The following is a 129,171-nucleotide window of genomic DNA, read 5'->3' on the forward strand; positions in this document are numbered from 1 at the left end:
TTTGGGCTTTGTGTTTGAGATTGTACTGAAACATGATACTACTCCAACCTCCTGTTTTTGCACTTGCCTCTTAGATGAGAAATGGGAGGCAAAGAAGAAAATTTCTAGAAGAGTTTATTACTACATATGTAAACAGGAAATGTTTGCCACATAGGGGCACTGGTATGTTTAACATAAAGGTTCAGTGCATATGGTGGGAAAGACACAGACTTGCCACATGGAGAAAGCCAGCTCTTTCTGGCAGGACCTGGAGCTGCCAGAAGGTGGAGAGTTTATATCATTGACATTTATTTATGGAAAGCTTGTTGTCTCGTATACTGTGTGGTGAAATGTTCAGCATTTCTTATATGAAGTCCTGCTTCAAATACTATGTTAGAAAGAATACTTTATGTAAACAGATAAATTGCACAAGCAATGTGGATTTTATTAAGCTTGAGTTTCCCGCTGAAGTTGATTTCAAGTGAAACTGTAGAGTTTTTTTCAGTTGGTATTAACAAAGAAAAAGCATTACTGAACAATCTTGTTAAATGATAAACTGAAGCTTGCCATAATTGAATTGTAGAGGTAATTGCATTTAGAAATATAAGAGGAAAATACCTGGTACACTGAGGGAAACTGTATTTCTGTAGAATATCCTTGAAGATGTTGCCCCTTATTTCCATGTGACTATCCTAGTAGCCTGTGAATTCAACAAGGAGTAGTAATCTGCATTATGTTTTCTTCTTGTTGGGATTTCCTGGTTTTAGCCTCCCTGAGCATTTGCATTTCTGCTATAGCTGAGTAAAAGCTGTGACTAGACCAAATGTATTAACAGTGGATTGTCCAGTCCTGTTCTGGCTAACATAAACTGTAATTTCGCATTTATTTGGGGGGTTCATAGGACATGTAAATGTAGCACTAACTAGTTCCACCAGCTTTACAGCATTCTTGTGCCCAGATACCAGCACAAGGCTGCTCTGAAAAGCCACAGAATCAGAATTGGTTTCTTCACTTTTCTTCAGGTAAGGAATAAAATAAAGGTGTTTTAAAATAAGCAAGGAAGTACAAACTTTAGAAATCCAAGCCACAACCAATAAAAAACTCACAAAACTTGCTATGATAACCTAAGGGGCCATTTTTCAAGGTGATTCAGATGTTTCAGGGCAGGGGGGCAGACAAAAAATTGTGTTAGTCCCATTGGTTTAGGTGTATAAATCCCTTTAAAAGTCTGGCCTTCAGTCATGTGTACTGTACTTAGCTATCAGAACACTTGCAGCCATTATTTTTCAATCTACATCTTTTTCTGAAGTTCTTTAGGATATATAGTTGCTGTGAATCCTGTACTTACCACATTTCATATGCTTTCCTGCCTGCTGTCTTCCCCTTTTTATTCTACATCATTTTCAGGAACTGGGGAAAAAGGTGATTTTCAACAGTATGGAAAAAAAGTTGCATACTGGATTTGAAGATGTTAGCATTTGTCATTGTTTAAGAAGCTAATAAATCATCAGATATTCAAACTCATTCTACGGTAAGCCCTAGAGATTCTTTGAGCTCTATTTCAAGTTCCTCTCTGTCAGTGTCATCATAGTTGTTAGCTGTTTGCAGTAGCAATAGCTATCTGTCTTCACATACTTGGTATGAAAATATTCAATGGTAAAAAATTCAGATAAAAGGGGATTAAAACTCTTTAGATACAGCTGGTGTAAGTTTAACTTCAGAAGTTTTCCAACAGGAACCTACAGTTGTCAGCACTGGTTGCAACTCTTTAATCTGGTTTTTACTTTTTTAAGAATACAAGTAAAGTGACTAGAGGAAAAGGAAATTTTTTAGTTATGCCAAGTGAAATTAAAATTGAACAGACCTTTTTTTAAAGTTTATTTTAAAGGAAAGCATGACAGAAGAGCTTCTTTCTGTAGAGATCTCAGCCCAGTGGGGGAGAGAGACGCTAGGCTTTGTTTGATTCTGGTGTCATCTACTCAAGTTTCACTGTAGCATGAGAAGATAAAGCAACTGGAATAAACTTCAGAGTAAAGTGAAAGGAAGATGCAGCAGCTGGTAGCAGAATTTAAGTCCAAGGCTATTTTGGTTGCTAAAATCTCTAATAAGTATTTATCAAAAGTACCAAATGGCAATAATGTCAAGCTAAATCTCATGGAAACTTCTGAGAACTGGAACTTTCTTAATTGAAATTACTGACTTTACAATGTGATGTCAAAACAGCTAATGTCCACAGAGTTCCCAGAAGCAAAAGGTACAATAGTATTTTTCCCAGCAATAAATAGAACTTCTTCCTGTTTCATTATATCATTTAGAAATAGAAAACCAACAAATTTCAAAGCCAAATCAGAAAATGGAGCCTTAATGATAAGTTTAATCATATAATTAACAAGCCATGAATAACCTTGGATAAGGGAGACACAGTATCGGTTAAACTGGAAAGACTGCGGCAGTCACACTCATTAGGGAAAGAGCTGAAAAATAAACAGAAATACTAGAGTTCAAAGTTACTAAGTAACTGCATTTAAAGGAAGACCTCTCAAACTATGTCTTTCTCTTTGGGAGTCCTAGTTATTGAACTGACTGCAAAATTATTGCTAAGCCATAAATTAGCCTGGGAAGATTCTTTTGATATTCTCTCAATTTTGTTGCCATTGCTTTTTATTTTTGTCTGGAACACATTTCATTAACACTTAGTAAATGTTTGTGACTCTAAAAAAGACAATCTAGGCAAACTGTGGTGGGATAATTCGAGTCAAGTGGGCAAATTCCCTAAGGATGCTAAGATTACAAAACTACAGGAGAAAGCACAAGATCCACACTTTCTCTCATGTCTGTAGTTGACTAAAAAAGGAAATGGAAATGCCAATTAATGTTCTACCTTGCTCAGACAGCATCATGGGAGTAATCCTTGGGGAGAGAAGATTTTTTAAAAGGGAAAGAGAAATTTCAATAAATCTAGAACCACACTGTGTCTGACCCCTGTACAGAATGCCGATGAGCTGACCAACAGCCTTGCGAATGTTATGGGTCGGTCAGAGTTGCATTCTAAGCACTTTCCTTCTTCTTCCTCAGATGATTAAATCCCACAGGCTGGGCAGAGGTATGGTCCTGACCACAGTTCATCAGCAGCTCAAGGCGGAGGAAAGGGCAGGCATGTTACTCCTTGCAAATCAAGGTCTTTTTTCATATGCCAGTGGGCTCAGGGAAGACTTTTGATTCTTATACGATCTATTGTTTCGTAGCACATAGGTTTAGCATAAAACGTACCAGAATGTGAAATCATATTCATACTCTGCAATCGGTAAGGTTAGCTTGTATCTTCACAGACAGAAATCCTTTTTCACAACAGTTTAAATGTAGTCTTTCTGCTATAAAGATTCCACATGACGTAGAATCTCTCCTACAGACTCTATAGTCTCTCCTACAGTCTCTCCAGTTTCTCCTACAGTCTCTCCTAGAGACTGATGTATAGTCTCTCCTATCTGCCACTCATGATTATATTTAAGTCTTTTTTCCAGGTCTATAGCTTCTTTAAGAACCGTAATGTATTTCATTTAATGAACCATTTAGTCACAATATGATGAAGACTGTTTAGGTAGACCTTGTGTCATTTTAGGGCATAGAAAGTGAGCTGTATGAAGAAGGACATTAAGAGATATCATACCACTGAATGGATCCCATTCACGTGACAGTTTGATTTTGTCACATGCCATGAGATGATATATCCATAATGCCCATTGACCCTTCTGGACTTTGAGGCTGCTGATACTGTATAGAATCAAACTCAGGGCTGGTAGAAAAAATATGTAATCGATTTTCCACTAGAGAAATCTGCTGTGACTACTTTGTTAAAAAAATCATAGCAGTTTTGATCTAATGTTTTTTGTAAAAATAAAAATTAAAATTGGAAAATGTTTAAAAAATATCCAAAGGCCCATTTTCATATTTTAAATACAAGTTTTATTGATAACTTCAAAATAATTACTTGCTTTTGAATTTTCTTACAGTGTTTCAAAGGAATTTGAAGTCCAAATGAAATATTCCACATTTATTAAAGTAAAATATTTATGTTGATCCAGTTCGGTCTTTCCAGACATGTGAAATTATTTATGAGCTTGAAAACCAACTTTCTGACAAGCCATAAGTAAGCCTGTGATAGAAAATACAAATTCATAAACTATAGTAATTAGCAAGATTTATAATCCTGCATAAAACCGTGAGTAACTTCAGTTAGTCACAGAACAAACACCCTATAGTCATGTAATAAATTAGTAAATTTAGTAAATTCACAGGAAGGTAAAAGGTATTACAGAGTCAGCAAGTCTCCTTCTGGAGTGATAAAGCATTATTTTCAAAGCCACTCTCATCAAGTTATATGCACATACTTATACTAATGAAAGGCTTTAACCTGCAACTTCATTTGATAGATCTTGTATTGATTTCCTTGGGAGTCTTGAATAACTGTGACTCAAAGTAAGTGAAATGTACAGAGCAAACAGATCTTTACATTTCTGTGTACTTTACAAAGACAAGCAAGCATTAAGGTTCTTATTTGGCAGATACAAAAGATTATGACTTGAGTAAGGTTACGCGGGCAGACAGACAGTTATGAAGCTGGGGAAAGAGCCCTGTTCTGACATGCTCTTAAAGCCCTGTCTTCCATGTTTCCCATCAGAAATTATCCAACTGTAGGAGAGTTGAGGAACTGTTCAGAACAGCCTCTGTCTGCTTTTTGTACAGCATATCTATAAAAATCCCAAAGTGCAATATTTTAAATTTTTAGAATGACTGGATTATTGCTAGTTATCACCTAGGTCCTGATGAAGCAAAGAGCTTAAGCATCATTGTTAAACCCTTTGACTTCAATGAGCTTTGAGTCAGTTGCTTTTTTGTATGCATACCCTTTATTGTAAGTGTTTTCTGATGCAAAACAGAGTCTAAGCTGGTTGCATTGCTTACTTGCATACAAATTCTGTAGTTGTTTTTCCTTTATGGTTAGTTACCAAATCCAGAAGCACGGGACTTGTTCAAAGTATCCAAAGCAGCATCATATCGCACTGCTTATTAGCTAGCATCTTATGTACGTAATATATGTGACGATGTGATCCTAAGAGGAATTTGTACCCTTAAACATCACTCCTTCTTCGGACCTAAAGACATTGAAATCTGTTTGGAGCAGTTATACAAAAGAAACATCCTACTTAAAGAAATGGAAAAATGTTTGTTCTGTTAAAGTTCTTCCTGTGATTTAGAAACAAAATGTATGAGTTTGTGACTCTAATTTCTTCTGTAATAGTCTAGTATAATATTTGCTTTATTTAAGAAAATTTCAGCAGGGTAAACTAAAAGTTTAGGTTAACATATACAGTTAAAAAAAAACCCCACAAAATAAACCACTCCATTTGTACAGTTCCTACTGAAAACACAAACTTCAACCAAGAAGGACATTTAGAAAATATCTTTAAAAAGTATTCACAAGGAACTCAGTTTAAAAGTTAAGCTGAGCACTTCTGCAGGTCTACCACTATTTTATTTCACAGGCATAAATAGCTGAACACGGGATATGAGGTTCTCTCTGTTTAGGATAAGCAATCGTTTTGACTGCACTCTACTCTTAAACATTCAGTTCCTTTTTTACATCTCTTTGCCTCAGAAATGTTTAGTGTGAGGTGAGATCATCCCATACATACAGACATGCTAATGACTAGTTTCAACACTTGAAGAAAGAAAATCTCAAATGAAAACATTGCACAAATAGAAAAGGCTTTGGCAGTAGGTCTTAACTACAGCAATGTAGCTATGAATATATTTTTTGGGGAAAAAACGCTTTTCATCAATACTTGGCTAATGATTGGAATGTTTTTCACATTAGTTTCATTCCAAGTTGTTTACAAGGGAGTGAGAGCGAGAGCGAGAGTGAGAACAAGCATGTTTTATCAGTGACCTGGGAAATAAATTAGAGTACTCATGACAACTATTTCTCTTGAATTAAACATAATAAAAAAGCACCAGTTCCCAAAGATGTCACCAAATAAATGGCATTCAGAGGGGATATGTGGGAAAAGCAGTGGAGACACACAAGCAAGTAAAAGAAATAGGCATGGTCTATGACTCCCCAAAACTTAGAAGCTGTTGTCTGAGTTGAAAAATGAGCATTGTCATTAATATTAAAGTCTTAAAACAGGTTGTCATGTATGTGGGAGGACTATGGAGAAAGTAAATGATTAAGCTTTTCCTAAGCCCTGAATACAAAAATTGTTTGTTTTTAAAGAATAAGTCACTGAAAGGATATGTTTGTACAAGGATGCAAACAACTTCGCATTTTACTATGTTTTGGTTCCTCCTAAAGAAAAGTATAATGAGTATATATCACTTGTTATAAAACAGAACAAAAACAACATAGGAAGGAAGAGAAGACCTAATAATTGCTTTGACGTGTAAAATGAACTGTTTGTATACAAAACACCAGATTCATGTTGGTGGATTTCTGCTCACCACTGATGGTATGGATTATTTTACTACATTATTTATTAATATTTATGTATTTATATTAAGGGAAATGGGGCCTGATCCTAGGACTTTTGAAAACTGTTGCAAAGTTTTCCTTTTTTATTTTGCATTCACTGGATCCATCTCATGGAGAATAGAAGAGCAAATACTTGTATACATGGGATATGGTAACAATTATTGGGAGGGAAGTTTATGTGTCTTTTTTTGGTGGTGGTGGTAGTGAGGTTCAGCTGCACAGAGGACATGGGACTTTAGAAGGAGTTCTCATAAACCTGCCTAGATCAGGGAAGGGCCTTGAAGCCTGAATTGCCCTGACCAGCCTCACCAGGCATCCAGCCTCCAAACTCTGCATCCATTGGCCCAGGAGCTCCGTTTAAGCTCAGGCCCAAGTACCCTGCTCCTTACCTGACCTGGGCTCAGGTCTTTCCTGGACTTGCAGAATGGAACTACCAGGTTGATGTTGCCTTGCGGTTGTCTGATGATTGCTAGATTCTTGGTGGTCCCTGTTGTTGTCTTAGCTCACCTTGCTCACCTCGCTCAGGTATGGTCAGACTGCAGCTTTTTTTGGGTGGGCACCTGTGGCTCCCCTCTCACTGTCTGTTGTGGAGCAGCCCTACTCTTGCTGTTCCCTGACAGGAAAGTCAGTCTGTAAATCTAGGGTGCCGGAGAGTTGACTATAAATCTTTACAGCATACCTTACAGAGAAAGGGTAGTTGTGAACATAGTAGCAGTATCATCTGTTTGGTAGTTGTTGTTACATAACTTACAATGCTTTATCCATGTGCCTTTAGAAGGCTATGACAGTGAAAAGGAGACTGCAGTCAGAAGTTGTCTTCACCAGAAGAAGTGGGATGAAAGGTCAGGAGTCAGTCTTTGTGTCCACGTATGCCCACTCAGAAGAAACAAGGCAGCAAAGTCTCAAGGGAGATGATGACCTAGCTTGGAAATGGCTTGGAAAAAGGGACATATTTTTAAGGTGCCTTAATCTTCTTTGGTTAAGGGGGGTGGCTCTTAAATATTTAGCTTTCCTTTGAAATTATGGGTTCATAAGTTCTGAGAGGACTACAGAAGGAGGTAGTAGACATCTTAGATAACATAAACAAGATAGACTTCATCTTAAAGGAGGGAAACTTCAGCTTAGTCTAAGAAAAAGATACAGAAACTGAGGTGCTAAACAGAGAAGGAACTGCAAAACAGCATTTTTAAAGGAGCATATTGTTTTCTTCAAATCTTGCCTATCATTAAAGTTCAGTGAGATGTCTGACACAGGAGCTAGCATCTCATTTTCACAGGCATGCTGGAAATGAGAAACAGCAATACTGGGACCTCTAATTCAAACTGCCTCAGTGTATCTGAAATATAGAAAAGCAGACCTTTATACAAATGGTAGGGACTTGTTATCCAGCTGGAGAGAAAAAGGGCCTTGAATACAGGCTCTCCTCTAGACCATTTCCAACTTGTTTTAGGGGCTTGCATGCTCTTTTGGATGCAAGTGTTCACAATAATTTTCTGTAAGTGTAGTCTCCTCACTGTTGTTTGTACAAAACTAGGCAACTCTTGTGGAACTGCCGATGGAATAGCCAATGCAGGAGCTTAAACCACCCATACTTTAGCCAGCTTTATTGCTGTTTTTCCTTCAAGGCAATTATCACTTAAGGATGTTACAGTTTTGTTTTTAAGTCACTGAAATAACTCAAGATATGGATAGAAGCCTCAGTGGGACTTTCAAAAGCTGACATTTATCTTTAAATGAATTAGATGTGCAGAGTTTTTTGCACATTCTGCATACGCATCTTTAGATACCCTAATACCTTTAAATACCAGCACTTTGATAAATATCAATACAGGCTTTCAGGGACATCCTTCCAGTAAGTAATAAGCCTCCTTTGTAGAACAAAACTAATTTCTTTCTGCTGTTCTTTTATTGCATCTTCTTTATGCTTGCTAATTTAAATAACAAATGGGTCATTTCAAGCTATAGAGTGGGGAAAACAAAGACATTGTTGTGAGTGCTACAACTTCTGGCAGATTATGTGGAAAATAAAAAGTGTGTGTTTCAGAGGTCGTTTAACATCTAAGTACATAAGCATTGCTATCAAATACAAATGATTGAAATGTGTACACTATCATTTCTTCAACTTAAAACAATGTGGCAATATATGGAGAATATACAGAATGATACTTAAGTTTTATTTTTTAACTCTTGCAAGAAGAAAAACTCAGACTGACATTTTTGCCCAATATTTTTTATAACTGTAGGATGCAATGCTAACTAAATAAACAGCTCCCATGAAGTGAGAACTTTATTCCCACTTGTCGTCTTTGTGGGTGTGCAATAATCTTGCTGTTCACAGGACATGTTATCTCTCTGGAGACTTGTCCCCACATGAAGTTCAAAAAGTTATGGTTTTGCTATATTTTGTGTTTTAAACCTGCAAGTACTAACGGAATATTAACAGCACTTGGAATGAATGATCATTTCCCAGTTTACCCCTAATACACTTGAAAGTATTTTCACTTCAGTCACGAGTGTCACGCAGTTCAGTTGCACGCAGCAGTCAGTAAAGACACTCCTCTCTTGGCTACATGTCTTACAAGGCAATAGGTCCCTCTTCCTTCATTTCCTTCTTTGCCCAAAACATGGGAATTTCCATGCAGATTCCATTCTCAAGAGACCACCCAACCCCAAGTGCTGACAACAGTTACTACATACTAGCTGTGCATTTCCCAATAAGGAATGAAGCCAAATTGTTTGACCTTTCATTTAGCTTTCACAGTAGTTTTGTTTCACTGACAATGCATAGTCCTGCCTAGCTACGTTCTGCAAGACTGGCTGTAAAACACATTTTAAGGGCGAACGTTTACAAGTGGCATAGCTTATTCACACATTAACCTCTCAAACAGTCAGAATCCAGGAATCAAGTATCGTAGCTATGAGTTTAAAAATAAACAATTGGGATTATTAGCCTGCTCCCCCCACCCCCCTCCCCTCCGCCCCCTGCTTTCACAGAAAGCGTCGTGGTGCCATGGTGTGAAGCCAGCGGCTGCCACACACTGAATTCCCCAGGGGCAGAAACACAGCCCTCCCATTAGCCATGGACTGTTCAAGACTACGCTGAGAGCAATGGGCGGTGGGACATTCAAGCATTGGGATATACACTCAGCAAAAGCCACCTGGTTAGCCAACACTAGGGGTCTGCCAATCCAGCTGGCCTTACCCAATCAAAACTTTTACGTACTGTAGAAGGGGATAAACTCTCTGCAGTGCACATTAAAAATATGCTGGGGAAGACAGTCTGGGTTATTCATGCCTCAAGCAAAGACAAACCCATCCATGGGATTGCTTTTGCTCAAGGACCTGGGTGCACTTGGTGGGTGACACGGGAGAATGGAGAAGTCTGACATGTACCTCAAGGGGATTTGATTTTGGGTGAGAATAGCCAATGAATTAAATTGTATGATGTTAATTGCTATATAATACTGCATATCATCACTTCTATGGTTACTATATGCCATATCAACGGTATTACAGTAAGAATCACCCAGATTAATGAAGAATGAACTTTGATGAAACCAAGCAAAGTGCAGCAATGATAGAACCAGATAAGCGCAGAGATAATGGAACTGGCTTCAGCACACAACAATCCAACACCACACACCATCTCTCCTGCCCTGAAAGACTGTTACGACAGATGGAGCCCAAAGTCATGGACTAAATGAACTCAATGGACGTTTTAGAGGGATGGCCCATAGACTAAGGGAATGATATCTGTGTGTGTATATAACAAAAGACAGGAAAAATGGTGGTGATTAATTGGAATGTATTGGAAAGCGTGGGACCTAGTATAAAATAAGGGGTAGATATCATCCTCGTTTTGGCTGGGATAGAGTTAATTTTCTTCCTAGTAGCTGGTATAGTGCTGTGTTTTGGATTTAGTATGAGAATAATGTTGATAACACACTGAGGTTTTAGTTGTTGTTCAGTAGTATTTACACTAGTCAAGTTTTCAGCTTCTCATGCCCTACCAGCGAGAAGCTGGGAGGGAGCATAGCCAGGACAGCTAATCCAAACTGCTCAAAGGGGTATTCCATACCATATGATGTCATGCTCAGTATATAAACTGTGGGGCGTTGGTTGGGGGGGGACCGCTGCTCGGGAACTGGCTGGGCATCCATTGGTGGGTGATGAGTAATTGCATTGTGCATCACTTGATTTGTATATTCTTCTATTTTTTTTTTTCCCCCCTTCCTTTTCTGTCCTATTCAACCGTCTTTATCTCAACCCATGAATTTTACTTTTTTTTTTTCCCCGATTCTCTCCCCCATCCCACTGGAACGGGGGAGTGAGTGAACGGTTGTGTGGTGTTTAGCTGCCTGCCGGGTTAAAAAACAATGACGTAGCTCTGAGTGCTCTGTACTGAAAAGCAGCAGGACAAGAAAAGACTCACATTATCCAAGCAAAGCAGATGATCCACGAGTAGGGAGGCGGGACCACATACACTGGAGCTCCTCACTTTGGAAAAGGCTGGAAAGAACCCAGACAATGGTCCATAAAAATCACTAGAGACAGGGAAAAGGCAAGTAGGCAATGACTGTTGATTACCTCTTCAAATACTAGAATTAGGAAACATCTAACAAAACTACGGTCTGGCAGGTTCAGCTAAAACAAAAGGGAGGTAGGTTAGGTAACTTCTTGCCACAGGAAGTGGGGAAAGATGAAAATTTTCACGTATTCAAAAAGTGACCATACAAACTTAATGGAAGAAAAATTCAGCAAGGGCTATTAAATATACTGGAGGAGTGGCAGTTACGGGAGGTTGTGACTTTTCTGGGAAAGTATTATTACTAAGTGATGTTAGTGTCCTCTGTTCTTATTTCAGGCATCCGATGTTGGGCAGCCATTTCCTGCACACTCTTCATTACTCCAGTTGTTTTTGTGCTTCTCTGCAGATTTTGAAAAGACAACACTGACATCGCTTGTTGCTGTCATTTTTGTTTTAATTTCTGCAAGTATCACTGCATCTGTCATGGTGATTGCAGCGCTCTGTCACTGAAGGTAGACTAAATATCAAACTCCTTTCCAGATAGGAGGGATTCTCAGCAGTGCAGGTTTGATTCACTCTAGCCTTTTGGCAATAGCCATCTTTGTCCCTCAGAATAATTGCGAAGTCCCCATTCTCTCCTCCATTTTGCTGCACTGCAGTGATACTCGAAATTTGTCTGCTTTATGCTTATCTAGCAAAATCAGTGAGGCAAGCCTCGCAGACAAGACCTGACAGTTACATAACAGCTTCCCTTCACAATAAATCAGGTTGAATTTGCTTAGCATGTTTATTCTTACGCATTTTAGGGATTATTTAAAAGATTCCATCAAGTAGCCATTTCTTTGTACATACTACATTGTGAGTTTTCTCCCATTTGCTGGTAGAGTGCAGCCAGAACTTGGCTCCTTGCTTCTTGCTGGCAGCTTCCCCTCCTCATGGGCTGGAGGACAACAGCTTGAGAGGCTACCATGGAATTCAGTACAATTAAACTTGGTATTTATTGTGACCCTAGTAATTTATTCTGCCAAGAAGGTTAAGTGAGCAGCTTTATGATGAGCTAGGAGGAGGGCTGTGTGACAGAGGAACTCTAAGTAGAAAATTCTGCCTATTTGGCACTGACTTCAGCTGAGTGCTTACATGGAGCCCTGGATCCAATGGAAAGAGGAAGGCCCCAAGAGCTGGATTAAATGGGGCGGTAGCTGCCAAAGAAGCAAGTCAGGTAGCTTACACAGTGGAGCCTTGAGCACTTCCCATACACACGCATCAAAAACTAGCGAGTGTAAAGCCACAGATCCTTCTGAGCTTCCCTGCAAAAGGGTAAGGGGAGGTTTTCTGAAACTGTGTGCGAGGTGACTGGGGAGGGTCTAGGTATTTCAAGCACAACACATGCATGCCAGCATCTGTGCTAAGCTGTGGTATACGCAGTATTATAGCCTAACTATATATTGACCAGAAAAATTTCTTGCCTGAAGATGAGCACTTTGATGTTTTGGAACAGAGGTGAATCCTACATTTAACATTATGTAACCTCTGTGCAACTCCCCAGTCACTATTTTCCCATTTTTCAAATTTTCTTTGCCATCTGTGAACACAGTAATCAAGCTGATCACATCATATTTGTGCTTTTTTCATCTCCTGAGGATATGAGGAAAAAATGCACCAGCTAACTGACTTAAAAGAGGGAGCCATTCACTTTACCTGCCAGGGGGAAGTCAGAAAAGCCTCCTCAAACTTTTTTGGTTTTGAAAGGAATTAATTATTTTTTCCACATTCCTCTAAGTAGAGAGTAGTAGCACTCCTGTTATACATTTAATGAAAGGGGCACAAAGAAATCTCCAAAAGTCAGACTGAGAACAAGCTCCAGAGTTTTGACTCTGACTTGACAACCCTGCTCAGACTAACAGGAAACAATGAAAAACCTTCTCACAAACAGATTTTTCTGTTCCTTTGATAAATATAGATATAAATAGAAATATAAATAAATATAGTAAAACTTCACCACCATTTATAGGTGCAGTTTTATGATTCCAAAAGTAGCTGCAAGCAGAGCCTCTAGAGCAGGCATATTCCCTACAGGACTGAAGCAAAATTCCTATGGTGTGATCACAAATTATCTTGTGCCTGAGAGTAACCTCCTTTACTGCGGAACTCTTTTTTTCAGCCTTGCTCCGTTGTTGAAACAGCCAGTCATGGGAAACAGCGATTAAAACCCTCCTCCTAACACGTTGTGGGAAGAGTCCTTTCAGTTGCTACCATGGCTATGAGATATAAGCCAAGGTCATTGTTTGTTATGATTGTAGCTGTGCTGAGCCTGTTTTTTTTTTAAATTGACAGCTGTTGCATATCAGTGAAATTAAATCATGTTTGAGGCAGATATAAAGTGTAGGATTTTTCTAATTCAGGTGAGTCATGCTGATATTTTTATCTTCTCTGTGGTCCAATTTCTGACCCTCATTATCGCCATACTTGAAATACAGAGTAACACCTCTACTTGTCCTGCACCATTAAAAAGGGTATCAGAATGTGTAACTTCATATGGATAATTTGAAATAAACTGCTAGTTACAGAAATGAGTTAAGTCTCCAAACTTTGCCATGTTTTAGAGATGCATTTTCTAAAACTAATGACATTGCTGGCAATCTGTACTTGTGCTTCATTTAAGTCGTATTATCCTCTGAATTAATCAGATTTATGAGATTTATTCTGGGTAGATTTGGCATCAGTCATTCACAAGCATTTTCCAAAATAAGATCAACAAAGAGATGTGTAAAAAATAAGGACCCATCTCTTTTTAACTGTAAGGTTGATTTGGCTATTTTTGTTGATATTTCTAATTTAAAGAAGTTACTTTTAAGTATCTAGACTGTCAGAAAATCTGTTGTGTATTTTAATTGAGGCCTCTATACTACGGACCACTTCCATATATCTGTTAAACCATAGTGTAGGATGCAAGGAGCTGGTCCAAATGCCACCTTCTTGTTTTTCAGCCCCATTCGAGCAACAACAGAGGTAAAGCCAATTCCTAGGGTAAATTAAAGCAGATCCAGCATTGCTTTATTGCATATGAACCGGGATTATTTCCTCAAGTAGCTCTCAAGTGACTTAATGCTTATATTGGTTAATATTGCTGCAGCAGTCTAGCAAGGGTTTTGATACAGAGCAGAAGCCAAGGCAGTAAACGTGATATGGTGTGATACTGGATAAGACACTAACTTCCTTGGGGTAGTTTTTCTTAAACGTAACACAGAGAACTAAAATATAAGAAGCACAATCAGGTAATATTTCGCATTTTATTCACTTTCTATTTCTAAAAGCTGCTTTTCATGTGTAACTTTCCAAAATACATGATGATAGTTCTGACAGGTATTTATCACGAAAAAGAAATATTGCCAACTTGTGTATTCCTCTGCAGAGAATTTTCCATACTTCTGCATTCTCCTTTAAAAATGGTGTAAAACAACATACTTGGCATCTCTAGATCAAATATGATTAGTCTCTAAACATCCACTTCCTTAAAAAAAAATTATATATATATACACATATAATCAAAACTGTGCTTATCTTCCATTTCATGTGGACAGTCATAATACATGTTCTTAAATGCATCCATGACCTTAGTTAAACCTTACAGTGCAGGCTCTTATTTTCCATCATTTCCTTTCTGACAGTGTTGACAGTAAGCCAAGTGAGCAGAGACAATCCCTATCTTGATACATACTGAAAGGTTCATTAACTGCATCACTTTTCCAGGACTGAATTATTCTATTTCAGAAAAGCATATGGAATAGAATACTTCAGAAAGAATCTCTAAATATTAATTAACTCTTTACTCTCAAGCCTTCGCGTATTGCAGTATTTCTGAATGCAAACGGACTGAAGATTTGTTAGTAGGCAGAACACTGGATGACAAATTCTTGGGTAAAATTATTTACAGGAAGATAGGAAATGAGTCAGGAATCTCAGGAAAAAATAACTATCTTACAGGCATCTGAAAAAATGTCCAAAACGTCTTTTTTTTTTCAGATGGAGAAAGGAAGGGGAAATGTATCAATAGAAGTTACAAATCATAAATTCCTAACTTCCTTCTTAGCTGCATACCAGCTTTGTCTTAAACTTTTAGTGCTAGGCACCAATGGGTAAAACAGGCAAAGGAGAGAAATTGTTTGGCTTTATTCTGTATATTAAAGGGTCCTTGATGCAGACACTGAATAGAACTTGAATAAGTAATTTGCTCTGCTTCTGAAATTCCTTGGAAATATCAACAGCACTGCACAGAAAAGGTTTCTGTAAGCTGTTTCAGGAGCTTTTCATATGCTATGCAGAATGCATTTTCATATGCTAAGCAGAATAACAGAATAGTTAGTATGCGGTGACTACAGTTTTACATGCTAGGAGGAATCCAAAAGATTCATGAAAAGAATATTTACTTATTTCTAGGTTTTATCTTGGTAAATAAAATGCAGAAAATAAGGAGAGTTAAAAGTATAGGAGCAAGTTTGAAAACTAGAAAAAAGACAACTTTATACTCTTCCATTTGCTCTAAGGAAGGTATCAGGGGATACAAAGTAACATTGTTTAAACTTAGATATTTCAAAGAAATGTCTTCCTAGTTGAGGGAAAGAAGATTTCAATAGCATCATCTGGTACATTCTTTAGGGATAACTTGCCATTCATATATGGCAGTACATGAGATGGATGTCTTCCTGCGTTCTCAACGCTCTCCGTCTCCTTGGTATCCAAGAGACTCTTGCTAAGATCAAGTGGGAAAAGTTGCTTTCTAGTCAGAAATTTCAGGTGGATGAAGGAAGGGGAATACTGAGGATACCTTTGATGATGCATTTTTGTTTTGCTAAACAAATGAGAGGAACTCTCACTTATAAGACGTAAGTTTGCAGACGACGCCAAGTGAGTGTTGATCTGCTGGAGGGTAGGAAGGCTCTGCAGAGGGACCTGGACAGGCTGGATCAATGGGCTGAGGCCAACTGCATGGGGTTCAACAAGGCCAAGCGCCGGGTCCTGCACTTTGGCCACAACAACCCCATGCAACGCTACAGGCTTGGGGAAGAGTGGCTGGAAAGCTGCCCAGAGGAAAAGGACCTGGGGGTGCTGGTTGACAGCCGGCTGAACATGAGCCGGCAGTGTGCCCAGGTGGCCAAGAAGGCCAACGGCATCCTGGCCTGTATCAGAACTAGTGTGGCCAGCAGGAGTAGGGAGGTGATTGTCCCCCTATACTCGGCTTTGGTGAGGCCACACCTCGAATACTGTGTTCAGTTTTGGGCCCCTGTTGCGAATGAGTGGTTTAGAGGCCACTTAAAGAATCACTGTCAAAGGTATTAGCAGAAAGCTATTTTAATAGAGATTTAGAAAAGCGCGATTTAACAGAGTTCGATGGCAAGATTCACTCTATCACTTACTACATGGATGAAGTATACAAAGGAAAATCATGTTATAATTGGGCTAAAATGATTTGTACAGAGACCAAGGACGAAAAGGGTAAGGGAGACCCTCCCGTTGAGTCACGAGGTTCAGAGAAGACCCGGCTGGATCCAATCTTCATCTCAGACTTGGACAACGGTTTATGTCTAATACCAAAAGGGTAAGGAGATCCTCCCACTGAGTCATGAGGTTCAGAGGAGACTCCCTTGCTTTCCAAACTCCTTCTCAGAGAGGAGTCTAGGTGTGGCTGAATCTACCTTAGTCTCAGACTTGGACAATGGTTTATGTCTAGGGATTATATGTGTTTAGCAGCAGTCTAAGGTTCATTCACAGTTTCCAGGTGGATCACAATGTTTTGGCAGCACTTAATTATTAACTAATTTAACATTTACAAAGTAAGTTAGTAGTGTCTACTACAATCACGACTTAATTACAAATTGTGCTTACTATTAGTTCACACACAAAGAGACAGAAATATATATAAATGTACAGAAGGTACCCGTTAAAAATTTCCCTTGAGTTTTGTGAAAGAATATTCATGTAAAATGTCTTGGCATTTCTCTCAACGGGCAAGGGTTGAGCTTCAAGGAGTGAAGTGGGTTCAGCCCAGGTCCCATTGTCAGCTTTTGGCGATGGTCTTCCAAATATTGCAGACCCGAGAGGTCGCGAGCTCTGAGAGGCGTCCCACTCAGAGGGAGATACTGCGGTCCAGGAGAGCTCAAAGGGTCTCACTTAGGACCACCATTTATAGGTTTGCAAGATGATTGGCTTTAGTCATCTGTAAATTTCCAGCCTGGCCACAGTCCGAGGTGTTAGTTACTAAAATTCTGAAGGTTTCAGTGTTGTTACAATTGAGTTACGACTCAGATAAGATGACGCCTGGGCCAGGCAGTGGGAGTAAGTTCCCAGCCCCAGCTGTGCAGAGTTTCTGATACAGTCAAGGAGCGCTCAACTGCCAGACTCTGTACACCAAGGCTGAGGTTTCATGGGAATTTCTGAGATTGACAAGCAGCCCAGGAGAAGCAGGGGGGGATGCGCCACCACAGCCCCTCACTACAAGAAAGACCTTGAGGTGCTGGAGCACGTCCAAAGAAGAGCAAAGAAGCTGGCGAAGGGTCTAGAAACAAGACTTATGAGGAGCGGCTGAGGGAACTGGGGTTGCTTAGCCTGGAGAAGAGGAGGCTGAGGGCTTATCGCTCTCTACAACTACCTGAAAGGAGGTTGTAGTGAGGTGGGTGTTGGTCTCTTTTCCCAAGTAGCAAGTGATAGGATGAGAGGAAACAGCCTCAAGTTGCACCAGGGGAGGTTTAGATTGGACATTAGGAAAAATTTCTTCATCAAAAGGGTTGTCAAGCATTGGAACAGGCTGCCCAGGGAAGTGGTTGAGTCACCATCCCCGGAAGTATTTAAAAGATGTGTAGATGTGCCGCTTAGGGACATGGTTTAGTGGTGGACTTGGCAGTGTTAGGTTTACGGTTAGACTCGATGATCTTAAGGGTCTTTTCCAATTGAAATGATTCTATGATTCTATGATTCTATGAACATGAACACAGAGAGAAAGGGCTTGTTTTTCCAGATAGCATAATTAAGTTAAAAAAACCCCCACATTTGTTCATACAGGCAAGTTTTACTGGCATAGTGACAGTAGAGTCGTTACTGCCCTATAGAAAATTTGGTCAGTTCCTCCATGTAGAGGAGCTTCCATGTTGTAGAGAGCAGCTGCTTTTTAAGGCCTTTTGCCAGATTTGGAAGATAGAAGGGGTGTGGATCTTTTTCAATTAAACTATTGCAATTCGCTTTAAAAATCAGCCCTTTAACAGTAATCAGATCCAGTCTGACATCTTTATTTCCATTTTAGCAGGTCAGCTTGTAGCTCCACAGCCCACAAATCCATTCAATTAAATCAATTGGGGAACATCTTTCTCTTAGCCCCAAGACAGCACCTACATTCACAGCTCTAAACCATTATTCTCAACAAAGCAAGCTCTTTGAAAACATGATTCTGTGATCACTCCATTATCAAAAGAAATGGAGGAAGACAGCCTGACTGTAAATTAATTCACACAGATTAAGAATGGATTATTTGGAAAAAGAAGCCCATGTCAATCAAATCTCACTTACAGAGGTCTTTTTTCCCCAGAGTAACTATAACTTATTTTTATTGTAATTCTCAGGTACACGTATGTCAACAGTAAAAAAGCCAGCCCAAATGGCAGTCCAGGCTTTAAAGAACAATACATGCCTATATACTAAGAAAAAGCTACACAGATGAGTAATGAAGTTTGGGATTTTTTTTAACACAGGCCTGCTTAAGTTAAATTACTAAGATTATATTTGCTCCCCAGAAGCAGCATCAATAATTGAGTTACATGCATATTTAAATCCAGAGCTGCTCTTGCCTAAAAATATCGCCAACTTTGGCTGTGACAGAATAACTATCTTCCATTGTGTGATGGTCCCAGACTGTGATTTGGCAAAACAAGCAGAAAATTACCTAATTGATTCTCTGTACTCTGCTTAGTTTATTTCAGTCTTTCCAAAACTGCAGAAAAGTATTTTAGATATGTAACTGATACTTTAGACAGTCTGTGTTCCTTTAGAAATATTATTCATTGAAAATAAGTACTTAGAGAATTTTCATATCAGAACAGCTCAATCCCTTCTTTTATAGTTCCCAGAATGGGTGATGATCACAAAATGAATAGGCAGCCAGTATGGCTATACTATCATCTGGTGTGAGACCTTGTGCATTATTTACTGCCCATCATTGAAATTATATTGTACATACAGAAAAATTAATTTCCACCTAGAATTTCCTCTAGTAGTCTCATGATTTTAGGACTTCTTTTAACATGATTTAATCACATTCCAAGGTCCTGTGTCTATTTGATCTTGCAAGTTTTTTATATAACTATTTCATCTTTGGGTACTTACTACTGTTAATGACCTGCCTCTTGGTTTTTTATAAATGTTGCTTAATAACATCCTGTGAAGTTAGTTGGTAGTTTTCCTAATTGGGGAGGGGGAGGAGGGTAGGAAAACATTAAACTTAAAATTAATTCAGAATTGACAGATTTATAATACTTAACAGGTAATTTTTTTCAGAATATTTAGCATGTAATAGATCATTGAAAAGTCAAACTCTTGACTTCAACTGCAACAGTCATTGCTCAAGTCTACTGCAGATCAGACCCTATGTGTTTTAAGTTTAGCTCCCAGAATGCAAGAAATGCATAGCATCTGGGAAAATGTGAGTTGGCCAGCATTGCATACCATCTTATTATCCAAGGTGACATTCAAGTACCATGAATATGAAACTGGGTTTTTTTTTCCCAGAATTTTTCTTGCTTGATTTGTTACCCACCTTCGATTACATGCAGCAAGTTATACGGCAAGACTCTAGATTTCTTTTAGCTTGAAAGACAAACACAAGTATATGATACTAGCAATGTAATGTATGCATTATGTATTCTGGTACAGATTTATTATTTGTTGAACAAACATTTCAGATGTTGGACTTCTTAGCTTTGGATAAAATTTATAAATCAGTTCTGATAGTAGGCTAGTTATTCATTGCTGGAATGCATTTGAAAACTTTGACAATCCAATGACTGCCTATGGTTTACTAGTAATGCATATTATTTTGATAATTGAGTTTGAACACCCTTACTTAAGCTTGCACCTCTAATTCTGTGATTCCTAAATACTGAAAATGATTTAATGTGTATTTGTATGTACATCTGGACATAAATGCAATTGTACAGAGCCAAAGTCCTGGACTCTGAAATATCTGTTTAAGCCAAGTATTCTCCTTGTAAAATTAATGTCATGGATTATGCTGTTCTTTCCGCCATGTAGCTGAAACAACAGTAGGTCTCATTAATTAATTAATGAGAAGAAAAAGAAAGAAAAGAATCAGCTTAGCAACAAATACATTCAAGAGTTTAGTCACAATAAGGTGCTCTTACCGCCACGTGAACTTTCAGGATACAGGATTGAGCAAAACAGGTACAGCTTTCATTTTAAAGGTCACTTACTGTTGAAATTTCTCTTCCACAGAGACGAGAATTCATTTTACTCTTTGAATTCTCACCAGGCTAAAACTTGTCTGCCAAATCCAGTTCAAATCTCTGATTTTCAGGTCTTGTTGGTCCAATATGTATGCCTTTTTAGCTGTTGGTTGGTGAAAACCTACAACATTCTAGAATAATTTCTCTAAAGCTCCTTTGAAATTGGGTAATTTCCATGTATAATCATATCTCAGTCTTAATTGCTATAGGTGCCAGGCTTCTCTTTCCACCTTTGAATCAGAAGTGAGTTCTGTTTTACCAGTTTAATTTAAATGCCAGAAAGCTGTTTAAGACAGCTGGTCATCCCAACAACTGTATACAGCTTAACGATGGTGGTGAGGAGGGAGGGGGGAAAGAGAGCTATATTGTCGTTTCAACAATATAAATAAGCACTAGTACAGTTTCTTGATTCATCTTTCCTTATAGTGGTGGCTTTTTTAATATTATAGCAGTATTCGAGGACTTCAAGCAGGACTGAGTTCTTATTCTGTTACACATTGTGCAAACATAGTAGGAAACTGTCCACTGAAAAACCTCTGGTCTAACTTGAGACAACAGTAGAATCATGAAAAGAAAATAAAAAGTCATAGCAAAAATGTGATATCTAACTTTTAGATAGCCAGCTGTTGATTATCTTAATGTGTTTATATACTTCTGATTAGGTTAATTTTTATTTATTGCACCTTTCTATCGATATATAATAATCATGTCTGTGCAGACTTTGCCAATATGATAACAAACACAGAAGCCCAGCTTGCATCATCTATATTGCAGAGCTGTTATAAACCTTCTCTTGTCAGCAATGACTGTCAAAGAAACTAAGCTGTTCTATAGATAACTAATTAAAAGATGCTTATCCATGCTTGTTACAAAAAAGCTTATCTTAATAAAAGTAGTACTATATGTGTTCTGCAACATGCATTAGCAGTTAACTCTCACATTACTGCAGCAGGTTGACTGGAGCATGACAGTTTCATTCCTCACACAAGGTAAACCAGGCAAATCTGTGCAGCTGGTAAAAATTATAAAAAATAGAAGAAGTGAAAATCCCTTAGGTTCTTTTTGGCCTTCTGGCCATTTAAGGAGAAAGTAAAGCTGGCAAGATGAATTTTCCACAAAATTAAGACAGCAGAATAAAGAGAATCCATGATTCACAAAAGATGTAACTTCATGATTTATTACTTTCATTTTCTCTCAGGAATACAAGGTATTGTGCTTCTGGAATTAAGATACTCTCGACTCAAAAAAGAAAATGCGATATTCTTCTTGACCCCCTGCACAGGAAGTTATTAGAATGGTATTTGTTTTCAGCGACTAAGTGCTGAGTTAACCATGCCCCAGACTAGCAGAGCAAATCATCTGTTCTGGTTGAAAGTGTCTGGCTTTAGCCTGTAAATAACCAAGCACATTTTCAACACACAAGAATCTTGAATTGCATTAATTAATTCATGAGACATCACAGTTGAAGAAAATGTGTCCTGTTGATTAAGTTCTTGGATGGGAATCAATGGCTTCATTGCTTGGACGTATTAACTTTCTAAATATCATCACTGTGTGTTTCATTACAGAGAACACAACAGATTGCACATGGCTGAGTGAGATATACCCAGGAAGCCAGTCACTTAGAATTAATATACAGTCCTCCATGAATCAAGCTGTCCTGCTGGTGTTCTGCAGAAAGGGAGAGGGCATACTCGAAGGCCCTGATTCACAGCTGACATTCAGTGTGACCTCTCTTTCATGTCGCATGAAATGAATATGACAGGCTGGGTGTTTGTTTGGTTTTAGAATATGTGCTACTGTGATAAGCTGACAGGCAAGATGATCAAACTCAGGAGAGGAAATAAGGAGGTGTGGTTTTGGTAGTCTTAGGGAAATCAGATGGTTTGAGAAAAAAATTTTCACTGGCAAACGGAAGATTTTTGAAACTTAACCAGAAATGAGTTGCCAGATATATTTTCCTTCTCTCTTTTCTTCCTTCTGTCTCATCTCATTATTCTTTTTCTCCCGCTGAAGACAGTGTAATGTAGTATTTAGGGCTTATTTTTTCCCTGTTTCCATTTGAATCTTTTTCAAAGTGAGGAAAGTTTGGTGAAAGAAAAACAGATTACTTGTATTTTTTCCTCCAATTTTCATATTTTTATAGCTTGGGAGTTACCTATTCTGCCACAGTCAGTTGCAAAAGAGAAAGAAAAAAGGAGAAAACTTAATTTGCATTAAAATAATCATAGTGTTCTGGAATGAAAATCAGAAAATGTTTTCACAAAAAAACCCTTCTCTTTTTTTTTTAACCACTCCAGTTACAAGAGGTGTGGAGCTTCTAGAATATAATGTAAGTATGAACTCTGCAAAATCTTGAGACACTGGACTCAAACTAAATGTTGCCCTCATTTACAAAGAGGAGGGCTCTTTGGTGATGTCCCTAAACATGGTGATAACACTGATAGGGGCACCTGTCATGTGGGCTGTTATTGTGGAATTGCAGTGTGTCTGGGATGCTCCAAAGCTACAGTGTATTAGCATATCACACTATCTTTTTTTTGTTTTAATGAGTTCCTTGGTTTTGCTTTTCTTTTCCTACCTCTTCTGTATCAAAACCTTAATTGCCTCATGTTTTTATCCCTGTTTTCAGTGCTTTTCTTCTAAACTTTTGTTCTGTAAGGAGAAAAAAAAAATCTTTCTGAAATAAAAATGAAATTGGTCGATAGTTACCATTCAGGAATTATGCCTGACTCGCTGTACAAATCACCTACGTAGCAGCTACCGCTGTCCTATTTGGTATAAACTCAGCAACAGGAATGCTATGTAGTTTATTCTGGCAACGGCTTCAGATAACCATGCAGGGGCCTGCAGGCCCCTGTACTGGTCTCCAGAATGTCCTCTCTTGGTGCACCGGTGGGTTAAAGTACAGGCTCCCTTGGAGCTGAGCAACAGCCTGCCTCCGTCAGATCTTCCTTCACCCCGTGGTGGGTACAGTAAGCAGCGGACCCCAAGCACTAGCACCACATTAAAAATGTAAGCATTGCAGGCAAATTCTTTCCTCTGCAAGTCTAGTGTACCTTTTTTTACTGGATTTGTGTCAAGAGAAAAAATTAGAAGAGCAAAGATAACATTATATGTTTCCTAAAGTATTTAAAATTCTTCTCCAAAGACTGCCATTTCTATAGCATCCTACACAGCTTTCCATTTCCAGAGTTAGAAACAGTTCTTTTACTTGACGTTATTTGGTAGCTTGAACAGACACACGGTTAAAAATATTTTTTCTCTAACTAACAGGGAGCTGGATTCCTGATGTTCAGAATATGCACGGTGTTGAAAAGATAAATAGCCCTGTTCTATTAACATCTTAATGAACTTACTGAAAAGCCCATCTGATGTCTTAAATTCACATTTCACATGTGCTGAACAGTTTTATGTTTCTTTCACATTCCTTTGAAGTCCTTACATGCAAAAGATCACCACAGAATTTTTTTTTTTAATCTCAAATATTAAGAGCAGTTGCATGTCTGACTCAAGCAAGGCATGTTACTGACTGCTGATATATGGCATACCAGAGAGAAAACAAAGTACCAGGCCTTTATCATAAAGGCCACCTGTTTCAGAAACTGTCAGTCGCCAGCCTTTTGAACTTCTCATTTCGTTACAGACGTGACACTGAGAAGGAGGAAAAGGAGCTGGGGAAGGAGAGAAAGATTTCAAGGCAAAAGCTCCAAAAACAAACTGCAGTTTCCTTCCAGCCCAGGGAGTACACCAGAAATGTCCCTGCCTGAAACAAAGCAGAGGGAGGAAGGGTGAGGCTGAATTTTGTGTTTTAAAGTCTATCTCAATTCCACATGAGCATTTGTTATAGATCAGGCCTGAAACAGTTATTTCTGCATCAGCACGGATGAGACCAACTCGTTTCAACATTTGCTTCATAAAACAGTTTCGCAGTTTCATAGGTACACCCTTAGATGGCTATCATTTCCATGGTCCATTTAATCTGTGAGACTTATGACACTTATGAAGGAACCCAATTCTCAATCTAAGCCCCTTTGACAGGGGCCTTTAATACCTTAAAATACTGAGTGGGAATTGAGTATTTAACTCAAATTTTTGAAAATTCTGTCCTTACATGGTGATTTCAGGAACTGAATTCCAAACTCCAGAACTCCATCAGACTCACTGTTTGATAAAGTGAGATGAAGGCATTTAATTTTTCATGGTTATTGTTCAGATGGGGTAATTATCTGTAAGATGATGTTAAAAAAATAGCTCCTCCATGATGTCAGTGTTTGTATCATGGTGTAGAAGGCTAATAACATTTCATGGAAATTTTATTTCATAACACCAAGTTATGGATCCTGGAAATATTAATACTGTGGATTGACATTTTTGTTCACAGAACTTCCCATGGGTCAAGCTTGAGAGCCATGAGCAATATTATTACTTACTCTTGATTTTTTCTGGAGCAGCTTAAGTGGTGTACGTAGGTTGGAATACCTCTCAGATGTTTTTTTGCCCTCTCATTCTGGTTATACGGATGGACAGGCATTTACTGAAAAGTTTTTTTTAAAAAAGGTCCTTATGAGCGAAGAGCAATCTATGCACCTTCAGAAAGCTCAATGAAATGGGGTGCAAGGATTCTGGGACCAAAAATAGGATTGATTTAATTGCTTGCATTGCTGTTGTCAATGTGCAAAGAAGCTTCAGTCTTACTGAAGACTGCCACATCAGTAAGCTGTTTAAAAAAATAAGAAATAGTACCTTAAGGACACTTGTGCTGCTTAAGGGAAAGTAAGTGTTGTAAGGCACACTGGAGACCTTAAAAAGCAGCTTTGGCTTGTTATGATTGTAGTTCATATTTACGTCACTTCGGTTGTCACAGACTCAGAAAAGCCAGACAAACTGAGTCATCCTGGATAATATCCAAAACCTCCCACATACAACCTGGAAAAAACTGTCCTTTATAAAAATATATCTATATCTGTATCTTAAATATCCTACCCATTTTCTGGAGTTACTGTTTGATATCCTGTTGTCTTCATGTTGCAAGAGCCTAATTATACAGGGCAAATAATATACCATTTTCTACTGTTTTTCTAGTGAGAGCTTAAAATCCTTAAAACAGGTAGGAGGCAATTTCCTCATAACATATATATTACTGAGAAAATTAAGAAATTCAAAATTCATAGTAAATCACTGCTATTCTGGTACATGGTGCCATTATTCACATGTTTTTGTAGACTGGAATTCAACTTCTGATATAAGCCCTAAGTGCATATGAATGAAATATTCTCAAAGTACTTAACACATCCCAGAACTGCCACCGAGCTACAACTGGACCTGCTTGGCAATTTCCCATCAGTAACTCCCTGTGAAAAGTGGGGACAGTTACACAGAATCCAGCCGAACTCTCAGAACCCTACAGACATTCAGTATAAATGACTTAAAGCTGTAGCAGATGTTGAATCATACTTAAAAAGCATCATCTACTTTCTTGGATCAAAGCTGGAGAACCCTATGCTCTGCTACATCTTTACTGTTCTTGGGAAAGTTGCTTTAGTTGACTTTTGTAGAATCAGGAATAGATGCTTTATTTGTATGTTTCCCCTGTGGATACCACGGATGATAAACCCTTCACTTGAAATCATCTGATAGTTAGCTGATCTGTATAGTACCTAAGCAGGCAAGCTTTGTAACTATACCACTGATTGCTCCCTCATTGGGTACTACCGACTGCCAGTCTAGCTTGTCACTAAAGGAATTTGAGTTGTTTAAATGTCATGACGTTAGGGTTTGTTTTGTTGATAATCAGAGGGCATTGTGTGTCCAAATGAAATATTAGGACCTCGGTAAAATTGTCACATCTAACCTTATCACCACTGTACCAATTTTCACATGTGGTTTCTGGTTCTGAACTCTGAACAAAATGTGTTTTTATGGTATCTAACAGACAGTGGAGCCTCACAGCAGCTTGTGAACTGCTTGATTCTTTTAAAAATTATGCTGGCAAATATTTGAGTGTGGAAAGTGCCCTTTTCAGAAACTTGTTTGCCCGCCTACTAGATTCTCATAATCTCTCTTTTAATTGCTGTATATTTATTGGATTCTGACAGAAAGTTGCAAAACATGCCTCTGATGATTACATACATTCAAACACATTTAGATAGCACTTGCCTTAAGCAACCAGTGCTGTGAAAGCAATCCTTATGTAAAAGAGGCGAAAAAACCCTGTAAACTAAAAAAGAGACAATGTTCTGTCACCTTCAGAAACATACAGTCAGTCAAACACTAATGCCAAGCATGCTAAAACAGTGGAAAAACCCCAAGTGTTATACGTCAGCATTCCAGTATGTGTCACAAATGGTTCTTGCAGCTTTGGACGCGTGCGACAAGAAGACACAAGACATCAATCTTCTCCCTAACTATAACAATGAAATCATATGCCATTTGGGACATGTAATTTATTTTCTCTGTTTTGTATGCAGGATAGATGTTTCCTCATGCATTAAAATGCTCTGGAATATATGTGGAGCAGTGCTGTGTCAGTGAAAAACATTATTGGAATAGTATCATAATCACACTGGTCTAAAGATAAGTGAGAGAAGTAAGGTATGTAAGGGTAGGTTTCCCTCTTATATTTTATTTAGCCAGTGGGAAAAAGCTTTGCACAGAATGTTCTATCATTTAAACAGTTGACTTGATTGGCTTAACAGGTCATCATTTCCTTCCTTCTACAAGAAGATCATCAGGATTCACGTATCACCTTGCTGTAGTAATTGGTATTGGTTCCCTCTTACTCTAACAGTAGAAGGCATGAAAGAGGTGCCAGTTATGCCAAGAGGAAAAGATAGAGGGGAAGGAGTATAACACAAATCACAACTTTAGGGAAAAGTGGGCGGAAGTCACTCATGATTAAAACAAAGTATTCCTTGACAAAAGAAAGTTCGGTGACATATTTCCATCATAAGTATTAATTATGACACTGCTGTGTCTCAAACAGAGCACTTCCAGTGCACAGCAGATTCTGCTTGCAAAATCCATTAAATAACAGTATGAGAAAGTCTGTGTCTGGCTACCCAGTAATTTGAACATGTGTGCCTTCTCTCCACGTGCTGGCACTGACTCTCGCTCGAATTTAGCAATGCAGACGATTAAAGCTGTCAGCTACATATAAGGGTTAAGAACTCCAAAAGGATTTATGATCTCTGTGCAGTCTCCAGGGAGAATAAGCAGACTGTTCCCTGCCAAAACACTCCTAAGCTGCCCTGCAGTGAGGAGCGTTACAGGAAAAGTACCCGAGTCAGACAGGGGGAGGGGGAATAGCAAAGGAATAGGGAAATGCAGCTGTCAGCATCTTACCTGCTGTGTCTATTCTCCAATCTCACTTCAGCATACTTTCTCTTTTCTTTTCAGAAACGTATGGTAAAATTGAATTAAATTTAATGTAAAGTTGACTCAATTCAAGTTAGAAAGTATCAGTATACCTTCTGCTGCATAAACAAACTTCCTTAGAATAATGAACTTAAAGGACTTAGAAATAATGAACTACGGAGAATAGTAAACTACTAATGAAGATTGCTGCTCTCTCAATTTGCGTGTTCATTGCCAGGAATCTAGCCTGAGCTAATATTCATAGTTTACAAGTCCACTGATGGCTGAGACAATTTTTGTTGCTCTAGTGCTGTCCTGGAGAATAGCGCTTATCAGACTGTAATTAAAGATTACAGTCTTTCAGTGTCTGAAAATCTGGGACTACAATTTGGATTCAGGTCCTATCATTTAGGTATTAACTAAAGGAAAAGCTTCTGGAATTATCACAGTGCAGTCTCTTGTCAAAACATAATCATATCCTCTGCACCCCCCCTCCACCCCAGTAACTTTTGCACAAATTTACCAGTCAGCAGAGGTCTTTCAATCAGTAATTTCTCAAAGGCTTTGCGAATGGGTTGTTGAGAGGACAGAAACCCCAACTGAGGAAAAAAACCTGTGATTTGACTACAGATCTGCAGTTGAGACAAAATGCTTATGTGCCCCAGCTCTGTGAAGCCTCCAGCTGGAAGAATACGTATCTTTTTAAACATCAAAATCAAGCATCAACCATAGTTCACTCATCCCATTGCTTGCTGAGCAGTTCGCTTTTTAACAGCTGCATTCAGATTGTGGCAAAGGTGAGGATGATGATGAAGGTTTACAAGAGCTTAAGCTAACCCATATGCTTATTCGTCCAATCCACGTCATTTGGGTTAGCTTTTTAAAAACTATCCAGTCGGCATCAAATCTGCTGCATAAGAGTTCGTTCCGTAGGGGTCAACCCAACCTTGAACGTGAAGGGGGTGTTGTTTTTCATTGCACAGCTCTTCCCCATGAGTGATGAAGAAGCAGTGTTTTGTCAGTCCCAGAAAGAGAGGAAAACAAGCCAAAGGGAGGGTTTCACTATCTGGTGCAGGGAAGGGCCGTGACGACTTCACCTGAATAGCCTTTTCAAGCATAATGTTGCGTGTCCTCACTTGCGTAGCAATTTATATCTTGTTTGCATAAGGTGTGTGAATGAGATGCAACTTTCCTGTGAAACGGGAGCATTTCTGAACAGTTATGTAATAAAGGTATTAGTGTGCCTGTCTGCATGCATAAAGCCAAAGGAAAAGGAGAATAGTGCCTGAAACTGGAGGAAACATGAAAAAGCTTAAAACTCCCCTATCACTCCAGATCAAATTTCTGTGCATCTTTGGTCAATACTGTTCTACATTATAAAACATTGGCAATCGGAAATGTAGTCTGGTGCAAGTTATGTACAAACAACCCGACTGTGACTTTGAATACGCTATGCAGCCCTGAGTACTGCTAAAACTGGGTAAGCAGGGAAAGAATTCGATACCTCTGTGTATTAGATTGGCTCCAAAACACACCTTAGTATACCTCTGAAGTAATTTTCTTATCATTTCATTGGGTGTTTTAAGCAAATGAGCATCCATGTGTAACAATCCATAAACAGGGAAAAAAAAACGACCACGACTTACTTAGAGATTCAGTTCTACCTGAAGTCTGTAATTTGGAACAGTTTGGGTTAAAGCGGCTGTCCAAATGACTTATTGAGCCAGGATCATTACCTTGGAAAAGAACTGTTCTGGAAGGAAATTAATGAGTTGAAGGTACAATCTAGCAAGACCCAGGATGCCAGTATTGGTTCCAAGCAAATAGGCGGTTTCTTTATGGAACACATGTATTTTTGGATAGCACTAAGACAGTGCCATAAGGAACTGTAGGAGGATAGCAGATTACAAGCCAGGATCTCAGAGAAAGTCAGAGGCAGGAAACAAGCAGAAGAAGTCATGGGGAGTCTGTCTAGATCCAAAAGCCTCTTTGGAATGCCTCCGAAGTTAAGAACTGAGAAGATACAGAAGAACAGAGACAAGCTAATATATTTTCAAATTATATGATGCTCTTGTTGTTATCCCCATCCCTTCTGTGCCAGAGGTAATAGCTTCATAAATTTTATGACTGTTTTTGTCAGGAAATGAAATGAAGCAGTATTGCAGCATCCCCTTTTGCTTTTAGTTCCAGTGCTGAGCCCCGCTGCCAGTCCTGTCACCCTTCGACACCTGACTTGGCTCCTCTTCCAGGCAATGCAGGATTTTTTAGTCTTGTCTGAATCCCTTTCCAGCATGGTTCCTCCTCCATGTGGTCCAGAAGTCCAAGGCAGATGGCTGACAGCAGTTGACTGCATTGTGTCTCTAGTCACTGACTGAATGTGCATAAGGTTCAAACTAAGAAATACAGTAAAGCAATCACAAAATTATGATGAATACAGTTCCTTCCAGCACTTCACTGTTAGACACTGAAATCAGGGTATTTATTAAAGAAAGCTGGAAAATAATCTTAATATTTCTTCTTTCCTCTTCTTTCCTCAGGATTTGTTTTTTAATTTATTGCTTTAGTTTTGTAGTCTCATAATCAGGTGACAGTAATTTCCCTGTATTCACTGCCAAATTCTTCTATGGATTTCCTGTTCTGGAGTATGTCATTTTGGGGGATTTCTTTCAACTTATTTTACCGGTTTGAAAGTTAGATGTCGTGTATAAATTCATCATCTAGGTGACTGCTCTAATGGAAGGACAGGCACTTCCCATCTATCTTAGATTTCTATCTTAAAGTAGTATGAATCATCCACTGGAGGTGCTTATCCCTCTCCATTAGTGTAAGAATAGACAAGTAATTTAAACTTGATGTTTAAATTTAGATGGCTAAAGTCAGGGGCGATAAATCCCACCCTTAGAGACTTTAACAACAGCTTAGTTTACACTTCTCTCTCTCTCTTATTTCCAAATGAGAACAGTTTAGGATTATTTCTAATTGCTGGTGCCATACACTTCTTGCAGGTGATCCCAACACAATCAGATGTGAAACTAGTTTATAAATATTTGTTGAGAATAGAAAAAGCAAACCAATTTTTTTTGTTTCCTGGAAGGTTTTAGTTGCATTCATGGACAGAAGGGAAATTTGTTACTGATTTGGGGCAATTGCTTGTAACAGAGGAAGACACTTTCATCTTTGTTGGCATTGTTGGCATTTAGCACACCTGATTGCTGTGTTACAGAAGAAGCCATGTTTTCAAGCTGCAGATACTAAATCTACAGTAGTTCAGTGTTGAAGAAGTATGTTGTTAGAGCTTTGGTCAGAACTCAGTTTTGCTGAACCTAATTTATAAACTTATTATAATATTGTATTATTAGCAATTCAAATAAATCGGTCTGTAAGTCAATAGCTTTTGTGACCTCTCAAAAAAACATTGTGGCCAAACACTGCCTCTTAAAAGTATTTATCATTAATTACATTAATGTCCAGAAGATGTTCAGAATACAATTTTTCTTCTGGTCAGTATTAGGACCATTCTGCCTATGTTGGCAAGAGTTAGAAAGGGGAATATAATGATTTTTTAATCAAAGCTCTGTTTAATTGTAGTGCTCAGTTTGAGATGCATGCCATTTAATTTTCCTATTGAGTTCTGATACTCCTACTGAAGTGCACAGAAGCCTTGATTATCAGAGGAAAATCAGTTCCTAGATATCTTTAATTGACTTTGGAGGATCAGGGGATGCTTTTGAAAGCTGTGATATGAACGATTATTTGAGGTTACCCTCAAATCTAGGAACAAAGCCTACTTATTCTCAATCTGCTGTTTCAAATACTTTTTTCTGGTTTCTAGGATTAGCTTTCTACCACAAAATTGGAGCAATTATAATTACAAAATACCAACATCTTGTGCCTTAAATGCAGGGTGTATATAAGGGAGTCCTGGATGCATAGGTGAAATTCCCAGAGACATCCACAAACCAGTGCAATAGTTGGTTTTGTTTACCTCCATAATTCACACGTTTTCTTTTTTTGGAAATCATTAACTGAAAGAATTACTTTCTTACCAATAATGAAAAAAAGCAAACATTATTTGATCATGACTTTGACTCATGACCTTGCTCAGGCAACAAAGCAAAAGGTGAGGGCTACATAACTAAAACATGTACATAGACTCAAAGAAAAGGCGGCTTCACAGAGCTATCATGTCTCTTTAGAAAGTGGCTGGCAGATAAAATGAATAAGGAAGAGCTTCAGCAGTGAGTTCTGCAGTATGGCCCTTCAGTTCATCAAAAAGCATGTGCTTGACACAGGTTTCCCCACTTTTTATAAGGCAAGAGCAGGAGAAAGGCTGATTCCTTGAGCTTAGCTGATCCAGAGAGTGCAGCAATGTTTTTCTTCCTGCAATTGGGATAATGCTACCATCACTGGATCCCTAAAAGTGCACTTAGTGAGAAGCACTATAACAGTTAGGAAATGTCTTTCTTTACGAGTTTTGATTGTTTGTATTATTTTGGAGCTATCTGCCATCTTGCTAAGAAGTGACTTCATCCGAGAAACTTGCAACAAGTGACAGCCAAGTGTCAAAGAATGCAAACAAAGACTGAGAGTGTAGAAGTTTAATATTTACTTAGTGTTTTAAAAGAGAACATCTATTCCAACACACGGAGGGTTTAGATGCCACGAAAAAGGCAGAGCACTCGTCTGAGAATCAGCGTACTATGCAGTTATTATTACCCTGTAGCTCTCCCCGTTCTGCTTTTCAGCTTTAATAAGATTTCACAAGAAATTGTGTTTTCAGGTTAATTTACACATTGCTTTATACTTGCCAGAGTTTTTTGTCTGGAATGTTATTGAGAGGAGAGAATAACTGGAGGATGTGTGTAACATCAAACACTTGCAGATTTGTGTAAAGTTAAATAGTTTCTTGATTATGATTCCCACGACTTGCAGAATTTGGAAATGGGCCCAAATCAATGCAGTTAAGTATATGCATTGTGTAAATATGGCCACATTCCAAAGAGAAGCATTCAGTGGGAGGGCATGGGACACTAGATAGGTTTTTGCTGATGTTTTGTACATCAGTACATCCTGTAAAAAGGAAAGATAATTACATGTGTGGGCAATTTTATGGCCTGTTTTCCAGAAATTAGAATACTAGCAGCTAGTAGGTTTCTAGTTAATCTCCTTGAATGCAGGTTTAGACCTTTGCTTTAGTCTTTTCTTATTCAAAATCTTGGCCACAGATACTCAGATGCTGTTTTCTAAATCCATGCTTTTATGTACCAGGCAGTTCAGAATAAGGATAGCCCAAGCCTGCACCACAAACTCCAGGCCGTCCTGTAGGCACTGGCGTTTCAGCATTTCTCTGGGAGCTGAGGTTCCTACACTCTACTTGGGAGAGCCCGTTCTCAAAGGAATGGCCTTTCAGAAGATAAAGTGAGCACAAGCTTGAAAGAAAAGCTTAGGAGGGGAGCTTATGACTAATCTGATGGAGCCAGCTGATAGGCATGTCTCCCAAGATAATCAGCCTTCAATCCTTTTCTGGTGGTAGTAATCATTCAAGAAGCTTAGTTTGGACCTGCTAAACCCCCGTACCTATCATTTGCTCACACTGGCTTCCTCCCATGTATTCGTTAAGCTCCAAGTGTTTTCTGCATGAGTCCTCTGCTGTCTCTCACCCATTAGGGACCTGTCTTCTCTCATGATACTGTTAAGTAATAGTTATAAGGCATGTTGTAAGAGTGCCAGTGATAAAGAAAGGCTGCCTGGGGCTCATGTTGTGAATAGTTCAACTGTGGCACCCATAACAGTCTATATCACATGGCCATATATGCTAGACTGAAAGCTCCTGAGTAGTCCTAATCCTCAGCTGTGCCAGGAACTAGGTTATCGTGACACCCAGCTGCAGTCAGCCACATCCAGCCCAGCCAACATCCAAGCTAAATCCATTGGAAGCTCCTGCCATCTGCCTTCAAACTCCCAGAGCTCTTTCCTTTTGGCCCCTCCATGAGTTTTCTGGGGTCCAAACTTTGGAAACATTTTGACAGATGGTTCATAACATCAGGAAGATTGGCTTAAGGAATTGTACATTTTCAGCCTAACTAAATAATCCACTACAGGGGCCTTGGGACTTTTTGAAGTTGGGTTCTGCATAACGTGTTAGCCCTGGGGAGGCACACAGTGGTTTCTAAATATGAAAAGGTAGAAAAACAAATGGTAGCAGACAGTCATCTGAGTAATTCTGAGGTTTTGTGCTTGATCAAGATGGGAACAAAACCTGGAATTTCTATCGTAACTTGCATGTCAGCCTCTCTTCATCTCTTTATTAATTCTGTTTGTTCCAGTAATGACTAAAGAGTAAACATGAACAGGGCTTCACTTATCATTGTACAAAGTTAAATATGTTGAAATATATATTGTTGCTTTTTTAGTGCTTTATATCTAAAGTACATTTGGAGGTTCTCTGAGGTACATGTTGTCCTACTTGCAGCCAGCCAGTCAGTAAGATGAACAAGCATTCTGTGCTAGCAAGACGGCTGTTCTGGTAACATTGCACCTCCTAAACATTAGGCTGAAAGCAATTTACCAGTGTACAAACCTGTATATCCTCAAATAAGAAAGATCTTGTTAATGCGGAAGTAAAATGGTATGAAGATTGGGACAAACTCTAAATGACTAGAATCGTTCTATTCAACACAGGTCAGCATAATCCAAGTAAACTTAAAAGTTTAAAAATGCTCGGCAACACCTTGTGTGATGTGATTCTCCAGATCCACCTTGTTCATATTAACACTCGATTGATCCTCCTGGGAAGAGTCCCTGCAACAGGAATCAAAAAACTGCTCACTTCTGCTCAGGCAAATTTTCAGAATATTTGCTTCTACTTCTGCTTCACCTATTAGTTTGTAGGGCTGCTGTAGCATTTGGGTGGCCCTGTCCATGTGCACATAGTGAGACTGGACTCACGGTGCTTCAAAAGCAAAGACATTTGCACAGGTACAGAAACGTTGAAACTGGCAAGCGGCTGCAGGTGCAAGGCTGTAAGACCACTTTGTTGTCAATATCACTATCAAAATATGAGTGTTGTTTCTGACTCCCCCACTATTGGACGTCTTCTGAATAGTTTAGTACCCTCAATATTACTACACATACAACTTCAAAAGATCTCAGGCTAAGGTACATTCTTTTGTCTCCCTCTGTAAATGTTTAATTACCGGCTTACAGCATAACGTCCAGTTGACACAAGCGTGCACACATCCTGCTGTCTACATTTCCATTGCCTTATAGTCACACAATATTTTATGAATGCTGGTTAGAAGACATTTAAACATTTTGTATCATCACAGGAAAATCACTGTGCAGCGTACTGGGTATTTTCACAAAGATATGCAAAAATCCACACAATTATAACAATCTTTTAGTGTCTGATAATTAAAATGCAATTTAATAATACTATGAATATACTGATATGCATAAGAAAAAATATAAAAAATTAAACTCTCAGAATTCAGTGATCCACTTTACAGAAATTGGACATGCAGAAAAGATATTCCTGCATTATAAAATATAACAATGCATGGAAACATTTATACTGCATTTACCTTAGACAATGTAACTCTAAGCTCTGCTGAAGTATATAAGTTTTTATCAAGATATGTCAAGTAAATTGTTCATACTTGGATCACAGCAATACAGCAAATCTAACCCAATATTCAAAACAGAGCAGAATGCATATAAAATCTTAACAGTTCTGCCTGACAGATATTTGTAAGTGGTTTGTTCAGATGTGTGATAGCTTGTTCCATTTTTAACATTTTTAATAGAAAACAAGTAAACTCAGGGCTCCAGAGGTGAAAAGAAATGTGAAAGTGCTTATCAGTTCATGAATGTGTGGGAGAGATGGCACTGCCTCTGGCTTTGTTACTATTAAAATCAGAAAGTTTCTGTAGAAAGCCACTTAGCCTCCTGTACAACAAAGTGCTTTAGCATATGCCAACATTTTAGCACCAACTAATTCTATTCCTGATCACCAAAACATCTAGGCAGTTTTAACAGAATTTAAATATGTATAAAAATTACAAGTTTAAATGTTTTGCTCAAAGCACTCTTCTTCTCACACAGAATTTTACGTCACCTGAATGGAAATGCCACAAATTAAACAGAAGCGGACTACTTCTTTCACTCTCGGGATCTTTTTGATAGATCACTTTTAAATTAACTTAACTTTACTCATACAGCACTTACTTTGATGTTGCTCTACTGAAATTAATCAGTTTTGCTATCAATTACTCATGAGGGCTAAATTCACATTTTAAATTAAAAAAAAATCCTATTTCAGTCCACTTCACAGTGAGTGCTACACTAAAAAAACAGGTTTTGTCTGATGCAGATTTCTAACTTTTAACAATGTAGATGATAATGTTTTAATCCACCAAAAATCCACCAAAACTTAATAAGCAGCACATTTCAAACTCCAAGGAAAATCTTGTATTCCCCAAAGTGCAAGTTATAGCCCTAACAACAGCCTTCTGGCATTAACAATCTAAAATGCAAATGACATCTGCTGGCTATCTGTTAATTATGTTTTTGAATTGTTTATGGCTACACTAGAGGATATATTCCAGGCTATGATTTCTATTAATAGATGTCTGTTCTGGAAAGCATAAAAAACCCTCCGTCCTATCCAGCCTCTTTATACCTAAGACAGCAAGTCGCCTTGTTTTAGATCATCTACTCTCAATAAAATACAACAAAGTGCTGCTTTCCTGTAACATATATGCAATATCCATGTGAATGCACAACGTGTAGTCCTCTAAGTTTTGTGAAACCATTCATGAGCACTCAAGAAATGTGGAAGACTAATTAAGTTGAGACAGCAGTTGTATTTAATGCTTCCATAGACTTCAGTGTTCTGTAATCCTTCAGGTATAGGTTAGGTTTAGTTCAAAGGGATGTTTATCGTAGCTATCTAAATGTCTTGAGATTAGACTAGACTGTAAATAACATAAAGTGAGCTTTCTTACTAGGCATCTATTAATTTCTCTTTTGATCACTCGGAAACAATTCAAGTGCAATCAGAGTCCGAGCCAAAACCTGGAACTGTGAAGCTCTAACGTTTACACAATGTTTTGATAACGACAGAAACTTCGGACAGAAGCTCAGGTCTGCTTTTGTTTCATCTCTTCAGCTTTACTGAACTGACAGAATCAAAAGAAGGGCCATAGGCATGTAAGTTTTCTCCCCAGTTTTAGGACCACTAGGAATGTAACAGCTAGTCCATATTACAGGAGCTCAAATATTCTGTCCCACCATCACTGTTAGGTCCCCATCTCTTTCTACCCCCAGGAGAAGGAAGAGAGACAATGAAATACCTGCTTGCCCATGAATGTTTCTAATAGAAAATTAAGATATATTTTGAAAAGTAAGAAGATGTAAATGAGAGCAACAGTGATTTAATCCTGAAAATGCTGTGATTCCTCAGGAGATGGAATATTGCTACGATAAACCCAGGTATTTTAAAAATTACAGTACTTATTCATAAACTATTATAATTATGGTGTAAGTAATACTATTAAATTAATTGCTCTTTTTGCGTAACCAGGAGATAGCCTCTTAAGAATTCTTATCCTGTTTTTCCAAAAATGTCCTTGAAAAGTATATACTCACTGCAGACACAAACATTTACATGTTGCAACTCGTGGTACAGATAAAAAAAATTCCATAAAAACATATTACGTACGTATTGACAAGTTGGATAAGAATGTAAAGACCGATCCAGGAACATGTATCTGCTACTTTTGGCACGGAATAAGCCCAACATTACACCTGCCCTGGCTAGGTGAAAGATTGTCTAGATATGAAAAGGCAGAACAAACACTAACAATGAAGCTTTCATGTGAGGAGTTGGAGAACTATGTGCTGTGAGGGTAGGGCAGATAGCAACGTCTGCTCACATGAGCTCTTCAAGGGCATAGCATCACAGCTAGTTAAACACCAGAAGAGACAGAGCTGGTGGGAAGTCTACCATTGCAGGTTTTATTAGCAGGTTAGACAAACATATATCATGAATGTCATTGGTACAGTTGATTTGTCTTACTCCAAAGCAACAATTACACACCTTCTCAAAATCTGTTTTCCTTCCTCCCCACCCTGCCCGTTATTCTTCTCATGATGTTCACCCACTGTATTTTTTTCTTGGTCAAATTTGCCTCTCTAGGTCATCTTCAGCCATTGGAACTCAGGGCTGTAATAACGCTACTGCTTCCTTTTAAGAGAGAAAAATAATCAAGAAGAAACCTGGACGCACTGAATCCAGAGGCAAAGGTTTTATTCTCCAGTGGTAGAATCCTGTGTAAAACAGCTCTCTTCTCAAAAAACGTGTGACAAAAACCTGCCCTCTCCTATCCTTGCCTGACTGTCTCTGCAACCCTGAGTGTTGATGCAAGCACCAACATACCCCTTGGGTTTCTGTGCCAGCTATCTAATTTTACAAACTTTAAGAACTTAGCTGACCTATCTGCTTTCCGTAGCTGGTAGAAGGAGTTAGGACCCTCAGGGGGTGATTAGACCTTGGTGAGGCCAATTGCCTTCTAGAAGTGCTCTCCCCACCAATTTCAGGGTGACGCTGGGAAGACAAGGCACCTCAGCTGAATGGATTCATTCACTTCATGTGAATTGAGGCTTCTGTGCAGTAAAATAAATTAATTTCCTCAGAGAACAGGGTTGCAAAACTAAAGGGCTCTTGGAGTTAACCTTTAACTTGAATGGCTAATCCAGTGTTTTGTATATCGAGGATAGGCAAGTTTCTAATGTTCCCATAAGAAGAGGAGGAGAAGGTGCTTTGGTACAGTCAGGATGTAGGATGTTGGCACTGGGAGGCGGTTCAGATGGGAGCTCTGGAAGGGGCTGTTCTGTTGCTCTCTTTGGGCAATTCCCGCTCCAACTAGTCCTGCAATGCAGACTACCCACAAGGAGAAATGAGGAATAAAAGCAGTAACTTTATACACAGAGAATGGTTTTCTGCCTGCTAAAAGCTATGTTTATGCTGGTGGCTTTGTAACCTGGTGGTGGGGAGCAAAAGAAAGACCTGGCTCTTACTGAGTGTGGGGAGGGAGAGAGAGGAAGCAAAGGAAGAAAAAGAACAGCCTTATCCCAGCAGGAAAAGAGTGGGGAGAGGGACAGGAAAGAGTTTTCCCTGCATCTTTTCCCAAGTCAGAACACCACTGAGGAAGCGGTGACAACTAAATCAAACTGAAGGTCATTTGCACCCTGGAATCTTTGGCAACAATTTGACTCACAAGGAAGTTACACCTGTATTTACACAAAAAACCAAAGTACAGCATTGCTTTTGTGAAATTAAGAAGATAACAAATGACTGAGACCCAATTAGCCACACGGCTTATAACATTTTGGGCAAATATATATGTGTACATATGTAATTTTCTAATACTGTACTGGCTAAAGCAGAGTAACTGTCATAATTAATTCATATTTAACTAAAGAATCCCTACTTTCCTGCATAATAAGTAAATAATCATTTTTTTCAGTTTGCATTTCCAGCAAAGTTTTAATGCAAAAGTGCTGACATTTTATCTTCCTCATTTATCCGTAGTGTCTATGAATTACTGGCATACATTTCAGTTAGTGTATTGTTATGATGAACTTCTATAGCTATTTCTGAAAAATCACTACTTTGAAGAAATGCTAGTTCATATTTAGAAAATAAATCTTAGGAAAATAAAGCTGGCATAAAGATATCAACTTACATACCCAGTAACCAGATTCAGAACAAGGCAAAAGGGTATCTATTACCAAACCAGTCTCCAAATCTGACAAGAATTTGAATAGAGGTTATAATACTTCACAGAGAGGGCAGGACTAAAACAGATTGATAATAAGTTTTGACCTTGGGTTTCATTTTTTTTTTTTAAATAAATCAGCCAAGGATTTCAGCGTTATTCAATTTTTATCAATTAGACTAAAAAAAGCAGCACAACATAAATGTAAATTAGAACTGAAACAATCTCACTACAGAATAATGGAAAAATTAGACAGCAGAATCTATGTTTTATCTCAGTACTGTCTTTTTCCCAATATCTGCAGAATGACCCAAAAATAGTTCTGAAATTTGACCCACGTCCAAGTTAGAAGGCAGGTGAAGAAATCAAGGGTGCCTTCAATTGTGTGTGTGAAATGTTTAATGTTCAATATGATATTAGCCAGATTAAAAACATGAATTTTGGTACATCTGGATAGTACAGAAAGAGGGACAGCAACAGCTGCAAAAATTTAAAATGTATTATGTACCGTAACGTTTTGTCCTGGATTTCTAAACTTTCTGCCTTTGGCCCTGACCTTTCCTTCCTGTGCATATTGGATAAACAAAAAACAAAATTTGCACTGCAGACCTCTCAGTGAATCATATTTGTATTTATAAGTCAGTTATCTTAAAGGAATCTTCATTCATCCACCAATCAAAAGAGTAATATTTTTCCAGAAATGTAAGGATTACATTACGCAAAGTATTCACGGCTAACACAACAGTTTTAATGTAAAGTTGTTTTTTTAAATTCATTGTCCTCAGTGGTAAAATCATTACATTATATAATGTTTCAAAGTCACCCTGGTTTCTTTGAGAAAAGTCCCTTTTCTTTGGGAACAAATCGCTATATTGGGGTTTTTTAATGAAATATCAGAAATCTGGTTGAAGAGAATATATGTAAAATGATTAGATTATGAAATCAAAGTTGCAGTTTTCACAGAGCACTGCTAAGTATAAGTTTTTAGGTAATCTTGTTAGGGAAGGCCTTCCTAGCGTCTTCTATATATTTAATAACGCCTACACTTTAGTACAAAGATACCATGGTAATCTTTCATAAATTGACAAGACTATTTATTTGTATATAGTTGCCAAATGCCTGAGAGTCTACACTTCATCAACCTATTGACAGGGAATCAAGGAATGAGTGGAGTGACAAGCACTGCCTTCCAAAATGCCGTAATGAGCATTTACCTATTTGATTTGGTAAGACAAGAAAACACCTGCTCTCCTGTTGGAACATGAAAATTGGTACATTAATATTCTACCTAAATAGAAATAATTGTCAAATTAGCAAAGTAATGATGGCATCCACATTCTAACGGAAGTAGGAATTTTGAAAAAAAAAAATTTCTTGTCTAATGTTATATTTCTGAAGTGTATATTCCCCTTCACACAAAATATGCTGTGTGTTATTTCCTGCAATAGCTGTAATTAGAATTTAAAATTTACCAAGAGTTTCCCCCAAATAATGTGCAGAATATTTCCTTATATTTAATACAAGAACAAGCTACAATGCCTATGGATGGACAGTTCTGTTGCACATGACCGTATATGTTCATCTGAGGGGTAGGAGTTGTAGGGTCAAATAAAAAACCCCTGTATGAATCTTAAATGAATCTTTTATGGAGTTCACTGTCTGTGGCTCACAACTAGGCTCAGATGCTAGAAAAATAAATCCAGGGAAATTCAATGTAAGTGTCATTACTCAATTCTATTTCCAGTTTCTATTAAATACATTTCCGTACAAAAAAGAGCAACTAAATAAATAACCTCAGTGAAAACATTTAAACATGTCCGGTGAGACGTGAAATATTTCAATCCGGAACTCTAATCCTCCTCGTTAGCTTTTTTTCCGTGTACCAAACTGCAAAATAATGTTTAATGAAGGATTTCTTTTAGCAATCTACCTCTGTTTGGCATGGCTCTTAAACAAACTGCTTGACCTTAGTGGACCTGGACAAGTTTAAGGCTAAATACACTCTTCAGTGCCTTGCTGAATAGCAGAGGAGGTAAACACATGCTAACATAACTTGCTAACTTGGGTGTCTAGCTATGTATATAATATAGCTATGCAACTGTATTATACATCCACTTGTTTCAATACATTACAGGTCATTAAGCAGTTTTTAAAATTCAGTGGCCTAGAGGAGTACTGAAAACTATAATGTGGGACCCGAATCCTTTCAGCCTGCTAAGATCCAAGCTGTACTACTGGGCAAAGGCCAAGAGGAAAGACAGAAGCAAAACAAGGTAAGAAATATAAAACAGAACACTAGCAATAGCTTCAGGAGAAACAGTCAGATAGGGATTCAAAATTTCACTTGTAAATGAGACAAGAGAGTGACAGAATTGAGACAAATTCTCTCCTAAGGTGTGTCTTTGCTATGGGAGGTAGCTGGTCACACAAAGGACAGCCTTGTGAGATTTGTCATTACGGGGCCAACCAGCAGGACAAAAGTAATGAAGAATCAGTTATCATTTCCATTACAAAACAAAACGAAAATACTCTTTTAAGAGATCATACCATACATGGATTGGAGGAAAAACTACTGCTTAGTGACAGAGTAAAGAGATAACAAGAAATATTGAGCAATGCAAAAAGACAAATTTAGATATTTTTGCATTTTTATGTTCTAGTCGAGAAAGATAACCAGATTTCACAATTAGAGGATGTGCAGAGACAGCTGCAGGAAAGTATTTCTACTGCATTTCCTTCCAGCCCATTCTGAAAGATTAAGGAGTGCCTATGATATTAATTCCCTTTGACATAAATGGGTGATGACAATAGACTGCAATGCGTGGGGGGGGATGCTTGCCATATGTTTTTTGACACAGTTGAAGTAGCTATTTTTGAAACTGGTTAAAACAAATTTTACAATATGACATGTGGGATAGAAATGAGCTATAGTTACAGCAGAAGTTCTCCCTCTTGGTCTAAATGAACTATTTATGGGATGTTTTGAAAATATGAACCAGTTAACCGATCAAAGCAGGAGCAAGTTCGTATCTGTTTTGCTGGAGTTTTATGTGCCTTTCATCAAGGGGGAAGAAAATCGAAAGAGTAGATTCTCTTTTGAACATTCCTACCAGAATTTGCATCAGATTTTGCGCTGCCAGTTTAGTTTTCCGGAATTTATAAAGGTACCTGATGACCACTTTTGCCACTAGCTGCCTCTGAATAGGGGTGTTTTCCTAGGAGCAAAAGCACTATATAAAGTGAGATAATGCAAACATCATCCAGAAACCTAGTCTCTAACAGTGACCAGTGCCAGGAGTGAGCATGAGGAAATTCAGAGTAGCAATTAATACACTGATGTGGGGAGAAATTCTTTCTAAACCTTGTTAAACTTCACTTATACTTTGACAGAAACAGATTAAGATCTTTAAAATTTTCTTCTGCCTGAAAACTGCTGATGTTTTTATTTGTCATTTGAATGGCTAGTCCTTCCTTCCCACCTACCTAAGTCTATGGCATCTGCATCAACAAGTGTGTCATTACTTCTTAACTTAATTGATTGTCCCGTTCTAGTAGAAAGGTAGACTGTAGCTCCCTACTTTCTCTCTTCCACTGCCTTCCTGCATTTTGCACACATCTACTAAGCCCCTTTCTATTTGACCTCTCTAAAGAACTACAACCTTTTAAGCCTCTCATTTCCCCACTTCTAAGTACTTTTATTCCTCTAAAACCCGAAACCTTTGTCTACTACTGGTTTTTTTTTTACGCAGACTGTATGTATAGAACTGCCTGTATAATTTCAAATGGAGATGAGTGACTGATTGAATATTATTATAACAATTTACTGTTTTTATCCTTTTTTTTAACTGCTGCTGCACCATGATAGGGCTTTTCATTAAGCTATGTTAACATAACTTACATCTTTTTTTCTTTGAATCATTCATGTTTACTTAGAAGTACCATGTACATGCTATCTTTTCCAGTGAATTTTCATCAACATTAAATTTCCTTAGCTCTCCCAGGGACCATTCATTCAGGTCACCCTGAACTTACCCTAGAAAAAAAATTCAAAAATATTTTTAAGAATAAGAAGAAAAATGTTTGGATTTTACCCTATATAAAGACATGGAGCTGCATCTTTTTACAAATCTTTGGTGTAATGATTTTCAGAGGTCAGTGATAAACTCTTTGAAGGGATGCAGGTGAGTCACTATCTAAGCATTTAAAGACTTCAAGAGCACGTACAAAAATACGCCAAGAACAAAGAACACTTGACCACAATATTTAGCATTGTTCAGCAATACAATAAATTATACAGCAACTTATCCTGCCAACATATCTTAAAAAGCTACACAAAGGACCTACAACTAATATCTGTAATGCAATCTGTAGTTCTAAGATAAGTTCTAAGACTGAAAGCGAGGGAAAAACAAGTGCATTACTACAAACCTGTGTTTTCAGCTCCCACTACTTATAAGATTATAATGGATTTGACTGCCTTTGGTATTAGTAATTTCCCCAACAAATCTGTGGGTGGAACAAAAATGTGGAAATGAAAACTGAAAGGGTATTGTGTGTTCAAAATATCCACCTCCACTCACACACAGTAGATTTGATTCAAGCTGTCATCTTTCCATGCCTCAGTTTTCCCATTTGTAAAATGGTTCAAGTCAGAATACGCTCTTTTACCACTATTGAACTTCTTCTCCCACCTTATTTCCTTTGTGTTCCCACAGTCATTTCCTCTCCTGAAGATGAAAGGAGAGAAATCATTATTAAAACTGCTTAAGAGCAAGCTTACTTGATTCCCTCCCAGTGGCTGCGCTCCTAGGTGCTATCACTCCAAAGGCTGTACACAGGCTGGGACACGAGTCCCCCCTGCAGCCATCCTCAGCGATGCAGTAAAGGTCTGTCTTCCCTGACTGGTCACCCAGGATCTTATCCTCTGATGCCTACTAAACATCATAAGCATCACAATTACGTACCATACCTCCCCAAGTATTTGAATATGAATTAATGTTGAATGAGTAAGAGAGGGTATTGGTGACATACGATAGAAGCAGTGTGATCTTCCTTTCGCATAACCTTAACTTCCTGAACATATAAACTCTTTAAACTCATAAAATAACATGAAAAAATGTTTAATGAGTGGATAAATAATGTATTATGCTGCTGGCATATGGGAGACATTTAGTTTGTCATAACAGAGGAGGGTATAAAAATTTCCATTCAAACAATTGGACTTCTTCCTCCCTGAACTACACAGTTTTAAGCAGTTATTTTACTCTACTTTGTCAAATACCTTTATGGCACCTACCATTAAAAGCTTGGAGCAAAATTCTGCTTAGATTTCTAACCACCTTAAATAGCATCCTAGAATTAATTAGTATCCATCTTCCTGGCATAAATTTGGTAGTAGAAAGGAATGAAAAATTCTTGCATTGCAGGAACACGTAGCACACATGAATCTCTTTGGCAGTGCCTGCTCAGGTTCCCAGTCTTGTTAAAATGCATGTTAGAACTGTTCATGAGTGCTAGATCTCAAATCTAACTCAATTTGACTTAACTTCTATAAGGTCGGCATACAAGACTTGGCAAGTTTAAGCTGCTGAGGTGCTACATGTAAGGAGTCCACTGATGAATACAATGCAAAGAAAGTATCATTGAGATATGACTGGGATCAAGTAACATCAGGCAGTAACCGTGAAAAACTCCTTAAGAAACACTCAAGCTACTAGTTACACTTTACAGGCAAATCATGATAGTTTGGAACATGAGAGGTCATAAAATTGTTTGAACTGCCACAGTCAAAAACCAGTAAAATAAGTCTACACAAACATGTCAGCATCACTTGGAATGCAAAATGTCATCCTATTAATTTCCGTTAGTTCTGGATTATTGTTTACCAGTATAACCTTACTTTGGAATACTAGGATTTTCTTGTTTTCCTTTTTTTCAGAAAACTGTGTCATAATCATCCAGATATACAACAGTTGATCAATATTTAAATCAGTTATTTGACACATTTTTTATCTGACAAAATAAAAATCAAATCATTTCGGACTGCGGGGTGTTGCTGCCAAGGGCTGGGGGACGTGTTGTGGGTGCAGAGGAAGAGCAGCTTGGAATCCCATAGGATTTATTATGGGATGTTGGGGGAGGAACCAAATGGGAAAAGGGAGTTGAGGTGATCCAGGGAGGACCAGGAGTGGGAAAATGAGGGGCAAGGGGGCAAAAAGGGCTGGTGGCAGGTAAGTTGTTGTCAGGTGGGTACGCTCGTCAGCCATGCCCTGCGCCCGGCCAGCGCAGCCTGTCACGGCTGCTCACAAGTCCTTCCTCAGTCTGTCACTTTTGGCTCTGTGTGCGCACGCGCGTGTGTGTTTGTGTGTGTGTGCGTATTTGTGTGTGTGCGTGTTTATGTGTGTGTGTGCGTGTGTGTGCACGTGTGTACGCGGGCACATGTAACGGTCTGTCCCAGCAGCTGGCGTGGGGCTGCAGCCTCATGGGTTGTATGTCCCGGTGCCAGCAACTGGGGAGACTGGGATCCAGGGGTAGCTGCTGGGCAGGCTGAGGGTCTGAGCAGGCTGCCAGAAGGACCCACCTCGTTCACTCGTGGACCTCCATCCTGCTCTGCCAAGAGATGAGCAGGATGATGCTCTCGGTGCTGCCTGTGTTCGTGTGAGTGCTCTGGGTGTCTGTCTATGATCCGTGTGTCCGGACACGTGTATAGGTACATACGTGGTGTGTACGTGTGCTCTGTGTGCGTCTGCCTGCTGGGAACGCGTCTCCAGGCTCGCTGCTGGTTGGACCCAGGGACGTGGAGCTGAGCAGCTTCGCCTCTCCCAGGCTCTTGGATCCGGCAGGATATATTTGCTCACATACTTTCTTTTCGACACTTTTTTTTAACTTCTGTCACTTCACCAAGCAATTGCTAAACAGTAAGTACGAACAGTACTTATTAAGTACTATTTCTGTATCAGAAATAGTGTGGCCAGCAGGAGCAGGGAGGTGATCGTGCCCCTGTACTCGGCACTGGTGAGGCCGCACCTCAAATACTGTGTTCAGTTTTGGGCCCCTCACTACAAGAAGGACATTGAGGTGCTGGAGCGTGTCCAGAGGAGGACAACGAAGCTGGTGAAGGGCCTGGAGCACAAGTCTTATGAGGAGCGGCTGAGGGAACTGGGACTGTTTAGTGTGGAGAAGAGGAGGCTGAGGGGAGACCTCATCGCGCTCTACAGCTATCTGAAGGGAGGTTGTAGCGAGGTGGGTGTTGGTCTCTTCTGCCAAGTAACTAGCGATAGGACGAGAGGAAATGGCCTCAAGTTGCGCCAAGGGAGGTTTAGATTGGACATCAGGAGAAATTTCTTTACTGAAAGAGTGGTCAGGCCTTGGAACAGGCTGCCCAGGGAAGTGGTGGAGTCACCATCCCTGGAAGTATTTAAAAGACATGTAGATGAGGCGCTTAGGGACATGGTTTAGTGGGCATGGTGTGTTGGGTTGACGGTTGGACTCAATGATCTTAGAGGTCTTTTCCAACCTTAATGATTCTATGATTTTATAATTCTATGAACAGTTCCGAGCTACATCTTGGAAATGATAGATGGTTTCCCATAAGAAAAACTCAGGAAAAAAAAATTCTAAAATAATATATTATAATAAGACAGACAAAAACTAAGATTTTTCCAAACACTGAAAGAAGTAGGCAAGGTGAAAAAAACAAAAGCATGATAAATAATTGGCATAAATGATTGGTAACTTCCACTCAATTTTGATAATGAGGGTTTATAGAGCATGAAAGAAAAAAAAAGAAAAATAATTTAATGGACTGACTGTCATAACGCAAGGAGAATTAAAAGAAAAGGACTGAAAATTAATTGTATGCGTAGAATGTGGTTAACTGGCTTGAGCTTCTGGAAATATAGACATCTCCTCTGTGGGCAGTGTTGGGCTGCTGGCCAACCCACTTCCTTAGGCTTCTTTATATAGTGGATGTATACTCCAAAGGACATCCATTTCAGAAGCTAATGAATGGAATACAAAGATGTGGAAGTTATTTTATCTTCAAGAAACATGATTAAGTAACCAAACAAAAAAATATCACTTTGAAAAGGAAAAATGAGAAACAGAAATCACTTAGATACACCCCTGAAGGGTAAAGCAGTTCCTCATCCCTGTATTCTGGCTATGTCATGTGGAGAACTATCTCCAGAAGTTTAACATTTGAGACAACTTCTTGCAGGTAGTTCTAGAGAGCAAAGTGATGAACTGAAGAAGGAACTGAATCATGCAAAATGGACTTAGTTCAAGCAGAGGTGTCAGGAAGGAAGTATCAGAACAGGTTCCTAGCTCTTGGAGAAATGAAATAGGAGGATTTCTGGTGAGAGACACTGTGTGAGCTCTGTCCTGAGCTACTTGGCTGCAATCTGCATGCAAGGTTTGGAACCAAAATTAGTACTCTGTGGTCTGGACTGAACAGCTACTGAGCATTCAAGCTGTCCTCTTCACACTTCAGCAGCGCCACAGTGCTACCCTGCACTGTCTACTATAAAATTCCTTAGAGACTGAGACATGCAGACATGACTAAAACTAGAAACATAACTCAAAAAAGTCAGGAAGAGTAGAATTTTGCTTTGAAGGTACATTGGACTGCACAAAAAACCTGTTTGTTTGTTTGCTTATTTATTTACATTTCCAGAATTGTTGCAATATGTTAATCTATATTCTCAAGTTATTCTTGATGTAACTGCCTACAACCACAGCAGTTTAAGATAACAAACTCCATCTCCCCTTTGAATAATTTCTTCCTCCTGATGCATGTACATACACACTTCAGTTTTCAAATGCTGGGCAAAAAAAGGAATGAGTCAGACGTTAAGTGCTCTGGATGATATGTGATAATTAAAGTCCATAATTATAAGGTCTTTGCATTTAATCTCACTTTGTCACATGAAGACTTTGGCAATGGTTTCTAGAGCCTGTGGGGCTTCGCTGGTCTCGACTGGACTGATAGAGGCACAGGATGAAAGGCAGTCTCTTGGATACTAAGACACTCAGAACTTTAAAGATAAACCAGCACCTTAAAACTAGACATGGAAACTCACAAACTCAGGGCAGGGAGCAGGTGCTGAATGCCCTTCCTCCAGCTACTAAAAAAGCATAGCATCTTGCAAAAATTTCCATTTCTGAACGGACATGAGATACACCCTCCACCTCACTCCTAAGTAAATACATTGCTAACAGAGTATTAAAAATTGAAGTCCTTTGAAGAAGCTATCCAAAAGCTATCTTGCATGTCAGTCTTCAAACTGAGAATCTTAGAAATACTCAAATATTAGAAATAACAGAGTCATTCCAGAGGTACTGTCAGTACCACCGGGTCAATAAAAACAAGGCAGTGTTGTGTTAGGGCAGTGCAATATTGAAGACACACACGGACACATCAAAAGCATGGTCAGAACAAGAAAGGCCCCTGAAACAGATTTTTCCACCACCACATCAGGCTGCCAGCAAACGGGTTTCATTTCTGAGTGTCTTAATCATAGGATTTATCTGGCAGCCTTTCAGAAGTGTTGCTGCAATTACCTTTTTTTCTTGTAAGCTAGGATTAGTATAATACAAAATACAGGTAAGTTGCCACATGACAATACAGTATTTGTTAGGACTTCATCCAGATTTCTGGGAAAAGAAAGACAGTATTACTTAAACACTGATTTGGATGAACACCTGTAATAATTATAAAGGAAACAATAAACACACAGTAGTAGAATACAAATATTAGCTGTGCCTCTATTTGTTATGGAACAGGAAGGAAAAAAGAAAGAAGCAGAGAATATAAAAGAAGAAACAAAGGAAGGAAAAGAAGGAAAGAAGAATCAGGCCGTGTGCTGACTGGGAAAATGTGACATGGGATCATGATGCAGAAACAACATTTTTAGACACTAACAATGACTGTATCAAGGAGCAAGTAGGTAGGTGGTATAAAAGAGGAGAAATAACCCTCATTATGGTTCAAGCAGCGCACCCACAAGACCCATTCAAAAATTTTAGCACTGAAGAACTGCATTGCAACTGTGACTATAGCTTGCCTTGCAGAAACAAAAAGTATGCAAAACCACCAAATCCACCAGACCTAAGCTCACCAGAAAAAAAAAACCAAAATGAGGAAGCTGGTCAACAACAAAGCTGGAGAGGAGACAAAAAAAAATTAGGTTCTTACAGGTGCTAAAAAATATCATTTTGGAGAGACATTATACCACCGATCAAGAATGACTGGAGAAAGGTTGAGAGGAAGCTGGCACAACAAAACAGCAGGAATAAGGCAAGTTACTAGAAGAAAGAAGTAATACTTTCAAAAGCTGAAGTTGTGTCCAAATATATTAAATGAAAACCAAAAGAGATCATAAGCATGAGATGACTGCTCAAATAAAATATGTAGGAAAATAATAAAAAATGAGTAAGAACGTATCTGGAACAGCAAGCCTGTCAAGAGTGTAAGGCCAATGGATGATGAAGATACAAAAAGAGCACTCAGAGAAGATAAGGCCCTATCAGGCAGGCAAAATTAGTTCCTGTCATCTGCCTGCACTGTGGAAGAGGAGAAGATGTTCCTCTGATGGAGCCCTTCCTTGCAAGCCATGAATAGGAGGGATCTGCCTGAACAGTAACAAGGCAACAGGTCCAAATGGCACTCAGCCCTAAGCTCTAGAGGAACTCAAGGACGACACTGCTGAGTTATTAACTCTGATAAACAGCACCTTAAAACCAGCTTTGTGTCTGAGGACATGAACTTTGGAAACGAGATACCTATTTTTAATGATTCAAGGGGAAACCTGTGGATCTAAAGGCTTGTAAGTCTGGTGCCTGTCATCAGACAAATCATGAGAAACTATAACAAAGTATAGAATCAGTGGACATATGGGCAAATATGATTTTGGAGTGTCAGCACAGCTCCCGTACACTGGGAGTATACCAGAGTTTTCTGAAGGCATTCACAAGCAAGTAGATAAGGTTTAGTTGAAGCTATTTACATGGTTTTCTGAAACACTTTTGACAAGATCTCTTCCCTAGTTTTAAGGAAACTAAGGATCAATGAAATGAGAGGGAAGGTCCGTGTTTTGATAAATAGCTGATTTAAACACAGGAAAGAGAATAGGACTAAGTGGTCTGTTCACACACTAAAAAGAGATCCACAGTGCACTCACAAGCTGAACACTGTGAGTGCATCTGAAAAAGGATCTCATAGAACCAGAGAAGAGCAAGAATGTGTGGAACAGTGTCCACAGGAGCAAGGACTTAACTAGAGTTCTTCTTCTTGGAAAAGAGGCAAACAGGAGAGAGATCTAGTCAAGGTCTAAACGGCCACAATAGTCATAATTTCATAAAGTGGCTGCATTTTCCAGTGTTTCAAACTGGGTATCAAATGAGTACTATGGAGTATCTGGTGAAGCTGGCAAATGGCAAGTTCAAAGTAGAAAAAGGAGGCAGTTCCTCACCCACATTTACATGTGGAAGTCCCTGCTGCAGGACACTGGGGAAGCTGCGTAACCTGGGGGAAAATGGACAACTTCAAGGAAAAAAAAGCCCCTCTGGCTTGCTTAGCTATGCCCCAGCTGCAAAGTGTTGGAGGCTGGGAAAGTAGGGGCCATAAGAGCTGTGCTTGCCCTGTCCTTAGGCAGTCTTTCCTTGCTGCAGGCTGGTCAGTGGACTAAACAAACGTCTCGTCTGACCCAGAACTGCTGCTCTGTTCTGATCTTCTTAGGTGGAGGTTCGTATGGATGTTAAACTCCTTTTACCACTGCATTTACCAGCCATTCTCACAGACCCTTCTGATGCCCTCCAGTGCCAAAATGGTATGTCTGGTGATGAAAGGTACCTCTGGTAATGATATGCCATTGAGCCAACTACATCTGATATTTTCTTCAGTAAGTGTATGTATTATACATGTATAAATAAATATTAATCCAATATTCCCAAGTTTTTAAACTACCAAAACCAAATTTGGAATTTTCAGTAGTGCTTTTGCATCTTTGACAGGACACTGAAGCTCCTCCCTCCACACTTTGTAAAGAAAAAAAAAATTGTTAACGTTCTGTGGTAAATAATCTTAGCATGAATTAGAGTAATTTATTGCTTACTTTTATTGAATGTGTTACGTTTTTGTTTTGTTCACCAATGACACCCAGACTCTACTGTGTTAATGTTTTAAGAAGTGGTATGTCAGAAACCATTTAATTAAGACCTTAAACTGAATATTATTCTTTTTTTTTTTGTCTTCAAAGTGTATTTTTTACTATCAACGGCATTTTACTTGGCAATTAATGGGAGTTTGTGTGCCTTTTATTCTCCTTTACTGTTACAGATTCTCTCACCCTCCTCACAGGCCACGTGAAGTCCCAGGGCCCTTATGAAGACTTGGTCCATTTTCCTCTTACTCTGGGCAGTTTCCCATACAGTGGTATTTCTTAATCTCCTTGATGCTTTTGAGAGGCCTGCATTTTTGGACTGTGGTAGCATCCTCAATTCTTTGCTTTTTCAAAGCCAGTATTTAGCATTATCTCACATTACATTAGATGGATGCACATCACAAAATTTCTTTGCTATGAACGCTACACCTTGTCTTTTTCTTTCATTTCCATGAGGTTCTCCCTGTGTGGAATCATGTCCCCCTACAGTCTTTCCACTAGGGTGATGTACTCTTCTCTCCTAGGGCTTTTCTGTGCCCCATTTTCTTCCCATTAGCACACTCCTCCCACCCAGTTCCCTCTTCCTTCTTCTAAGAAGGGACCTCTTCTTGAACCCTGAAGTGCAAGGGCTCCACCTAATATCTGTTTTGCTCAGACCGATGCTTTGGCCTCCCTCAGTATAAGTGAGGCCAACCTGATCATCGATTCTGGGGATATAGAATTGTGGGACAGATTAAATGTGTGACCATTGCATTGCAATAATATGGACAAAGACGAAAGAGGAACTGACATCCGGCAGGCTGTGGGCCTTGCAGATGTAGCCAATACATATCTAGCCATACATATAGAATGCTGTTTGATTTAAAATAGCTAATCATAATACAATCCCATCATCACCAACTGTATCATGAGTATGGGATTTCACAAGCTGCTTTCCTCCTCTTTCCTCTTATTGCTTATTTATACAGGAAACTGACAGAAATAACCATTTCCAAGTCTAAATTGCTTCCAAACACCTTACCATATGACATTCTATGCAGGTGTTGATCATGCAGTGTTTATGTCTTCTTATGCAAAATGTACAGTGGAGAATTTTCTTTGCATATCATCTGCTGTTCTAGTGCTGTTTGCTTTCAATTCTGAATCAAAGTCTTTTAACCTGACTTGTTGTCTTTATCACCCACTGTTTTTCAAGTCCTTGCTCCCTGACAAAAGTAAAAATTTCACCATGGTTTAATCTTTTATTTTCCAGTTCACTCACAGATTTTTGTTTATTCTTTACTCTGAAAATTTGCTGAATCCTGTCTTTTTTAATGTTATTCTTGGGATTTTTGGAGTCCATCAAGGAATTTCTCAAACAATTTTGAAGTACATGACTTTTGTTCTTTTTCTAGAACAGTATTAGAACAGGAAAGGATCAATGTACCCATCTTTTCAATCTCCTGAAGCGTCCTCAGCTCTTTCACGCATGTATACATCCCTAAAACTGAAATACGTCTTCCTCTAAGTAACTGTTAAGAAAAAGCAAGCTTTGTTTTATAACTCCAGTCCTTTTCTGTTGGATTGTGTCACCAAGTTTGTTGTTAATTTAAATAAAACAGTAGATATGTGGTGAGCTAGAAAACGGATGTTGGCACTCAGAGTTTGCTAGACAGAGGAGAAAAATATACAAAACTGCAGATCATTAGGAAAAAATATTTGGAACCAAGAAGTACCAACCAAAACATTTTCGAAATAAAGAGGTGCCATTGCTTGAGAGCACTAACTTAAGTGAATGTTTGCTTGATGATTTTTAGCAACTAAATAAGGAAAAATTGTTTTGGCAACTGTTGCCCAACTCTCTTGCTATTCTGTGAGCTACTACCTTCGAGTATAAAGACAATAAAAATACACGATGAAAAATTGTTGGTGGATCCCCTTCCAATTTCTTACTACGGAAGCAGAGGGATTTTACTTATGTCTAAGGTTTCTTTTTCACAGCCTCAGAGCTAACCTCCCATGCTTTAATGGATTATCCAGACACTTATGCTCCACTAAGAGAGGGGAGGCAGAACGATTGCATTTAAATTAAAGGACTAACCGAGTGTACTTTTGGAGAAAGAGTACAATTTAAGAGAATAGGGGCTTAGAGTTGCAACACAGGACACAGAAAAAAAGACTTATTACCGACATTAGATCTATTATGTGAGGAGAAAATGATTTTTACAGCACGCTCGGAAGAGATCTGGAAGGCTGGAAGGCGAAAACAGCGCTCAAACGACCACTACTTTTGCTCTCCTCGTTTATTCCTCCTTCAAGGCACCCGTGGGCAAACATTCCTGTGCACCCCCGGCATTTACTGGTCCACGCTTCCCCGCAGGCACACATCTCATCTTTGCTCTTCCTCGTCCCAGCCGTACATCCGGACCCTTTACACCCGGACGACGTCAAGGAGCAGCTAGGTGGCGTACGGCAAAGATCAAGATGAGGCGGCTCAAAGCGGGACCTGGGGTTTTGCAGGCTTGTGAGCAGGCGAGGGGCCGGCGGGCGGGACAGAGCCAGCACCAGCGACGGTGGCCCGCGGGCGGCCCCGGGCTGCCCGGGCCTCGGAGCCCTGCGGCCGCCTAGCCTCCATCCCGCGGACCGCACCCCGCCCACGAAGCGCTTCAGGCAGCGGCCGGGGGCGAGGCGGAGAGCGGGCAGCCACCTCGCCTGCCATGTGCGGCGGGCCGCTCCTCCCGCCGCGACGCTGCGAGCGGCCGGGGGCTGCCGGGCTCCCGCCGCGGGGGGGGGGGGGGTGTCGGAGCAGGGCAGGAAGGCGCGCCAGCATCCTCCCAGCCCGCGGAGCCGGCGCGGCCGCGCATCCCCCGCCGCCGGCGCTCCTCTCGCGAGATGTGGCGGCGGCTGGCGGGCTAACAGGCTTTGACAGGCGGGCGAGCGCCGGGCCGCCGCGCCCCCCGCCCCGGGCCGGACGCTGCCCCCTCCCCGGGCCGCCGCGGGGCGGATGCGGCGGCGGCCATAGTTTGGGTCGGGAGGAGCCGCCGCCGCCCTCCCTGCGTGGCCGCCGGCGAGCCGCTCCCGCCGCCGCAGCCGGGAGCGGGCGGAGCCTGGGGAGCAGGCGGCGCCGGCGGCCCCCCGCATCTCGCCTCCGCCCTAGCGGGGAAGCGAGCGGGCGCGGCGAGGCGGCGCTGGCCGGTTCGCCTCCAAATTCCTGCCTCTGCCGAGCGGCGATCAGGTGGAGCGGCCGGAGGGCGGGGGCGGGGAGGCGGAGGGCACTGGGGGCCGTTTCCTTGCCGGCTCCGCCGCCCCACGCCGGCCGCGGGCCCCGCGCCGCTCCCTCCAGCTGAAGCCCCGGTGGGCTCGCCCAGCGCGGCCGCCCCTCCCCGCGCGGCGCTGTCAGAGCGGCGGGCGGCGCCGTCGCGTAGCGGGCGCGCTCGGGGGAAGGCGAGCGGGGGCAGGAGGGCGGCGCGGGCGGAGGGAGAGAGCGGCGGTGCGGAGCGAGAGGGCGGCGGCGCCGGCGGGGCCGGGTCCCGCTGAGGGGGCGCGCGGCGGGGGCGGGCGGGGGTGGGGGCGGTGGCCGCACCGGCGGCATCATCACCTGGCGCTGCAGCGGGGGGGCGGGGCGGGGCGCGCGCGGCGCCTGGCGTTGTCTGCGGCGCGCTGCAGCCCCGGGCGCTGGTTGGCGGTTTAAAGCAGCGGCGCCGCCGCCGCGAGGGGCGTTCAGAGCAGCCGGGGCCGCCGCCGCGCGCAGTGATCGCTCGGCGAGGGGCAGGCATGGAGGGCAAGCAGCAGCAGCTGCCGCCGCCCGGCCCCGCCGCGCCGGGGGCCGCGGGCGAGGAGCGGCGCTCGGAGGAGAGCAAGGATGCGGCGGGCGGTGGTGCGCTGGCCAGACCGCTGGGTCCCACGCCGAGCCAAAGCCGCTTCCAGGTGGACCTGGTGGCCGAGGGCGCCGGCCGCCCGGCCGAGGAGGCCCGCAAGGCGAGCGGGGAAGGCGGCGCGGCGGGGAAGGGCAGCGAGGAGGCCAAGGGCAGGTTTCGGGTGAACTTCGTGGACCCGTCGGCTGGCGACGAGAGCCCCGGCGAGCCGGGGGGCGGCAGCTCGGAGGGCGGCAATGTCAGCTTCCAGAACGGCGGTGACACGGTGCTGAGCGAGGGCAGCCTCCACTCCGGCGGGCACCACCACTACTACTACGACACCCACACCAACACCTACTACCTGCGCACCTTCGGCCACAACACCATGGACGCCGTGCCCCGCATCGACCACTACCGCCACACGGCCGCCGAGCTGGGCGAGAAGCTCATCCGGCCCAGCCTGGCCGAGCTGCACGATGAGCTGGACAAGGTGAGCGGCCGCCGCGTATCGCCCCCCCTCCCCCCCGCCCAGCTCCCCGGCCGTCCCCGGGCCGCCTCTGCGCCGCGCGGGGAGCGGCCCCGGCCCCCGCCTTGAGCCCCCGCCGGGGCCGGCCTCGGGGCGTGCGGTGCTCGGTGCGTGGCGGCAGCGGCGGCAGGAAAAAGCTGAAAGCTCGGCGAGCCTCGAGGAGGCGCAAAGAGCGCGAATGCATCGGGTCGCTTGCGTCGTCCTTTTTTTTTGCTTCATGACGCAGTGGGGTTTCCCCCCCATATTTCTGCGAGATGGTCCCCATGGCGAGAGGTGGTTACAGCAGTAGGTCTGCGAGGCGGGTGTTTTCTCCATAACCGAGAGAGGATCTCTTACAGGCGCAGCGGTTTTCCACTCCTGGTCCATATCGCCTTCTACAGATAGGGAATTCGGGGTCTGCGAGAGGTATTAGTCTGGGAAGGGGGATGAAAACGTTTGGAAGAAGTGCTGAAGAAAAAAGTAAAGAAGGATGCACTCGCTTTTAGTAGTGAGGAGAGGTTTGCCTCCGAACCAGCTGAAAACGCATGCCTCTCCTTGCGCACACAGTGCCGGACCAAACCGGCTTCTGGATGCTGAAGGCTGCACGGATACAGCCGAGACTCCTTCTCCTTAAGGAACCTTTTCAGTCGTGCCGAGTAGCCCTGCCTGTGAGGGCGTCATGATCAAGGCTTCAAAAATTTTGAAGCTTGCGTGTCAAGCTTTTTCTATTTTGGACTAGCCAGTATGTTATTGGAGACGAGTTACAGTGAAAGCTTATTTGCATTGTAGGCTGTCTTTATTAAAAGGAAAGCTGTAGCTGAACCTGGAGTTAATTTGATGTATTTTTTAGATCATGATTAAACTATCAAACTATCATGACTAAACTAAAGCCAGATCAAATTATTGCAATGCTGTTTTCTTGCAGTGTGAAAATTGCCTCTCCGTATTTGGCTGTGCTCTAAGAAGTCCATGTTCTAGTGGGTTTTTCTGCTGGGTTTAGGGAAATAAAGGATCATGTGCGCCACATCCTTATGAAGTGAAGAATATTCTGTTTCCAGACCTTTTTTCATCCCACCTTTCACTCCTTATTGGTGGAGTTCTATGAGAAAATGTATGTTCTTTTGAGACTGTCCTGGTTCACACCATTTTTAGGCAGCTCGGTGTGTCTGCACCGATCTGTGGGGTTTTTGGGGCGGGTATGGTGATTCTTTAAGTGTGTTTTTTGAAACGGACTCTTCATCTGTTCTGACAGAAATAGCTGTTTTGTGTGCTATAGAGATACTTCCTTGCAACATGTAACATTAGATATCAAAATAATTACTAACCGTAACAGCAAATTACTCTTGCATTTCAGGTTAGATTATGTTCTGTAGTCTGATTCTGAGTTAGTATGGAATGGAAGTTGGCAATTACTGTCTTGTGCATGGAGTTAGATATGCTGTAAATAAACCACGTAATATATGTGAAAACACACTGACTTTCTTTTTGTTCCCCCCTTCTCTCCCCGCCCCGATTTCTGACTCCTGGTCCATGATGGGATGACCAGGTTGTTAGATACTCTCTTCTGTAAGCACAGCATTACACAACATTACTTGAATTTCTAAGCTTGGCAGATAGGGTTTTGGTGTGTTTATATCGCAGCAGTCAAGAAAGCTCTTTATGACACAATTAAGACATTTCAGTGCAGAATTTAACTTATTCTGGAACTATAGTTTCTAAAGGTGTAACTTCTTCATATTTCTTCATATTTCATTTCTTCAAACTGCGTGGCAAGCAGTTTTCTTGGTAGGTTGTGGCATAGAGGAGCTGTAGACGACCTAATTACAGGATCGTTATCAGAACAGTTTCATTGTAAGCATTAATTAACTCAAATTATTCATTTCTAAAATGTCATGGATTTGTTCTGCAGTGTTTTTTTTTTTTTAAAAAGTGATGTCCTGTCTGCTGTGCCTCTCTGCGCGCCCCCCCCCCCCAAAAAAAAAAAGATGGGAGATGGAATATGCAGTTTCAGTTACATTTGATATTATACTTAAGTATTCATTTTAAAAACTGTCATGGTATAAAGTTCAGAAGTTAAGTTGAAGTTCTACGTAGTAACTCAGCTGTTCTGTTGCAGGATGTTTCATTTGCAAAGCAATTGACGTGTTAGCAAGCATTTAGCCTTATATGAAGAAGGGAAGCAATTGTTTTCACTTCAGACTTAGCAAAACAGTTTGCAAGATAAAGTTGAGAACACAAAAGATTTTAATAAGGGTGTGTTATGGATACTAATAACATTGATACCCACATTTTTCCCAGTCTCTGGAATATAAAATATACCACATCTGTGATTATGTACTTGATTTATGGCCGCAGAGTGCTGATAACTTTTAAATCATGATGGCACCGTACTTTTATATGAAAGATGTTCACAAAGCTGTTGTGCTTTTTTCACTGTGTTTCAGGGAGCTTATTGTGTCCATTCCCAAAGTGACTTCAGTTCCTGCTGACTAACAGTAGTGGTCTCTAGTGTGGAATAATACTATGCATTAAAGAAGCTATTTCACTGGCTTTTAAGAACTTGAAAAATTAAACTTGCTCTTTAGCTGTGGTTTTTGTACTAACTTAACTTATACAGCATGTATGTCAAATACTTAGTAGAGCAGCTGGTCTAAACATCCTAGTACTATTACATAAAACTTGCACTACATAAAGACCTATTGTTATGCCCCTGCTTCTTGACCCAGTGCATCAAGGTTGGCAGTTATTTTGTATTAAGACTGATCGAAAAATGTGTGTGAACAGCAATGTGGTTCACTGCTTTGAATGTTGCAATTTCATGTTGCGGTTAAAGTTTGTGCTATTCTTTTTTCCTTTTAAAAGGTAAATAAATGTCATGAGGCAGTGTTGCAGTAATGTTGATGCTAGTACCAATTATAGAACAGATTTTGTTTTTTCCTTAGTTTTGTTTACAAGCTTCATATGTCTAACTCTTCTACTGATTCTGTTCTCACAGAAAAGCACTGTTGGAGGAAGATGCACTGTTTGAGGAAGATGCATGTACACGTACAGAAGGGGTACCTTTTGACAAGGGTTTGTCTTGCTGTCCTGGTAGACAGGTGTCTAACCATCTCAGGTTTCGTGTGGTGGTTCCAACAGTGGCTTTCCTAGTAGAAAAGAAAGGGTTTGTTCTTGAAACCGGTTGTGGAAACGCAGCTGGGTGATGCTGCAGTACCCTGAAGTGAATGAATTGCATACTACTGATGTTAGTCTATCATGTTAAATTTCAAGTGAGGGGTCTTGTCTTCATATATCATTGGCTATCTGCAGCCAAGGTGATCCATCTCTTGCTTACCCAATTGGTGTGCATTAATCTTACTCTGCTTTAGAGATATGATAGAGGGAATTTGGTGAGGCTGTTACAGTTGCTAATCTCATAGATAAGGTGATGCTTTGCAGGAGTATTAGTCTCCAGAGATGCAGAGGTGAGAGTATGGTTATTAACAAAGAAGTGGGAGGGAAACAGCGTACCATGATACATAGATTTTTGTTGCAGTGGTGTCCCCTGCCCTCTTGAGGGGATCTGCCTTCAGACGGTAGGAAGATTAAAAGTGTCCTAGCTTTTCTTAATTTTTTTTTTCCTGTCTTACACTTTAGGAATATCTGTTTTGCCTTACAGCTTTACATCTGTAAGTAAAGCTATAGACTGGAGAACACATTCCATCTGCCTTTGTCTTCCTCAAGGTAAAAATTACCACAGTCTAGAAGGTGAATATACGTGAATACTTTTAAAGTATTCAGGATTGGACTGTGTTTTAGTAATCCACTACTATGCATTAAGTTATAATTTTTCTGTATAGCATTGCCTTAATTGGGGAGCTTATTTTTTTTGGAAGAATAAATCTCACAGTACATGAGTGATTCTGATTTGATATGTCTTTCGTGCAGTCATTTACAGCTGTGGTAAGTAGATGTTACATGAACCAAGCCCTCTACTGGTAGCTTTGTTCTGTTGTTTGTTAAATACTGACTGAGAGTACTAGTTAGTTCCCTTGACAGCCTAGAAGGTAATGATCTCGGACAAAGATCTTTACACCGCCACCACGCCTTAGCCCAAATTAAAAAACAAACCAAAAAAAACCTCAAAGGGATTTAAAAACACGTGTACTTTGCCTTCTCCCACGCAGAAATTCATGCACCTGTCCTCTGAATTTCGAGATAGAAGTAAGAAAGATGACATTACTGATTGTCTTGATACAGAATTGAGGTTTTTTATTTGTTTTTACTCAAGTTGGATGACTGTAATTTTTTTAAACTCTCGTTCTGGCTTTGATCTTTATTTTCTTGAACATTGCAGTTTTTCCTCTCACGTGATAACTTAAAATGTTTAACTTAAGCACAGTGAAAAGGCTGCATATGGCACTGCTTTTTAGCAAAGAATGTATTCTCTCTTGAAAATGTTAAACAACTGCTGCACCTCTAACGTTTGTTTATACTTTTTTTTTCCAGCTCTTGGTTTGTGTCTGCTTAGCCTGTAAAGAAAACAGAGCTCAACTAAAGATGCATAAAAGGCTGAAAGATTATTCTAGATGATTCTAGGCTATCAAGTTAGCTGACGGTGTTATGTAAGGTTGATCTTTGAAACCTGCTTCCTCCCCTCTCCCTCTGCCAGAAGACTGAGACCCTCTTGCAGATATTTATTGTACTACCTTGCTGAATCTTGCTTACGATCAGTAGGTCTCTTAGTTCTTGAGTGTAATTTAATTTGGATAGCTTCTTTTCCTTCTTGCTCTCCTTTATATTTGTAAGCAGAACTTGAATTTTCTTTCTGAACCTCATTGTAGTAAAGTAAAACAAGAGAAACTCTTTTAGTCTTGGTCTCTGTGCTCTTGGACATCCTAGAAGCCTTTGATTTGTAAATGTTCTTGCTCATTGCTTTTGAAAAACAGTAAGCTCAATGCACCTGTACTCAGATCAGGCTTTACTAGCATCATGCAAAGTGGTGTTTTTATGCTTTTTCAATCTGTGTGGAGAATCCTCACTTTGCTTGTCCTGATACTCCACTTAATTACCACCATCTTCATCAAGGGAAAAAAATTAATATGCTGCTCTGTTTGCAGCAGTAAATCATATTAGTCCTTTGTATTTTATAAGGACCACGTGTATATTGTAATTTTATATTGCTTGATGCTTGAATCTCTCTTATCTGATCTTTGTGATAAGTCTTTAGTCCAAAACACCTATGGAATACCGAAACCCTTGAACTGTCTTCAGCAAACTGCTAATATTGTTCTTACTACTTTGTTTTTGTTTTGTTCCAGAGAAGGTGGAAATAACTGGGTGCTGCTAACAGGTTATAGTTTGACAGCACAGATGTGGGCTGCTGCTCAAAGGGGTAAACTTTTGTGCTCTCTCTTGTGGTGATGTTTCTATTTTTGAGTTGGATCTGGGAACTGATCTGGTTTACAGAAAACAAACATCCCCCCCAAAATCTTGCACTGGATGTGGTGAGTCAGTTCCCTGATCCAGTATACCAGTTGTCTCCACAATCTTTTGACTGCACACTTGTATCAATAAAAAAATTTTTGAGCATGCACCTCTAGAATATGTTTATTTATTTACTTATAAATTATATACATGTACTACTGTACTAATACTGTGTATGGTACAAAACAAAAATTAAAGGATGAGATAAAGATGAAATAACCACTTTCAGAAAACCTTTTTGTACTTTATTAACATTACAAAAAATATTTTCTTCCCCTGCTCCCAATGGACTGTCTTGTGCATTCCTTGGAGACCGCTGCAATGCACTAGGAACCCCTTGAGTGTTCATGTCAGAAGAAAAGGCATTGTAATTTGCCAGAAGAGTACAACTAGGGAAGGAAGGAAGGAGGGAGTGCCTGTTTGGAGGAGCTTGGTTTTTGGTAAACCAATCTTAATAGACGTATCGTCAGTATCAATGACTAGTTCAAGACCAGAACTTTGAAAGAATAGCAGTAACTTCTCTAGCTGGGCAGCTTTTCTTTCAGCATAAGCTATTTTAGAACTGGCTAAAGAAGAAGGTGCAGCAGAATTCATCTTCATCTTCAGATTAACTTTTTCCCTTTTGGAACTGCATTTGATTAGACCTCAGATGATTTTCATTCTTGAAGAACATTCTAGCAGAGGAGGAGGTTGGCAAGATCAATATCTTGGAGTAATTCAAACCAGTGTACTACATCTTCTGTTGCACCCTTCAGATTTTTTCCTAAAGCCCCATGTAATATTCATACATGAGCAACTACAAACCCATTTCCCTCCCCTCTTGGTATAGGTAATAGCAATCACAATATGGTCATTTGTTCACTACTAAGAATTTTTAAAAATAGTTGACTTAAAATTATTTGCCTTTTAGTATTTTGGAAGTTACCCAGTTCTTGCAGCTTGAGCGCATGGAACGTCTTTGATTTATTTCTACAGTTCAGCGTGCCAATTAGGCCTGATAAACTTACTGAAATTTCTTTTTATGCATGAAAACTAAGATGCGTTATCTGTGCCTGATAAACTTAACTCACTTAAGGATGCGGTGATTAAAAAAAAAGTAAAAAAATTCCTAAAATTCCATTTTAACAAGGAAGCTTATCTCTTGCCTCTTCGTTTTTGCTAGTTAACTTTCCTTCTTCAAATGAACTGCTTCTATTTCAGATTATTCAGGGCTTTTTTAATTCAAATAAAATAGCAACGTCTGCTTCAACTGTAAAGAAACTGTGATGCTAGGTTAATGTTTCAACTCATTCTGAGGGTTTACGTGGTAGAGAGACTCCTAAGACCGTTCCGAGTAACACCGCTCTTGAGCTGTAAGCAGTTTGGCAACTTTGGCTTGAATGTAGTGCTGTGCCAGTGCAAGTAAGTGCTGTGCTGCATGAATGTACCAGCTTTGCTCAGTGCTGGCTCAGGGGCTGTGCCTGTAGCTGTATCCACCGCTTCATGGAATGACATTAAATATTCAGGCAGTACTTAATTGATTTTTAAGATTATTTCAATGGGCTGTGTAGTCTATTTTAAGACAATAGGTTAAATGTAATTTTTCATGAACTTACTACACTTAGAACTAGACTTCCAATTAAAACGGGAAGTTTTATTATGGTTACTGCTGCATAGTGTGGTACACTTGCTCCCCATGCCCCACCTCTTGAACAGAAAGTGCATCATTCTGTTTTGCAGAAGTGGATGAAAACTGAAAGATGTTAAGAGCAAGAATGCTTCAAATTAGTCTTTTTTGGAGGTGGAGTGTAGAAGATGACTTGAGAATTCGTGTTGAAAAGAAGGTCTTGAGCAAGACTGAGGTGGATTCTCTTCTGTACTTATTTACAGAACATTGTATTTTTCGGACTATTCTTGAATATGCAAAACTGCTATGCAAGAGGCTTGCTAATAGGTTTTAATTCAGGTCTTTTGCAATCAAATGCTGCGTCTGCTTCATTCTGGAGAAAAAGAAAATTATATGAAACTCTTAAGAGGTCTCTAACCATTAGAGATATGTCAGGATTATGTTTTTCAGATAATCAAGTGAAAACTACCTGTGTTCAGAGCCTGGATCTGTTTTCCTGAGAAATGTGATTTCTCTGTTCATGCCAGTGGATCTCAAAAGGAATATGACAGTCAATGCACAGTAATGAATAATTACTTTGATAATAATTCACAGTACAATAGTTCTGGCAAGGATCAAATACATTGGTGCAGTAGGAAAACTAGTTTTTTCTGGAGAGGGCAGGAAAGGAGTGATCCATCAAGTGCTCTTGAGGTGTGAAACAGACTACATGTATTTCTTCCTCTTAAACTGGATGCCTCTATACTTGTGCAGGAAGTCATGCCTCCTTTTTTGTGACTAGATGGTGCAATTTCCTGTTAACTAGAAGTGGAGAGACTGACAAAGGAAGTTTGGTTTGTTGGTTTTTTTTTTATGATGGCAGACCATGTTGACTTTTCCGTGACAGGAGGGCATGACTTTGCCTACAGTATTTCTGGGAGTGCAGATCATAAGCATTGTGGGTCTGCCATGGGGTAGCCACACTGCATAGCTGCTGAAAAGAGGTCTTTTCTCATTTGTCTCTAATTCTTATGATCAGCTTGCCCATTCATACCATCCTGTGCTTATGCGGGGTTGTATGAATCAAGATACGAAGATGTAGAGAGTTTCCTTTATCTTGATGCTTTTGCAAAATGTTCTTGTTCTTTAATTAATGTTTTTGGTATGGAGAAAAAAAATACTCTTTGTATTTCAGATCGGATACCACTCTTGCATACCTGCAGATGTCAGCAAAACTTTGCTGCCTTGTCAGAGGTAAAAACTACTTGAAAGGATTCCATTTGGTCACACCGTACTGGCTGCAGGCTTTCAAATCTCAGCCTTTGCACAGCTATCTGGACTTCAGTACTTTCCTCTGGAACTTTTCTTCTGTAAATATGGCTAGTCCTTCTCTGTTAGGTATGCAAAGGTTTGAATCTGAACTTGCTATGCTGGTGTTATGACAGATCAAATCGTGTTGACACTGTCACTGTTTCCAGAGGCGCTGATTAGTAATCTACTTTGAGAGAGACTTTATTTTGGTGTGATGCTTAGGAAAGCATTGAAATGTTTTTTTGCTTATAAAGGGCTGAAAAGTCAAAATTCCTAGTGATGCAGTAAAGAAAGCAGGTAGAAGAAGGAATGAGATCACCCTTGGAATATTATGCAATGGTCTAATGCCTGGATTAGTTAAGTGATGTGACAAGTTAGTGGCTGTGGAATACTGCTATGACAATCAAGTTTATCAAGTTCAGTGGAGGACCAGATTCTGTCTATTTCCACCAACTAAAGCACTCTTAGGTATGGGCAGTTTTGCTGTTGCTTCATTTCTGAATTGATTCAAGACCTTTCCCTTCAAGCAAAAGTCTATCAGACTGCAATTTGTATCCATCCTGTCATAGGAGGGGAGGATCATAATCACCTCCTATGAGAGAAGAATCCATAGCCTTAGTGTGGTTAGTAAGCTTAGAGATCAGTCAAAAAAAACTGTATGCAAGATGTTAAGTGGTGGTGAGCTTTATAAACAAGGCTCCTGTCTATCCTTTGGAAGTATACCACCTTGCAAGAACAGTGATTTACTCCTAAGCTGAAATCAGTTGCCTGAGTAAGTTTCTTGGTTAACAGTCTTGCTAGCCTGGTTAATACATCATACTACTTGTAAGAATTGGTAGGAAGAATGGATGGTTCTCTATCCCTTTAAAAGAATTACATTTAAAAATGGCTTTTAAAATCAGAAAAAAAAAAATACACACACACAAAATATTGCTTAATGTTTCTCTGTTAAAAGTAGTATTGAGTTGTAAGGCACTGAAATACAAGCTGATGGCAGAGACATGTAGCTGGCTAATTCTTCAGTTGACATGTTAATTGTAACTATAAATTTCTTCTGTTTAAAATTGTTCTGCTGTAATCAAAGTACAACAGACTTTAATTTCAGCTTAAGATAACATTAACATTCTGTGTTTGATGCAATCTCTTTTAAAATCTCTGGAAGTGGATGCCAAAAGCATTTGCTGCTGTATTTTAAATTTGTAATTGTAGAGGAGGTAATATAGCCAAAGCACTTAAGTTTTGGTCTCTTGGCTGCAAACCTGAAAAGGATTTCCTTTGACTGAGGCGAGTAACCAATGGTTGAAGCTGTTCATGTTTGATTCCAAGGAATCCCAAGTTTTAAGAACAGATCATGTTTTATCTGGGTAATTTATCTCCTGTTGCTGTAGGTAACTGCTGGGTGCCATTTAATGGGTTAGTAGGCTTTTTTTACGTTATGACTGTAAAGATACTGGAACCACAGTATCTTTAGTAGCAGCATTTTACGTGTGCTTCAAACCAGGAGTGGGAATTACAAATTCTATTAGTAAATTTGCTATAATGTATTCCTGGTTTAAAACCAAGCAGTAAAGTACGTAACATGACTGCTGAATTTTCTGAACTGCCGTCAACAGCTAGTTATTGCACAATGACTAGCAATGTTCCCTGAAAGTGTGTGGTTTTTGAGTTTGTTTTTTAAAGAAAATGCTGAGAAAGTGTTTAGACGGACTGAGATGTCTTGAACATGTCTTCTGCCATGTTTTCTTTTGCATGTGCTACCTGACTGGGTTTTCTTCCCACTGGTAGCAATACTAATCACTCAAGCTTCCCATCTAACTCCTGAAAAACATGAATACCTGAATCTGTTTTGCTAACTTGGCAATTTTATTTTTATCTTACGAATTATCAGGAATTTGTAAACAGTTCTAGGTGTCTCTGGAAGCTACTGTCTGTGTGAGTAGGAAGCTTTAAGTGAAAGGTAACTGTGTTCACTTTGGTACTTCAAACAGGGTGATAATCAAAGATTCAGACTATTACATCTGTTGGTAGGATGTAAATTAGTGCTGTAATTAAGATGTAGAAAGTGATAACCTACTTTCAGTTTTAGAATTTGCACTTTCACTGCTCTTTCATCAGAGTGAGGGCTATTATGAAGCATTAATCGAGAGCTGGGCACACTAATTCTTAGTTTCCATACTAACTCATGGTAACTCCATCACCATCCTTACCCCAGCAGAGGACTGGTGAGGAAGAACTAGAACTGCATGCAATATTTAAAGTTAATGTGTAGTACAAATTATTTTTTTTCTTGATTTACTTATTACAGAATTATTTTTCTAGTTTTATAGTTTTTTCTCTTCAACTGTTATTGTGTAACAAGGTGATAGTCTTCTGAAAGTATTTAGGGTAGGCCAGAAAAAGTGTTCTTTCAAAGGTAGTGAGAGATGTAGACAGCATATGGGTTTTTTTTCCTTATTACTTTGCTTTCATAGGCATTGAGTTTCAGTTGTGTTAATTTCCAATTCCTAGGTCTAACAGGATTCTTCTGCATTGTTTGATAGGTCTAAATAGCAAATTGCCTTTCTTAAGAAGTAACTGTTTCAGTCAGGTTTGGATATCGATATTTACTGTATAGTTCTGGAGTTTTAATGGGAAGGAAGCTTAGGTAAATTCATTGTGGCGTAAATGAAAGCAATGAGGATATCTAACAAAGCTTTAGGGTTAGCACTTCTGAAACAGATCAGTATAGAGAAGAAAATAGCTGTTTGTCAACAACAGTATTGCTAGTGTTACTAGTTTACAAAATAGACTGTCCATGCCAGTACTGACTGCTCTTTAAGAGTGTTACGTAGAGTAAGATATTTTAAAAGTAATTGCCTACAATACTTACTCCCTTTTAGAGCTGTTTATTTCCCTTACAAAAAACACTTGAAGACTGTTAGACCTGGCAGAGATGTTTTTTCAAACTTAGTTTTAAAAACTCACTGTGATTTGTTGTTAGTCTACAGAGTAAAGTTAACAACCGTATCTCAGCCATTTTGAACAGTGGTTGGTTGACAAAACGGTTACAAGCAATAGTCAGTGTCACCAGATCAAGTCAGACTGGTGAGAACTTATTTTTCCTCTTGCATATTTAAGAACTGAAATACTTTGTATTCTCAGTCAGACAATCAAATTTGAGACTTGTATTGATAAAGTGCTCATCACAGGACTCTCTTGTGTCCCTGGAGAGCAATATGCTTAAAACCATTCCATAGATATTTAGATGTTTTGGAAAGGAAACTCAGCGCTCTTAGTTTCTTTCACCACTGGTTAGATAAAAGCATTAAAACATAAAAACAGCTTATCGAAGATCCTTAGGCACAAACTGGGAATTCTATGACTGCAAACGTTCGCATGCTGCAAAAGCAGTGTTTAAAGAACAGATGTGTTTGATAGTTTAGTGTCCTACAGTCAACATTTAATAGCTGTCTTATTCTTTGGTAGTACAGTATAACACTTAAATATATTTGTACCAGTACAAACTGGTTGCAAAAGTTGTCACTGTTGCATCAGAGGTAAACACCTATGTCAGCGGGATTGTTCTATGCAGTTATTCTGCATACAATACATCTAGTACTTTTTTTAAGCCTTTTATTAAGATCATTAGAAGTGTCACAGGTGAGGTGAGAAGAAGAATCCAAACGTTCATTGCAGAAGGGAAAGTGGAAGGCTTGCTCATCCAAGAAAAGATTTGTAGTCTTTAAAAACCATGGGAAGTGTTAGCATCTTCTGGGGCAGAATGTTTAGTAATTCTGCTGCTGTTGGGTAACTTTCTTTAATCTGTCATTTTTATTTTATTCACACTGTCTTGACTGAAGTATGTTTGAATTAGAACAGCAAAACTAAATATTCATAAACTTTTCTTCCGTGTATGTTTTGAGCTGTGTTAACTCTGAAAATATTCTGTACTGTCAAGTTTTGTACTTGAGTAGTCATAGTCTTAACTGTGTGCAGCTATAGAGTTGGGCTATTTAGGAGGACAATCTCTACAAGAAACAATTCTTTCATTGTTGAGACAGCTGGCATGCTACATCTGGATCAGTACATTTTCCCGGTTGCTTCCTTTCACAAAAAGGAATTTCTTAAAAATGGTGATGCCTATAAAGTTAACCTTTGGGAGATGGAAACAAGAAATTGTTATGGTAAGGTGTAGTGAACAGCTTGGCAGGAAGCTGCACTGAAGGAGTGCAGAAGATGCGTGCAAGTCTCTTGCCCTTGTGAAGGAGGGTTCCACTGTCCGTGATAATTGCTGCAAACATCTCTAACCAAAGAGTTCTAGCAGGTAAAAGCATGATCCCGTTGTTGAGGCTTTGACTGTAGCTGGTGAGGACAGAGACCTATTGCTGTATGGAGTTGTTCTGTCAGTACCTCTGTTCGTGAAAGGCAGTTCTCAGGCGGCTTCCCTTATTTCCTGTTCTCCGTAAGTGTGTTAAATGATGAAAGCACCATGCTCAGTATCAGAATATGTAAGTACAAAGCAGTTTTACAAGTAAGCTGCTGTTCCCTTGATTAAATGTAGTGGAATGCCATTTTTATATTTCCTTGCAGAAATTGGAGCTTCAAAAGAGGAGGTTCTTGATTTGTCATTAACATTTTTATAGTATTAGCTGTTTAAATCACCTTCAGTACTGTATCTTACTAAGACTAGAAAAAGCTACTGTTGTGAAGCTTTTCTAAGGAATTTGTATGAGGAGAAGCCCATGCTGTATGGCATGTGCTAAACCTATAACGGGTCAAAACTTGAGAGATGGAAAAAGAGCAGTTAAAGCTCTAGTCTCAGGTGCTTTTTTGGCCTCCTGTCTTTGTGCAAGAGTAATGGCAATAGGAAGGATGAGCCTGGGACATGTTACGTGGTCTTTGTCGATGGGACTGATGTTTTCTGCATCTGTCATCCTTCCCTTTTAAACAGGGAAGAGTGTCTGGGACATGCCAAATCAGGCAGATCGCAAAGGAAGTGGTCTGCCTGAAGAAGAACCATGTAGTCTTAGATACAAACTTGCTGGTTGTCCTGTCCTTTACTTGGGGCTTCTGTGTTGTGATACTTGAAAAGAAGCAAGAGCAAAAGAGTTCATGTGCATTTATTCTTATAAAGTTATACAGTTCAACATAGCCTAAGTATGTTGCTTTTAAGATGGGATCTAGATAAGTTCACCACAAATAAATGTGCTGCATGACATACACCACTATCAAGAACCCTCAGTAAAACTAAATTGCAATTTTTATTGATGAGAAACTTTTCCATGCATCAGTGTATTTCAAGCTGTGTGTGAAAAATCTCAGATCTCTTCTGGCTAACACATCTTTTCTCATTACTAACCCATTCCTAATAAATGCGGAGGTTATTCACAATTGGCACAAATAACTTACGATTATGATCTAGTACTGGAGATGAAATAATAGATTATTTGTACTTTTCAGGGCACTGTGATACAGCAATGGAAATTTCTGTGTAGGAACAGAATTTAACTGTTTCTTGGCTAAATTCCTATCAGTGTATGATAGAATTGTCAACAAGTAAATGTGTCTTATTTTTCCTTTAACAGTGCAAGTGAATACCATAACTCTGAGTGTTCTTTGGGCTGATTAGATAAAAGACACTATTTTGATTAAAAAGTTGTGTGAATAAGAGCATTTCTGATCTAAAATGCTGAAACCTTCTCTTTTGTTTCCCCTTTTGTTACACCCCCTCCAAATCCACAGTGTGTTAGTGTGTTTTACTGTTTATGAAGATCTTATTGTACATGTATTGCTGTTCTAAAATAGTGCTAGAGCGTTTTTTTCCATTCAAGTATGTGACTTGAGTAGAAGCATTGTTTCCTCATGAGCACAAGCATAAAAAAATACTACGCCTGCTTTATTTACAGCTGAGACCACAGTGGTGCTTTCTTAATCTTACATTAAAGGGCTGAACTTGGAGCCTTGTGTAATGGAATTCTTTCGTGCCCACACTCTGTAATATCTGTTCTCACTGGTGCTTTATCAGGCACCCACTAGCACTGATAACCACCAATAACCTTTCAGTTATTACATTTTGCATGTGCTTCAAAATATTTTCGTAAGAAATATTGCATAGTGTGGAAAGACAAGAGATACAGAACAAAACTTTCTTGTGTTCGTAGTGTGCATATCTTGGAGCTGATCCTGTAACTGATAACTCAAAATATCAACTGCGAGCCATTATCTCCTTCCCAGAATACAACAGGCTGAGCCATGGGCTTGTTTGAGCACTGTAGTAAAATTCATGGCTATCACATGATGGTTGAGGTTGCAAGTGACCTCTGGAGGTCATCTTGTTGATGTGTGCAGGTTCTACCAATACCTGGCCAGCCATGGTCATATGCTGAAGTATATAATTGTCTATTATACTAGATACCAGGATATTCTCCACCTTCTCTTAAAAACTAAATGTGCAGTAAACAAAAACTTTCAGCTTGTTTAAAAAAAAAAAAAGGTCTTGTGACACAGTATTGCAGCATTAACTACTTTAGTCACATAAAATTTTCCAGTATTTTAGGACGTGAAGATACAGATTTCTTCTAGCCCTTCCTTGATCCTTCCTGACCAGTCTTTTCAAAGAACAATTTTATTATTTCTTATTAGAGACATGACATGCCTTTTTGTAATACCAGATGATGTTATCAAATGTGGGCAGTTTTCTTGGCCAAAGCATAAAAACTGCTTAGATAATATAAATGTGACTCCCTTTATGCAATGCTTTAAAATTGAGTTTGTTGCAAATATAATGTGATGCTTTTCTATGAGAAATAAGAATGGATTTCACATGAAGGAATAATAATATACAGTTACACTGTTGCATGCTTGATTGGAGGTTTTGTTGTCATGGCTGTGAACATGTTTATTACCCTTGTTTTAATGTACCTTTTTTTTGCTTTTTCCTCCCCACTTCTAAAGGTGGGTGGGGTAGAAGGGGGGAGAAACTTCTGGTAAGTGCTGCTGGAAACAGCAGAGTCTGATGAGAGAGACATTAATACCTAGAAAGAGTTTTGAGGTTTATTCCTGCATTTCTAGGAAAGTCATCTGAAGGATGGGTACTCAAGGGTATTGGAGCAGGGCAGTATGTAGGCTCATTCTTTTCTGTTGTGAGCTTCAGGTGTGTCCGAGTTGGGTGAGGAGCCTGATTAGAGGGCTTTCCATTTCCTCAGTTCTGGTTTAGGCAGGTCAGCATAGGCTCAGCAAATGAGTGGCTTGTAGCTGGATGTAGTAAATTAAAACTAGTTAATTATTATTCTACTTCTTGACATAGAGATGCTAGAGTTAATTCTTTGTAAAATCTTCAATGTAGCAGCACGGCAATTCTCTTTTTTGGTCCTCACTGTTCTTCTTACCACTCTAAATGGATCGCACGCCACTTCTTGCTTGATTTGGTTTAAGTTTGAGTGCCTGAATACAAATAATCAGCAAATCAATAGATTCATCTGGTCAAAGGCTGTGCAAATCTCCCAAGAAGTTACAGCCATTAGTTCTCTTCTATCCAGAAGAGCTGCAGTTTAGCAAACTGGGTAGTTCTCAGTTATGTTTCTTTTTGTCCTCTGTTTAATGTATATAACAGATTATATACATATGTATAAGTAACTAGTGATAGGACGAGAGGAAATGGCCTCAAGTTGCGCCAAGGAGAAATTTCTTTACTGAAAGAGTGATCAGACCTTGGAACAGGCTGCCCAGGGAAGTGGTTGAGTCACCATCCCTGGAAGTATTTAAAAGATGTGTAGATGAGGCGCTTAGGGACGTGGTGTAGTGGGCATGGCGGTGTTGGGTTGACGGTTGGACTCAATGATCTTGGAGGTCTTTTCCAACCTTAATGATTCGATGATTCTATGAAATTTCTGAAGTATACACACATGTATATAACACATACCTATCTACTTTTTTTTTAAATCCCTTCTGGAGACAAGAAAACCTACTATTTAAGAAAGCTATCTCTTAAAGTTAATGATTTGCAAACTGATCATGATTCTGCCTACTGGTGGAAAGCTTGTGTCATACAGGACTCCAGATGTGTTGCAGGTACACCTGTTTTTATGTGAATTTCATAATGCAGAGTCTGAGAGAAGCACTGACGTGAATCTGTGCAAATGACCTTTAGATAAGATGACATAATCTTTTTTTTTTTTTAATCTGTTTGTATGTTTACTGCTGATTGTAAGGGGATATGGATGACACCCTTCATGAGTGACAGTTCTATAAATATTTCCTCTGGACTCTGTGCTGATGGTATATTTGGTATTAATGTGTCAGGAAGATAAAGTATCTGACACTAAACTTTCTTACTGTGTCCCTTCAGCATGGAACATACTTCTGGAAAGCATAATTTGGGTCCAGTCTATTTTGTATCTTACTTAGCGAATGGGAGTTTTGCCTTTTACCTCATCGGGATTGAACGTCTAATTGCATAAATGTTTTCTAAGCCCTCTGGGGTGCAGGCTGCTTCACAAATACTGCTTGAGCTGATTTCTTGAATAGTATTCTCTGAATGGTATTCAGGGTCTTTCTAGTGTATTCATTCTTTATACTTGTTGCCTTGGATAACTAACATACTTTGCTTAGAGTGTTTCCTGCAGATTTCTTACAGCAAGCATAGGAAATATTTAAATGGAGTTTAAATGTTTAGGTGTTTGCCTGGCTTTGCAAAACAAAACTCTTGAAAAGCAAGCATGCAACGTGTATATACACATGTATTTTTAATATATATCAAATAGTTAGGATTTCTGCATTGTAAGGCTGAGAGTTGAATTATAAAGAAAAGCCACAAGTCGGTCTTTGTTGATGGGACTGATGTTTTCTGCATCTGCCATCCTTCCTTTTTAAACAGGGAAGAGTGTTTGGGAAGAGACTTCTCTTCCCTCCTTCTCCCTGAAATGCTGCTCTCCCACCGTCCTTTCTAGCAGCATCACCTTACAATGAATAGTAGAATAGTTTGCAGGGAAGTGAGTAATGTATTTCTTGAAAAATTGATCAAATGACTGCTAAGCGTGATCTACAGGGAATGCTATAGCTGAGACCAGTAACTTGTGGCAGAACAGTATACACTTTCAGATTAAGAAATACAACCTCCTGTGCTGTAGAAGTTGCTGCATTTGAAATCTTGTAGCTCTTTTTCTAAAAGACCAGATGTTTATTTCTTAGAACTGATTTTTAGAACTGCTGTAGAACTGATTTTTAAAAATATTTATTACTCTGCTAACAGTTTGCTCTAACTGAAGCAGAATACCTAAGTCATCTGTGTAAGTTTGTTTTATATTCCTTGAAATCTGTGAGCTGTGCCTCATGCAAGGAACATAAAGGAAAATATAAAACCTTTGCAGTGTCATTAATTTTTCTGTTTCCACAAGTAGACCTTTTTTTTTTTTTTTACAATGTGAGTATCAAATGCCCTCTCTACTCTGTTAATCACATAAAAGATTTATTTTTTTTTTTCCCCCCCAAGGAGCCCTTTGAGGATGGCTATGCAAATGGTGAGGAAGGCCCACCTGCTGGGGAAGCAGCTGCCACTTATACACCTGATAGCAAAGGGGTGGTCAAGTTTGGCTGGATAAAAGGTGTATTGGTAAGTTTGATGTATTATACTTCAGTTTCTTACAGATACGATATTTCTAATAACCTTTTTTGAGAGGGATTGTGATAGCACTGTATAAATAAAAGATTGTATGTATGAGAGATGTGAAAAATGCCATAATTTTAGGAAGGGTTGCTCTTACTTGCACTGAATTTTAAGGAAGTAAATACTTCAGGACTTTAGGTTTTAAAGGGATCATGGTTTCTTAGCACAGGCTTTACAGTTTTGAAATTGCATAATTTCCAAAAAGGGGAAAAGTTACGTAAGTATTCATATGTAATAGAAAAGCTACATATGAAAAAAAGACAAATGCAAACAGAGGGAATACACTTAACGTGTGTTGACTTTGAATCTGTAAAGTTTTGGATTGAAGTGTTAGAAAACTCGATTTTTATTTATTTATTTTTAGAGAAGCAAAAAATACTGCATTGAGGGGAGTACCTACCTGTATATGGCAAAACTCGACCAGGATTAAGTATTTAAATTTTGTTGAACCTGCTACAAAAAGTCATCTTGTCCTAAGCTGTGGAAGTCTTAACACTAAATACAATATAGTCATGGTGGAAAAAACTAACTCTGTCCCCATTTGGAGTAGTGAAAAATTAAGGGTAACATGGGGGTTTTATTACAAGTACATACTAATTTATTTTTAGTATTTTGGCAAAGAGAAACCATGATTAATACGTACTCTCGAAAGCTATAAGAATTTATAGTGGTGGCTGCAAATGCAACAATTGGTTAAAACACATTGAACTTCAGCATTCAGAATACCTAACTTTAGTTCAGCAAGCTTCCGCTGTGCATTACCAACTTCCTTACAAGTCTTGAAGTAGCCATATTCTCTGCCTTGGGAGAAGGAGAGTGCCTGTGGTAGCTGTGAAGCGGGTATTACGGACTTCTGTTGATGTACCCCAACCCAGGACAGAGTTGTTAATTTTAAAGCAGGTATGAAGCTGACTTTGAATTTCTTCAAAGCCAAATTCTCTGTTGGACTATTTTTGTAAGCAACAATTCTAAGTATTAAAGAGTTACGGGATAAATGTTGCTGACCGTTTTCTTCCAAAGTCTATTTAAAGTTTCAAGGAGGATGATATCCTCCTTTTCAGTGGTTTGAATGCTGCAGTTAGTATTTCCTAGTAGACATAAGCCACCTGGGTGAATATTTCCAGCTCAGCTGATCTACATTTTTGCAAAAGACTTTTTAAATCTCTGAAAACTTTTTACTTCTGTGGTTTGGAGAGGTCCTTGTCTCCCTTATAGTCCTAATGACCAGCTAAACTTTTTGTAGGATTGATATTGTCCTCTTTAGGTAAGAGAGAGACCTAAGACCTGCAGTTAGTCTTCTGTTTTAAATTTTATTTTATTGAGGATTAAGAGTTTAAAATATGAGGATAAAAAAATAAACAGCGCCTCCCCATCCTGTTAGTGTGCAGTTGTGTTGTAAGATATGAAAGTTCTAGGACTGCAAAGTTGTGGGGGTTGTTTGTTTTTTAAAAAATAATAAATTACTTAGTAGGGCATTGTTTTAGTGCATTTTTTGGGGGAGATTTGTAGGAGATCTGAACTAGGGTTGTAGACCTCACAATCATTCTAGACCTCACAGTCTTATTTTTAGTCATGTATTCTGTAGTATGAATTTTGGATCCTAAAGGTTGGGGTCTAAATTATTTTTCTTGTTGGTCAAGACATACTACAAGTATCACATATGAAAGTACTGTAACTTTGTCTATGTTAAAGGTAGTAACATTTTAATCATATTTAGGTTCCCTTTTTTTTTTTAATCAAACCTAAACTTGTTTAATTAAAAAATCTATTGTTGTGAAATAATTTGAAAAGTGGTGAGGAAAGACTGCAAGATAATTTTGACAACATTAAAACTGAAATGAAGAATTAGTGGAAATGACTGCACATGTAAAATGTAAAAAAATTTACACACTAACCTATGTAAAATTCCTGTTTTATCTTAGGTACGATGTATGTTAAATATTTGGGGTGTGATGCTCTTCATCAGACTATCATGGATTGTAGGACAAGCTGGGATAGGTATGTGTACTAATGCTATAATTTTAGTTTAGGTGTTGATCCTGAGCTTACACTTTAAACAGGAGTAGAAGATGACCTTAATATTGCCAGTTTTTAAGGTAATTTATCCTTATGAATGCTTTAAGCAGTATGAAGTAACTTAGTCTTTTTCATTTAGCTATAAGGTATGCAACTTAAAATTGACATTTGTAAGTCTTCAGTGAACTGCAGAGATAAACTTTTGATCTCTGGTTGTTAAAATCTGCATATAGACTGTGTAATACATAAATAAATTTTCTTCAAAGGCTTAACTTAGTATTGAACTACAGAAAATCTCTCATCTGCAAAAGGCATGTGTTTCCTTGAAGCTCTAGGATACAGCTTCTACCCTGCTGATTGAAGAGAACATTTATCCAGTTTTGTTTGTATCCTGGAAACTTCCCTGTACAAAAGGGGAGTGAAGAAGCCTTTTGCTTGAATGTGCAGGACCACACACAGTAAATTTGTGTTGTATTTGCAAGACTAATTCTTTAAACCAGGTTAAGTTGAAGATTTGTACATTTTAATATTGCTGGACTTACACCTTTTTCCCCCTCTTTTTCTAAAAGGTCTGTCTGTCGTGGTTATTGGAATGGCCACTGTTGTGACAACTATTACAGGACTATCTACTTCAGCAATAGCCACAAATGGGTTTGTAAGAGGAGGTAAACCTACTTTCATAAAGCTTTTACAGCTTTCATTACTCTGGAGCGTACACCTTAAGGATGGAACCTCTAATTTATTTCCCATTTTTTTCCATCAGGGAAAAAACAGTATGGATGAAATGTAGGGAAGAGTTAGTTTTCTGAGGAGCAGAGTCTTTCCTCTGTATTTGACTAAGCAGTCATGTAATTAGTGAAAAGTCAATAATTAGGCTATTAATTTGATTTGACTAGAGGCTTGCTTTTCCACTGTGGAAGAAACATTATCTATTCTTAATTTTTGGGATACAAACATTTTTAGAGACATGTATCCAGGAACGAAGAGAGCCTTAATATTCTCCTGCATCTGCACTGGTTGGTTAAGAATTTGCATGTGTGCTTGTGTGTGTTCACGTCCTGAAATAAAACTTACTAACAAAAAAATATATCCTATAAAAGGATAAGCTATATCTATATGAGAGCATGCAAAAGGACATGTTCTTATTCTGTTGTGGTTTTTTTTGTACACAAAAGAAATTCTCCAGACTCTTGATTGTGTCCAGCTTTCCTGAGGGTGATGGTTTTCATTCTCTTTTATGGTTTATGTGCTGTTGTCAGCAATTCCTACAAAATAGTTTTGTAAGTGGTGGGTGCCTTTGACACGCTCAGACTGCTTCATGACATTACAAGACTGCTACTAGTAGAAAATGTGGTGGAATTAAAATAGAAGCTTATAAAATTCTCTTGATTAAGAATGACTGGAAAAACCTTGCTATCACAAAGTAAACAGACCCAAAGGGAAGGATCAGGTATGAATCTTAGCATTATGTCAAGCTTAGTTTCTAAATGCCCTTTCTTTTTTTAAATTGCATTATACATATCGGATTTTCCTGTTCTTATGAGACCCACTTTTTTTTTTAGAGTCAACCTTGCAAAATACTACTTCATTAGAAAATTTGAAATGCTGAATGGGAAGAACTGTAGAACAAAATCACAGTTGTTCCTATGAAAATCTTACATTACAGTAATATTTTTCTTACGTTAACATTCTCATTTGCAAAGTATGTCAGAGCTGGGTACCTACGTATGTTTTGCACAAGAACTGTAATGCAGTGAAATTAAGGATTTCCTGTTGCAAATTTTGAATGTGCACTCAATTACTTCAGACTGGAGGTGGAGGATTTTGTTGCTTCTAGAAAGCTTAGCCTTAAATTGGAGGAGTGTGCCTTTGCTACATTTTTTTAGTTTTGCTCTTCTCTAGTGCTCTAGGTACTAAGTTTTCCATTTGTCACGTGTGAGGTTTTAGATATTTTATTTGTCAAGCTCAAAAATACAAAGAATAGGTTCTGAAAAATAGAGTGTCCGTGTGATTGTTTTGAGAGTCCCATTGGAGGGCAGAAAATTCCCTTAACAGAGCTTTAAGAAACAGGTTGTGGAGGTTTGGAACTTGAGTGGATTTATTACAGTCTACTTTGCCTGTTTCTTGAGCTATAACTAATGAGAACGTGTAATAGCAGAACTATGCACAAATGCTTTGAGTAGTTTGAAATAAAAAGCCCAGTAATACTGCTGTTTGTGTTTTACAATTTGTTTTTTAACCAAAGAACTGGTTGCATAGCTGAATAATACAACGTGGTGCATGAGTCAGGTGATTATTTCTGACTGGTGTCTTTTGTTAAAAACTTGAAATGTATTCCTGAAACTTCAGCATGCCTGTCCCTACAATACTGAGTTTTGGGTTATTTTTTAATACATCAGGGAAGATGAAATAATAAATAGCATCTTGTTTGTGTAAACTTTAATTTGCTGATGATTGTCTATTTCTAGGCTCTTTCATGTAGCGTTTTTTGTTTTTTCTTCTTTTTTCTTTCAGGAGGAGCATATTACTTAATTTCCAGAAGCCTGGGCCCGGAGTTTGGTGGCGCCATAGGTCTGATTTTTGCATTTGCCAATGCTGTTGCAGTAGCAATGTATGTTGTTGGCTTTGCAGAGACAGTCGTGGAGCTGCTCAAGGTATATGGATGATAGTGGTTACATTGATTACACTGTCTTTTATGCAAGTTTGAGCTGTCATCTAATCATAGAATCATAGAATGGTTTGTGTTGGAAGGAACCTTTAAAGGTCGTCTAGTCCAACCCCCCTGCCATGGGCAGGGACATCTTCAACTAGATCAGGTTGCTCAAAGCCCCGTCCAACCTGCCCTTGAATGTTTGCAGGGATGGGGCATCTACCACCTCTCTGGGCAACCTGTTCCAGTGTTTCACCACCCTCATCGTAAAAAAATTTCTGCCTTATATCTAGTTTGAATCTACCCTCTTCTAGTTTAAAACCATTACCCCTTGTCTTACTACTACAAGCCCTGTTAAAAAGTCTGTCCCCATCTTTCTTATAAGCCCCCTTTAAGTATTGAAAGGCTGCAATAAGGTCTCCCTGAAGCCTTCTCTTCTCCAGGCTGAACAATCCCAGCTCTCTCAGTCTTTCCTCATAGGAGAGATGTCCATCCCTCTGATCATTTTTGTGGCCGTCCTCTGGACCCGCTCCAAGAGGTCCATGTCCTTCTTATGTTGGGGGCCCCAGAGCTGAACGCAGTACTCCAAATGGGGCCTCACCAGAGCAGAGTAGAGGGGCAGAATCACCTCCCTCGACCTGCTGGCCACCCTTCTTTTGATGCAGCCCAGGGTATGGTTGGCTTTCTGGGCTGCGAGCACATACTGTCGGCTCATGTCCAGCTTTTCATCCATCAGTACCCCCAAGTCCTTCTCGTCAGGGCTGCTCTCAATCCCTTCATCCCCCAGCCTATATTGATAACAGAGGATTGCCCTAACCAGTTCAAAGACATGAAATGAGGTACAAGGTTACTACTGATATATCAGTAAAATGCTACTGTAATTCAGTAGCTTTTTGATAAAGAACAAATTAGTATTGGTGTCAAATGGAAACTTCCCACACTGTTTATCTACCTGAAAAAATAAAATGTGTAATTTGGGGTAAAGTCCAAGCCGGCATTTGAGAAGAAGAGTGGCTGTACAGATACATGATGCAGAATCATACATTGTTAATGCTGAGATTGTGTTAGTGAACTGTTTCTTGAAAGTGACAGTCATTTATATTAAGCTCATTTTCAAAGGAGTTCTGGTTATTAAAAACAATTCCTTAAGTTAAACACAACCAAGCGTTACTTGTCTGTTGGATTTTTTGATTAAATTAATACTGAGAAGAACTCAACCATACTTTTTGTAGTTGGGAAGAAGTTTGGAATGCATTAAAAGAATTAAGAGTAATAGTGGACAACAAGTAAAATACATGTATAGGTGCAAGATGGTAGCAGTTGCCTTGCTGATTAATTCTCTGGCAGTTGAAGACAGGCCGTTCTCTCTGGAGATGGGCTGTGAATAGGAATGATCAGTTCCATTTAGAAGATTCAGTGACTTAAAACAAGGCAAAAACCAAATTACCTGTGTCCGTATAGGGAATTTAAAATGAGTAAATTTGTGGCATAGGGGTTAACTCTATTACTAAATTGCAGTCAATAAAATGCTATTCTGCAGTAGGGAAGATAAGTACTCGATAAAGTATATGACTATTTTTTTCTTTGTTTGTTTTGTTAGGAAAATGGAACATTGATGGTTGATGAAATGAATGATATCAGAATCATAGGGGCTATCACAGTGGTTGTATTGCTGGGTATTTCCGTTGCTGGAATGGAATGGGAAGCAAAAGTAAGGAACTATCACCTTTACTTTTATTCTCTGCTTCATAATTTTGATTCCATTTTCTACCTCAGCTGTTTCATTTATTTTTAATACATTTAGTGTACTCAGTATTGCATGCGTGGTATGTTAGAAGTCAGTCAATGGGCAGTTTTTACATAATAGCTCTCGGTCTAGCACTAGCATGTGCAGGTCTGGACAGCATTTCAGACCGTAGACCACTTTGCTCCACTGGAAGCTTAAGCATCTATGAGAACCTAAAAAACAGCATAATCTGCTCTTAATGACACTGTCAAGTAGGTTGACGGTATTACCCTGTTCTGGAGATCTACAGCACAACAAGAAAAGGTAAGAGCATTAGCATGGGAATTTTCCCTCACTGGGAACTTCAAGTGAGCTTTATGGATGAAAAATTCAGGGCTGGATCTGAAGCCAATCTAAAGTTGGCTAGTTTCTGCTAACTCAAAACCAGTATTCTTATCTTCCCTTCCACTTTCTTCTGGTTTTGTTTTCACTGGGAAACAGCCAGAGTGTGTGATGCAGTCACTAGGCCCATCATTGAGGAGCGTTGTGGACATTGGTGGTGATGAATGTGGAGGAGGAACCTACTTTCCTCATCTTGTGGCTGCATGGTCTTACGTCAACTCTGATTGTGGAAACAAACACGTACAGATCCTAGGATACCTTAATGTAGAGGTTGCCTTATTAGTTTTCTGTTCTGTGTTACGAGGCAGTGTAGCTTGCTCAGTGTTTCCCACACCTGGTAGACTTTTTCTGAATATCCATCCATAGTGTGCTCAAAAATAATTGAGAAGAGCCTCACGTGGTTTCCCTTCCCATTTGATATTTGGTTCACAATAGCTCCTGTTTTCTGCAGTGGGAGGCAACTGAAGGAGCTTCTTCATGTAAGTGTAACAACAGTTGCTTATGTTCGTGCATCGAGATGATAATGATATTTATAATCGAAATGAGAGGGTTTTTTCTCATTGTTGCTTCCAGTCCTTGAAGTAGGGATCGTAGAAAAAGGAAGTGAAGATCATTGGGTCCAAGTGAAGATTACTTGGATCTACCACAGGAGAAAACAATCTACAGAAATTGACTTCGGCGTGTACTTTTAAATTGAACAGCACACTTCTGTAAAAATTTTTTACCTTTCTCAGGTAGTCCTTCACTGTCTGTAACTTGAATTTGTAGTGGTATCTTTACGCACCTGACTTTGAACAATACTGTCCTCAATCTCAACCGTTTAGTTTTTCCTTTGAATGAATTAGTTGTTATTAACCCTCTGGCCACTGTCACTTCAAGTCACAAGAAATACCTTGCTTTTGCTCTGTAGCATGAACAATTCTATAACCATAGCTTGCATGAAATACTCCTGTTTAATGTTTCTGTATCAAACCTGAACTGTGGTATCACTGCAGTGTCATCCTTACTAGGAAATAGGTAGCTTTCAAAAATCCTGTGCTCAATGCAAATATTAAGGCTTGTTGGCTTGGTTTCTGCATCATGGAAGAAGGCAGGTAGGAGCGATGGCAAGCAACTGAACCTGTCAAACAAGCGCTTCATGTGGGTTAACATACAGCTTAGCATAGCAAAACACTAATACTTCCCTCTTGATTAAAGTATCTATGATGCTGTCCTATGCCTTCCCCATGACTTAGAGAATGCCTTGGAAAATGGGACAAGGGGAATCTATAATAATGCCTTTGAAGTAGATCTAAAAGCGAAGAGAGACTGGGATTCCAGGGAAGCCTACTTAAAAAGTGACTTCTCAGAGTTTGTGATCTCTTACCACTCAACTCCTTGTATTGCAGTCTTAGAAGCCCATTTTTTGTCTGAGACTTTTGAATGTAAGGAGGATATTCAGAAAATGCTCTTAGCTTCAGGGAGAAGCCTAGGTTTGTTACTGGATAAATCCACTTGTGGCAATTGCTCTGTGGTAACTTCATGTTGAATTCTCTGGGCTTATTGAAGACTTCTGTAAGCACCCAGCTGCATTCTTACACCTCTTGTCTATTCTCTGGGCTTGGTAAAGGAGAGGTCTAAGTATGATGCCCAAAATGGTTTCTTCAGGTGGCCTTGTAACTCTGCACTTTGCTGCCACGGTCTGTTTATTGCTGTACTACTGTTTTCTTGCGAGACTGTGTGAACTGAAAACTGTTTTGTAACAATCAGCAATGCCACGGTGCTATTGCATATTAAGTTCTGATATTAGGCATGAAAACTAAGTCAAACTACAAATCACTTCCCATGAGACACTGGCATGTGCCTTTATAAGGAATCAAATAACACAAAAGATAACAGGGCAGCGTGGTTACTTAAATGTAAAACCTGAACCATCTCTTCAATGGCTAGATTAATCTTCAGTCACACTTTTGAGGCATTGGATGGTTTAAAGTACTTCTTGTTCCAAGTGTAGGGTTTATAATGGTTTTGTTGAACAGTGGCTAAAAATCCAGGTTGCAATGAAAAAAATCTCAAGAAAACTAGAAATTAACATGTAATTGTGGTAGTCTGCAATTTAATTTCATAAATAAGGGTTGAGAACATGAGAACGTAACAAAACAGTCTAGTCCATTGCATAAAATAGCAAACAAAAGCTGTTTGATTCCTGATGTAATAAAATTCTTAGTAAAGTAAATATCGCATACTAAAGTATAAGGCAAAGTATTATGATCATGGTTAATAAGGCAATACTCCTAGCATCTGTGAGCATTTAGCTGCTCTTGTGAATTTCTTCAATCTACACAAATCCATTCCTTCTGGAAGACTTATAGAGAAAATAATTCTTTTAGGTATTTTGTCTTAGGAGTATAACTTTGAGGGGTACGGTAATAACAAATTCTCTTTTGAATGGACATGAAACTTATAAATTATTCCTACTTCTTTATTAAAAATCCTGGTACATGTTCTCTCCAGCTTGCCTTATTTATTTGTGGAAAACGAACTGAGAAGACTAAGCTGAATTTGGAATCAAGTTAATATTTACATTTTAGAACACCACATTGAAGCTTGAAACTGTGAAAAAGAGCAAGTTCTTCTGTCTGACTGCAATCGTTATGTTTCAGGCACAGATAGTCTTACTGGTGATCCTCATACTTGCTATTGGAGACTTTGTCATAGGAACATTTATTCCTTTGGATAGCAAGAAGCCTAAAGGTTTCTTTGGTTATAAAGGTATGTTGGAACAATTAGTATTGTAAATATCTTTGCAAAAAGGAGACATGCTGTCATAATGAAATTAAACATCTAAAATAGCTTATAGTCCTATTTAACTATAGAGATTTTTTTTTCTGATTCTTTCAAACTTCTGCAGTTTTGTTTCTTAAAGCTATTGGGCCAAAAATCGGTCCTGCCTCCTCAATATCGATTATATTAAATTTTAAAAAGCTGGATATACTTTTTCTGGTTTTAACAGCTGTTTAAGTTACTGTGGTGATTTCTATTTTGAGTTGAAGTGATGAATTAGGACTTAAATATTCTATGCTTAATTTTAAGAAGGTCATATAGCTGTGACTTTCAGCTTTTTCATGGAGCTAATAATGGCTGGAATAGGCTTGTACTGTAGCTTCTGTATGGATATTGATAGACTTAAATCTTTTTCTGCAGCTGAAATATTTATGGAGAATTTTGGACCAGATTTCCGACATGAGGAAACTTTTTTTTCTGTATTTGCTATTTTCTTCCCTGCTGCAACTGGCATACTTGCTGGTGCAAATATCTCAGGTGATCTTGCGGTGAGTAGTGAATTAGCAAATATTGTTCACAAACACTGAGTGTATATTTATCTCTGTCTTCACTGTCCACTGACACTTTTCTTTCAGGATCCTCAGTCAGCCATACCTAAAGGAACACTGTTGGCCATCTTAATTACTACACTGGTTTATGCAGGAATTGCAGTATCTGTAGGTAAGTAGAGAATGTTTTTATCTTTATCTTTTCACCTTAATTCTGAAGGTGTGTTTTGATATGGTTTATGTAGTTTGTTATGTAAAGTCATGACATAATTGACTTTCATGCACGGTAAAGTAATAGCCAGAGGTTTCTAATTTTTATTGTTGGTGGTTCAATTTTCAGCTGGTTTTCCTAAATGAGTGATAGTTTTCTAAGACTAGTGACTGCTTCAGACTAAAGATGACAAAGGACTTTGTATGGATATTTCCTCATTTGTTGCAGTTATTTGTGTTAAAAGATTTACAATTTAGCAGTGGGATAATCCCTGGATTAGAAAAGTGCGTTTTCGAAAATACTGAACAAACCACCTGTATTGATTTGAAGATGATGGTAGTCAGCTACTTACCTGAAGAGAATTGTGGGATGATAAAACAACCTTTTTGGTGAGGGTGCATGAGCAGTAATTCCCCAGTAGAGGAACAAGAGTGAGCAGTACCTTTATCTGGCCAGCCCACTTTCAAAAGTGTTGTCATGTTCAGAAACATTGTCTGTAGTTTTATTTTCATGTGGAAAGAGGAGAAACAATCATAGACTGATCTGAGTCTTGTATAACCTCTCTTCTCCCTCTTCTCTGTAGAAGTTGATGCTCTCTATATCAGTTTTGCTTTAGAGCACCAGTGGTCAACCAGGTTTTTCCCACCCATAAAATAATTCTATTCTACTAACCTTAAGAACATAAGATTGCAATCGTATCTGGAATATTTCTTGCTTATGATTGGAAATGTTTTTATTTGTGTCACATAAATTAGTTTCTGGCAGCAGTAATCAGTTTTCTTATATGAAAGACCTTGCCTTATCTTGGCTGTGCTGCCTTTTGAATGAAATTCTCATTTATAAGAGTACCATTGATCTTACCACTAATGATACTTCCTTTCCAAAGATACCAATCTTGCTAGTCTGCCTCTGTTGGCTAACATTGTACTGTAGCTCTGCCAAATAGTTGCTCTGTAGTGATTGTGCTTTATGCAGCATAATGACCTACACTGATTTCCTAATTAGATTGACCGCATAGACCTCTGCTACCGAATTTGAATGCTTTAGAACTTGAACCCACATGAGAGCAAAATGCTCACTAATATTCATTTGTTAATGGAATACTTTGATCATCTTTCAAACATGAAAAACCTCATTTTTCATATTTTAGCAAGGGACTAACCCAGATGTGCAGGTGGCAGGATGAAGATTGCATAAGCAACTTCTATATCAAAATTCTTGAAAAACATATTTCAGAGAACAATATTTATTGCTTTAGAAACAAGGAAAGATCTAATAAAAAAACAAACTTCTGAGTAGGGTTAAGACATGCTTTCTGTACACAGAAAAGTAAAACTAATTAACAAGAGATTAGCTGTAGTTGCTTGGAGCACTGGAGAAGTTAAGCATGCTCAACTGCAGTCTGAAGGACTCGGGGTAGTATCTCTGGAATTCTTGGTGGTGGCATGTAGTTAGATAACTTGATACAGATGGTCTGTTAACCTTCTCAGGTTTATAGCACGGCAAAACTTTATTTGACTTTGGCAGGAAACATGCTTGTAAATGCCTATGAAAAGGTGAAATCCTGTTTTTACAGGAAAGAAGACCTAGGGATTCTTAGAGAAAATGTTTCCACAATCTTACAAATAAATACAACTTTTCTGGACTCTTTACTTGTGTCTAGGTATCTTCTGTGAGAATGGAGCCTGCCCAGCTGGCTTCTGTTCTGCATTCTGTCATAGTAAGGCTCACATTGAGTTTGTTCATAGTGCCATTGTCCCTTTCTGTCGTCCTTGGACTCTGTGTGTGAAAGGCCTGCCAGCCGGCTGGATCTGAACTATGAAAAAGGGAATGAGGAAGAGGAGGGCTGTGATAGTGCACCGTAGCTATTTAATGGGTTGCTCAACTTAATGGATCTGCCACTGCAATCTGTTACCAACAAAATGTTATCTACAAATAGCTCAACTAGTAACTGTATTGTCACATCCGTTATATACTGCTTGAATGGCTGGGGCAAATACTTGCATAGTGGAGGAGAAGAAACTTTCTCTCATACAGAGCTTTTAATCCCATTTAAAACAGAACAACAACAACAAACCCCAGCCCCTCCACATACCCACAAGAAAAGCGTAAGACAGGTGATCAGTATAGGAAACTTACTGAAATTTAACCAGTTGGGTCAAATAAGTAACTGAAAAATAAATCTGAAGAGCAGAAGGATTAAGTAATGTCCCCTACCAGGACCAAGTGTTATTGTGGACTGTTAATCAAGTTCTAACAACTCAGAAGCAATCTAAATATGGTATAAGTATTTAGGAATTCATTTTCCCAATGAAAAAGAGACAAATTACATAGATAATAAGGATTGTAATTGGAGAAACTTAAGCTTGCAGCACACCTGTGCCCTCCTTATTTTCCAAGGAAGTAATTTAGGTCCTCAGTAGCCACATGGTTCTGTTCCCAGGACCTGCTTGTCATTCAAGTTCCTAAAAGACCGAATTAAGGGAATTCTATTGGCTACTGCTCTGTAGACTTCCCTCTTCTCTTCTCCACTCCTTATTTAATTCCTGTTCGTGGAAGTACTTGCTGGTGTCCAAACAACTTGATTACCTCAACTATTAAACCATAGAATGTTAAATAATACTTAGTCTGCTCTAGTTTGTTTTGTCCTTTATGAGACAAAAAACCTTGAAGTAGAAGACCTGCGGGCTTTTCAGTACTTTTTAGGTTTTTTTAGTACCTAAGAGCTGAAAGGCTGTGTATGCAGCATTTTCTTGACCAGTGAAATTACAAATAATCATAGATGAATTGAAGACAGAAGTTTAAGTGATAAACTTAATTATGAAAAATGTGATAGGAATGGGACTGTGTGGCTTTGTTTTTCACCAAGAAGCCAAAAACTTCGCATAGAGGTGACTTGTTTAAGTGTTGGGAAGTGGCTTGCAACAGGCTTTCATGACAAACTACTTAATTTTTTTTGAATGTCTGAGCCATATTGACTGGGAAGGAAGTAGCTGCCACGCTATGCACACCTGTCTACAGACATCTGTACATACACTACAAAAATGCATTCCTCTAGGAAAATTGACAAAAAGAGAAACTATAAAATCCAGTGATGGTGCATAATACTAACTTCAATTAAAGAGCTATGCAGAAACTCATAATTCAGAGAAATAATATGTTGAGCTAAAATTGTGCTGTTAAACTTTTGCAAGTCTATTGTTTTCCTCTGTGCTAAAACTTTCTTTTTCTTATTTGACTAAGATTTATTCAAAAACTGAAGATTGTCTCAGGCAAGAGAGCACTTAGTTTGCTTGTTTGTATTTGTTCCTCACAGTGAAGGTGTGCTTAGTACTGAAATGTATTAAAAATATAAATGCCGCATTTTAATGTTGCTCTGTGAGAATATGCTTACATAAAAAGAGAATCGAGCTTGATACATGTCCTTAAGTTCAGGTTCAGTCTGCTAATGCCTTTTTTGTGATTGTGTCCACTCCAGGTTCCTGTGTTGTTCGAGATGCCACAGGGAACGTTAATAACACCATTGTCACCGAGCTGACAAATTGCACTACTGCAGCTTGCAAATTAAACTATGATTTCTCATCCTGTCAGACAGGCTGTCAGTATGGGCTGATGAACAATTTCCAGGTATAAAACTTTCTCCTAAATCTGTTTATTGGCTTTTGTGTTTGTTCTTTTTTGAATTGCACATTAAGAAAAATCATAGAACTGGTTTCCTGTGATTGTATCTTTTTAAGTCATAACTTCGGTAAGGTTGCTCACCATAAATGTTCCTTGTACTTCTAGTAAGTTAGTCATTAACGTTCTAGTTTCTTACCATTTGGTCTAAGGAGTGCTTCTATCTCCCAAATTATTCTTGCTCTTGTCTGTGGAAAAACTAGTGGGTTCCAAATAGGAAAAGTCACTTTCAAGGCCAGGGGCTGCACAGAGAACGCAGTGCGCTGTACACCCCCCTTTTTGTGGGGGTTTTGAAAACTTCAGCATGGAGACTGCACAGCATCTCTGGACAACCTGTGGCAGTGCTTGGCCACTTTCTCCGTGGAATTTTGTTTTTCTAATACCCAGTTGGACTTTCCCTTGCTCTTTGTATTTTCTGTCATCCTCACAGCTTTTGCTGTGCATCTCTGAGAAGAGTCTCATTTTGTCTTCTTAGAAGATGTCAGAAGGAAATCATTTGCATGAGAGGCTGTCTACCTATAGATAAACTGCTGTCCATTTTCTAACTGAACTGCCTTCAATTTAGTAGCTCTTAATGGTAGCTGTAAGGAGATTTTTTTTTTTTTATAGGCAAGTCACAGTGTGGGGGCGGGGGGGGCTCCAAGCTTGTATACCTCTCAAGCTCTTTATACAAATATAACTTCTTTCTGTAGGTTAAATAACTGAGAACAAAAACTTCACAAACATAAATTAATTCCTACAGTGAGCGAAGATTGTTGTATTTGTCTTACAGCTTGAAGCATGCAGGTTCTGAGGTTGAAAGTGCCAGCTTACTCGTGTGCACAGCCTGATAACTTTATCACTTCAGTATACTTTGTGCTGCATTCAGTTCTTCTGGCAAAGAATTATTTTGAAGTTAGTGCTTAGGCAGCTCAGGTTTTGAATGTGTTTGGGCAACAAATGGATGACTTGTAGTATGATTTACCTGTGGAAAGCTTAGATGATGCTAAGAAACTTAAAATGAGAACAGCTGGTGAGACAGGCTTAGTCAGACTTGCATAGAAGGACCATCTTCGGCTTCTGCTGTAGGCAATGCAAATGAATTGCAAGTCCTCGCAGGCTTTGGACACTTTTCTGCTCGGTGCCAGCGACATTTCTGGGCCCAGGCTGTCACCTGGTGGAAGAGTAACTTCAGAAACTTGTTTTGGGCTCTGTAGCCTCAGCGTGGAACTTCCCTACAATAAGTTATAGCTTTGGGTAACTTAAATCCAGAATTTGGTCAACTTTGGGTGAAAGTTGAAAGTAGCATGAAATTCCATTCCAGAAACAGTGTAAAAGTTCTGCTAAACATTCCTCCTACAAAGAAAGGCAGCTGTAAAACATTTGAAAAAAGTCAGGGAAAGAAGGAATTGAACAATGCTTTGTCCATATTCATTATAAAAATCTAATTTTAAAGAAGCTGCTGCTTGTTTTCATGTGGCATTTTTTTCTGCTCCACAATGACTGGACCAAAGAACTGAAACTGTAGTCAAAATATGATATTTCATTATCCCAAATGTTTGAAATTTAAGAAATCGACAAAACAGTAAATGCCAAGCAAACATAATGAGTCCCTTATCACCAGTTACAACGTATCTATCTCACCATGCCAGTGGTAACAGGGCAATTCTTACAAGATTATCTGTCCTTCCAATTCTCTGTGTTCTTTCAAGGATGAAAATTTCAGTGCTATAGCTAACCGCATATGTGGACTCCTTGGTTTTGTGGTCATGAGGTTTGGATTATGGTGTGTATGTTGGCTGGGGGGAAGGAACAGTGTTTAACACCATGGCATACTGGTTCTGCTGGAACTGGTTCCCCTTTTGTTCCCCTAGCTTAGAAGAAGCTTCCTAATGTCTCTTACATTAGTAACCTAAGTTGTAACTTACTAGCTTTTAAAATGGACCAACATTATCTGCATGCATCTTACACAGATTTCTCTCAAATTTATAAAACAGATGTAGTATTCAAAAATAGTGTAAATAAATGGAGGCAATGAACAGAACCTAGAAAGAGAATGTAAAATCTGAGCAGATTGTAAAAACTAAATAGCAAGAAGCTGATGCAACTGTAGTAAAGTGAAGGCCTCGAAATAACAATGTTTTAAATTGGATGGGAAGAAAAGTGATGGAGACTTGTACGCAGATTCTGTCCATAAGAAGTCCTTCCAGGGAAGATTGATCAAGTCATCCTTGCAGAGAAGAAAATTTTCATAGTGCTTCTACAAAGATTATTCTATGCTTGTTTATTATGTTGCTATAGCAAAGGCTTCTTTCTAAGATATTTGTCAGTAAAGCATATACACGCTTAACTTCTCTTCTAGAATTATAGTGTAGGGTTATTCCAAACTGGCATTTACAATTGTAACTTACTCTGTTGATTATAAAACTAACTTAAACCTAGGAGGGATAGCTTAACGTATGTTCATTAGTTTTATTCATCTATGAATAAAGGCCTGTCCTGCCTTTTTTTTGTTGTCAACTACAAATATGCTTCAGGAAATTCTCTCCTTCATTTGTTACACCACTATGACAGCTACTTCACTTTCATCTTATGCACCTGCAATTACTTAATTTCTCTTTTTAGGCAAGGTAAGCCTTGAAGTGACCAATGAAACCTGATGTAATGTAGAGATTCAGTTGGCTCTTTGTGAGACCCAGCAGTCTTTGTCAGTCTGATCTGGAGAAAAACTCTAAATTTTATCATAAGTTTAGCCCTAAGAATATGAATAAAACTTCATCAGTTACCTGTACATTGTTTCTGAGAGTGTGTCCTACCTAATAAGATTGCTTTAGACAGCTAGATTTTATGACTTCAGGTGACAGTAACTTAAAAAGTGGATACTTCTTCATGATCTTTCTTGCTTTCTTTCAGTCCCTTTCTTGATACTCTAGGTGAGGTTGCCAGGGTGAAAGAGGCAAGTAATCAGTGCAAATGATGCAGAACCTCATTCTGACACATTGTGCTTGAAATGCACTGTGCTGGGTTTGATCCATTGACTAAAAACATAAGCTTTTTCAAGATGGTATCAAATTCTTAAACACTGGCTGTCTTCAATCAGCTTAGGGTTTTGTTTCATAAAGACAAGTGCTCTATAGTTCTGTATAGCTCTACATAGTTCTGTATCTTAGTTCACTTGACGCATGCAAAGCCGGATGCAGCTATGGTATGGAAGTAATCAGTAGAATGGTAGAAGAGGGTCTTTAGGCTATATGGCAATTAGACAGAAACTGCTTTAGTTCTAATTTGGGATTTTTTTATATCTTATCAACATTGTTCTTTTACACTTAGCTTACTGAGCATTTATCATTTTGTTAGTCATCCAGTCTACCAAGAAAATTGCATATTGTATTTCACTCACTGGGGTTACAGAAATGTCCTAGGATGTGATCCTGGGGAGATAGGAAGTAAGTTTGTCCTGTCCTTGTGGTTTTGAATGGGAAACAAGCCTAACTTAGAGTGATGGAGATGTTGAGAAGGACAATCAGCTTTCCCAAGATGTTCCCCAATTTCAGTTGTTTTGTCACTTGGGCTTTCTGAGACCATGTTATTCAGTGGTAGACTAGTCAAAATATGTAACAAATTCCCATGTATTTTTCTTCCATGACTTATTTTTAATCCTCTTATGAGCCCATGGAGACTTTTGCTGTTGATTGTTTTGAACTGAGAATTACATAACGGGACTACATATTGTCTGAAAAGTCACCTTCTCTTGTTCTGAACTTAGGATCCATTTATATCCCCTGATTTGTCCCTAGTTCATTCATGATAGTCAAACAGCTTTTAAATGGAGGGTACATAGTACTTTATTTTTCTGTTGAGTAGTTAATGTTGCCATCCATTTGTATAACATACTTTTTCATATTCTTTTAAAAAAGTAATTATTTTGCTTTTAGGTGATGAGTATGGTATCGGGATTTGCACCACTGATTTCTGCAGGTATTTTTTCAGCCACCCTGTCTTCTGCATTAGCATCTCTTGTGAGTGCACCTAAGATCTTCCAGGTAAGTATGGCGGCAAAGCCATAATCTTATAAAGAATAATTTCAATTAACTTTTGAATCGGAATTTTTGGAAGGAGACTCTGACATACTGCCATCACAATTCATACCAGTTGACATGAGTAGATTGAGCTAATATTTACCTATTGTTTAGAATGGGAAAACAGTGTGTTACAAAACATAGCTAGACTATAATTTGTTCCAGATCTCATGTGTTTCTGGTTAGTTTAGAGATTAGTTGTGGTATAACTAACATTACAGAAATCTACAAACTCCTTTAGATGATTTTTGGTGTAAGTAATAGTGGAGCACATACAAAGATTAGTTCATTTCTCAAAATCATCACAGAAGGAGACGGCATGAAGTAGAACCTGTAGCTGTTCAATCTTAGTCCTCAGAGAATATATTATCAAAATTACTGTGTACCAGTTCTCACGTAAATCATTTACATTGGTGCTCCTGAATGTATTTTGCTTTACCTTCTTTTTAACCATTTAATCTCATTCTTTGTCTTACAAGTTCTCTTCAATTGGGTGAAACTTCAGTGTCCCCTGATGACCTTCTTTCCCAACAGTTCAGTAGGGAGTCAAACGTAGAAGGGATTTTGTTGTAGAGTAGAAGCACGAGTATTGATGCAGAGAATTAGTGTATACATTGGGCAAACTTTTCACTTTCTGAGAAAACATCGTCTCTAAAGAAAGACTCTTTGTGATTGTAAGACGCTAGTAAAGTAAATAGTCAATTACTTACAGATGAGCGAAGCTTGTTCTTGTAGATGGAAATTACTGAAGGATAGAATATTGGAAATGCAAAATGTCAAGATGCAAAGACAATTGAAAATAGAATTAGTACATGGTGGCTATAAACCTTCTTTCAGGAAGATAATAAGCAGTGAAAGACAGCATTAGCAAGCATTAGTAAGGATACATTTTGAACAAAATGTATGCTGACTCTTGAATTTTATTTTTTCTTAGGCTTTATGCAAGGACAACATTTATCCAGGATTTCAGATGTTTGCTAAAGGCTATGGGAAGAACAATGAACCACTGAGAGGATATCTGCTAACATTTTTAATTGCTCTTGGATTCATACTAATTGGTTAGTTTGGAATTATAATAAATATCAATATCCTTTTGTCCTTTACAAAGCATTCTATTCCATATGATGACTTGATGACAGTGTCCTAGAGGTCTAATGCACTGCTTAATTCTAAGCCAGCATTCTAAATCTGTTTATTTTGAGGGTTACTTTCTCCTATCTTCTAGATACAGCTCTGTCTAGAACTGCAATAAATTTGAATTGAACTGTAGCAATACTGCACTTTTCTTAATAACTGCAGGTGTCTGTCTTTAGATACTATCAATCAATAAAAAGTCATCTTTTGCTTGAGGTAGAGAGATGTTATATCTTGAAAATATGAGAGTTTATTTCAGATTTGTAATAATTACAAACAGCTTCAGTAAATGGCAAACTTGCATGAATGATACTTTTTAAAGTGTGTTTTTCTGTTAAGTTACAAACAGTAGAGATGAGTGCTGATGCTGCTGTTGTTAAAGGTAAAGATAGTCTAGGTAGAATTAAATGTGTTCTATGTAGATGGCAAACTAATTGCGCTGTGTCCATCCATGAGTCCTGTACCAGTGCTTTTAAACTTCTTTTCCCAGTTTGTTCTTTCATCCTTCCCCCAAGTCTGCTTAAGGCACAGACATACCCATGATGTCCCTACTGCAGCATGCTGACTGGAAGCTTGATTACAACAAGTAGAAACTTGCAGACTAACAGGGCACATTCTGCATTTTGAGCACTTTTTTTTGATGGTGAGAGTACACATATAAATGTTTTGTACCATGCTGCCTCAAGGAAAGGAGAGCATCAGGTTCTTCCATCTCTTTCACTGAAGAGGGTGTACTCATCGTTGTTGTGATGGTATTGGTCTGTAATAATGCACTATACTAGTACCATTGATGCAACTTTTCATTTAAAATGCAGGCAGGTGAACATGTTTGTCACGTTGTTCACGCTAACTTTGTCTGCTATAGCCATTCACTGTAGTTGATTGTCTCTTAAACTTACTAGTATCTTGTTCTTTGCTGTTTGAGAATTGAGCTAGAGACGTGCTGCAGATGTATTAATGTTCTGTCTACTGTTTCTGACACTGTTCAGAACCCAGTGTATTGGTGCACTGTTCGATTAAGCCATGGTGGGAAAGAAATTTTCTGAATGAATTGTTTTGAGAAAGGATGTAGTGCTTCAAAAGTGGCAGTCCTGGAACACTTGGTAGTGTGGAAAAATGTTTATATTTTTAAAACTGAAAGTTACACTTCCTGACTATTAGAAGATAACTTAGTAAATAAGACACCATTAAGATAATAGCTCTGTCTGTTGAACAGAAGGGACAAACTGCTTCTCCTTAGAGTACATCAGAAAATAAGATTGTTTGTAGCAGATTTTTTACTCTGGAATCTACAAAGCCATTGGATTACATCTTTCATAACAGCCTGCTTTGGTTTTGGTTTTACAGCTGAACTGAACGTCATTGCTCCAATTATTTCGAACTTCTTCTTGGCCTCGTATGCCTTGATTAACTTCTCTGTATTCCATGCTTCTCTTGCAAAATCTCCAGGTAGGAACTACATTTTGGGGATAAGAGTTTAGCCTGCAATTTCTTTATGCATAAATACAATTTAAAAGGTATAAATATAAATGAATGTTTAATTTAGTTACTAAATTTGACTCTCATAGTGCATCTGAATTACAAGTGTAATATGGTGTGTATTTGAGTCTTTTGAAATTTTGAGGACTGAGTGATCCAGTAGAGCTTGGGAGCTACTAATTTTGTCATCTTTGCTGAGGGAACACAAGATAATTTTGGTGTTTATTCAGAAACTCTTGAAGAAAGCTTTCTTGCTAATTCAGTATCTGGTGTTCAAGAACCACCCTTTTGTCTTTTTTGGATTTCTCTGTTAATATGTTTCGTCTTCCAGTCCAGAAGAAACTGGAATTGCAGGTGGTATTGCCACATTTTTATAACCTTTGGTGTAGGAGGCTAGTTAGATTATAGGAATAAGCTGAAACCTAGTACTTGCAGAACAGATGTATATCATACCCAGTCCACTATGCATTTGTACTGAAATAATGCCTTTAAAAGCTTCTTAAGTTGCTGAACTGTAGATATCATTATTTTGCCGGAGCAGGTGCATAACTCTGTTTACACAACACTTCTGTGCCTAATACATGTGTTAATCTTGGGGGTTTGCATGTGTATTTACCTGATTTTGGATAAACTTGTGATAAATAAGGATGTAAAACTGTCAGTCCAGTGTTTTGACATATTCAAGTTCTACTTGAATATATCTGTCGTTTTCCTTTTCATGTGGTGAAAATTTCTGGCCATGTGAAAATAGTAAAAATACACAGAAACCGTCACTAGTATGTGACAGAGTGAGTCACAAGCTCATGATGATTAATGTTGTACTACCTTTGAAAGCAAAAATCAATTGTCAGGCAAGCTATTGCCAAAGGTTCCTGTAGCCTGATTCAATAGATGTACTGGCACAAGCATCTTCAAATTTTCCTTTTGAGATACGCTTTTAGAGGGTAATATTAGGAACATTTATGTATCTGTGTAAGAAAGATGCAAATTCATTGGAAAGGTGTTGGAAAATTGAAAGCATAAATGTACCAAAGTCTTTTATTTTGTACATTAGTGTCACGCATTCACATGAAATGTGATGCAGAACACTAGGGAAGGAAAAGAGGAATATAGCCTTCCTTCTCTTGCAGTAGTGATTAAATTAATTTCCCCCCCTCTTTTCTATCCTCCAAATTATATTTTGACTAGGCTGGCGCCCTGCTTTCAAATACTACAATATGTGGATTTCTCTTGTTGGAGCTATTCTGTGCTGCATTGTGATGTTTGTCATTAATTGGTGGGCAGCACTTCTAACATATGTCATAGTCCTTGGACTCTACATTTATGTCACTTACAAGAAACCAGGTATGTATAGGGGCTTCTTTTGGTTGCGGTGCGGGAAAAAGGGGTGTAGAAGAAGGGAAAAAGTGATGGCCTTTGGGACGGGATGGGAACAAAACAGCTTCTGTTTGGCCGACAAGTTCAAACTTCTGTTTCGGGCTTTTTAGTTGTAAGGAAATTGTAATTATGCGTGTATAGTCACTGCTGTTGTTCCCCTTCCTCCCAAATTATCAAGATACATGCTTTGCACTTAGACGTAAACATTTGAATAAAATTGGAGGAAAAGGTGCAGATGGAAAGAGCTTGGGTTGCAGCAATAAAGGCAGGAGGAAGGCACGTTATGTTTTGATAGGAAGTGAAAGAGGATGCTCCCTTACCTTTCCAAATTGAAAAGGGATTTGAGTGGTGGTTGTTTTTTCAGTAAACCTATAGCTATGAACAACAATTTATACACTTTCTTCCTTCTTCTAAAAGCACTGTATGATCGTAAGTGCAAGATGGAGCAGAACTGAACCACAGAGTGTTCCTGAAGTTGAAAATAAGGAAAACCCTACATCCTGGGCTATGAAGATTATGAAGTACTTGAATGATAAATTCATGCTATCAAAAGATGTATATGGGAACAAATAGAGAGGATACTGGGATCTTTCCTTTTGTTTCCTTATAAAAATAATAATCTAAAAGGAACTGCTTAATCTAGCAGTTTTTCACTGAAAGTATTTGACTTTGTTTAGACAATGTTTTGAAATTCCTTTTTCTTTTGCTGTGATACAAAACAACTAAACATGGCATTTTTTCCTGAAGTGTTTTTTTTTTGACTCTGAAGTTGTCACAATCTTTGAAATGTTGGGGAAGAAAAACCCTCAGTCCTTGCTTCCTATAATTGTAAAATATCAAACTCTAACTTGTTTCTACATTTCAACAGAAATGTTATCTTTAAATAGAATTGCCTATTTAGCTGTAGGGTTTGACTAGTATTGTGTAGAATGTACCAAGATGTAGCTTAAATCTTTTGTGTTTTCAGTTGGTATTCGATACTCATTTTGTGGTCATGTAGTTTTACAATGAACAGCTTTAAATAAAATACTGGAACTTCAAATCTTCCAACAGATGTGAACTGGGGATCCTCAACACAAGCTTTGACTTACTTGAATGCATTACAGCATTCTATTCGGCTCTCAGGAGTGGAAGATCACGTGAAAAACTTCAGGTAACAATATTACAGACATAGGAAATTACTTCTATGTATTCAGTAGGGTACTGTCATGATGTTTGCTATCATGGTTTCCATTAAATGCCTGGTCATCTCCTGTGAGTTATAACAACTTTGAATTTCATGACTGTGGACATCCTCTGGACATATTTACATTAGCATTTTATTTTTGATTAAGAATGCACTTTAGAAGCAAATCTATGGATAATGCCTGCTTATTGTTAGATGCCTCATGGTTTGAATCATGAACTGTGAATTGCGTTCCTCTTTGATGAAACTGAATTGGAAGATGTGCTCCAAACTGTTAATGAGCGTTCACTCCACATGCTTGGGATAAAACTGATCTAACCCAAAATCCCCAAGATGTGTGTACTGTGCATGTTGTCCTCAACACCAGCTATTTCACATTAGACATACTCTCTTGTTGCACTTCAGTAATGGCAAACAGGCTACACAAGTGTCTTTCATGCAACTGAAGAAGAGAACTGATTTGTTGTCTGCCAGCAGGGCTACCCAGTAAGGTCCTACTCAAGGAGGCAGTTTTCTCTCCTGCATATTTATGCCACTTTTAAGAGTAGATGTGGCAGTTAGGGACATGGTTTAATGCTATACTTGGCAGTGTTAGGTTTGTGGTTGGAGTCGATTATCTTAAAGGTCTTTTCCAACCTAAATGATTCTATGATTCTATTCTATGATTCTGATATGGAAAATGAACTGGAGCTGCTATAGAGACCGAGACAGATGACTTTAGGTGATTCTTACATATGAAAAATTATCTCCTGAAATGAATTCTGAAGTCTGGACACTTTCATCTTTTAAAATTGATTAGAACATTGTCTAGAATAACTTACTTGCAGTTGTTTAGCTCTGCCTTCAAAATGATAGTAACTTAAAAAAAAGCATGTGATTCCAGTTTTCCTGTTGGACAAAGAAGAAACTAAGCTTGAAAATGCAAAGGGATGTGACTTACAAATGGGGGAAGAAATTCATCCCTCTGATTTAGTCTTGCGTAAAATTTGTTTCAGATGTTTTTAAATGTGTAAATTTTCGGATTTGGTGGAATTACTAAGTTTGGAACCAGTTAATCATAGGTCTGCTGACAGTTGTGGAAAAATTTGTGTTTACTTAATTTAACATAGTCTTGTAAAAGTAGATAAGGTTACTACCTCTCCAGTGACGATTATGTTCTGATGGCCAATTTGGAAGAAACTTCTTTCTGTTAATAAAAACAGCCCACAACTCTAGATGAAATGAATTCCAACCTTTTTTTCTCCTCATCTATTCACAATTCTAGACCTCAGTGCTTAATTATGACAGGTGCTCCAAATGCACGTCCAGCTTTGCTTGATCTTGTTCATGCTTTCACCAAGAATGTGGGCTTGATGATCTGTGGCCACGTACATATGGTAAGTGTATTTCATCTTTACTTTGAAGTTACCTTGTTTTTGGTTTGGGTTTTTTTTTAACTTATTTGCTTTTTGTTTGTGGTTCTTGTTGGGGGGGTATTTTATTTTTTTATTTTTATTTTAAATGAAAGTGTCATTAGACGTTGAGAAGTGCAAAAAGAGATTTACTAGTAGGATTCACTCATGTATAGGTCATATTCCAGTGAGGTGCAAAATTAGTACCTTTGATCATTTGATGCTTAAATGCTGAGGAAGCTTTGTACGAGTAAAATGAATGTTGGATTACAGCCTGGGTCTCTTTCTGTCTTTGTCATACAGTCTCATGTACTCTCTCAAGCTTTGGGCAGAGCAGCTGGTCAAAATGATGTGCAGTATACAGCTAGATTTCTTCTCAGTGTTACTGTTTCAGGGAGATTGATTTCTGTGTAGATTTCTTACAGAGCCTAGTCTAAAATAAACCTTCTTCAGCAGTAAGTTCAGTATCAGTTTAGCCAGTAGTTAAAAATTTTTTTCAAGTAGTTTTTTTATTCCTTCAGTTATCAGATTCATTTCATCGGCAGGTGAAACAGTAATGTGAACAGGTATTTCCTTTCCTGTTTCCTTTCTGCCCAGCCCCTGGTATTTCACTAACTTTCCCTGCTTTTTGTCAGGATATGAGGTGTGGAGTTTTGGGGGGTTGCGGGGTGTGAGGACTGTTCTGCAAGGACATAATTTCAGCAGTTCTTACTTTTTTTTTTTTGAAGTAGTATCTTCTACAACAAACCTGTAGAGGTTTTGGGGTTGGGGGAAGGAAGCAAGCTTCAAGTAACTGTTCTTCAAAATGATGCTTGTCATGAGTTGTCTTAACTGCGATACAAGGTGGCTGTCATACTATGATCTGTACCAAAACTTCAGTTAGCTACAGAGAGGCTGTTGCATCTCTGATAAACATTGTAAATACATTTTAGCATATTGTGTAGTTTAGCTTCATATTTTAAGGCCGAACTTTTTCTGTCACATCACTAAGAACATTTAAGTACGCGTAACTTTAAATACAAAAATTGATTACTCTTAAATATGTTTAAATTTCCCACACTTACTAAATATGACTTGCTTCCGATCTAATGAACAGATAAGGGCAAATCAAGTTAATGCAATCCACAGAACATACATTTTGTTAAGCAAACATTGGCCAGTTTTGTCTTCAGAAACTTTAATTCTTTTAATTCCTGTCTATATAAACTTAAAATTTCAGTGAGTGCAAAGGACAGAAACTGAGTAGTACTAGAGAGGTAAGATGTCACAGATGGAATTACTGTCTTTCAAAAGTAGGGCTGTACTGGAAAGAATAAGATAGTGTCATCCTTATAGGAAAGCAATTCTGATTAGAGATTTTCTGGGAGCGTATGCTCTCTCTATTTCAAAATGCTTTCCTGCAAGAAGGATGACACTACCTTATTCTTCACTAACTCTGACCATTTGGTCAGAGTCTGTAGCCTTTTGCAAACTTGTGTCCTTTTGCAAAAACGGGGTTACTGTGTTCTTGATTATACCTCGTCCTGTATTCTACATTTTGATATCTAGGAGGAACACAATGATTCGTCCTGATGGAAGTAATAAAAAGAAAGTATTTAAAGAGGAGATGACTTTGACTGCAACATAAAACTGCAGAAGTGACACTACTGTGACAAAGGCTTTCTGATTAGGATTATGTACAGACGGAGGCACACTTGTACATCTTGAAACAAATACTCCCATAAAGGCTAATATTAAGTCATCCTATATCTGTGTATGTTTCATTACAAAGCCCTTTCCTTTTGAAACTACATTATGCTTTGGAGGACAAGCTTGTGCCACCTGCTGGGGAAGTGGATTGTGCTCTGCAGGAACAAGATTGTTAAAGCTTGAGCACCCCTCTTCCTAAAAATGAGAATCTGGTCCACTCTTTGCTGCTGATAACGCCTGGTATTTTGTTGGTTTGGGTTTTTTGATAGTGTGGAAGCATGTTTTGAGGTTCTTCAAGTTTGAATTGGATTCTAGCAGTGAAAATTATTACTACTCATACTCATAATTCTTGTTCCCTCTCCTCTTTTTATTTGTTTTGAAAGGGTCCTCGGAGGCAAGCCATGAAGGAACTGTCAACTGATTTGGCTAAATATCAGCGATGGCTAATTAAAAACAAGATGAAGGCTTTCTATGCACCAGTGCATGCAGAGGACTTGAGGGATGGAGGACAATACTTAATGCAGGTGCACCTCTCTTAAATGTTTTTTTTTTTTAAATGAAAGCGGTGAAGGTGAACATCAAAATTGGAAGTGTTTTTATACTTTGAAGTATTTTCATTTTGCAAAGTTATCTTAAAACTTTGAAGTTTTTGATGCTTAAGAAAATAATAGAACCTTTAGTTGTTTCAGTAACACGGTTTGTAAAAAATATTTTTTCCTCTTAGGCTGCTGGTCTGGGTAGAATGAGACCTAATACCCTTGTTGTTGGATTTAAGAAAAACTGGAGACAAGGTGACATGAGAGATGTTGAAACCTATATCAATTTATTCCAGTAAGTGGAAAATACAGAGGTGTAGCTCTTATATTGCATTTCAGTATGTTTGGTAATAAGTCAAGAACGTCTTAGTTGCATGAAGTCTCTTTCAGATAGACTCAGGTTTTCCATATTGCTGATCCAGCAGTCTTCAATACCTTGTTTTTTCTGATATGGAAATTAATAAGCAAGTGTTTATAGTTTAAACAGATTAGTTTTCTATATAATAACTCTTTCTGCATCTAGAAAGAGTTGTGGCAGTGGTCTGAGGTTTAAGAGTTACTGTCTTTAGAGATGGAACTAGTGTCTTAATGTGTGAGTCTGCTGAATTCTTTAAAGCATAGTTTCTGTTGAAAGCGGGGTTTTTCCTACACTACTTCTGCACAGATTAAGTGTAGTAGAGAATGAGTCAAATCTTATGCTGAAGTTCTGTCTTCATTAAACCTTGCTCTCATATGCAAGAAATATTTTACTTACACGACACACAGCACTGACGCCCAAAGTAATACAGTATTCAAAAAGGAGATGGGAAAGGAAATCCCAGTGTAATTTGACAATACTCAAAGGCAGACCAGTTCTGGCTGAAAAATTTAATAGAACAACTTGTCCTACAAACAAGAAAACCAAAACTTGCTTCTTGCACTTATACAGAGGGTTTTTTGTTTTCCTTATGTGCTGCTTAACCCACTTCATTTGTGCTTTACACTTCTCATTTACTATGCATTTAAAATAAAGAGAGGATGGGGGATTACAAGCAGAGACTAGAAAAGGAAAAAATCATACTCTCCCAGTTCCTTAAGAGAAAAACAGGAGCACAAAATGCAGTGAAAAATAAGGAAATATGTTGGTTAGTTCTTGGAGGTTTTTTTTTCCTATTTTATTTTGGAATGGCTTGTGCCACTTGTGTGGCCAACAAGTTGTGTGGTTCTCCACATCCCAAAAGAGGAACCTCAGGAGGTAGTAACTATAGGTCAAGCATATTTCTGGAAAATTTCTGGAAAATTGAAAGTTTCTGAAGCACACAATAGAAACACATTAATCTGTACAGATTCAACAAATTAAATAATGAATTAAAAATGTTCACTAAGGGACAAGACATTTTCTTCTTAAATCAACCTCAATTTTCCTTGCATTTATTATAGGATATGTTGATACTTTGAACGTTTCTAATCAAATCTTACTACTTCTAAAGAGAAGTGTTTAATGAGTGAAATCTTGAGTAATTTCTGTCTGTGGAAATGACGTGGGAGGGAGTTCTCTGATTTATGGTTTGTAATGAGGTATTTATATTTAAAGGACTGATGATTAATGGCTAATGCAAACTGTATGATATGATTAAGTTCATGTTTTTCTTTCTTGTATCTTGGGGATGGTTTTGTCCTTCATTTTACTCCCCTTTTATTCAGCCATTTATTCAGACTTTGTGCTTGTTTTTACAATAATGAAGTTTTCCCTCTTGCTTCGTTTTTTAAAGGATTGAGTTCCTTCCCCATCAGATATAATGGGAACAGGCACATTATAGTTAATTTATAGCTAATTTGATTCTAAATTACGGCTTCATAGGTGTTTTTAATACCCTAATGTTTTGGAAAGATGTCAGAAATTTTTAGTTGTCAGATCAAGGAGATCTACTCAAAATAAATCCTTTTATGATGGGGGGAGGATTTCTCAGTGTATCTTGTCATCATCTGTGCAGAACTTGACTGACCTGTTCACGTTGATTTTATTTAGTCGCTGTTTACATAGGGAGAGAGGGAAGACAGGGAATAGATATCCCTTCTATGTGTTGCTTTTCAGGATGTGGTGTTCAATTCACTGATGTAGTTGATAGTTTGGAGTTGGAACTGAAATTGTAACATAAATTTATGATTTGGGAATTTAAATGGCAGTGTTTAATCACTGGAATGTGTTCAAAGAGGGTGTGTAAAGTAGGTCCTTTGGGAAAGAAAAAGTTGTAAAATATTTTTTTTTTTTGTTCTTTTGTTTAGTGATGCCTTTGATGTTCAGTATGGTGTAGTTGTCATCCGCCTAAAGGAGGGCCTGGACATTTCTCACCTTCAGGGCCAAGGTAGGATTTAGTTTGTTTCATCTGGTGAATAGCTGTTCTAACTCCCTTTTAAAACTGCTTTCTGAAAATATTAAATGAAGCTAAGAAGAAAAGCTACTGAAGAAAAAAAAAAAAAAACCAAACCTCAAAAAAACCCCCAAACAAACAAAAACCCTCACCACTCTTCTTGTAGAATAAGAATTACTGAAATTAGCAAGTCTGAAATGTAAAATAAGAATAACCCATTTTCAGCAACAGAACTTGGTTTTCAACCAAGTTTCAACTTTCTGTATTTGTAAGCTGTATATAGGTGCTTCCCAAGGATTTACTATTTTACTGAAACAAATTAAAGAGGCTGCCAGATTAGTATCAAGTATTGGGGACCCAAGTCTAGAAATCATGAAATTCACAACAAATGTTGCATGATCCAAGAATGCTATGGGTCTGGTGTGGGTTGCCAACCTCTGCACACGCTAGTTTAGAGACCTCAGTAGTAGTGACTTGCGGAAACCGGACTCCACAATCTATGAGATTGTAAAGTAGGTATGTTTATTCAGCGCTGGGCAGCACGGGGGGGTAGTCCCACCAAAATCGTGCGTGCCTCAATGCGGCACTCACCATAAATATATACAGTAAAATATAACATATTCATAGAGTTTTGTAATACGCCTATACATATGCATGACCTGTCCCTGCTTTGTATTAAAAAGAGTTCCAAGAAGTCATTTCCATAGACCCCTCCCATCTGCGCTTGCGCATTGCCTCCTAGTGGTGGTCGTCAGGGGGTCGTGGGGATGAAGGCTGATAGTTCCTCTTCGTCACTGCTAGTAACCTTTTGTTCTTGCGCAGGCTCAGTTGTCTTCTTACATTTGTCCGTACCGCAGGGTCAGTTTTAGCTGGCTTCTTGAGACAAGTTTTTAGTCTTTATCAGGAGCTGTCCTTGTGAGGCGCCTCAGTTAATTTACACCATAGCTAAGTCGGCCTTATCAGGCTGAGCCGGCCTTGTGAGGAACAAAGTATCAAGCCCCTACCTACTGATTCAATTTTCTAACTACTATTAATCATTCAGCTACTAAAATTCCTTAATCCCTTCTCTCAGCATTCCGTCTCAAGTTTGGAAAGGTTTTCTATTTTCAATGTAGAAGACTTGGTTATGCTTTGTAGGTAGTGGTTGTAAGCTGAATGGTATAATTTTAGTTAAATTTCAAGCAGAATAATGAAGGAAGCCTGTGAGCTTTGGCGGCAACTGTCTACTGAATTGATAATGTCTAATTTGTTTGTAGCTCCATACAGCGTTGCTACAGTGAGGAAGAACACTTGTGACACAAGCTCTGTAGGGGGGCATCCTCCTGAAAGAGGGGAGGTTTGTTCCTTCACTGGAAACATAAGAATGTCTTAGGATTTGGAGAGGGGCAGAGAGCCTGTCACTGTATGCAAGAGAGCAGAGGAGTATGAGAAACGGCAAGGAGTGAACCTGCAGTGTGAAAACAACACTGCTGAGAAGACTAGGAAATACAACACCAAGGTGTCAGAAGAGTCTTAATATCCACTGGGGACTGTGAGTTTGCTTTAACTCTGACAGCTACCAAGTAGCTCCACTGAAGCCAAACCTGGAAAAAAAACTTGGCTGTGAGACATACTTGGTTTGGGCCTTGCCTAAGGCTTGTCTTCCTCTTGGAGTTAGAGTGGAAACGGAAAGTGTTCCACCAAGTAATTTTTTTTTCCTCCTGGTTATACTTCCTCAGAACAGGCTAGCTCAGTTTTATGTTTAGCCTGTGGTAATGCAATCAACACCCAAAATCTGGGAAGGAAATAGCAGGAAATCAGAGCTCTGCTCAGAGAAGGAGCCTCTTTGTATTCTGAAGCATTTCATACAAGATCTTTTGTTGTTGTTTTCTGCTTGTTTTTTTCCCTCTCTTTGCCATAGCATTACAGTTGCAATAGAATTTAACCACTGTGAACCATCTCAGTATAGTCACATACCTCTATTGATACCATTTGGAACAATAAAGTGGTTTATAATGTGTTTCTTTGCTTTCTCAAAGAAGAGTTACTGTCATCCCAAGAAAAATCTCCATGTACCAAGGATGTCATAGTAAAAGTGGATTATAGCAAGAAGGCTGAGGCAGACACTTCTATAGTTTTTGCTCCATCATCTAGTGAAAGAACTCCCACTCTACATAAAGGTAACTAGTTAGCAATGAAATTTGAGTTCTACTCTTTCTCTCTCTCATTCCCTATTCAGTCCCTCTCTCCCCTCACCAAGGAATTATTTAAGGGATTTTTGTGTCTGTGGCACAGAAGCGCGTCATGCTTTTCTAGCTGTTGATGTCCAATCACTTACTTTGGTTTAGAGCTTACCAGTATGTAAAATAAATCTTTCACGTCTAATCCTCTAAATAAAACAGGTGGTAGACAATGACTTACAATGGATTTTCTTTGTTAATGAGTTTGATGGGCATTAAAAACTGCTTGAGAATTGTGCCACACGTATATATTAAATATGATTCGAAGGCTGCTATATTTATGAAGGTTTTCTCACCTCAGACTAGAACATTATGCATATTAACTAGAACAATATGCATGTTAACAGACACAAAACATTCAGGATACTTTGACATGACCATAACCAACTTCCCCTTCCTTTTAAAGTAAAAGCGTAATAGTTAAGTGAGCAATGTGATTTTTTTTCTTTTTTTAAAGTACAAATAAATCTCAGGATCTGGTAGACTGCATTTGTGTGCTTTTCTCTGTATGGAAATCCATTTCATTCTACATCTTTATTTTCTAATTTTTTTTGTATACAGTAGTAGTGTTTTCATTAACATCACAAAGGAAATTAATCTTTTTATTTTGTATCTTTAAAAATCTTCCAGAGGAGGACGAGGATGGAAAGACTCCAACACAACCACTGTTGAAAAAAGGCAGGCGTTTTCCACCTTTTTGTGTTAAATCATTCTTTCGCATTGTTAATTTCAGTTTTCCTTTTGTACTCCTTTCTACACATATATATGAGAGAGAGGAAAATATCAACCATGCAATGTTAATTTGTTTCTTCATATCTGCTTTGGAATGTGCTTCATCTTTAGGGATTAGGCTATGGAAAAATGCAACTTTCTGGAAATTCCCAGAACAAGTTGCTACTGAGAAAGGATTGTGCATGTGTCTTAAGAGATGAATGTTGGATAGATATATATAGAGATATATAGATATGGTGGTGTTTTGGGTTTTTTTTAACTTTTGTTCTTAAATAACATTTGAAATGTGTTCAGGAGCTTGCTTAGTTCTCTGTCTCAGGTATCTGTCTCGGTCCTTACTTGATTGAGGAGTAAGGGGAATATTATCTAATGGTAGAGTGCAAGTGCTCCATCAGTCTATCCTATGGCTATCTTCTAAAGCCATAGTTGGTGCTCTGTTACCTGGAATTGTTCAATAGCTTGCCCATTAAAGCATAATATAGGCACTCAGTGAGATTAATATCTGAAATAATGCAAAGTATTCATTCAAATAAACAACATTTTGAGAGATGAATTGAGCAGTTTTCACTTCCTGGTTTATTTCAGACTTTTTTGAGTTAAGCTAATATTTTTGCCTTAACTAAGATTCATCTAACTTTTTTGACATTTTCTTCATAATTTCAACAGCTAGAAGCTGTTGTATTTTAATAATGGGAAGTGAGATTAGCTCTTGAAGCACAAATGGCAGTTTGGAAGAAGGCCCAGTATGCAGTAAAGTAGTATATTAATGTAAATCAGTCACAGATGTACTCCAAATTTAAAAATTCCTAATAAAGTAAGGACTGAGATGAATATCAAACTCCTGGCTCTTGTTCAAACTGAGGTTTTAATTAAGGGAAAGGGGTTAGTTTTTTCTATATTTTTAAAAAAATACATTTACCTGTATTAATCTAATTGAAGATGCCATTGTTGTCTTGTTCTCAGCAAATCCAATAACTTTGTTACACAAAAAAGTCTATATTGTGCTTCAGAGCCTTGCGCATGCAAAACAGTACTTGTTGCAAAAGATAGAATTCCAAGACGCAGAACTAGCTTTTATTTTCACCACATGCTTAAAGAAAAATGGATTTACGGAAAGAAGAAAAGTGCTTAGGACATGGTATTTACTTGTAAATTAGTATCTGCGTGTTTTTAGGGAAGTTTTGTCTTATGCAAGAGGAAGCAACAGTGCATGACCTAATGCTCTGAAGTATGTATGCAAGGTTAGTTAAATTGTCCAGGCAAATGACTGTATAAAGATCTTACAGATCCCTTATTTTTCAAATGTCTGCTAAATGACTTTAAATCTTTAACTGCTGAAATCATGAGTTTGCAGACTCCCTAAATATAGCTCAGTTTATATCCATTCAATCAAAATTTGGAGTCACGTTGAGGTGGTAAGAAACAATTTTTATTTAAACTTAGAGATACTACAAAATATTAAGAAGCTGCATTTGATGAATTTCAGGGTGATTTAGCAAAACACTTCAAAAATTAAATTTCATCATACTTTTTTCCAGATTCAAAGAGCCCATCTTCTCCTTTAAACTTGGCTGACCAAAGACTTCTTGATGCTAGTACTCAGTTTCAGAAGAAACAAGGCAAAAGCAATATTGATGTCTGGTGGCTCTTTGATGATGGAGGTAATATGCGTCATACTTTAAAAACAAATGTTGAGAGGAAAAAAAAAATTGAAGTGATTTTGAATTAATTGTTAATCTTTCATTCAGTTCATATATAGATTACGAATTTGTACTATTACACTCTGACCCAATGCTATATCTTCTGAATCATTCCCAAATTCTGGTCAAAATGCAGGTTTGACACTGTTGATTCCGTATCTTCTTACGACTAAGAAGAAGTGGAAGGACTGTAAGATCAGAGTGTTCATTGGTGGAAAAATAAACAGGATTGATCATGACAGAAGAGCGTAAGTTTACCTTTAAAAATTTTCATTTCAAATGCTAATAGAGCATGTTACCCAGTAGATGACTTTCTCTTCCTAGTAGCCTTCTTTCAATTGTTCTTTGGTTGAGGTGTAATGATATTCTATTCCCTTTCTCCAAAAAAAGTTCCATTTCCCCCAGATTTTTTTGGATGAGATACCTCAAGTTAAACTAGTTTTTCTGCAGCATTGTCTGACACTAACATTTTCTTTTTCAAATATTTTCTGAGGTTGCCTTCAAGGGAGAGCTCTTCTCGTAGTTTTATGGTTTCAAAATATTTGGGTTTGGTTCCCCCCCCCGCCCCAAGCATGTTGTTGATTTATAGCCGAATGCCAGGTCAATTTGATATTTTTTCTTACCACTTTTAAGTTGCCTTTTTTTTTCTTAAACTAGTGTTTTTATTACCAAACACCTATCTGTTTACCCTGTGGAATAATTAAAAATCTGATCATGCATAAAGGCTTGCTTTTCTGATACAGGATGGCTACTCTGCTCAGCAAATTTCGGATAGACTTCTCGGACATTATGGTTCTTGGGGATATTAATACTAAGCCAAAGAAAGAAAAGTAAGTCTCAAAAAAACCCAACTTGTGTGTTAGTTGAATTCTTGATGTCTTTAATGAATTTAGAATACTTCATTCTTTCCTACATAACAGTTTTGATAGAGTAGTTCCTATGACATCCAGTGTTTCACAAAAATGCAGGACGTTAAGCAATAACTCCTACATCCAAGAATACAGGATTTTGTATTTTTTAAATCTCTGGCCCTTAGACTGTAATATTAAATTTAGAAAAATATAGTTTAAAAAAAACAAAACAATTTTTCTAGAGCAATCCTCTTTAAAAAGAGAAATGCTCACAAAAACTTAAATGGTCTTTATGACATTATCTTACTTGGAGTCTTAGTTTAATGTAACAAAGTTTGGTCTTCAAATAGCCTGATCTATTTTTTTTTCCCAATTTTTTTTTTAAATTTGGACTTTTAATTTACACAGCAATGATCATACATGTGATGTTTCTAATTTTCAAGTTTAAAAATATTGATTGTAGATAGCTTTCAGTACAAATTTATAACAATGTGTAAGATCTAAAAATATTACTCTCTTTTCCCTTCAAGTCGTCTTTAGTATGTTGAAGTTGTAGAAATATCTTTTACATGGATATGCATGTATCTGAATAATTTGATGTCATGCAAATTAGGAAATATTGTTTTACAACTTAGGTAAATGGTAAATGCTAATATGCATTCTTTTATACCCTGCTTTTTAATCACCTTTTCTTAAATGTATAGAATATATCAAGCGACTAAAATGGTAGAGTACTTCTGGCACTCTGATGCTTTTGAATGTCTTTGGTACTGGGAGCCTACTACTGTAAAATGTGTAAACTTAGAGGTGGCATGCATTTATGCATAAAAAGTTGAGATTGTAGAATTCGGTGGAATAATTTTTATTTCATAGAAGTGATCCATGAGTTATTTCTTCTGAGAGCATTTTTTCTACCTCTGTGGATACATTCCCCACAATATATCCAAAAGCTTTCTAAGATACCAGTTGGCATTAACTGTAGCTGTAAACTAAGTGGTGGAAGATAATTTCTTTTAACAGTTGCTGTGCTGTATAATAGAATATTGTTAATACTTCTCCTTTTTGTTCAGCCAAAAAATAGCAGATCACATTTGATTTTTCCTTTTAATGAAGGTGAAGTCATTGTATCAACTAACTTCAGTAAAGAGCACCAAGGGTAGAAAAAAAGATGTTGTTTTAGTAGTGTGGGAGTTTCCTGGAGGAACAGGAACACCTCAGTTAGAAAATGGGCATAGGGGGAGTGTTTAACTATACGGAAGCTAACACATTACACGTACTAATATTACAATATGTCCTAAGAGGTATCCCTTAATGTTTGTTAAACTTTCCATTGTAATTTGCAACCACGGAAGATTGACAATACCTTGTCATCTTCATAAAAAAACCATCCAAATAGCATCAAAATGCAGTTATTTCATTGGACGTGAGGCATACATTTCAGTATGTTCTGCTAAAAATCTTGTTTATTTTTCTCACCTCTCACATGCTGGGGCTGTTCAAAGACAAGTTACTTTGATAACTTGCAGCAGGCTTTGTTTGCTGTTAAAGTATCCTAATATGGGTACAGAAAGTAGGGTAATGTAAGTTGTTCTTTCTAGTAGAAATGAATGCCTCTTGGTCTTCGGAAGGTTTTCTTTCGAAGTGCTTGCTAAAGTTCAGGTAAATTCAAAGTAACATCTCATATTCTAACAAGTGCAACAAGAAGACTAAACAAGATGACTGTGGTTATTTGCATTTAAATGTGGCTCTGAGACTATTGGAAAGATTAAAAAGAAGCAAAATGAAAATATCAAAGCCAAAATCCTAATGGCACTAGTATGAGACTTGATAGCTATTTTTTTTTTTAGTGTGATATGTAAACTCCTCTTTCAAATTTAATTCTGAGGAAGCTACTGTTAGTTGCTATACATTTTCTAAGGTAGTACTCTTCAATTTTCAAATAATTATAGTAAAACCGTAGCAAAAGTTGTTTGTATTTTTTTTTAAACTGGCTAGAACTTTATATTTAGTTGCATGATGAACTTTATATTTAGTTGCATGACGAACAGTGAAAGCTCCTACAGATGTCCCTAATTGTCTGTTGAATTATAATGTCTGCGTATACAAATATCTGATGTGATGTTCTAACTGCAATTGGCAGGAAAAAATTCCAGTTCACTTTATTTTTACGTGGTAATAAAACTTCCTTTCTGATACCATGAAGGTCATTGCTGACATATAGACTCATCTGTTTTAATACGGCTGTTCACTTAATTGTTCCAGTATTGCAGCTTTTGAAGAAATGATAGAGCCCTTCCGCCTTCATGAAGATGATAAAGAACAAGAAGTTGCAGATAAAATGAAGGAGGATGAACCATGGAGGATAACAGATAACGAACTGGAGCTTTACAAAACAAAGGTTCTGTATTCTTTAGAGTGTTATGTTAAATGTTGTTAAACTTTTTTCTCCTACTGCATTTGTGGATATGATATCAATGAGTTAATTCTTGTTATCCTCTCTCTTCCATAGCTCTTTTTATGACTAGCTGATGGAAAGCAGCATCTAAAATGATTTAGATGGTTCACCAAAAAAAAAAGAAAGAAATGTTTCTGCATTCTGGGGAGGGGGGGCCTAAACTTCTTTCCTACAGTATTTCAGCAGTTAATTAGAATAATATAGTCTATATTCAGCTGTTTAACTTTTTTTGACCAAATTAACACTTTTTTGCTTCGTTATTAAAAAAAACAGAACCCACCACATCTAATTGTGGTGTTAAGGTGCAATTAAAGTTTTGACGTTTTTCCCAAGCAGTTGTCTCCTATAGAATCATAGAATCATACAGGTTGGAAAAGACCTCTAAGATCATCGTGTCCAACCGTCAACCCAACACACCATGCCCGCTACACCATGTCCCTAAGCACCTCATCTACACGTCTTTTAAATACCTCCAGAGATGGTGACTCCACCACTTCCCTGGGCAGCCTGTTCCAAGGCCTGACCACTCTTTCAGTAAAGAAATTTCTCCTAATGTTCAATCTAAACCTCCCTTGGCGCAACTTGAGGCCATTTCCTTTTGGCCTATCGCTAGTTACTTGGCAGAAGAGACCAACACCCACCTCGCTACAACCTCCTTTCAGGTAGTTGTAGAGCGCGATGAGGTCTCCCCTCAGCCTCCTCTTCTCCAGGCTAAACAGTCCCAGTTCCCTCAGCTGCTCCTCATCAGACTTGTGCTCCTGGCCCTTCACCAGCTTCGTTGCCCTCCTCTGGACACGCTCCAGCACCTCAATGTCCTTCTTGTAGTGAGGGGCCCAAAACAATAGAGACATCAGAGATATTCCTTAAGTGCTTCTATGGAGGAGACTCAGGTAGCATCTTATAACAGGATCAGATACAGACAAGTATCTAAAGAAAGACTCGTTAAAGTTTCAGTGATCTGAAGTTCTTCAAGATGGTCCTGAGTATATTGCACCCTTATCTTCTTTTTCCTGACTGGGTTTTTACAACTTCTGTGAGGATTTGCAGTAGAGAAGAAATGGGAATGGTAGGTCATTCTGCATTGTGAGTGTTTAAAAAAAAAAAAAGGGCAGGAATCTCTTTAACAGATTGACTGGCGGCTGCTGCTGAGATCTCTTAACTGCATCTTACCAAGAGGCAGGGGCGGGGGAGATTTTGTAAAATACAGTTACTTTGTAGTTAATTAACTGCATGATGCCTTGCTGTTCCTCATGTCTACAAACACCGCCAAAACTCATTTCAGTGAGATAACTGAAGTGATTTATTATTTTGTCTGCTGATAGGTTAATTGTTTCTGCAGCCACTAGCCTGCAGGCTAACTAGACTTCAGCTCATCTGAGAACAACAGACTATAAGAAATGGTTAACTCAAAATATTTGCTAGACAGTTAGTTGACATAAGAGAACTGAAAATTACCAAGGAAGCTACCTCAGATGTTAAGACAGGATAAGGTAGTAAAAAAAGGGGAGGCCCATTATGGAGATAGACTTACCAAATGAAGATGGGGCTTCACGTCTGTAAGACCTGCTCACTATGAGCTTATAGGATATAGTTAGAAAACCGTTGAAGAGAGCATAAGGGGCTCTTGCTTCCAGGAGCTGTGGAGGATGGTATCATTATTAGATGGTATCATCATATCTTAAATTTAGCTTTCATAGTACTTGGCTTATTTGCATATTTTAAGCTTACGCTTTCTTTTCTCCCAGCCTTGCAAGCATGAGTATTTCAGAAAAGTGAACAAGTTGCCAAACTGAGGTGGAAGTACATGCTTTCTATAAATGACTCATACCAATCGATAATAACTGTGTTTCGTTTTTCTTGAATAAGTGAACTTTTTGTAGTTTTATATAAAAGATCTTCCTAACAAGTTTCATTTTAATTACAGACTTACCGCCAGATTAGGCTAAATGAGTTGCTGAAAGAACATTCAAGTACAGCTAACATAATTGTCATGTAAGTAAATGATTTGTAGTGTTATCCTAATTGATATAGAACTGTAATTTGAAATATAAATATATGTAAATACAGGTTAGGAAAAAGTCTGTACCTTGGCATTAAAATATAGAAATACTCAAGGAGGTTTCAGTGCTGAAAGTAGGAAGTATGTTAGAAGTTAGAAAGTTAGAAGTATGGAGCTGATGAACGATACTGATGAACGAAAAATGGCCTGTATAGTTTCGTGCTTCTGATACGCTGCTGTAGGTGATTACCTCCACATTTGTAGTGCGGCTCAGGATTCTCACATTCCTTCCACTCCCGCATGCCAACTATTCCCCTCTCTTTCAGGTCCTCCCTCTCAGTTCTTTTTCTAGGAGATCTCTCTGGATAAAATTAGATCATCTTCCTGCTGATGGATTTCCATGGAATTACTTTTGGTGTAAACAAGCAGAATGCAGATCGTAGATTTCTTCACTATGTTTTTCTTTAGGAGCCTGCATCAGAGCTCCATGAAGTTGTACTACAAGTGAAGTTTGAGTAAGGCAAATAGATTTACAGTAGTTTTTTCAAAAGAAAAGAGTATGACATGTTTTGGAAGGATTGTGAGAAGGAATATTACACTGCACCAACCTGGCATCATAAGAAAAAGCTGTATTTTAAAATTTTGAAGAGTCTTTCAAGAAACTGTCTTCAACTGAGGAAAATTCTCCATGGAGCTACCTGAATACGAAATGGTGGTAAGAGGCCAAAAGTGCAGGGTAAATAGATGTAAAGGCCTGTGGTGCTTAAGATACAAACTCTGAACTCATTAACTGAATTCTGAGGGGAAAAAACCAAAAGTAAAAAGGTTAGGAAATTTGACTTGATATCTACCTCTTTGCAGAATCATACTTTCATATTTATGTGATATAACTTTTACTCCCCCAGGGTTTTCTAATTGTTGAATGCTTTTTTCCCTTGTGAATTGTAGGAGTTTGCCAGTTGCACGAAAAGGTGCCGTTTCTAGTGCACTGTACATGGCCTGGTTGGAAGCTCTTTCTAAAGATCTGCCACCAATTCTTCTTGTTCGTGGGAATCATCAGAGTGTTCTCACCTTCTATTCCTAAGAGTACTGCACATGGGACAGCTATGATGAAATGGTACATCAGTGCCCAAGGGAGAGTGACTGACATGGTCTATAGTTTGTTAACATCACAAAGGCAAAAAGTGACTCTTCTTTCACTATTTCACTGACTTGAAAGCACACAAGGAAAGTCACTGTATTTCTAAAATTGTGACATCTTCAGTTTTATTCTATATTTTCTGTAATTTAATCTTGCTTAATGGGGGAGGATTCCTTGTTAGACTGAAGAACAAGACAAGCTTTTTGTTTGCTATTTGAATAGCAGCAATAAAATGTTTTATTTTTGATCAATGAAAGGATTATAGATTTATAAAAGCCTTTTAGCCTTGAGGTGCCTTCTGAAATTAACCAAATCTCATCCATACATCCTATTTTGTAAATTTATATAGAATGTCAAAATCTGCCTTCAACTAAGAGTTTAGATCAGACTTCCTTTAGTTTCTAGTCTCTTCCATATTACAATAAAAATGAATGCTGCTTTTCAGTCTTCCATTGAGCTATTAGTTCTTAGTAGTACTGTATGTTTTCTATTGTCAGAAAGTTTTTGGTTTTTTATTATTATATCTGTTAGATTTAAAGGTGAGAATTGGGGCAGGTCAGCTGAACTAAAACAAATTCCTGATGTCATCAAGACTTCGTACTACTAAATTTTGTAACAGTTAAAATAAAACTAATTCTACTGGCAGAGAGGATCCTTTCCTCAAATTTGACAATGTGTACTACTTTGGCACTAGTGTGAGATACATAGCTAACATTAGCTACCTTGGCGAAGGATACTGGTCAATCTTTGCTCTGTAGCTGTAACATGAAACTGAATTCATCTTAATGGCTGAGGCTTTTTATCTTGCTACGAATTAGAAGAAAAGAAAAAGACCTGTCCTAGTTCTTGGCCTATTACATTTTGGTGTCACTTTCAATTTATTTTGAAACAAAACTCAACTTAAGGCTTGAATGGGGATAATATAAGCAATGTGATGCTATCTAACAGAAAACAGTAAACACTATGTGGAATCTTGCTATCCAATATGAAATGTAAAAGCTACAGTTCTCTCGCATTTTTCAACAAATGGTTAAAAGGACCACTAGTTACTAGGGGAGATGTTTTTAGGTCAATTCATTCAGTTGTCAGAAAATACGTTTAGTCTTATTAAATAATACTCAGGTTTGATCGTCTAGCAATTTACATCTTTTCCATACATCCTACTTTATACATTTTCTATGTTCAATAAAGAAACTGCCAATCTTGTGTGCCCTTTCATTGTATATTTTGAAAACTCCATAATTTAGTCTACTATGAACACCTACACTAGCAATTTCACTTGAGCCTTTGTATAAAGGTTAGTAATGTGAACTGTTTTTTAAACTCCTAATATATTTTGGATAGAAAGGATTGCCTAAAAACATTTCACAAGCTTTTGATATTAGCCTTGGACATGCTACTGGATCAATTTACCAGTGGTTGAGTGACTTTCATTTAAGGATGCACAGAAAAGGTGTATTTTTATGCTAAATACCAGATCAAGTTGAAATGTAACTGTTCCTTTTGGAGGACAAAGCATAATCATTGTGTGGCAAGGTAGAGCTTCAAGTTGTTGCGATTAAAGATAAAAATATTCTACACAGTGCAGAACACACTGTTGTCAAGTTCTTGGTAAACGGCAAAAAATCTTTTTTTTGCTGTTTCTGTTAATTGGATTTGAGACTATTGAATCATTTCAGTTTAAAAAAAAAAAAAGAAAAACAAACATGCATGTTTTGCTGCTAAGTGTGAGATAACTGATGCCAGCATGAACGCAGCTTGTTATGATAAACATTATACGACAAGACAGTTCGCAGTAAAAGTGCTGTTTCCTTCCAGGTGAGGGGGTGGGGATCAAACTTACCAACATATCTATTACAGGTTTTACATTGTTTTTTAGGGGATAAGGATGCCACATTGTGAATATGGAATCATTGTCATGTTTCTTCTTGTTTTGTGGGTTACATTCTTTTGAACAGATGGACAGTAAGGCATGGACTTAGTGCTGCTATCTTTAAAAAAAAAAAAATTTAAAAAAAAAAATGTGCACAGGTACACTTATTTAACAGTTTTTTTGCCCATTCAGGAAACCATTGCTTGTGATCTGTAACACAGAAACCAAATGAAGTGTGTGTATACATGCATATATGTGTATAAAATTATATAAAATATATCTAAATATGCATATGGGGATAGTTAAGGTAATGTCTGTGAAATAACGTAGGATGCTTTTCACATGCACTCTCAGAAGTCCACTAACGCTAGGCACGAGGTCAAGTTTCAAGATTATTTGCTACACTAAAATTTCAACAGTTAATGGTAATTGTATGCGACAGATGTCAGTTAGTGGCAGTCACTCCAACTTCTGCTTTGATTTTGACGCCAAATTTAGTTATGTTCCAATCATATTAATTACTTGAAAAATGAAATCACTTACATAATGGCAATTCATACCTTCTATAGACTAGATTTCTTTGTATGGGTTTAGAAAGACAGTAATAGCTGGAGAAAATCAATTATTTATTTGTTCACTTGTATTTAGGTTTCCTTTTACATACATTCTTTTTATATGCTTTTTCTGACATTACATATTTAAAAATAACTGAAAATAATTTAAATATTTGAGCGTTAGTGGGTAATGGCCCACTTGGTTTGAAGATGTAAGATTTGATACTGTACTGTAACTGTCACACACAAATGCTTTTCTAATGTTTTAACGTAATTATTGCAGTTAATACTTTGTACCAGGGGGATGTCACTGCAATAAAAGGAAATGAATTCAATACAACTCTGCTGTCTAACAAAGCCTTTTTTTATTTGATGGGGGATAGGGAATAATGTTCATAGTTTAACAGGTTAATGCTTAAAATAGTTCCTGATACGTGAATATGCTTATTGCACACATCTGATACTTACCTTTATTGTGGAATTTGCATAGGACTATGAATAGAATTTAAAGCCATTCAGGTGTCTGATACAAGGAGACAAGTGTTTTGTTCTCAGGGGGGGAATGTTTGCTGCTACGTGGTTACATTAAAAAAATAAACCTTGTTTTGCTCTCTAAAATTTGTTATGACTTGCCAGACAATGCAGACCAAACCGCAGTACATGGTATGTTTAAGCTGGAAGATTAGTATCTGAATTTGTTCCTATTGCATATGCAATTTGTTTTGCCTCTGAATAGTGGCAAGGACTAACTTGAAGTGAAGGACTAACTCCTCTTTCTTCCTCAAAATAGTAGTCCACTGGCATATGATGAAATACGTTGGGAAAATAACTTGCAAGACTCAAGTTGCAAAGCCGCTTGTAAGCAAGACATGTTTGGCCTTAACTCCACTAATGTACATTCAACTAGAAACTAGTTGAAAAATCTAAGTTTAAGAGCATAATGAGAAATGGCAAGTTGTTTTTTCATATCAGATGATACTTAGAAACACTGAAGGACTTTTTAAGCTCATCAATTTTGGTGTTTCCCAGTGTAGCTGAGTGATTGAGAATTTTTATTTGAAAATAAACCTCTAATAAATTCAGACCTCTACTATATATCCTTAATTTACTAAGTACTTGTTGATTAAGTTTTTCCATGCATTTAAATCTGGGCCTTGAGAGTGAGGTTAGGAGGCCAGTGGAGCGGGAATGCTTGTTAAAAGTACACTGCCAACTTCCATGGCATTGGTTCTAACCTGTTTCAGTATGTATAGAGGTAGAGGAGAAGGTACGTAGCAGTTTTTCTAGATCCTCCTATTTGCTGGAGAAGTGGTTGATCTAAATAATGACACAGTACCATTAGCTGAATTCACATATGCTTTCGAAGCTAAAAAGTGAAAATTGGATCAAGGTTGATCTCATCAGTTGGCTACACAATCAAACAGTAAAGGTTCACACTGCATAGTAACCTGTTTTGTTTTGAAATGGGAAGGCAGGACTCCCTTCACTTCTCGTATAACGTCTGTGGGAACCTGTAAATCTTGCCTCTACACCTAAAACCTAGCTTATGTTCAGCTGGAGTGGGAGCTAGGCTTCAGGTCTGTGAGACTATGGAGGCATCAAGTGGTGGTCTGCTTCAATACCACCACTTTGCTTCCCTTTGGTGCAGGGTGAAAACTTCTGGGCACTTACCAGTGCATCATCAAATCTTTCTTGCTACTCTGCTTCTCAACAGCATGGTGTGGAACAGGTTTTCAGAGTTAAGACTGTGGATTAGGTTGATGGAGGCTGATGCCTGCATTTAGGAGAGGGGGAAACAAGCTGGTGAAAATCATCCTGTTGTTAACTTTTGAACTGGAAGAGTAAATGTTGAAGCAGTAGCATGTACCTTTTCCAAACAGAAGCAGGGAAGACCTTTCTCTTGAAACACAAGGAGCCTCCTCTGCCCAGAGGCCCATCTCACAATGACAAAGGAACTGTACTCAGTCCTTCGGGCTGTATACATCAAACTTGCTGACAAGATGCACAAACAGAAGTTACCTGTGTGACGAGGCGTAAGGCAAGCCCACGCTTACATCCCTGTTCTTACTGGTGTCAGTAGGCACAGAATTGAGAGCAGAAAAAGGACCCTGAGAAGAGTTTCTTTGCTGGTCTCACCCTTGATCTGCTCGCTCTCTCTTCCAGAAAAGCCTGGCTTCGTAGCTCCAAGGATCTCCTTGCCACCCTGCCCTCTGCCTCCCTTCTCTGCCTGCACTGCCTCCATCACACAGCCTGCGCAGCCATGTTTACCTGCATGTCATAATGTAATGGGGAGAGGAAAAATGGAATCGTTCAGGATTTAAAATGTCAGGCAATGCTAAATTTCACTTTTTAACCCCGGACTTTCCAAAGAGCCCGATTTCGCGCCCCTCGAGCCGCGCCGCTAACGCCCCCACCCCGGCACCGCCCCTCCCGGCAGCACCGCGCTTCTGTTGGTTGCAGGCGTCTCCCCTCGTCCTCTTATTGGCTGCTGCGGGGGGCGTGCCCTTGTCCTGTCGCTCGCGGCGGCCGTTAAAGTGTCGGCCTCGGGCCGGCTGCGGGCAAAGGAGGGTGGGGGCCGGAGGCTGGGGGCTGGCAGCGGCAGCGGGGCCTGGGGGTGCCCTGGCTGTGCGGGGCGTCGTGCAGCCTCCGCGAACAGCTGCTCTTGCTGGCTTGCCGTAAGCCCACCCTTTTGTAAAGTGCTCTGGAAAGGTATTTGTGTTATGCTTCAGTGAAATCCTGCAAAATAGGCTATTAACAGGAATGTAATGGCAGTAGCACCTGGACGTGAAAGAAGGGCCTCACAACTCTCCTCCCGCCCTGTGGGGATCTGGGGAAAACTGACCCTGACGAGCTGTAGCCGAAACAAATTCTAGTGCGAGGTTCTGGGTCTGCGTACCTCGTCTTCATAGTCCCTCAGTTCCCATCCACAGTAATAGTTAGAAAATCCTGCTAATAAAACATGATTTTTAGTGAAAGAAATAGGAAACACTTTCTCCGTACAGCTTTCTAGGAATTCAAACTACAATAGTAACGCCAGATGGCACTATTGTCTTTCACCATTTCAGGTAATGCCTGACTCTGCACTGTCAAGTACCCTCTTACCGCACTGTTCCTTCTGTTTCATGGGCTAAACGACTTAGTGCTTTGAATAAACTTAACGCATATCAGCATAATCGTATTCTTCTGCATTAAATTTTTCATAATTTTGACTGTGGGTTGGAGAAAAGTTTAATACTAGGTTTTTTGCCCCTCCCTTTGTGGGAAAAATACTCTGGTTTCGTTCTACAGGATGCAGGAATCTCCATGCAGATGCTGCCTGTTGAGTTCAAATGGCCTTTTTACCACCAAGTAACCAGCAATTCATAAAGCACTGGGTGATGCTCACTTTTCTCAGTGGCTACTTCCAGCTGTGTTAACCTTAGAGAGCAGAAGGATAAACAGTGCAGGCAGAGAGAGAAGAGGCATTAGAAAACAAAAGACTGACATGTCCCATCTAGTTTCAGAGTGATCCATAACATTTCAACAAGGTATTTTTGCTTCATAAGTAACAAGACAAACGTCCACCACCTTCTACAAGTACAGAGGTAGGAGCAAGATGATAAAAGCTTCACATCATCCCAAAATATTCAGGTACTGGCTGTTTCAAGTATTGGAGGAAACTGAATAGTGTAGCACTAGGCATTTCCAAGCTTATTAAGCTTGAGAATAACTTTATCACTCTGTTGAAGTGTTTTACAACTACTAACTAAATCTTGAAACATCTCTCTGCAATTAAATTTATCTCTGCAAAACAGATGGTAAAATGTAGTCACAAGCAAAGGATTTCCACAGGCTCTGGCTGAAAATTAGAGAGCTGGGACTAGCCTTGAAGCATCCTCACTCCCAGCCCTGTATGATCATTCATTCTTTCAGACCAAGCTGCCTGGCTGGTTGGTTTTAACCACAGTGTTGCCAATTATAGGGACTCTTGAACAATTCCTTTGTACACCTGTTACCAATTACATAGATTAACATTTAGAACAGCATTTAAAAAATAGTACATGAAGCAGGGGATGGGATATATGTACAAAAGAATATGCCAGATAATCCAATGTTAGCCTGTGTGTTTTATAAATACTTTGGTCCATTTAATGCAACTCATCTCTGATGAGCAGTGGGGGTAAAGAAAAAAAATCAAAACAGATGTAAAGTGCAAAAATATAACACAGAAGTTAAGCATTGTTTCTTGTAGTAAAACATAGTAGTTTAAGCACCGGTAACCTAGAAATTGTAGCAGGTCAAAGCACAGTGCCTGCCAAGAGGAGCTTGCACCTCAAAGGAAATGACATTTTATGGAGTCAACCAACAACAGCCATTCACAGTATTAACATACGAAATCAAGGCTAACCACAAAATACTGTGGGCTTTCACATGGGATTTTGGCTAACCTCATATAGAATTTCATTTTACTTTTGATTGCACGGTTGAGTGTTGTTAATTTTAAGAGTCATTATTCTCATTAAAATTTTTCTGTATCCTTCAACTAGCAATAGTAGTATTTCAGACATGGTAGGATTTATGGGGAAAACTCAAGCTTTGGCAAATACATGCCAAACCTTACTAAGCACTCTTTATCCATTATATTTTTATTTTAATTGTATTGCAGGGTTTGGGGGTTGCTGCTTTCTTATTCTTGCCATGTTTGTAAGCACCTAGAAAAATGAGGCTTGGTTGTCAGCTGGGATCTGGGAGTCATCATGATGCAAATAATTCCAACGGGTAAAAAAAAAAAGAAGTCATAATTACTTGTCAACTCTGGGAATGGAGCATCCTCTCTAGACAGAAAACAGATCTGGCATTTTCCATTCTGTACTATTGGCCAACCCTGAAACTCTTAGGTCATTCTAGAAAACTCATTCTATCCCAGACACAAAACATGGCAGTATTAACTTATGATTTGGAGTCTGCCTTTGCAAATGTATCTGTGCGCCATCACTCCAAGTGCATCATAATCAAGAAATTTTTGCTTTCCCAGGATTAGGCAAGGTTAGTAATAAAAAATGTCTTCTCCTGTTGTAGCTTTGACTATAGGTAGTCAGCCTCTAAATAAAGGACAATAGGTTCTGAGTTTGTAGTCCTGTCCTTGTTCTGAGAGTAATTACCCATATTCTATGGCAGCTTTTATGCCAGGAAGTGACTTGGTGGCAGATTTGGAATTCAGATCAAATCCTGATTTCTAGGTTTTGCTGTGAATACTAAGAATATTCTCTCTTCCCTTTAGTGGGAAACACTTTTAATTTAATTCTTTGTAATTACTTCTAACTTTAAAACATCCCTGTGTTGTGGGATAATTAATTGTTACTGATAAAGAAAAATCAAATACATAACACAGGTTGTTCCTTCAGTCTATAAACAGAAGGTAAGATCCAGGCTATCTAATTCCCAAATCTAACCAAAAGTGGGAAAAGATGTCATGTAGTTTCACTGGCTTCACTACAATATATGTATGGATCTTTGAAATTAGTCTGTGGTATATAGAGCTTGAAGGGATGACAAGCTTCTTCCTAAGACTTAAGATTTTAATGATGGCAATAGTAATGGTGGGTTTGGTCAGGTCATGTTGTTTGACAGATTTTTGAAGTTTGTATTGTTCATCCTCCAGGTGAGCCACTAGTGAGCAGTTATTTAGGGACAGGGTACAATTTCTTTTTCTTAACTTTAAAAAGTGTTAGAGAAATTATTTTACTCTCCCACCTGCCCACTTGGCCCTGCTTTAGTAAGAGAGCTGTGATCTTGAGAAATGGTATGCGCATTAATTGTTTTTGCTGTTTTATTAAGAACTGTATATAAAACAAAGCTCCAAGTTCTTTTCCAGGAGTAAGTAACACATAAAAGGTTTTAAGATATCTGGCTCTATTTTTGGAGAGTTTTCATACCTGTAAAATAAATCATTTCAGGAGAGACCTATGGAGGTCATCTAGTCCAACCCCCTTCTCAAAGCAGCTTCAGGTATATCAGATTGCTCAGGGCCTTGTCAGGTTGAGTTTTTAATAACTCCATGCCTCTGATTGGAGGGTTCTTATGCTTTTAAGAGGTTGTTGTTGAAGATCAGCTGGCTTTTCTGGGTCTCTTTGTCCTGCAGAGCAATCTCCTGTGGGAACCCACTACACAGATCTTAAAAGAAGCCAAAGTCTGCTGTCCTGAAGTCCAGGGCTGTAATTCTAGCTTTTGTCTTGCTTACTTCTTTCAGGATTTTAAACTTCCCTCTTTGTCATAGTCGCTGCAGCCAAGACTGATCTTGGTCTTCACATCCCCAGCCAATTCTTTCTTGTGAGAAAACAGATTCAGCAGAGAGTTTGTCCTAGGTGGCTTTTTGAGTAACTGCATCAAGAAATTACCACCAATTCAGTCTCTTGAATTGCTTTCCCAGCTGTATTGCCTCTCCAACAAATATTGCTGTGTTTAAAATACCCTGTAAGTACCAGAGGCTGTGATCAGCTGGCTTTTTCCAGTTGCCTATTTCAAGTATGTTCTGAGACATTTGTACATATGCTCTTAGGAGAATAGAAAGGAATATAAGGTCCCCTGCAAAACGTTAGAGGCATCCCATGTCTCGACTTCGGAGTTGAGAGTCAAGAAAATTTAGATCAGTCTGCCACTACAGTAGCTGTGAAATAATACGTTGAAGCCAACTGGCAGAAGATGAATGCCTGTGAATGAGATCCTATGGTTCTGAGTTCTGTTTTGGAGAGGACATCGTAGGTGTCGTAAGGGAATTTTAAGAGGATGGGAATTTAAATAGAAACAATTAACTGGCACATTCAATTCACCTTGGGATGAAAGAAAGATAGAACATGGATTAGAGATATTAGTGGAGTAAATGTTTTGGGTGAGAGAAGAAAATTGGGGACTCGGAGGGTAAGGACACAAGGGATAGACTGAGAAGATGCATGAACCATGGAATAGAATTGGGGGTATAGATGAGTGCCGGGAATAGATGAGTGCCGAGAAGAGGAGGAAGGCCACATCTTTGTCACCTGTTTTTCTCTCACACTTCTGGAGAGAAATTAAGGTCTTGTGTGGAAAGGTAAGTTGACATAAAAAGGCATTGGAGAAATGTTATAGGATACCTGGAAGAGTAAAGGTGGGGTCTTACTCAAATGACAGTGCGTCTGAAGGAAAAACTTTGTAGTAGAGGTAATCAGCTTAACATTTTGAATTATTTTTCTTGTTATTTCCATTTTCTATGAGAGCTGTTGTGTGAACTGTATGAATGCCCTCTGTGCATACTAAATTTTCTTGAAAAAGCACTGTGTACTATGGAAGTGCTTAAAGCATTTTGCTATTTTTTTCTCACTGTTTTTAATCTTTTTTTCTTCTTAATTAACTGTTTAGTTATGGAATACTTGATATTACTTGCATCATTGAAAATTTTGTGTTTTGACAGCTTATGTGGACCATATTCTGGACTCTGGTTCCTCTTGCTTTTTATCAAATCTTGCTTTCTGTCTTGGTCACTTTCGAATATTTGTTCTTGGTTGCCTTCATAACCAGCTTTCATCCTTGTGTGCATGGTTTGATGTAGGCTGCGTTCTATGTCTGAATGCATAGTTCTTTGATATGCTACTACAGTAGCATGTGACAGAGTATCTGTGTATTTATGAGGATTAGTGATGGGTGTACTGCTTTTGGAGATAAGACTTCTGAATGTTATGGAGAAAAATATAGGAGAAATTGTGACACTAGGAAATTGAGAGGCAGTTTTCTAAAAAATTGATGGCTGAAAGTGAAAAATTAAGAAAATCAGAGTGGTTAATTAGGTAGCAACACTAAATAAAAGCAAAACTAAGCAGTTTTCCTAAGCAGCTGATGGTTATTTCACAAAAAAATTTGTCTAGTATTAACTGATGCTGTTGTTAGTCTGAAAAGAGATAAAGGACTGAGAGAATTAAGAGTGGTTCCTTCTCATGTCTAGAAGACATTTCTATTATATTCATTTTGGAAAGTATTGTCTGAGCAATAGAGAAGGTAAATCTGGCACTGTGACTGTAAAATGTTTGCATGTTGTGTGGATAAATAGGTATTACCCAATTTTCTGTAGATGAATAGGTATGACCCAATTTTCTGTGGATGTCAGAAACGTTAAAAAAAAAACCTGCCTTCCACATGGGTGGGATGGGTTTGTTGGTTTTTTTTTTTATTAACCATACCAAGTTATATACATATTTGAGGCCCATTTCATGTTCTCTTTTACTGGCTTTGTGTCTTGCAAGCAGCAATGTTTTGGTGGGTTTTTAATGTAAGTTTATGGGAGCAAGAGCTTTTCAATTATTTGCTTTGCTGGTGCCCTATTCAAGTGTTGGTTACTGTGGTTTGTTTTTCTTGGCTGTTTTCTCTGGACTGTGCTTTCCTTAAGAACACATGTCCTGACGAAGGGTACCTTAGTTTTCCTTTCACTGAAAGAAGTTGGGGAACATACAGGAGTAGACAGGACATTAAACACAAACACAAATACACAAGAGCCAGTTCAGTCCATTTAAAAAGGAAAGGATGAAGCAGGAAGACATTGACGTGCCTTACAGCATGTTGGATTCATATCAATAATGTGACTGAGGAATGCTATCATATTCTGTTCAGTGTTGCATGAAGCAAGTGTTGCTCCTCTTCTCAGGAGAGGAGGTTAGACTGAGGAAGTGGTGGATGTAACTCACTCCATTCAGAAGGAAACAAGACTCATCTGTGGTTAGCTCCATATTCCACAAACTCTTGTATTTTGAAGTAGGCACATTTATAAAATTTACATCTGTGTTCTCAGCAGCTGAAAAATGACTTAAAACTGTCAAATTTCCTTTCAAACAGTCATCTTCTACTTTTATCTTGGCTTTAAAACTGGATTCCAGGATAGCTACCATTTAGCCAAAAAACGGCTGTTTTGAGACTGAATGGATCTTATTATTCTGTGGGATACTTAGAAATAGTGTTTCTTTGCATCATATGGTAAGCAGGCAAAGGAATTTCAATCCATTTTGTTAACAGCATAGCTGGTATACTTGGTATTTTCCACAGAGTAATACTAATAGATGGGCTACATTAGGAGCTATCCCGATGAAGCTCAGCTCTGATTCAAGAGCAGCTATTTAAGACCATCTCTCTGTGTTTGATCAGTGTAACAGTAGTACACATTGTAAGGATTTCACTGAGTTCTAGGCATACTGAAATCAAAAGCTTAAAATATTGTGCATTATGTGTCCAAGAATTCAATGGATGCTTCAGAAAAGTGTTTTTCTACAAAGTTCAGAGGCCTGTTGAGAAACACATCACACTTTCCAGATATGGGGCTACTGTTGACTAAACTGTCTGGTGATGTTAGTTTTACTGATGAAGAGTGAGAGACATAGAGCTGAGGTATCTCAGTAGTGAGTTTGGCCTTAAAAATACTGTAGTTGCTTCTTTGTTTTTAACTTGTCTTTTCTAAGCTCTGTGCACCAATTAATAAATTTAGTGACAGGCATTTTAAGGTGAATCTTGATTCTTGACTATCAATTTTCAGTCTCTCAGCTAAAACACATCAGATCTTCTCAGTTTAGTTTTGGTTTAGTTTAGTTTTTATATTTTAGTTTTGGTTTATGACTTAAAACTCCTGGAAGAGAAAACCCCCGTGTTTTACACCTGATTGACTTAAGTTCCTTTAGATAAATCTCTTAGCAGTATCATACATTATTAACTTTGTACATGGCTGGAAGAGAATTTGGAAGAATGTTTGTTGATCCAGAAGTAGACAACTTGTGGCCATTTAAAAAATACTTTTTCTAAAACCTGTTTTAAAAAAGAATTTGGATCAACTGTGTTATCCAGTTTGGTTTCTTTTAAATTGATCTGTGTCTAAGTGCATTATTCATAAGAAACTCGTTTACTTTTCTTCATAAATAACAGACATTTGATGAAATCACATACCTTTGGGAGTTACGAAGGGAAGAAGCACATACACTTCCACATCAGCCTTACACACTCACTCTGGAGCGTTGTTACAGCTGTTTAACAAGACTGAATATAGGATTTTACTTGGGAAATGGTGACAGGGACTTCAATTATTGTGGTAGCAATGGCACCATTATGGCTTGTTCTCATCAACACTTGTATAAAGAAAAATTTCTTTACTGAAAGAGTGGTCAGGCCTGGGAACAGGCTGCCCAGGGAAGTGGTTGAGTCACCATCCCTGGAAGTATTTAAAAGACGTGTAGATGAGGCGCTTAGGGACATGGTGTAGTGGGCGTGGTGGTGTTGGGTTGACGGTTGGACTCGATGATCTTAGAGGTCTCTTCCAACCTTAATGATTCTATGATTCTATGAAAGATATGAAGTCAATAGAAGTTGATGCCAGGAGTGATACATATGAGCTGATAAATTCTAAAGTACCTTTTTTAACCCTTCCCTCCAAAGTGGGAATGACTGCACGAGTTTACATAAGCGTAGATGATATAAACCCTAAGTATTATTTTCATTGTAAAGAAAACTGTAAGAAACAGGGACATGCATGGAAATTATAGAGGAAACCAATTCAAAACAGGTGCCAGAAAGAGGGATTTGTACAGAAAAAAATAAATGTTGGGCAATGCAGCGCACAGGGCTGATGATATTAATGTACCTAAGTTTATAGTAGAAACAATTAGCTGAAACACCTGATATGGTGGGAGATGTGACTATGTACTAAAATGCAAGTTCTGAGGGAAGGTATTTTGTTTTATTTATAACTTCCTCTTTCCTTTCTTCCATTTCTTGTTGGGAACTTCATAAAAGTTTTTCAGAATGGATATGGAAATGTGGGCCGTAGGGTAGATTGTTTTGTTCACTTAATGTTGCAAAATGGACAAAAATATGATTACAGTGTATATGTATAGTGTTTAAAGTTATTGGCTAGATTTTAGATTCACCTTTACATGAGCTGTGAAGAATTCTTCCTTTGAGTTGAAGACACTAAGCCCAACACTGAAACAGGACATGTGGTGCTTGTCATACTGCAAGTTCTATGGAAGCTGAGACTTTGCCTCACCTGTGTGCCTGCATGTTTTCTGAAGAAATGGAAACTTTGTGGTTCTTGTAGGCTTACTGAAAAATGAGAAAAGCTTAACTGAAAGAAACTGAAAATTTAACTGAAGATAGATAGTATGAACATGCTTTTTTTCATAAAAATGTCAGGACGATGCTACTAGTAGAGCTGGAATTTTCCTGCAGATTATTAGTTGATTTGCTGTCATAGTTTGACTAACCAGGTGAACAGATTTTAATTTAGAGAAAGTCTTGCTTGAAAGAAGTAATCCTAGTATGTGCAGTGACCTAGTCTATTGGAGGCCTTATCTGAAACTGAGAAAGGGATTTGAGAAGACATACTGAGAGAAAATAAAGACTGCAGCAAACTCATGAATGAATATACTAGGTTCTTCAGCTGTGTAGTTGAATCAATGCCATGAAAATAAGGCATCCAGCAACACTGTGCTAAAAAACAGCAGTCATTTTACAGTATAATGGCCTTCAAAAATGTGACACAGAAATTGTTAAGTTAGTGTTTGCATAATTTATGAGTAATTTAGATGGAAAAAGAAAGGAACTCTGTGACTGCCAGATGGTGTGGGACTGCAGACTTTGCCCCAGTATTGAAGCTGAAGATTGTGGTTGCCCATAAAACTAGGATCTGGAACTAGTGCAGCTTGGATGTTGAGGATGCAAGAGCCAGGCTAGGGCTATGCATTAGGCAGTGCTGAGTCAGCAAGGTTGAGAGGAAGACTGGTGCTGGCAATTTAATCTTAGTTGTGAGAGTTTAAGCATATAATATGAAGGTTATATGATATTAAAAGCCAGTTTGGAAGAGGTGGGAATTGTTGGGTTTTGCCACAGTTAATCTCAAAATTCCCAAGTCTGATCACTTTATCATGGGTTAATTGTGCGTACACTCAGGTAAAAACACATGCACAAAATGGTGATGTAAACTTCCTTTCTCGTTATAGCATACCAGGTGTGTTACATTTGTACTAAACAACTTTTCCTCATTGATGCTAAACTTAAATGTTTACATGTTACAATGAGGTGACTCAGGCAATGGCTCATTCGTGCCTGTCAATGTTGTGTGGGAGCTGTACTGCTCAAATGTTTTCATTCTCTCCTATCTCAGATGCTCATAATTGCCCTTATTTCTGATTTGGCTTTCAGAAATGTTATATGAGTGGGGGAGAACAGTGCAATTACCATTTAAGCTTGGGGGTGAACTACTTTGCAGGCTTTCTATTGAACTGGTAA

General features: G+C 38.6%; 1 protein-coding gene across 2 annotated transcripts; it reads left to right on the top strand.

The window, feature by feature from the left end:
- The first annotated feature begins 55,458 nt into the window (after positions 1-55,458).
- Positions 55,459-117,241, top strand: SLC12A2 (solute carrier family 12 member 2). Of its 2 annotated transcripts, XM_075138157.1 has the most exons (27): positions 55,459-56,162; positions 74,009-74,128; positions 76,105-76,180; positions 76,768-76,863; positions 78,713-78,852; positions 80,449-80,559; positions 83,619-83,727; positions 84,160-84,287; positions 84,375-84,459; positions 87,977-88,125; positions 92,091-92,198; positions 93,169-93,292; positions 94,716-94,817; positions 96,036-96,191; positions 97,278-97,377; positions 98,675-98,786; positions 100,874-101,014; positions 101,215-101,321; positions 103,292-103,371; positions 105,396-105,536; positions 106,227-106,274; positions 107,867-107,989; positions 108,165-108,276; positions 108,772-108,858; positions 111,142-111,277; positions 113,259-113,326; positions 114,282-115,673. In XM_075138157.1, the coding sequence occupies exons 1-27, from the start codon at positions 55,593-55,595 to the stop codon at positions 114,415-114,417; spliced, it is 3,465 nt and encodes a 1,154-aa protein (XP_074994258.1). In that variant the 5' UTR covers positions 55,459-55,592; the 3' UTR covers positions 114,418-115,673. The 2 variants fall into 2 exon arrangements, with proteins under 2 accessions (XP_074994258.1, XP_074994259.1); XM_075138158.1 differs by lacking the exon at positions 106,227-106,274 and having other exon boundaries at positions 114,282-117,241.
- The last annotated feature ends 11,930 nt before the right edge of the window (positions 117,242-129,171 follow it).

The sequence above is a fragment of the Calonectris borealis genome, chromosome Z, assembly GCF_964195595.1.
Source record: "Calonectris borealis chromosome Z, bCalBor7.hap1.2, whole genome shotgun sequence".
Classification (NCBI taxonomy): Eukaryota; Metazoa; Chordata; class Aves; order Procellariiformes; family Procellariidae; genus Calonectris; species Calonectris borealis.

Bases quoted from the DNA above. Each gene is read 5' to 3' on its own strand.
- SLC12A2 (XM_075138157.1), top strand. From the start codon at position 55,593: ATGGAGGGCAAGCAGCAGCAGCTGCCGCCGCCCGGCCCCGCCGCGCCG. The intron at 101,322-103,291 runs GTAAGTGGAAAA...TCTTTTGTTTAG, and splicing joins ACCTATATCAATTTATTCCA to TGATGCCTTTGATGTTCAGT. The intron at 107,990-108,164 runs GTAATATGCGTC...GTCAAAATGCAG, and splicing joins GTGGCTCTTTGATGATGGAG to GTTTGACACTGTTGATTCCG.